This window comes from Nyctereutes procyonoides, unplaced genomic scaffold, assembly GCF_905146905.1.
Source record: "Nyctereutes procyonoides isolate TBG_1078 unplaced genomic scaffold, NYPRO_anot_genome, whole genome shotgun sequence".
Classification (NCBI taxonomy): Eukaryota; Metazoa; Chordata; class Mammalia; order Carnivora; family Canidae; genus Nyctereutes; species Nyctereutes procyonoides.
The window spans coordinates 60,923,818-61,067,996 of NW_026575135.1; the positions used below are offsets into that span (position 1 = coordinate 60,923,818).

The following is a 144,179-nucleotide window of genomic DNA, read 5'->3' on the forward strand; positions in this document are numbered from 1 at the left end:
TATGGTTTCACTCAACCATGGAATATAAGAAATAGTGAAAGGGATTATAAGGGAAAGGAGGGGAACTGAGTGGGGAATATTAGAAGGGTGACAAAATATGAGAAACTCCTAACTCTGGGAAACAAAGATTGCAGAAGGGGAGGTGGGTGGGGAGATGGGTTAGCTAGGTGATGGTCACTGAGGAGGGCACTTAATGGGATGAGCACTGGGTGTTATCCTAGATGGTAGCAAATCGAATTTAAATAAAATATCTTTTTAAAAGCAGCTAATGGTAGTTATGCGGTGCAGGATTATCATACATTTAGAACACTTAGAGATTGTGTTATTGGTTCAATGAATTGATAATGACCTTAGACTAGGATTACAATGATTTGACCTAGAGTCTGGCCCTGGCTATCTGCAGTTTGACATTTTTATCAATAAAGGTATAGAATTGATGGCTCTGAATGTATCAATGCCATTAAGTGAGGCAAGATAGCTAAATGTGCAATGTGACAGGATTAGCATACAAATATTTCTAAACAGATAGGAATGATGGCTTCCATCCAAGAAAAAGTTCAATAAATACTAGGCCTTACTCTTATCTCAAAGAGCAGAAGCTGACTCTCTGCATGAGAAGTCAAGGTGTGCTCATTTTTAAACTCTAATGTATTATAAGTTAACGGTAAAAGGTACCTTGAATTAAGAGCCATATTAAGTATTTTCACTAATCCTCAGAGCCATGCTGCAAATAAAGAATTATCTGCAATGCGAGGGGAGGACACTGATGCTAAGAAGTCAAATACTTGCCACTGTTCTTACAAGTGAAAATCAAATCAAATTTGTCTGATCTCAAAATAAATGTTCTTTTCAGATTCAACATCTAACTTCATATGGGAGCCAGATATCTCATTGACCTTATTTCCAATTTACACACACACTGTGCTGTATTTTCTTTACCATTATCATAGTTCTTGATGCTATTTCAAAAAGGCCCTTTCTTTTATAAAGGTAGGATAGATTATCTTTTGGTAGGTAGTGGCATTCAATCAGGTACCAAAATAATGTACATCAAATATCGAAATCTGTCCAATGTAGACTAGAAACTGAGGTGGGCCAACTATGGTCTGCAAATCAAACCCAGCCCACCTCCTGCTTTTATTTGATCCAAGAGCTAATGACGGTATTTACCTTAATAAACGGCTGAAAAATGTCAAAAGAGTATTTCATGACACGTAAGAATTATATGAAATTCATATTCAGTGTCCATCGGTAAAGTTTTATTGTAACACAGCCAAGCTCATTCATTTACATAGTGTCTATGGCTGCTCCCATGCTACAAAGGCAGAGGTGAATAATTGTGACAGAGACCATCTGTGGCATTCTCACTGCTACGCACTGCCATTCAACACACTCCAAATCTCAATGATGCACTTATAAGTCAACAGCATTTCAAGTGCCACACATTCTGTCACACATTTTACTATTTTATTACTAATGCATATCAATTATGTAAAAAGAATAGTGAACTTTAAGTGTAGCACTTTTAAGGCACAGTGGAGTGGAATGTGGATTATTTGTTATACAATTATATGGCAAAGCATCGTGTTTGTTATGCAATGACACTGTAGCTGTGCGAAAAGAATACAATTTATTATGACATTACCAGACTGAGCTCTCATCACAATATCCCCAGCTCACAGGAAAGCAACAGTCAGAACAGTTAGAAAACTTACAACAGAGTATCTCATCACAGTAGAATTCTTTCACACACACACAAAATGAGAACAAGGGGCAACCAATCAGTTACTTCCCAAGGGTCTCACTGTTAGCCAAGCAGAGCTATTTACTGACGGTGAGTTAAGGTTAATTGTATTTGATCGCGGCAGCCAGAAATTATGTCCAGAGAAAACAAATTTGTTGAAGACTAACTTTTTAGCAAGGACAGGTGCTTGAAGACTCAAGGACACCAATAGTCAACTAAAAAACAAGGCAAATGATTTCAAGGAACTCTCCTTAGCTTTTGATGAGCCAACAGACATTAGCAATACTGCCTAGTTTTTTGTTTACTAGAGAAGTCAATGCAGAGCTTGAAGTGACTCAGGAATTAACCTTCAGGAAAAGCATCTGTAGAGCAACTATATTAAAGTATATTTTTAAGGAACGTGAGAAAACACCAATTCAGTGCGAAATGAAGTGGAATCTGCTAAGATGTGTTAGAATAGATGGTGGTAAGAATGTGTGGAGCAGAAAAAGTTACACTGGACAAATTTACAAAGCTTGTCAAAATGTAGGATGTCTAAAGTCAATGTTTATACTTTATGTGACTCCTCAGCAGGTATTTTTTGGAATATACTGAATCGGTCAGGTTATTGAGTGAGTAGTCAATGGTGCATTCCATTCACCTTGTGGTCTTAGCCATCATCACTTCCATATCAGAAATAGAAAATGAGGATCCTGGCTTGCCCAACCATACAAGTCTGATGGCAGTGGTAAAGTTTGACTGCAATTTTTTCAGCTCAGGACTGAGGCTGCAAATTTGCTGAATGAGAACCACCTCTGCCTATTATAGATGAACACTGAATTTTGCTTGTGCTGCAGATTTGATCGTGTTTCTTAACAAGTTCAACTTAAAATTATAAGCCAGAACAGCACTTATATGTGAAACTTACACTGCTGCAAAGTCAATATGGTAACAGCTAATATTTAAATACAAGTAATGTCAAGCTGCTTTATACAACTTCCAACACAGTCAAGTTCAAATGGAACAAGAGTTCCACTCCCATACAAATTTGCAGTGGATCTGTTTTCCAGAGTCAACTACAGTTCCAGCTGGACTTTTGGGTCTCAATGCAAGTTCAAAGGATATTTCCATATTCAAAATCCATTTAACTGTACAAGTGAGGAGCATTTAATTAGTCTTCAATTGGAAGTGATTATACCTGCAAAGGAATGATATACCAAAAGACAAATATCAAGAGTGAATCCAATAGAATTCTTTAAGTACCTTCCAAATGATAAATATGTTCAATTAAAATTATGCACGTTGAGGACTGATAACAGTATTCAGTAATACCTATCTGCGGGAGGGCATTTCCAAAGATGAAATATGTAGAGTCACATTACAAATCAGTATACTAGATGAACACTTGCCATTGATTTCAAACCCTGATTAAGTGAAATATTATCCCCTCAAAATAATTCATTTATCATTAGTAGACTTGTATCTCAAAAAAAATTGTACTAGGTGTTAATATATATTTTGGATTTCATTAATAAAAAATTAGTGATTTGTTTTCTTTCTAGTTACCCAAATATTTTAGAGCCTCAGTTTTGTCTCTTGGCCCACAAAGTTTGCCAACCCTCAGGCTAGACCAGCGCAGGAGTGTCTTTACGTTTAAATACAATTCCAATACTGTGAACATTCCTGTGAACAAATGCTCTTTCTAGCAAACACATTTTTATATCCCAGCAATACTACCTGGTAATACATAGTCCTTTCCTTGGTTATGATCCCTGTATTCTTTTTAGGTAAATATCCTAAGAAAATAACATGTGGGTCTCTGTAAGACTTAGGCAGAGAGGAAACTAGTTATCCTGAATGTCAGCAAAACTTTGTAATTCCACTTACTTGTACTCTTGCAGAAAAATCAGCTTTTTACTCTGCTGATCCAGCTCTATCACAAATACTTTAAATGCTAGACAAAAACAAAAGCACACCAAATAAGGTATTTAGGACTTCCATTTTTACCTGAGTCAAATGTACTCACACTTACTATATAGGATTTCTAGTAACATATTCAGATTAATAAAAGTCCAATAATAATATTTTTGAACTTAAAATAATTAGGTTTGCCTTTTGGCTCTTTTGTTTTTCTCATCAAGATGGTGGCTGCTTATGGATTTTGCCTCTGCAGGATCCATTCACTCTGTTTTCTGATAATAAGGCCTATACTTTCTCTTGGTTAATGCCCTTTGCACCTCCTTTCTCAGTCCAATGTGTCCTCTGAAGGTGGGAAAAGAGCATTCCCTTGGCCACAGTAATCGGCTCAGGAATGGGCTTGTGAACCCCTGAAGCAATAAATGTCAATCTTAGGATTTTGTTACGATTGCTGAGAGAAATTGCTCTTTGTTTCAGCTGAGATTACGAAGATGGTAGAAGTCTGAAGCTCCTGGGTGGCCACTTCACTATCACACAGGAGGTGTCCCTGGCAATGAAAACAGCACTGTAGAAAGCAAAACATATACATATACAGAGAGAGACAGTATAGAGTCATCTACACTAGGGTCAACCACATCTGAAGCCAGTCCTACCACTGGACTTTCCAGTTAGATGCGATAACGTGCACCCCTGTTTAAGCCACTTGCAATTCAGAGGGTGCTGGCTGATGCAGCTATGTTGTCATTTGGGCTGAATCTCCATGTTAAATCAGACTTTTCCAGATAGGGCCTTTGGACCATGATGTTTCATCTCCAGATCTTTCTACTGACTGACTGCTGGTGCTCAGTGTGTGCTGCTTTGCCTCATCTTACCTGATAAGTAGTAGCACAGCACCATTAATACCATTTTGGAAAACTCCTTTGAAAGCACCTAGCACAAGGATAAGTTGTGAGATACTGTCACAGATATATGCCCTCCATCTGCAATAATAAAGTCATTCACTTAAAATTGGATTAATAACATTTCATTTCTGTGAACACCCCAGCATGACTTCATTTTTTAAAAGGAATAAAATGATTCTGTTTCTTTTCCTTGCTTTAACAGTGGCATGAGTTTTAATTAATTGCTCTATTAAATGCTTCAGGGAAGTGTAAGGCTTTTTCTTGAACTTGGATTAAAGAAAGCTCAGATACTTCCTGGTGTGTACTCCTTACCATGGGGGCTCCAACAAAGCAAAATCCAAACAGAAACACAAAACATAAACGCATACTCCTTGGGCTCTGCTTCTCACATAAACAAACCTAAGTGAACCAGATTTTTAAAATTCCTGCCTTACATTATTACATTCCTGCCTTACATTATTACAAGTAGCATCACTTTACCCATGATTAGAGGAAGGGGGGAAAGCAAGTTTAAAAAAACTACCTTTATTTTTTATTTCTTTTTCAGTTACATACTTTTAAACAGGGATGTGTTTCATTATTCAGACATTCAGGCAATGTTGACTTCATTAGTGTTGACAGAAAAGAAGCATAAAAATGCAAAACATTGTTGACTTAACCTGAACATACCTGCATTACCTATTATTGACCAGTTTGTGTTGCCAAAAGACTTATTCCTTGGCATTAAAATGGAGCACTTAAAAATATTGCTAAAAAGCAAATGTCTACACACTGGTCTTTGCAGCAAATAAGGGTATTTATACTTTTAAAATATTTTAAGTCCATAATTGGATTAATATACACACCTTCTTATGTATAAGGAGTTCAGATCATATAAACACTGTACAGTCCAAAAACCCTACTGAGAATAAAACTAAATAGGCTTATGATAAGAAATACAGATATCGCATGTATTTACAAATATCATAGACACACAAATTTGGTCAAATACTGTAAAGAAAGAAGTGGTTTCACATTATAATGGCCAAAACATCCATCTACCTTGCTCAAGGCAAACAAAAATAAAAACTCAGTATGTAACTCCTGTCGTTTAAGATCATGACAGTATACAAACAGAATGGGAAACTGTTGACCAAATTATACAACAAATGTCTTCTAGGCTGAGTGTGGACCTTTAAAATCTAGAACTTGAAAAGATCATTCAGACGATTCAGAGCGACAATGATAAACAATGTCCTGATCTGCAGTATTCATATGGGAGCCTAATTTATCAAAAACAACACACTGAACTTTTGGCTAATAAGAAAAATAAATTACAAAGTACAATTAAATTCCTGTAAATGCAAAAATGAAGTCAAAAATGTAATTTATTTACTTTAATTACACATTTTAAATGTTACCTTGAGACAATAAAAATAAATAAGCATGCCTGAAGGCATGTACTGAAAGACAAAGAAAGGGCTGTGTGGAAAGAGTAAGTAACCTTATAAATGAAAGGTGAATATGAGATTTGAAAAACATCATTCTCTTCCTAGCCAGTCTTTTTGTTGTAACTCTTCTTGAATATTCTGACTAGTAGTAGAATGTGACCAAAGTACACCTGTGTCTTTATGGCTTAAAACAAAGCATACTGAAAAAATGGAATGGGTTTCCTTTTTTACAGAACTGTTACTTTGTTCATATGCAGGCACTTCAAAAGACTATGGAGGCAAAGCACCTGACCCATCCTTTCCAAAATAGTTTTCGATCATCAAAATTATACTAAAAAGTAGGAAATTCCAGAGAACCAGCAAAGTTGAATACAAGAGACTAATGTGCACGGGGGCAGGGGGGTGGGGGAGGTGGGAGGTGGGCATTACAGTAACCCAGTTTTTATTACTGGGGGGTGGGGGTGAGGGGTCCTTTATTTTATCAAAAAGCAAATAATTAATAAACAGACACCACTGCATGGCACATCCAAAATTTTCTGCTTAAGGGAGAATGTAATCATTCAGCAGTAGGTTTCAGTGAGATGTCCTCAGACTTCAACCTTATACATTGCAATGAGATTCACATTTATTTCTTCTCCTTAGTGTATTAAAAAAAAAAACTCCAACATATTTCATTTCTCAAAGTATTCATTTCTTGCTGTCTAACATACATTATTATCTGGAAGCATAAAGTTACATTATACAAATATTTTGTGGGTATTTTTTTGTTTTTTTGTTTTTTTTTTTTTAAAAGCGCTTTTGCCACTTCAGCAACACTGTACTTCACATGGTGGTGCAACAAAAGCAGAGCTCCTATTTACCACACTAACTTGTGATTCATTTTACCACCGCCATCTGCCAAACCCATAGAGCTTTTTCCTCAGTACCTCTGGGCAGTGACTGTACCACGATTTCACAGAGAGAATGTTAATATGACTCATGAATAGCAGTACCATCAGTAATGCTGAAGTCAATGCAGATGTCACACAAAAAATCAACTTCTCATAAAATAACTTCTTTTACATATTTGGGCAACTGCGTCTTCTCTGTTGCATTATCCACTGGGGAGAAAAATCCTGCTTGATTCTGCTCTTATAGAAATTATAAAAAAAAAAAAACAGATTAGGCATATCTAACTGTTTGACACTGAAGATACTGTACTGCTTTCTACAACAGGAGGAGAGCTTCTGAAAAATGTCCTTAGGACTGCATCCATCAGTACCACCTCCTTGGTCCATTCCATTCATTGATGGGCAAAGCACTCATGTTTTGACAAAACTTTAAAGCTTCCATAAAAGTTAAATTAGAAAAAAAAAGAATGTAAGACAACCACAAAATGAAGTATGAAAGTATGACATTTTGTTTCTAAGAGTGAGTCCTTGAAAATATATGTGGTCACTACAGAGATGATTTTAATCACAAGACAGCAGATGAACACGTAAGTAACTCCCCATGATCTGTCTGTGTCCAGAGTCATTTGTGACGCTGTATGGTTTTCCTTTTCCTTCGTTTGAAAAAACAGCAGCACCTGCAGATGGAGGGAAACACTTCTTGTATTATAAAGGTACTAAAGGGTCAAAAAGTAAAGGCTGAGTTTAGCATATTAATGTAAATGGTCATAAAAAGCAATAGCTAATGCAAGATACACAGTGAACATGCCCATGAAGCATATATATTAGTGAACCTATGGCAGAGTTATTACTGTTTCATCAACGTGCCTTTTAGGAATAGAGCCAGACTATGCAATGTTACAAGGAGCCACTAAATTGAAAAGGCTTTGCACCAAGACTGAGAAGCTATGGAATTCTGAATGCTCACTGACCCACCATATTTTATTTTGAATACTCATTAACCTCTGACAATGAGTGGCATGCTTTTATAAAAGTCATCTTATGCATTCTCTCCCTTTATTCCTCATATCTGTATATGATTGTGAAAGCCACTGTTAGAAAAGTAATAATGATCCTAATACTGAGGATTTTATTTTCACCAAGAATCAGATTCCAAAAATCTCTTTTTAGAAAAAGCCCAGATATACTCTTCAACAAACATTTTCTGCCACATTTACAAACTGGAAGAGAGAAAATACATTAACCAGCATAGTACTCTTTAATTCTCTAAGGGTTAACATGTCAAACTTACCCTAAGTTAATTAAGCAAAAACCATGCTTAACATTTAAAATAGCATAATCAAGGTGATTCAGTTTTGTAGTCTATGAGGGAAGAGCATATTGAGTTTCATTTCCAAGTAAAAAAAATCTAGAGATGATCACTCAGAGACCTGGTTTTTTCCATAGTAAGTTTTCCTAGTCATGAGGAGACGTAGCACAGGTAACACGTGAAAAGCAATGCTAAGGCTGATGCAAACTCATAGTTAGAAGAGAATCATTGAGTAAAAACTAACAAAAAAAGAAATACACGTATGCACATAAATATTCTAAAAGTCTGACATTCCCTCAAATAAAGATCTGGCTCTTTTCCCCTTCCACACTTAAAGGAAAATCCATCTATTAGAATATCAAGAAGACAGGTGACACACAGAGGTTCTCCCCCCCCCCCATTGAAGTCTAGGGTGTGTGCATATGTAAATATCTAAATCCTGTTTTGTAATTAAATTTAAATTGAGTCACGCAGTGGTTCAATCAACAAAATACTGCCAATTCAAAGCTCATATAGAATGAGACCTTATAAAGATGTTCCTCTAATTCTTACCAGCCCACCTGCATAAAAGGATAGTAAATGAATAAATTTCAAGCTAAGCAAAATGAAGACCACCTAGCTTGAAGCGTGCTATCCAGCAAAAGATTGTGGAAGATGAAGTAATTGCTAGATATCTTGTATATCTTTCTGTGAAAGAAATGTAAACAGAAACCCATACTGTTCAGCTAAATTATACAATCTCTCCACCCACATTGTTAGTCAAAAATAATTTCAGACCATTTACTGTGATTTATGCCCTATGAAATCACTATGGGGCATTTGGCATAAAACCAAAATACATGATTGGATTTTTTTTAACTTCATTCAAATAGCACACGATTAGACCATGGAGTATGAATTATTTAAACCTGTATACGTTAGCTGGTACAGACTCAACTGGAAATAATGTGCAGTTATGAATCTTTAAGAATTTTACTCTTACTGAGGTGACCACCAGAGAAACCAGAAAGAAATTACCCGATCAAAGGCCTCGAAAAGAGCTACCTCTGTAAAAGAAGACTCTAGGTACAAGAGATTTTTCCTGGATTTATAAAAATAAGTGAACTTTATTTGTAACTGTCAGCTACCTAAATACTTTCTCAACTCTGTTATATAAATTTTCTAAGATAACACAATGAAACAAAAGATTATTTAACTCAGATTCTAAGAGATGATAACCATTATTTAAAAAAACTTTCAGTAAAAGACTTAGAAAAGTCATAAAATGTTCATATTGTAAAAAAGTTTTTTAATTGGTATTTAGAAGAAAGATCAAATATTTAGAATATCAAGAATATGATCACACAAATACATTTCAATGGAAATGTATTATTCAATAGCATTCTATTAATAATGCTCACTGTTCCCAAATACTGTCATTTATTTGTCTTTTCAAACTACAAGTTTTAAAAATTCTTCTGACGAAAAGTATTTTAGTGTTTATTAAAAAAGATTTCCGGGATCCCTGGGTGGCCCAGTGGTTTGGCGCCTGCCTTTGGCCCAGGGCGCGATCCTGGAGACCCGGGATCGAATCCCACGTCGGGCTCCCGGTGCATGGAGCCTGCTTCTCCCTCTGCCTGTGTCTCTGCCTCTCTCTCTCTCTGTGACTATCATAAATAAATAAAAAAAAAAATTAAAAAAAAATTTTAAAAAGATTTCCATAAAAGCGTTTTGGAACAGATAATTTAATGTAATTCATGTTTTTGATCAACAAGTTCCAGATTTTCCACACTTGTATTGGCAATTCACCTTGTCTGACTTATTTTTCTAGTACCATCAATTTGCCTTCCAACTTAAGACAGCCAAGTCCTTCCTATTTTTAAGGTCCTCTTCCCTTTAATTATGTATTATTTAACACAGAAAACCAGCCCAAGCATTTACTTGAGACTAAATAAAATTTTCAAATAAATCATAACCATATAGACCTTTTAAACTGAAACTCAATCTAAAAAAAGATCTATTTGTTAGAAATAAATTCCTCCAAATAGAGTAAGTACATACACCCTTGAAATGGATTTGCCCTGGAAGACAACATGCTATTAAACTGACTACCACCAGGGGGCAGCATTACTTTATTCACTAGGAATGTATCTAAATAAAGAGGAGATGCTCTCAAAATAGAAGATAGTTATAAAAGAAGAGAATGATATTTAACTTGTGGCTAGTTTCTTAAAACATACCAAAACAGCTGATTTACAGTCTTTGTGATTAAGAAATTAGGTCTCATATCAGTTGCCTTCTATCTAAAACTGTTGCTCCCACACGGCCACTCCGACATGGCCATTTTACTCTCTCTGTCCTCAGCACTAATCTGAATTTATGTTATTTACTTACTGATTATCTGCCTCCACATAGAATGCAAGCCCACAGATACATCCCACAGTTGGTACTCATGTAATATGTACTGAATAAGTGAATGACTTGCCCTATAAATGCCAGTCATGGACTAAGAACCTAGTGAAAATTCTACGGCATGTTCTAAAACTAGAGTCCTTACCCCTGGCCCACAGCCCTAATGAAATCTCACAAACTGCAGATTTTAGCGCCTGTGGAAGCTTTCCTGGAGAAAAGTTGTTTGCACCAGATTCTTAGGATTCTAAACCCAAGAAGCACTGCTCTGCCTACACGCCTAGCCAGGCCTCCCCTCCGGCTGCTCCATTTCCAAGGGGTCCTCATCCCAGAAGCTATGAGGTGAGCACTGGAGATACTAAGCGTCCACTGTGCCATCAACTTACATGAATGCAGGTAAATGTGTAAAAAGAAACAATGTAATTTTAACACTAGGGGCAAGTCAAAGGGGAAAAAAGTTATTAGTAACAGTAATTGCAAATGATAGCTAATAGTGCAGAAATTAGCACTGCCGAAGTTCCCGCAGGTAAGGTGAGCAAGTTACTTTGATCACTACATTTCACTAACTGGTCTTAGAAAATTATCCACATCTTTAAAATGTTTAAGCACGTTTTTCTCCATGCTGCTCAGTGGCAACATTTTCTCCTACATTAGTCCTTACCTCTTTTGAAGCCTCTTCAGATCTAGACTACTGACAGCCCTGGGGAAACAGATTAAGTTTACAGGACATTTAAATCATGTTCTTGTCAATGCTCCTCCTCCTCTTGGCTCTTTTGTGATTATGCCTCTATGGCTCCAGTACGCCAATATGCTCTCACAAGGCAGATGCACACTCCTGACATAATTCCGCAGCTAGCCTAAAAGCCCTGGAGCCACAGCTCTATTCTTATTTAAATTCTTTGGAAATAAATGCTAAATCATGTTTCTGATGAACTTGAGGAGTGGCACCATAAATACTCTTTAGGCAGTCAACAGGAAATCATAATGGATCAAAGTCCTCAAATACGTAGAAAACATACAGGAGAAGGGATGAGGCTTTGCTGGTGATACTGCACCATTTCTCCTTCATTTGTCGCCTTTTCCTGCCTTGAGGATCTGTCTTCCTGGATGCATGGCACAGACTTCCTTCTCACACAGCTACCTGAAACTGCCGCATGAATCTCCGTCTGCATCTGAAGCTCCTGTCTATCCTTTCTGCAATGACTCACTGGCTCCACCATCAGGTGACAGACTGTTGGGTACCTGCCTGGCCAGACCTATGTAGGACCCCAGAGCCTGGCCTCTCCTTATCTGCAGAGTATACAGAAAACAGCTTTTTAGAGATCTATATTTAATTCTCTGACAAAGGATTTTGCATCCTTCAAATCTATACAAGAAATGTAACTTAAGATTTCTGAATCCCTTGGTGTAAAACATGAAGAGCTGATCAGGTAAGCAAAAAAAGTTTAGATAGAAGCCCAAGGTCATCGACATAACTAACTACTCTAACTGGGAACCTGCAGATCCATCCTTATCTTTAATTTCTTCCTCTCCATCCACATGCAATTAGTCTCTCAAGTCCAAATGACTTTCAAAGTTGTCCCATCCTCTCATGCTGGCTTACTTCCGAACTTCTTGTCTCTGCCACTGCTAAGAGCCTCTTAACAGACGTCCAGGCTAAGTGTCCTCCTTCCTCTCTGCAATGTGCCATCCAAACCGGCCCTCGCACAGAGATGGCCTTGCCTTCTGCCTTTTACATTTCACCAATGGTTCTCCTTGGTCTAAGGCATTAGGTCCACACAGTTCTTACAGTTTGGTTCCAATCTATTTCCACTCTTCCCTTAGTCTCATTTTACATCAAGCTGCCTCTCGAGGGAGAGAGGGAGAAGGATGGACTGATTTTATGTAATCTAAGGAACCCCAGGAATAGACATAAGCCTCAAAAGTGCTGCCAAACTAATTTTTGTAAGGCTCAATATGATTATACCATTTCTTGGCTTAAAATCCACAGCATGCTTTCTGTGTTGAGAATGGATCATGCCACCCCCCCCCCCCCAAGCAACCTGGCTAGTAAGGCACTTTGAGATTAGCCACTCAGATAATCTCAGCTCCTGCTGGGATGCATTTGTGCTTACTATACATGAATAGGTTACTCCTTGGACTTGCCCCATTCTTTCCTTGCTCCACATGCTGCTCAGCTACTTCTCTCTGACTCCTGCACTCAACCCTTTGCCAAACCTACTCATCTTCCAGAAAAAAAGTAAATGTGCCCTTACCCGTGAAGATGCCTTTGGTCTTCCAGCTGGAAGAGCACATGCCAGTCTCTTAAATCTGGTAACACTCTATCCTAGAAGCTAATCCTGTAATACCTACTATTAGATCAGTAATTCTCAGTCGTGGTTGCTCCTTAGAATCAGCTTACAAGCTTTTTAAAAATACTGTCAACCAGGGGCATCTGGGTGACTCACTCAGGTAAGCATCTGCCTTCAGCTCAGGTCATGATCCCAGGGCCTGGGATGGAGTCCCACATTAGGCTCCCTGCTCAGCTGGGAGTCTGCTTCTTCTCTCCCTCTGCCCTTACTCCCCACTTGTGTTCTGTCTCTCTAATAAATAAAGTCTTTACAAAAAAATACTGTCAACCAGATCCTCATCACAGAAGAATTAATTCAAAAACTCTGATAGTGTAACCTAAGCGTTCACATAGTTCTGAAACTCCCCAGATGTTTGTGATTCGAAGCAAGGACTGAGGACGACTAGGTGAAAATTACTGGTGTATCTCCTACCTTTTCTAAGGGAACATAAGGGCCTTGACTTATCTTTGTAATCACCATGCTAGCAAACACACAGTAAATGCTGGAAAAGGGATAGAAATAATAAGAGAAATAATGGTGAAAAAAGATAATTACATACTCCTTAAAAACTCAGTAACTAAACCAAAGGAAACTTTGGTTTTCCCAAATTCCTGGAAGGAATGATGAGGGTGCTATCACTTTATCACCTGTCTTGAAAAAAAAATTCTCAGCCACAGTGAAGAAGGCAACATCTCATTACTAATGAATAAGCCATTATATGCAGGGCAACAGAATATTTTCCATCATCACTTGGAAATCATATATGGAACCCTATAATGTACTGTTCTAGGAACCCTGAGCCTCTAAAATGCCCAACTTACATTATAATTAATGGGGTGGGGTGAAAGGGGCCTCCGCCAATCACAGTTAAGAAGAGAGGGAGGTGGAAATTTGAAAAGGAATTCTCGGCAGGTTCCTACCAACCTATAAAATGGTGGGAAAACAGAAGCATAAGATGCAATTTAGGAAAAAAACACATTCACAGTCCCTCACCACAGACTAAGAAGGTATGAGGAATGCAAAAACAAACTCACAAGAATGTGAGAGTCACTTGATTAAAGAGAAATCAAATGTGACAGGTTGCAAGTTTTTAACCAGTGAGGAGGCAGGGAAGTTCGGAGGATTTCTGTAATCCATTTGCACTCAAGCTTTATCGAAATTATGGGTTGCTCTCCATTTTTAAAAAAAATAACAGCTCTATTAAAATGTAATTCCAATTATTATCAAATTAACACTTTTAAAGTATACAATTCAGGAGTTTTTAATATATTCAAAGAGTTCTGCATCCATCACCACTATCAAACTTGAAACCATTTCCATTGCCCCCAAAAGAAATGACATAATCTAACCTACTAGCAACCCCTCCCACCCTCCTTTCCCTGCCCTAGGCAATCATTGCATTTTTCTTTCTATATTGGCCTATTCTGGATATTGCACATAATCAAAATCATAGAACATGTGGCCTTTTGTGCCTGGCTTCCTTCACTTAGCATCATCATATTTTCTATTTCATTATTTTACACTGTCAACTAATACTCCCACTATACAGATACACCACATTATTTAGTCCTAATTATTTAGTAATAACTCACTGAGGCATAGTGCATTGGGCACTGTGGATCTGAAGATAAGAGAGGCCTGGCTTTCAAGAAATTCAAGAAGTTTCACAGAGAGAGAGCTAACAAGAACAACATACCAGCAGCAGACATAAGGAACCCAGGGAATACAGTGTTCAGAAGGGAAAACGAAGCAGGGCAAGATGGGCAGGGGTCGAACTATGAGAGGTATAAAGGGCCTTGGGCCCTGCCAAGGAACGTGGACTCAAGGCTACAGGCCATCGACGACCTTTCCTTCGAAGCCTTTCCCACCACACTTGCTTTTTTCTCATCTTCCAACACGTATGGATAGAAACCCAAACACACAACATATATACACCCACACTCATCCCAACTAAAGAAATGACTACACCATTCTATGAAGCTACCTCCACAAGGCATCCCCTGACCACCCTGTCCGTAAGTAACCTTGTTCCCATAAGCTCTCACAGGTTATTTTATACCTTTTCATGGTAGTTATCAGATACAAATTATTAATGTGTGCTAAAACACCACAATCTGCCTTGCTAGGGTGTCATCTACTTAAGGGCAAGGACAGGTTCAGATTATTTCTAAAATCCAAATGTACAATTGATGACTGAATAAATGGGAAAAGGTAATCGATCTGGCTAAAAAGCAGGTGTCTCAGATGAAGTGGACAGTGAACAGCCAGTCTCAGTGAAGAGTGTGGGCGTACAAGTAAAAACAGGAGACATGGCTGAGGAGAACAACAATGGGAGAGGTCACTGGCAGCTGGAAGCGGAAATATAAAGAGGGTAGGGATAGCTACTGAATACTGCCATGGGCAAGACAAAAAAGCAGTGCATTATCACAGTTAATATCCTCAACTATCTATGAAGCAGATAATATGTGCCTCATTCTATAGAGAAAGAAACAAGCATGAGATGAGCAGGTAATTCTAAGTGGCAGGAGCAGGATTCTACAACCCATGTTCAACTGTACAGGATATGCGTTTTCCAATCTGCCACACCACTTCTGTAACTCCACTTGGGAATATATCAGCAAACATCAACTGCTGTTTTCGTTCTTGATGTAAAAATGCACAAGTACATAGCTGATTAATTATATCTTCAAATCCACTAAGTCACACTGGCAATAAATTCCATAGTCAAAAGTGATAAAAATAGAAACTTGATTACTGATCTTTAAAAAGAAATATCCACAACTAAAATCTCCCTATCTTGCAACCAGCAAATAAGAATTATTTGGGAATTTGTGTAAAGTTCTTTTTGGATAGGAGTAGAATGTTCAAAGTTTATTAATCTAAGCAACTTTCTTTATTCACTCCCAGGCTCACTCAAGATTTGTCCTGAAACTGAGAGGAACATATTAAATGTGGCATTAAAGTACAGGCAAATACAGGAGAAGAGTTTAAATTCAACATAACTTGACTTAATAGGAATTTTTTTTCATAATATCTGCAATTGGCAAGAACTATTTAGATGAGGACTTCCATAATACTGTCTCACTATAATCATAAATTTATTTAGTGTATCCCATGTGTATTCAATGGCAATACAATTAGTAAATGAAACACTCTTAGTGATACTATTGGGGTGGAAGTGAAGGATATGCTATGTGTGCTTAATAATTACCAACAGGAAAAAAGAGAGCTTGAAACTCAAAATCTTCCCTTTCCATTTAAAATAGCAAATAAAGCCTCTGTGTTACAAAACAAATGCACAAGCACAAGCAGAGTGGATGTTATTGACTACTCAATTAAAAGTGCCCCCAAATCGATGTCACTTGAAGCAAAAAAAAAAAAAAGTTGCAGCAGGCAAAAGAGCTCCTCAAACAATTATTTCTTGCTTTTTAGACCTAATGTAAATGACACCAAATATTTTTGAACAACTTTGACCAATTGTAATTTCTATGTTCAAAGATATGTTTTTTAAAAATGCAAAATGATGCTAATCTTTGAAATTACAGTCCAGGGAGCTATTTCTGCCTGCCTACACTTGAAAACTCACCACATGTTCAACACTTTCTGGCAGCTATACACACACACACACACAAAAACAAAAACAAGGAAAAAGAGAGAGAGGGAGAAAGGTCATCAGAAATAGCCCACATTGAAATTTTCACATTGTTTTTCATGCTTAATTTTTTTCCAAGCAGTATTATCATTTACATTCACAGGAAAACTACTTTAAAACTAATATGAACACATGCAGCATACTATAAAATTAATATTTATTCTTATGCTTACAGCATAAGAGCATCTACCCTATAGAAATAATTTCCATGCATCAATACTCCTAAAAATAAAAAGCCAAAAATATGCTATTAATTCTAAGAAATTGACCATAGTTTTTAAATATTTTATAAAATATTTACTGGAATAGCATTATTTTAAACTCAGTGATTAAAATAAATAAAAATATCACTTGTTTTGCATGCACCTATTCCCTGAAAAAAATTTCCTAGAAAAATTGTACATGACTATAAATTTCTAACATGCACAGTTGAAGCACAGAAAAGTACTAAAAGAAGTAAAGCAAATACATACTTGGTTTCATCCATCACTTCTACTTCCGTAGGGGCTGTAATGGGTGCATTGGAACGTCCTGCAGTGGGGTCATCTGTGTTTAACTCTCCATTTGTAGAGCTTACAACCTGTCGAAAAGAAGAAGAAGGAAAAAAATATATATATATATGTATACACATACACACAAAGTAACAAGTTATATGATAATAAAAACTAAGGCTAAGGTATTTCAATTAGAAAGTTAATATGAAGAACATAAAACAATTAGTATGTAGTTGAGCTGTTCATAACTGAATATAGTAATAAGTCTAATATTTTATTAAAATTCAAGGCCATCTAATATTTGCTTTTTGACATACTTCCTTTCTATCTTGAAATTTGTCTTGTCTCTTTCCCTCTGATTTGTAAGACTAACTCCTACACTTGGGTCTGAATCAGCAACCCCAGATGTGCCCATGTCCACTAGCATCTTGCTAATCACAAATTATTTCCTTCGTAAACTTCAGTATTGCTCCTTCTAATAGATCTTTCATTTCAGTGTGTAACGACACTTGGGTGTCTCTTGCATACTGCCAATTCATCTACCCAGGTGTTCACCCCCCAGATCCAGGAGTCACTGCGAATCCTCTCTTTGACTGAAACCTCGCATCTCATCCATCAGGGAGGCCTGTTAAATTCTCCCCAAAACACATCCCCAATCTAATCAGTTCTCCCCACCTCTATTACTATCAGGACTTTAGTTCAAGCCACCATGATCTCTTATGTGAAGAAGAGCAACAAGCTATTAACTGGTCTCTTTTTACCTATCCCCACCCTCCATTAATGTACTGTCTATACAACAATCAGAGTGCTCATTTGAAGACAGAAATTAGATCATGTATAATTAACCTGCTTAAATTAAATCTCTTCAAGTACCAACTTCCTATTTCACTTAAAATAAAGATTTGTATTCTTTACCCTAATTTACAAAGCCCCACAACATCTGAATCCTGCCTACCTCTCTGATCTCATACTACTTTCCCTCTTATTCACTAGCCTCCATCCAGTATGTCAAACTTATTCCCACCTTAAGGCTTTGGCATTATCTATTTTTGATGCCTTCCTGCTTATTGGCCATATTCTCATCTCTCAGATTCTTAGAGAACATCCCTAAAACAGCCCTTTTCTATCATACAATCTAAGACTTCCATACAGACACACTATGTCATGTTATACTCTACTATTAACTCTGTATAGCATTTATCCAGATAGATATTTTTCGGATTATGTTTCTTGACACCCATTCCCACTGCCTCCTGCTCCATGACAGCAAAAACTTTGTCCTGTTGCTCACTATATCTCCCCACTACACCTAGCACAGAACAATCAATAAATATTTGTTGAAATAAATAAACGCATGCATGAATGAAATCCTAAAACAAAATAAAAATCATAGCAAAATTCCCACATTCTCCCAAATCCTCTTGGTCCTATAGTCACCTTTATAGGACTTATTTCTTGCTTTCCCCTCAGCTTCTTCAAAACAATAGTCTTAACTTACCACTTCCATTTTTATAAAATTTTCCACTCATTTATTCCTTAACTCCTTGCAATCTATACTCTATAGCTACATCAGATTTCTAGTAAGAGTACTCTCGCAGGTTACCAATGACTCCTAGAAAAATATATTTGGTGGCCTTTGCTCCGTCCTCATTTTCCTATACATTTCTGTATCACTTAGCACTAGCTGATACACTGGAGTAGATGGGTCCAGAAACAAAACCTGGCTTTAACATTCACATAGTGACCTGGGAAAGATAGCTCATCATGCTAAACCACAGGGTTCTCAGACATGAAACGGGAAACAACAGTATCCATTTAACAAAATTGATAGGAAGAAATGGAATCAATGCGTAAAGGGCAGTGACAGGCATATTTTAAGAGCTCCATGAATGGCGGCCCTCAGCCAGTTTGCCAGCATTTGTGGCTTCAGCCACAACCACAAAGTAAAGGACTCACTGAGCGCAACTGCTTGCCCACAAGTTCACTTACACCACATGTGGTACCTCAAATGCAGTATTTCCAAAATGAAATTTCTCATACTCCTCTTAAATGGGTCACTCCTCCTATCTAGGGTTCCAATTTTTAGTAAACCCTACCTTCTTCTCAGACCTCCAGGCTCAAAATACCAATCACTTCTGCTGCTTCCCCTATCAGAGCTTGTTATAAGGGGGAAAACATGCTAATATATCAAAGGCCTGAAAAAAAAAAAAAAAAAAAAAAACAAAGGCCTGGACAGCAGACTGACAGCTGACTACCAGATTTAATTAACAGGGTCCATTTACAGAGAGGCCCATTTTACTGAAACTTAACTAATTCTCGGGTTCTTACCGAGACCACAATGTGACAGGCACTATTCCAGGAACTTGGAAAACACAAGAAAAACACCCTTGCCCTCCTCAACCTGATAGTCCAGGGCATAGCAACAGGCCTCTCGCCCTCACAACTCCCAGAGAAGTCACTAGAAGTCAACCAACAAACCTAGATGAATAGAGGATTATGGAGGCTGAGTTTCCTGTATGGTATATAGACCAAGTACTTAGAAACGAACACTGCATTTGTGCCCACAGCTGAAAACACACAAAAATGCCTTGATCATTGTTAGTGACAACCAACTGAAGGAGAGGAATACCCCTGTGCCTCAGTCTGCCACTCTGCTCTGGGGCACCCACTTCTTTCTTTCTGGCATTCTATTGAGCTCCATGTCAATTTTTTCTCTTTATTTCTCCCTCTTTCTGAAAACATTCAACAATCATTATTTGTTCTAATTATCAAACATAATTTGGTTCTTTATTCTTAATTTTTAAGATGTCAAAGCTCCTAGGCTGAACTGGAAAAGAAAGCAGGATTCTTATCTTATACTTTTGTATTCGCCACTATCTGTAATTAGCAGAATGCCTTGCGTGCAGAAGATAAACAGTTTACTCTACAATTTCCATTGCTCTTCCCTCAACATCATATTCACAGGTTTCTTTTCCTCCTTTGTGTTCACTGGCCTAAGACAGCTGGAGGGCACACATCTCAAATTACAGGCAGCTCCTCGAATGTGTCCTCCCTTCCTTTAAACAGTATCATTGAAAACTGATAACTCAGATAGTCTAAATTTCCAGCAAGAGCAACTGTATGAACATGGTAATTATATGACTTACTTCAGTTCACACAAAGTCATGCCTGACTTTAAAAAGCTTTTAGAGAAATGTTTCAATCTCATTCCACCTGGTTGACCACAACCAGACAAGAAGGAAATAACATTGTCATTTATATATTTTTTTAATGTAATGTTTTTTTTCCTTTCCCCGATTCCTTAACTCTTTGAGTTAAGGCTAATATCCCAGGCTAAGAATAGAATCAATGTGGTAATAGAGTTCTCCTATAAAAGCAGCCTACTTAACACTGGTGACATGGGTGTATATCAGGGCATTAAATTTGTTTTCATTTAAGGAAATTAGTGTCTTTTTGTAAAGGCATTTTACAAAGAAAAAAACAAAGACATAATATTATAAACAGCCTTTATATCCCTATAAACCTAAATCATCCAATATGCACAAATTATTTTTATAAACCAAATTCTGAAGGATTCCATTTAGGTAACATTTCTAGAATTATAACTTGAAGTAGAACATGGGAGTCTCTGCGATATTAGTGACCATCAGCTGATTTTTGTAATGAAAGTATATCTAAAAGTGACAGCCGCTTTTAGGTTTGCACTTAAAAAAATAAGTCAGTTGTTTTTAGGGTTTTTTCTTGTTTTTCTTAAAGAAGTTTTCTGTGATATTCCTGCTTTAATAAGAAACCTAGTACAGTTCTTATTTTAAGCGGTTACAAAAAAATAAAACAAATAAAAAAGCATCCAGATGTGGCGTTACTACTAGAGTATCCAACTTTAAGAGAAGAGGGTGTGGAAATAGCCTGCAGGTAAGACTAGGAGACAAATGATGGTTCACTTGATGGCTGCCTGCCATATCTAATTCCAAAAGAAGTCATTCTCATAGACTTTTGAGTACAAGGATAACACACAGTATCTTTGTAGTCAATGATTTTATAAGGCAAATTAATTTACTTTCCAAATACAAGGAATTTATATAAATCAGTTGTATTACCACCTTCCTAATTTCTACTGAGTTATTGTAAGGATAATACCACGTGTGCAGCAGAGGTTCACCATCTTCATTAACCAGATCTTCTTCTAACCAATAAATATATTAGACATATTAAAATGTTATATACCTTACTGATGCCCTAAGTTTTCTCCAAAAGCCATCTATAAGAAAGCACACTAATAAATGAAATATTGTTAAGAGTAATTTCCCAAGAGTTTTCTGGATCCATATGCTAAGGTTCACACATACTACATGAAACCAACTTTCTTACATATTCTAAAACCTAGAGCTAGAGTTTTAACTTGATATTCCAACAGATGACTCAAAACCACAGTGACATTCTCACTGATTTTCAGCAAAGATAAGCTAAAATGGATTTTCAGTTTAACGTTCACATATAGAAGTACCAAGCTGAGCACTAGGAGTATTCCAGTTTTTCAAGATGTTACTGTAAAAGAATAAGAAAATAAACCTGTAATGCTCATTTAGCCAAATGAACACCCAGATGAGGCGTTTCTTAAGCTAACCTGACAGAGCTGAGCTGGAAATTATTTACCTGCTAATGGCACACAAACCCTCCTCGCACAAACTATCTTGTACATATTACAGCACCCTGGAAACAGGAGGGAAAGACACAACTGTACTCATCACTGAATTCTCCTATTGGTTAGTACCCATATATTTTCAAAGATGTGAGAGAGAAAAGTGAAGGCAGTGCCTGGCAGTGTTGTAGAAAAGAGGAGTGCTAATGACAAGCACAACGGAGGACTGGGTGAGGTGTAGCACCTACTACTCCTCTGACTTCTAACCAGGCATGTTTCCTTACCATTCTGAAATACATCTGTCTCATTCTGTTCTGCTATCCTCACCTGTATTTGTATGTCTCAAGTTACAGGGACTCAAACAGCAGAGGGTCCAGCACAAGAATTAATGTTAGTCCTTCATTCCCATGCACAGTACCCAGCTGCACAAGACAGTGGCAACATTTGTGGGTCTGCCCTTTCCCCCCAGATGCTCAGACTCAAGTGTTCCTTTAACTGCAACCAGAGGCTGGACAACTAGAGAAGATGTCCAAACGATTGGGACCCACACCACCTCAGAGGAAGCAGTCTTCCAGAAGTGCCCTTAACATCTATCTTCCTCCCTCTGCTAAAAAAAACTGCCTCTCCACGTCCCGGGGCAGGGCTTCTGGGTGGCCAAGAACGCAAGGGAACTGTGCTCCAGCGAAAGGCACAGTCCCCCATGGGATTAGAGATGAGCACTACCAGTTGTCAGCTATGCATTTAAAACCTCATTTTGGGGATCCCTGGGTGGCGCAGCGGTTTGGCGCCTGCCTTTGCCCAGGGCGCGATCCTGGGGACCCGGGATCGAATCCCACGTCGGGCTCCCGGTGCATGGAGCCTGCTTCTCCCTCTGCCTGTGTCTCTGCCTCTCTCTCTCTGTGTGTGACTATCGTAAATAAATAAAAAAAAAAATTTAAAAAAAAAAATAAAAAATAAAACCTCATTTTGGAGATCCTGGCTTGCCAGGCAGAGACACATCATAGAAGGATAAGTGACATTAACCTTCCCCTTGGTCCTGACACCAAACTAAATTCTTCCTTCTAATTATCAGGCAAATCCTCCCATTTCTCTTCATCTTGGCTACCCATCACTTTCCCTCAGCTAGACTTCTGAGAGCTGTGTTCCTGCCTCAGACTCGTTCTCCCTTCAGTCTGGTCTCCAGCAAAAGTCATCCTTAGGAAAAACACTAACAGAGTTACCTCACTTGTCTAATTCTCTTTACGGCTACCCAATATCCTCAAATCAAGTCCAAATTTAATAACGAGACCTGTTAAGTCCTTCACAATTTGCCTGCTGCCTACTTCTCAGTCTCATTTCTACACACACACACACACACACACACACACACACACACACACCAGCTTGACTGGACTGGAGTCCATTGCTCAGGAGGTCTCTCTCTCTCTCCTCTGCCACCTTATGGGTGCTGTCTTCTTGCCTGGGATAGTCCTCTCTAGACCCCTTTCGCCTACTAACTTCTACTGATTCTTCACTTTAAAAACAGGTAAAAAAACAGAATACAAAAAAAGACACCACTATTTCCAGGAAATCTTAACCCACTAAATCCCGGTTAGGTGCTTCTCTACACATTCTCATAGCATGCTATATTTTCTCCACTGACCACATTGACTGTAATTAACCTTCCCCACTAGCTAAAAGTTCCTTGGGGACAGACACCCTATCCTTGTTATTCTTCTTTTATTCAAAGACACCACTACAGTGCCTAGCACTTCCTAGTAGACATGTATATATATATATATATATTTGCTGAATAATGACTGGCCAAGAAACTGAAAGTGCTAGGTCTAAGTTTCTCAGCCATATTTATTACCAAGGATTCTAAAGGCAGCAGAGAAGAACACACCTGGATGCCTTGGGAGCTTTTCCAAAATACATACAAGCTATGAACAAATTCAAAATTAGGTCTTCATATATCTGAATATAATTTTCAATCTCTTGAGTGGAAAAAGTTTATCAAGCATGTAGCAAGATCCTTCCAATCAGTGAATTAACGTAATTACACTAAAGATATAGCATAAAATTAGATAAATTCCAATTTGACAATGCTTTCTTTGGGTAGTACCACTAGACTTCACTTCCCAGAGACTAATCAAGTTTCTTAATCTGAAAAAGAGTCAATTATTCTAGCATTTAGTACTTCATAAGTCCTACCTTCTATGCTCAATACTTTTTAAATTAAATTCTCATGACAAAACCATGAGGTAGAGGTATTATCAATATTTCCATTTTACTGATGAATAATCTAAGGCATAGAATCTAAACTCAATTCGACTCTAGGGTTTGTGCTCTTAAACACAAGGAAATCAACTTGGCAACCTGTGTCCGATATGTAATACATATAGTAATTCTAAGGGGGAAAAAAAAGGAGTTCAAATTTAGACTCTACCAATCAGTTCCTATTAAAAGCACATCTGAAATAATGAATATTTAAGGATCCTTCTGTAAGTCAAAACAACAGGAGATTTCATCTTGCACGTCAACTGGAAGCAGACTGGAATGGCTTTGTGGTGCCATAGTGAGAGCAATGCTGAGTTCCAGGAACACAGGGCAGTGACGGATGAGGGACGAATGCCATAGGCCTCAAACGGCTCATTTGAGGTAACTCCTGATTCTGCTCCCAAATACCCTAAATCTGCACCATATCTATTTATCATCAGACAGCTATCAAGTTACTATGGTAATGTCTTTCATGAGAAACTATTCGATAACAGGACCTTAGTATTTGCTGAAAGCAAGTTGTTAAATTGCCAAATATAGTCTTTGTATCTCCTGCAAAGTCAACACTAGAAACTGTAGCATAGCAATCATCACAAAGAATCTCAAGACAAACTATTCTTACACTTTTGTATTCATAAAAAGGTTTTCTCTTTATCTCTTCCCTTTATCAGACAACGAGAACAACTGAATACAGTTTCCCTTCCTTTGTTCAGAATCAAATGGAGGATTCATTTATTAGAATAATCACATTAGCTTAGATTTTAGTAACTTTTTTTTTTTTAAGATTTTATTTATTTATTCATGAGAGACACAGAGAGAGGCAGAGACATAGACAGAGGGAGAAGCAGGAGTCTAATGTAGGACTTGATCCTGGGACTCCAGGATCACACCCTGGGTCAAAGGCAGACACTCAATCACTGAGCCACCCAGGCATCCCTGGTAACTTTTCTCTCCTCTTCTTATTACTAGTTTTAAACGACAATTTTATTAGTCCAATTATTCAAGTGCCATATTGTAACTTTTCGAACTTTTTAAGTGGGTAGGCTATAAATGAAGTCAATATTTTAGGACGGAACAAGATTGAGGCATGAGCCTACTTACATTGCCAGTCAATTTTTCACAGAGGTCAAACTTGCTTAATGTCCATCGTGTCAGGTTAGTTGATGGTGTAAAATATATTCAGGAAGTCAATGAAAATAATGTAAATTTTTTTCGCTTGTGCATTACTAGAATTCTACTACGTAAAACTGATCGTGTATTGAATATTAGTTGAAGCCGGATGTAGTCTCCGTAGGCAGAGCAGTGTTAAAGGGATGGTGAGAAAGGATGTAAGTGGAAACATCTCTTTGGGAACATACAAAAAAAGAGAACATACAATACTACAGTGATGAGCCAAATCATCAAACTCATTCACCCTGTGATGGTCTGGAGATCCCATGAGCCACCTTTGGGAATCCCACAGGGTAAGAAGAAGCTAAGAAAATACACATTCGTGGTATGACACAGAAGGGGCCAGAAAGCTTTTAATAGTATTGTAACTGCTGCAGATATCAGTGACCACTGAGCAAGACACCTGCTATCATAACATACGAAACTTAGAAACGTGTAAACGTACACAGACAAACATACCATCCAGTTTGTGTTATGAAACTAAATATAACTTGTTCCATTAGCTATTCCAAGGGTATGAATTGGGGTCATAAAAATTGTTTTAAATCTTAAAATTCAGGCACCCTTGCTTCTGAGTCCTCTTCAAATACTTGCATTACACAGGACTGAAAGGTCCACAGACAACAAAGTTCTATAAAAATATTTGGTTACATAATTTAAATTACCTCTAAAATTTAAAGGGTGAGAAAAACATGAGCACCCATAAGATTTAATCAAGAACTGATTTTTAGAATTCAAATGAAGAAAGAAGAAAACCTATGGGCAGATATCCAATAGACTAAATATATATACACATTCACTAAGAAAAATGCAAACTTGGTAAAACATAATGGAAAATTATTCAAGTGGAATTATGTAGAGGAAAAAAATCAAAACTTTTAAAGAAAGTTCTAAATTAAAATGGATGCAGATAATATTTACTATCTCAATTACTTTAAACTGGCATTTAAATTACCTGAAGTGAGCATTTTAAAAGAAGTAAGAGACTTAGTAACCTTCCCCTTTCTATAATTCACATAAAAGATGAAATCAGGGGGCATGTGAGGGCAAGATAAGTTATTTCTAAGGGTACAGAAAAGGGGAGGGAGGAACACACTTCAAAAAAAAGGACTGCTTTAAATTTTTAGAAATATCCAGGAAATTGAGGAGAGTAACAAATCCTCATTCTTGAAATTATTTTCTCCACCTGATATTTTCTAGAAACAAAATATACCATTGTAACAATAAGGGTCATGTTTATTGGATCAATTAATCTGAAAGTATATTCTGAGTACTAAGGATAAAAAATTTCCTATCTATTTTCAAGCTTAAAGAAGGTAAAAATCAATGAAAGGGAAAAGATATAAAAGTGTTCTATTACAGCATTAAAGAAGACTGAACTTATTATTGGAAAAATCAAGCTTAACACATATTTCAATTAATACAGTTTGTTTTTCTAACCTGTTTTGAGTATGAGTTACTTAAATATTTTTGCATATACTTGCAAAAATGAAAAAGACAAAATCGTAGTATCCCTGGTGGTCTTTCTAGACCATGTTAATTTTGCTTTTTGGTTAAATACAAAGGTAGAGAATTATGGAGAGTTCAGTAACAAGTTTTTCATTAGGATATGAAGTCATGCCATGAGTTCCAAAAAAGGGTTAGTTGTATAAATTTGGGAAATAATCACTCATGCAAAAATCAGAAAATACCTGTACCGAGCCACCATGTCTGTCTGCTGCAAGGTGAGCTCTCAAATGGTGGGGATTTGCCTGCTGGGAGTCCCAAGCTGCCCTGTGGTCTGCCGACTGCCATTTATTTAATGCATGTGGCATGCATGGAAGAAGAAAAACCCAATATGTTAAACATCTCATCCTTATAATATAGAAAACAAACGTATAAAAGGAAATTTAAAATACCCTTGCTATTCTGAATCACAGATGCAGTTATCTTTGCATACTGGATGTGGAGAAGTTTTTATTACATGGCTACCATTAGGTAATGATCAACCATAAAAGTAAAACAGAATCATAGAGTTCAGAAGTATAAGGGCTTTAGATATCCTATTCCACCCTCCAATTTTATAAATGAAGTGAACAAAAAACCAGGGAGGTAAAAATCATGTGTCCAAGAAAGCATTCCAAATAAATCACAGAAGTACTAAAATTCCATCCACTATATTTTCTTACAGTAGAGGTCCCCCTTGGTTTTCTAATGAGGACTTATTTCTAGCACTGTTAAAAAGATAGTCTTTATAAATAGCTGTATGTAGATCCTAGAAAACTTTTTTCTCTTGCTTAGTACTGTGTTTCTGATTGTGAGGTTAATATGAAAAAAACAGAAAAGTTCTTTGAAAAATGACAAGTGTTATACAGAAGAACACTATGAGGATATGATAGGCAATTTTTTTTTTATTCAGTGACAGTCCTACTTTATATGAATCCCTTTGTTTCCCTGACCTCTTTTTATCTAGTTCAAATTAAGGAACCCATTCCCATGATAGACTGATATCTAGATGCTTTTACATGACTTGGCAACACTGCACGGCAATAACCACAAACTAATAATAATATACTAACAGAATTAGGAGTAGCTGCTTAAGAGGGGTCAATATGTATGTTTCAGGAAAATGTGGTCAGCACTAATAAAAAGATGGGAAAGGAATACAATAGTTAACATTGTTATAATTACATGTTTGGTTCTCCATCAGCTGCTTTCCATGTGTTACCTCATTTTGAGATAGATAGTATCATTCTCATTTCAATGACGAAGAGACTGAGACTTTAAATGTTTTATTTTTTTTTAATTTTTTTTATTTATTTATGATAGAGAGAGAGAGGCAGAGACACAGGCAGAGGGAGAAGCAGGCTCCATGCACCAGGAGCCCAATGTGGGATTCGATCCCGGGTCTCCAGGATCACGCCCTGGGCCAAAGGCAGGCGCCAAACCGCTGCGTCACCCAGGGATCCCGAGACTGAGACTTTAAATACTTGCCTAAGGTCAAAGAATTTGCAAGAAATACAGGAGGGATTGAAACTCAAGAGCCTACTACTCGGCCAGTAGTACTACCTAGCTCCTTAATATAATGATATATGTTTAAAGTCTTCAGTGTTCTTTTATTTCTTTTTCAAACTAAGTCAAGAAAAACTTGCCATAAAAAAAAAAAAAAAAAAAAAAAAAAACCTTGTCACAAAGTGCCAAGTATATTGAGCCCTTGGGAGCCTGAACCTATCAGTGGCCAGAGCAAGCCTAGGAGAGAAGAGATGTTAGGTCCAAGTAGGCACAATGAATAAATGTTATGGCACTAAGCTTCCCTAATTAAACTGTATAATGCAAACTTATGTAAGAAGTATGAAGGGGCATGAAGTCTACCATCAAAACAATTACCACAGTTCTAGGTCTTTTCATTAAACCTTCTGTGTTCATGACCAGAATTTAGCAGGTATATACCTTAAACTAAGATAAATTAGATGAGATTAAATCTAAAAAAGACAAAGAATGAAAATGATGCTAAAATGGAGACAAATACCTAAATACTAGAACAACAGGTAACATTTAAGGGTCATGGACCTCGTAAAGAAGATAGGAACAGTTCTCCAGCCTCTCCTCAGAATCAATAGTTACATGTACACCTAACACCTTCTCTGAAATGTCAGGAGATCCCGACTTCAACCATCAACTCTAAATTACAAATTGTTTATCTGGGGACATTACATTTCAGTCATTTAACTACATGTTCTTTTACGACTATCAACTTCGAATATTTCATACAATTGAAACGTTTACTGTTTCACAGATGTTTAGGAAAAGTTTCTGAGATATATAACTTTTTTATTATAACAGCCTGCATACCCAGGTTTCAAATTTAATACATAAGCTACCCTAAAGGGTTTCCTGGGGAAAAAAACACACACACAAAAGAAAACAAAAATCGACTCCCCGCATCTACTGCAACAAGGACAACATAAATAAAATATGATTCTCGCCCTCAGTGAGCTCACAATCTAGCTAGGAAGACAAGTCTGAAACAGGTAGAAAGTTCAACCTGAAGAGATTTGAATTATAATAGAATTCAACATTAAAAGAAGAGTTTCACTTATTATAATACCTAACAGCTACAGAGAACATGAATTATTGATCTTCATCCAATTGAGAAATTATTCTGACTTCTAAAACACAAACTCCAAGTCTTGCCTTGGAGCCATTTCTTTCTATATGCAGAAAGAGTATTATCAGAGTATTTAAACTGTCAACGAGTAATAATTTATATCTGAAGAAATTTATGTATAAGATCCTTCTTTATTGTCCCAATTTTTCTAAGGCAAAATTCTAAAACTATTCTGTTTTAAATGGCTGTACTTTAAAGCACAATATTGTTAAATATCCCCCAAATGGAGTATTTTATTTTGCTATGATTTTTTTAGTGTGTTGTGTTCTTTCCTTTGATTATCATCTCATTTAACTCACTTGAACTCTGGTGGGATAAGTTATACAAGAGTAAAAAAGGACAGCACATTATATATCCCCAGAAAGGGTTGTCACTTACAACCCAATTTTAAAGACACTATTTAACTCCCAACCAGCAAAACATTTTATGTCAAAGATACATTAAACAAAACAGAAAAAAGTGAGAACATCGCTCAAAAATTTCAACAGCTTTCAATTACCCTACCCAGACTCTACTGTCAATTTGGCTGCTATGCTTTGCCTCAAACCTATTCTGCTCAAAGCAAACTGAAATGCTCACTATTCCTCAAACTCTACATTTTTAAACTTCTTCATACTGTTCTCTCTCCCCAAAATGCCCTTATATTCCTTCATCTGCCTTTAAAAAATTCATCAGGCTCATTTCAAAAGCCACCTTCTCCACAAACTCTTTGTAGATCCCCTGTATTTCAATGATCTTCTGTGGCACTTTATTAATATGTTTCATGTGAGAGAGCTTACACTGTTCAGTGATGTACTTATTTCTGAGTTTATCATAATGATCACAGTAACAGTAACACGAGCCATGAGACCTGAGATTTAGTGCATACTTCTAGGAATTAACAAGGGATATTTCTGCTTCACAGATGAGAGAACTTAGGTTTTGAAAGATAAAGTATTTTGTCCAGGATCGAGTCATATCCAGGTATGTCTGATTTCAGAGACTGAGTGAGCTCATAGCCACTCATTACAAAATAATTTCTTACAGGTGTTTTCCTTATTTGTTGCATTTCTGTGACCTGTAGAATAGTAGCTTTCAAAAAGCAGAAACTCAGCAAAAAATGTATTGAGCTAAATTAAACTACAGTTAGAAAGATCAACTCCTATTATAATTCATTCCAATAGGACATCCAATTACTTCCATTCTAAGAGAGTATCAAATGTTGCTCAAAGTTTATGCTAATTTATACCACTAATGAGAAATTTATTAAACATGTTCTTGTGATTTTTAAACTTCGTAAAGAATGAAAATTAGGGGGAAATGGTTTATTTGTTGCAAATCTATGCATTTTCAATCCTTAATATGCATGTGCATATAATCTGTTTTATGTATTAAAAAATGTATTTTGATCCTTCAATATCTATCTACATGTGTATGTATGTGATCACATAACACACGGGCGCACGTGTATACACACCTGTAAAGCTATCATCTGAGCATGGTAAAATACCGGATTTACTTTTAAACTGTCAGAAGGTAATACAGAAGCAAATAAGGACATTTCACATCTGAAAGGGCAGCAAACCTGGTTTTTGGATTGTTGCATCTTATCTCTGTGTTGATGTGCTTCTCTGTTTGATGACAGAGCAGGATCTTGCTGAACTGCACCCACTGGAGTAGGCTACAATACAATAATTAGCATCAATACATTCTATTTTAGAAGTCTTATTTAAAATAATTTAGCTGCTTCATGGAATCAAGGAAATAATAAAGGACACTTAAAGTGAAGCCTACAAAAAGATATCACACTCAAAGTATATCATTAAAAATAACAAGTTAAAACAAAAGAATGTAGCTACTTTTTATACTGTTTTCAAAATATTTAAATATTTTATTAAGTATTCACTTTTACATCAATAAAATACTTTCTAATGCTATCTTTACTTTCAGGTTACTTTCTCATATGAAAGTGTATTTATTTATGTCTCATTTTTAAAGCTAATGTATAAACAGCAAAAGTAATTTCAAACAGATAAGGAAATGATTTTTTAAATAAGCTAATAAAATGGCCTATTGGCCATATTTTGATTCAGGAGAGACTTCTAAAAATGTTTACTTTTCAAATATGTTTCAAACTCAATATAAATACTTTAAGCACAGTTTATTCAGATATGCATCATAGATACCATATATAGTAAATCACTTTGGACTCAAGAAAAATATACATCAAACCTTTAATAAGTGAATTGTTCAAAAACACCTGAATCTGAGAGTTTGGCAGCTCCAAATATGGATAAAAATTCACTAACAGTGAGCCACAATTAAAGAAATCTTGTAAGACATTCTTATTTAAAAAACTAGTGAGAAGAAATATTTTTAAAGTTGTCTCTTCAAAGAAGAATTTCATGACATGTCCCTTTAAGTGATGAGCCCCAATCCTATAGTTACAGAGACAATTTCTAAAAATTTTATAAAATTTAAGTTTTATAAAAAATACAGTTTTAGAAACCCCAAACATGCTCCCATTTTTATGTATCAGTCTAAGACAAAACTTAAAACTATTAGTCTAATTAAAACCTACAGCTTTACTAATGTTTTGAGAAATGGCTAAAATAAAACTAAATGATCTTTTTTTATTTTCCTAAGATTTTATTTATTTATTCATGAGAGAGACAGAGAGAGAGAGAGAGAGAGAGAGAGAGGCAGAGACATAGTCAGAGGGAGAAGCAGGCCCCTAGCAGGGAGCCCGATGTGGGACTTGATCCCAGGACTCCAGGATCATGCCCTGGGCTGAAGACGGCACCAAACCACTGGGACAACAGGGGTGCCCACTAAATGATCTTTTAAAGTAACAGGATAGGGACGCCTGTGTGGCTCAGCGGTTTAGCGCCCGCCTTTGGCCCAGGGCGTGATCCTGGAGTCCCGGGATGGAGTCCCACATCGGGCTCCCTACAAGGAGCCTGCTTCCCCACTCTGACTGTGTCTCTGCTTCTGCCTCTCTCTCTGTTTCTCATGAATAAATAAAATATTTAAAAAAAAATAAAGTAAGAGGATATTATATAAAAAAATTATATTTGACATTAAGGACTAAATCAGGAATGAAAAGTTCAAAATAACTCATTACTTTAAAAGCAGGAAGTCCAAATATGGGATTTTTATAAAATTCAAAGAATAGTTTTAGTACTGTGCTACCTAAAATGCCCATGAAAATGAAGTAAAATGAATCCTTTTAAAAAAATTATTTGTACTCACTCTTTTCACTGAAGAAGCTGTACTGCAGGGAAAAGAAAAGACTACAAATTATCTTTCATTATATAGCAAGTACTCACCAACTGTTTACCAATCCAGTCATATTCATAATCAAACAAATATCCTTTTCGATCAAACAAGTCAGTAAAAAGCTTTCTTAGGTAGTCATAGTCTGGTTTTTCAAAAAAATCTAGCCTTCTTACATAACGAAGATATGTTGCCATTTCTTCTAGAAAGGAATAAAAATTATTCTGATTATACTTTTCTATCTACTCATTACTAATAAAATTATTTAAAGACCTAAAAATACAATGTTATAAAAACATGAAAAAGTAACAAAATCCTGCTGCAATTTAAAATTTTAGGGATTTAGAGGCACCTGGGTGGCTCAGTCAGTTAAGCATCTGCCTTTGGCTCAGGTCATGATCTCAGGGTCCTGGGATGGAGACCCGTGTCAGGCTCCCTGATCAATGGGGAGTCTGCTTCTCCCATTCCCTGGGCTGCTCTCTCATGCTCTTTCTCAAATAAAAAAATAAAATCTTAAAATTTTTTAAATTTTAGGAATTTAATCTCAATGAAATTCTAAAGAAGAGAAGGGAAGAAAAAAATAGGGTCAAAAGAGAAATGAGAGGTTTTATTAAATAAATACGTTTATTTCATTTCACTAGGAAAGGCTCAAATTTTTATTTTACATTGTTGCTTTGAATAGAAACCTTGGATAGTACTAAATATTGAATTAGCAACTTAATAATACATAATTACTTAAACACATGCATCATACTTAGCTCATCAACTTAAAATTTATTTAAAATACTAGCGTGAATTGATTTATATATTAAATTATATATTAAAGCATCTGCACTCACTTGATGGATGTCTTTTACCATCAGGTACAGTCACTAACTGACCTATAGAAGATTCAAATTTCTAACTTGGGCTATGAACATAATTCTAACCAAGCAAAATAAAGCTAAGAGATCTCAGAAATAAAACAGCAGCAGAATTTAATTCTTTTAATTTCTGGTCATATAAAATTATATGGTAATATACAAATTTCTCTGTGCCACTGTTATTCTCAAAGTATAAGAGATATGCATTTTTCTTATAGGTCCTACTTTCCTATAGGAAAAGAAAGAAAAAGTCATAAAAGTCAACAAGTAAAATGGTGAGCAATTAGTAAAACAGGGTTTCACCATCAGGGCATAGAAAATCACTATACTAAGAGATGGAAGGTTACTCTCAGGTATTTTTCTGATTCAATTCATTTACAGTGGCCAGTGAAAACAGGATCCTGCACAGTCCAACAGGCAATAAGAATGGTACCCTGTGACCTTCCTCATAGAGTGACTCTCACTATTCCACATTCTAGCTAGCTACCTGGTTAATTTACTTTGACATCCCCATTTGATCCTGCAGAAATCTGTATAGGCTTCATAATAACACATAGCCAGTCTGCCTACACCTACACTAGTAGTGTCAACCAGTATTTTTTTTAATCTTCCACTTTTAGATATTACAGCAAAGAAGAAAATTATGTAATTAGAGTTTGCTGTCAAAGAATAATATAAGCAAATCTGAGGAAGGGCTACCTGAGATCACGCTGCTCGCTGATACTACAGCAATGATGCCAGCATTCTCCAGGAGGACATACGAATACTAAAGTGAGGTATCAACTTAATCTTGGACCTTCAGGTTTGGTTCATGTTTTACTTAATACATTAGCAACAAATTAATATCATCCCTTAATTGATTTAGGAATCTTAAGTAAATTTTTGTTGCCAAAACTCTACATGGAAGTAAAACTATTTTCATAAAGCTCCCGAATGTAACATTCACCTAAAAGTAGTAAGGGGTGTAGATCTTAATGTACTTTGAAAACTAAATCATAAAAACACACACCTCCTTTGAGCTTGACAATGAAACTCAAATGACTAACACTATGCACCAAAACTTTAAAGTTGGCATTTCTCAGCAAATCTTTTAACTTATTAAAAGTATGCCACTGATACTTTAGCTGATACTGGTCAACACTATTAAAAGATGGGATTTTCATCTATTAATACCATCTTAACAAAGAAAATACACAAACTGCCCCCATGGCTTATGCATGAAATGCTGACATCTTTTAAATCATACTTTGAACTCATTTTTTTAAGCATAAAAAAAGGAATTATAAACTTGAGCAATGGAAATTAACAGCTCTGGTTTCCTGTGTAAGCACATGTACCAGTGTGGTATTTATTCATTACCTGGAAAATTTTCACATAACACTTCTATTGGTGTGGCTCGTTTTGTATCTCCAATTTTCTGATACCTCTCCTTTAATGTGTCAGCCTAAAACAGAAAGAAATAAATCTTGAGAAGGTGGCAAATTTAAAATTAACTACTTGGAAGACAGAAACTTAACATATTAACAATTTATAACTTTCAAAGGAAACATAAAAACCATTACCTTTAAACCTTGCCAAGGAAGACTGCCCCTCAGAAAATACATGAACATATGACCTAAAGCTTCTAAGTCATCTCTTCTACTTTGTTCTGAAATATAAGAGAAACATCAATTTCACTTTCCTAGTAAAGAATACAAGAATGGAGAATTAACTCTTTGGTTACATATAAATTAATCCCCAAAGTTTAGTATATAAATGTAAAGTATCTAGCACTTACAAGCAACAAATCATGTCCAGTTAAACAATGTTTTTAACATTAAAATTATGGTGCATCCTTGGGGATCCCTGGGTGGCTCAGCGGTTTGGCGCCTGCCTTTGGCCCAGGGTGAGATCCTGGAGTCCCGGGATCGAGTCCCACATCGGGCTCCCGGCATGGAGCCTGCTTCTCCCTCCTCCTGTGTCTCTGCCTCTCTCTCTCTCTCTCTCTCTCTCTCTCTCTCTTTCTCTCTCTCTCTCTCAATCTCTATCATAAGTAAATAAATATTTTTTAAAAATAAATAAATAAATAAAGTAAGATAAAATTACGGTGCATCTTTAATATATGCCACTATGGTTTTTCTGGGTTTTTTTTTTTGTGTTTGTGTGTGTGTGTTTTTTTTTTAAGATTCTATTGGCTGTTCATTTCTCTCCTTAAATATCTATCCATAGAAGTATACAGCAAGGCAGAAAGGGTTCCATAGTCAAATACAAAGTCAATGTGTTACTATAGCTCCATCTTAAACACCCAGGATATAACCTATTTAATATGGTTCGGAAAAACCTCAGAGATAAAAATTTGTAACTTCATTTAACTCTGCATTTCCTGAACTTATATGAACACAAAATGTCCATTCTATATACTCTCCAATAATGATAAATACATTTAGGATTTTGTGTAATATATTCTTAAAAACACTTGTGTTTGACACATCCCAACATTAATAACCCCTCTGCAACCAACCAAAAATATGCTGCTAGAACAAACTGCCATTTTCAAATTGCTGCTGTTGTTTTAGTAACAAAATGTTATATAGCACATAACTAAGTGACAATTACAGATGAAGGCTTGGAAAGATACATCTGCTGAGTTTTTCAATATTTTTGTCACTGAAGTTAAATGCCTAAGATTTATTACTATTTTAAAATAATATAAAAACTTCGGGGTTTTGTACATAGCAGAGCAGCTCCTTCGCTGCTATCTATTGAAAGTCAGCCCTTGACACAGGGTTTGTAAAAAATAAAATAAAATAAAGTAAAATACTATAAAAACTCTAACAATAAGAGGAAGAAACAATACTTTAATTATAAAAAGATGTTCATGTGTAAGACATTTTATCCAAATGAGTAATCATCATACTACCTAAGCAGTACTGAAAGTTTTTGAAAAAGCAAACTTTTCAAAGCATGGCTCTGCACTAGCGCAAACGGGACAGAAAACCTTTTAATTTCTACTATATAATCTCACTCTACAATTGCTTTCTGTACCACTAGCTACAGTTTGCATATATGTTGTGATATTATCTAGTCAATATCTATCCTCCAAACAGACAGCAGATTATAGGACAGCAAATGTCTCTTGGCTCATTTTCCTCAGGACTGAGTATAATGGCTGCATAGGGCAGGCACTCAACATGTACTAAATATAAAAATGTACATTTGAAAATATATAATACTAGATATGTGTCCCTTTCCTAGAAGCAAACGAAGATATTCAGAAGAAAACATATCATATTGTTAGTAATTAGGATTATGAGATTAGAAGATTAAACAAGACATTCCACCTTCTTATTTCATATACTCAAACTGCAGTATAATGCAAATTTTTCCCTTTTGCTTGTATTTTCTATTACAACAATGTAAGCATATGCTATTAGAAACAGAAAACTTTCAAAATAAGTAAAATAGACTTAAGGTCTTTTTAGAGCCATTAATAAAAGTGGGGATGTAAATAACATGAAAAAAATGAGTAATATATTTTATATATACAATTTCACTTTATTAGATCCCGGGAACCTAAAGAATGGAGATATGCAAAGAAAAAAAAATATTTCTGAAGTCCCACTGAGAATCACAATCATCCCTAAAACTTTTTCTTTTCCAAAAGATTTTATTTACTTATTCATGAGAGACACAGAGAGAGAGGCAGAAACATAGGCAGACTCAATCCCAGGACTCCGAGATCACACCCTGAGCAGAAGGCAGATGGCTCAACTACTGAGCCACCCAAGCGTCCTACCTCTAAAACTTTTAAAAGCCTCAAATGAGCAGATCTAATGCTGGAGACTGATTCCTTGTATATGTATGACATGAGCTAGAAGAACGTGAATTTTTTAAAAACTTAGCAGATGATTCTGAAATACAGCCAGATTTGATAAGCACTAAAAAAAGAAACTATTTTTACTGAAGTATACTTTACACATAATAAAATACACGCATTATAAGGGTAGAGTTTGAAAAACTTTAACAAGGTACATCAAAGTATCACCACAATCAACAAGTATTTCCAACACTCCAAAAAGTTACCTAATGCCCATTGCCTGTTTTTTTCCCCTCCCCTGGCCTCAACACATCCACTTATCTGCTTTCTGTCAGGCTACACTAAATTTGATTTTTTTAAAATAAAGTTTCACATGAAAAACACCATATGCTATGGACACTTGGGTGCAAATTCTTTCACTCAACATAATGTCTTTATGTTTGTCCATGCGCTGGTAGTTCATTACTTTTTATTGCTGAGTAGTATACCACAATATATTTATATTTATATGTTCAACAGTTGATGGACCATGAGTAACTTCCAGTTTGGGGCTACTGTGAATAAAGCCTTTATGAACATCCTAATACAAATCTTTGTGTGAACATATGTTTCCATTTCTCTTGTGTATTTAGAAGGATTACTGCTTCATATGGAAAGTGTAGACTTTACTTTTTAAGATACTTCTATACTGTATTCCAAAGAAATTGTGCCATTTTATATTTCCACCAGCAAAGTATAAGAATTCCAGTTGCTGTAGTGCCCCCATCCTACATTTAGCATAGTCACTCTTTTATATTTTAGTCATGCTAATGGCTGTGAGGTGTTAGCTCACTGTGATTTAATTTGAATTTCACCAGTGACTAATATTTTTTGAGCACTGTTTCAGTGTTACTGCTTATTCATACATATTTTTTGCAAAGTGTCTATTTAAATATTTTACTCATTTTTTTAAATTGTACTATTTGTCTTGTTATAAAGTTGTAAGAGTTGTTTGTGTATTCCAGATACAAGTAGTTGTCAGATATAAGTTCTGCAAGTACATTCTCCCACATTGTAGTTTGCTTTGTTTTCTTAACAGTATATTTCAAAGAACAGAATTTCACATTTTGATGAAGCACAACATATATCAGGTTTTTGTTGTTGTTTGCTTATGCTTTTTTATGTCCTATCTGAAAATCTCCGATAAGTCTAATGTTAGAAAGATTTTCTAATTTTTCTTCAAGAAATTCTACAGTTTGGGTTCTTAAACTTAAATCTAGGATTCTTTGAAGTAATTTTTCTTCTTTTTGTTCCATGTTGGTAAGGGTTTAAAGTCATTTTCTTCAATACTAAAACCTAGTTATTATCACACAGTTTCTTTACAATACTATCCTCTTCCCCCTTGAATTACTTTTGCACCCTCCTTGAAAACCAATTGAGCATCTGGGTAGGGGTCCATTTCAGGACTCTGTATTGTGACTCATTTATCTATGTCTAGGCCAACATCACCACATAGAAGAAGAAGGGAAAAAAATAATGAGAAATGAGGAAACCAATGATGACAAAAAAAGACAATTTAAAAAAACCACAAAATCAAAAGCTGGCTACATGAAAAATTCAATAAAATTAATGCTCTCACTAGGCTAAAAGAATGAAAATACAAATTACTAGCATCAGGAGCAACAAAGGGGCACCAGGAGAGATCCTACATACATAAAAAGAATGGTAAAAAAGAGTGGTAAAAGAATATTATGAACTTATGCCAGTAAATTCAACAACTCAGATGAAATGGACAAATGCCTTGAAAGCTACAAGTTACAAAGATAATGTGAATAGTTCTATAATAAATAAAGAGATTTAATTTATAATTTAAAAACTTCCCAAAATATAAGTGAAGGTGAGAGAGCATCACTAGTAAATTCTATTAAACAGTTAAGGAATAATACTAGCTCTACACAAACTCTTTCAGGAAGCAGAGGAGAAGGGAATCTTTCCCAACTCTTTTCATTAACGATATTACCAGTAAAAGACATTAAAAGCAAAGGAAAATACAGGAAATGTCCCTCATCAACACAGTCACAAAATCCTTCAAAAGCTAATACACCATGACTAAGTAGAGTTCATCCTATGAATTTAAGATTGGTTTAACTTTCAAAAACCAATGTAATTGATCATATTAATAAAAGATATAAATCATAGGATTACCTAAAAAGATACAGAAAAAGCACTTAATAAAACATAACGCGCATTTACAATAAAAAAAATACTCATTAAACAAGGAATAGACAAAAAACTTCATTCTGACAAAAGACTTCTATGAAAAACCTGTAACTAATATAATTCTTACATGGGAAAGGCACCCCTACAATCAGGAACAAAACAAGGATGTTCACTTTCACATTATCTACTCAGTGTCGTAATGGAAACTCTTGTTTCTACAAAAAAAAAAAAAAAAAAAAAAAAAAATTTAAAGGTATTCAGATTGGAAATGAGTAAGCGAAACTAGTTTTCTCTGCAGACTATATGACTATATATGTGAAAAATCCTAAGTAATCTACAAAAAAAGCTCTGAGAACTAGTATATGAGTCTTTAGCAAGGTTACAGGATACAAGGTCAACTTATAAAAATCAACTGTGGGTAGCCCAGGGTGGCTCAGCGGTTTAGCGCCGCCTTCAGCCAGGGCATGACCCTGGAGACCAGGGATCAAGTCCCACATCGGGCTCCCTGCGAGGAGCCTGCTTTTCCCTCTGCCTGTGTCTCGGCCTCTCTTTCTGTCTCTAGTGAATAAATAAATAAAATCTTTTAAAAAAATAAAAAATAAAAATCAACTGTACTTTTTTTAAAGCAATCAACAACTGGAAAAACAAATTTAAAAGGCAATACCATTTTCAGCAGCATCAAAAAGTAAGAAATATTGTAGAGATAAATTTCAAGGACTGAATACATAAATACTGACCCCTCCAAGTAGCACTGTTCAAGAGTAGAACACAGTATAAAAGTCAGTTTTCCTCTAAATTCTATCCAAGATGTGGGATTCAGTTACTACAGTGCCCACAAGCCATGATCATAAGTGATCTTGCCTATATGGTTGTCTCAGAGAACAGTATTAGTCTCAAAACCTCCACAGTATTTTAAGGTTCAAGCCATAAATACAAGCTAGTAAAATAAACCACTTCTGAAACTCAGTCTGAAATGTTCCTTACCCTCATAATTCTTTTCTTTGTGTTCTTTCATCAACTGACAAATCTGGAAGTAAATTTCATCATGTAGTGAGTAATAGAAGTCATGGGGAAGGCTTTATCTTTGAAACACAGTAATAACTAAAGAATACCTCCTCAGGTCTTTAACAGTTCTGTTTCATGGGGGGGGGGGGGGGGACCTCCCAAAGGCAATCTGGTCCTTATTAAACCCTGTTCACATTTTTTTAAAGCTCTTAACTACAAAGGCCTGTTTGAAAATGGATGCTTCCCTCAAAGCCAAGAATCCTTATTATAAGGACCCTTAGCATGAGCAACTAAGAAATTAGAAAGCGATGATTTACTTTACAATAGGTATCATTAACAAGTCTTTTAAACAGGTTTTCCATTAAGTTTAAAAGTTATGTAAAGAGTCAATTAAACTGCTTTTTAAGGATATATGTATCACATAAATATATATAACCAACACATATTAAGAGCCTAGTATGGGTCAGTGTGTCATTTTGATGATTTTTTAAAATTCTAGCTATACTCAAAGCAACAACTAATCCCAAATAAGAAAACAAAAGCTCAGAAACATTAAGAGACTAGCCCAAAACTATGCACCTGAAAGAGAAAGGCAGAATTCTAAACCACATGTCCACACTTTTTTCATGTCAGAAAGCAAAAGCAAAACAGAAACCAATTATTCAAATGTTTATTGTACACCCTCTGCAATACTTTTCTACTTAAAAGTTCTACTCCTTACCTCAACATCATTTTCCTCTTTATAAACTGATTTTATTCCTCGTATGCCTAGAACTGTTTTCTATTTTGATTGAATTTCAATTCAATTTTCAGCAACAGAAAAATACTCCCTTTTTCATTAGCTCAAATTTACTCTTGTCAAAAAAATATATACAAACACTTAGAAGCGGAAAACTTTGTAATAATCACATATATGTTGGCAAAAAAATAAGCTCATTACTGCATTTTCCTGCAAAAATGAAAAATGAGATCAAGACATGTTAGTTAAAACTAAATACAGGCAAGACAAGGGAGCTCAAAAGAAAACAATGAAGAAAACCTCTCCCTGAAGAAAATTTAAATCATTCTTTATATATAAATAAAAAACTTGGGATCCCTGGGTGGCCCAGCAGTTTAGCGCCTGCCTTCAGCCCATGGTATGATCCTAGAGTCCCATGATCAAGTGCCATATTGGGCTCCCTGTAAGGAGCCTGCTTCTCCCTCTGCCTGTGTCTCTGCCTCTCTGTGTGTCTCTCATGAATAAATAAATAAAATATTTTTAAAAATAAATAAATAAACACAAATTTTAAAGCAAAAATTACTACAAGTTAATATTTCACTTTTTTATTCCTAAAAATGTTAAAAATTACATTTCCCTAACATCCCACAAAAAAAAACCAAAACACTCTTCTTTCTCAAGATTCACTGAGCTCATTAACATCTTTCAAAATTATATAATTAAGATGGTTTTTGTTAAATGAAAACACAAACCTATTTAGGAAAAGAAAAGACACAATTATGCAAGACAATTTGCGGCAACAACTCACCAATCCAGATACCCAGTCTAGCAATAACAAGGATGCATAAAGAGAAAAAATTTTTCTGAGCAATGGAACTCAGCACATGCATTCATCTGATTCCTAAAGAAGTCCTCTTGAAATCCAGTTCTCTTAATTTAGATAAGACCCAATGAATTTGGCTATCAAGAAAAGCAAATCAAAAGAACAGCGTACTGCCAGCAACAGTACTACACAGGATAAATAGTATGCTACAAGACATTTAATATAAAAACCCTATTAAAAAATACACTACCCAAAATAACTATAAATCTACAGTAATCAATACACAGTAGTTTGTGAAAGAACAAAAAGATAATTGAATAGAATATAGAGAGCCAAAAATAGACCAACATAACAAATATAATCATCTTTGACAAACAAGCACAAGCAATACAATGCAGCAAAGTTTTTTCAACCAATGGTACTCAAACAACTGGATGTCATCCACATGTAAAAAAAAAATTAATCTAGACATAGATTTTACACTCTTTACAAAAATTCACCAAAACGGGTCAAAAGACCTGTCAATTGCAAAACCATAAAATTCCTGGAATATAACATGGAGAAAATCTAGATGACCATGGGTTTGGAGATGACTTTTTAGATGTAACATCAAAGGTGTGACCATTGAAAGAAATAGTTGATGAGCTAGACTTCATTAAAATTAAAACTTCAGTTTTCTGCTAAAGACACTGTCAAGAGAATAAAGATAAGCCACAGACTAGGAGAAAATATTTGCAAAAGATACAGCTCATAAAGAGCTATTATCCAAAATATACAAAGAACTCTTAAAATCAACAGTAATAAAACAAATAACCTGATTAAAAATGGGCCAAAGAGGGGCACCTGGGTGGCTCAGTGGTTGAGCATCTGCCTTTGGCTTAGGCTGTGATCCCAGAGTACTGGGATCAAGATCCGCATCAGGTTCCCTCTCCCTCTCCCTATGTCTCTGCCTCCCTCTGTGTGTCTCTCATGAATAAATAAAATCCTTTAAAAAGTTTGAAAAAAAATTAAAGTAAAAATGCACAAGACCTTAAAAGACACCTCACCAAAAAGATACATAGATGACAAGTAAGCATATGAAAAAATGCTACACATACTGTGTCATCAGGAAACACAAATTGAAATGAGATAACACTATTGTGACACAGTGATTTATAGGAAATATAATCATTAAGATGACATTCACCAGATATATATTTCTTAAGATATATTCAGTCTTTAGCCACAGTTCTTTTTATTTTTTTAAAAGATTTTATGTATTTATTCATGAGAGACACAGAGAGAGAGGCAGAGACACAGGCAGAAGGAGAAGCAGGCTCCATGCAGAGAGCCCAACATAAGACTTGATCCTGGGTCTCCAGGATCACACCCTGGGCCAAAGGCAGCACTAAACCGCTGAGCCACCCAGGCTGTCCTAGCCACAGTTCTTGAAAACACTTCCGGACCATAAAGGTGAAATGGGTATCCTGTTATTAATGAAGGTGAATTCTGAACCCTCTCAAGGTCAGGGGCTGGTTGCCAGGAAGACCAACCATATGATTAGAGGGTTGGAAATTTCAGTCCCACCCCCACAACCTTTGGCAGGGAAGAGAGGCTGAAGGTTGAATTAGCCAATGGCCAAGGCATTAGTCAATCATGACTATGTAATGAACCCTCCATAAAAACCTAAGAGGTTTTTACCCTTTACAACTCTTTTACCCTTTTAGGAGACTTTACACACTTGGGGAACCAGAACGCTTGCATGTGTCACCAAGCCAGGTCCCACAAGCTTCACTAGGACAGAAGTGCCTTTGTTTGAGATCTCATCCTACATTCTTATCCTTTATCATGTCCTATAATAAACTGGTAAACCTAAGTAAGTTCTTTCCTGAGTCTATGAAACCACTCTAGCAAATACATTGAACTTAAGGAAGGCGGTACTGGAGCCTCTTATCTGCAGATAATCAGTCAGAAGCACAGGTAACAGCCTAGAGCTTCAAAGTGGTATCTGAAGTAGGATGTGGAGAGCAATCCTGTAGGAAGGAATTCTTAACACCTTGGGATCAGATGCTATCTCCAGGTAGACAATGTCAGAATTTAAGCTGAATTCTACTACAAGTGTCTGAGAATTGCTTGGTGTTGTGGAGGGAAAAAGCTCTTTTCCACACAGGAGTTTGTCCCAGGAACCCTAGAAGAACTACACAGCCATTAATAAAGGTGGAAATCTAAAACACTAACAATACCGAGGGCTGGCAAGAATGTGGAGCAACAGGAGCTCTCATTTCTTCGCGGTGGGAATGCAAAATGTGCAGCCACTCTGGAAGATATTTTAGGGGCTTCTTAACAACATACTTCTAACATATGATCCAGCATTGTCCTTGGTATTTACCCAAAGGAGTTGAAAACGTAGGTCCCATAAAAACCTGTACATAGGGGGATCCCTGGGTGGCTCAACGGTTTGAAGCCTGCCTTCGTTTGGACCAGGGCGTGATCCTGGAGTCCCAGGATCAAGTCCTACATCAGGCACCCTGCATGGAACCTGCTTCTCCCTCTGCCTATCTCTGCCTGTGTGTGTGTGTGTGTGTGTGTGTGTGTGTCTCATGAATAAATAAAATCTTAAAAAAAACTGTACATGGATGTTTATAGCAGCTTTATTCATAATTGCCAAAATTTGGAGGCAATCAAGATGCCCTTCAGTAGAAGAATGAGTAAAAAAACTGTGGTACCTCCAGACAATGCAATATTATTCAGCACTAAAAAGAAATGAGCTATCAAGAAACCTTGGAAAACCTTGGAAACCTATGGAAAACATGGAGAAATCTTAAATGCGTATTACCAAGTAAAAGAAGCCAGTTTGAAAAGGCTACATACTGTTTATTTCAAACTACATGGTATTTGGAAAAGGCAAAACTATGGAGACAACCAAAAGACCAGTGGTTGCCAGGGGTTTGGAGAGAGGGAGGTGAGGGAGAAGGGATGATTAGGTGGAGCATAGAGGATGCCTAGGGAAGTAAAACTTTCCTGTATGATACTATAATGGTGGATACATGTAATTATAAATGTATCCAAAACCCACAGAATGTGCAATACCAAGAGTAAACTATGGACTCTAGATGGATAATGATGTGTCAGTGTAGGTTCATCAAATGTACCAGTCTGGTGGGGAATGTGGATATTGGGGTGGTGCTGCAGGGAGTATAAGGGAAATCTCTGTACCTTCTGCCTAATTTTCTGTAAATCAAAAACTTCTTTAAAAAAATGTTCTAAAAAATAACATCTATTAAAAAAAAAGCACTGGTATTTAAACGCATTTTCTCTAAACTTAGATAACCTTCTCCAACTAAACTTGATTACTATATAATAGTAATCATACAAAACTTACAAAGCTGAATCATCCAGAAAATGTAAATCATGCTCATCATATTTTGTCTAAGAAAATGAGGAATTGTCCAATTCATTTTTAAACTGTTAAAATGTAATTATAAAATGTAAATACATGTTTTTAAACTGCTAAAAAGCTGTTTGGGAGCCTCAGAGCTGTCCTCAGGAATTTGGGCAATTAACTGAGAAATTATATGAATCACATCATCAGATGACAGCACAGAAAGAAGGCATTTTTGTAAAACCATTCTGTGATCCCTTTGCTCCTAAACAGAAAGCTTACCACTTAGAGGCTTGAAATGTTATTCTTCTAAGCAACACAGATTTTTATTAACACAAAGCAAATGGCAGTTTACTCCTCAAATCCTAATCCCTTTCTTCATGAATACTCAATATTAATTTTTTAAAAATTAGACAATTCTGTTACTTACTAGAGAGAAATGCATAGTATTTATTCTATCTCAAATGACTTAAACAAGAGTTTTTTCATGAAAGGAAAAAGTGATCCAAAAGGAAGATTATGAGGTTCAAATCAGCTGACAAAACAAAACAAAACTCTTTAAAAAGATTAAAAATAAGACACTCAAGCAGACACAATTTAAAAAAACAATTCAACATGATAACAGTAAAGAAGGCTTCCACTAAGGCAGACCACAGAAATCCACATGTAACACATAGCTTCAGTAAGATTTCATCTTGGACAGTGACTTAAGAAGGTTTTAGAAGGTACATAAGTGAAGCACGACATCTGCATTTTGAACATTAATCATCCAGTGAAGATCAACAGATACGTAACACAGGAATAAAGAGGTTAAAATCCACAATGTGATTTTACACTATTCTTCCATCTTTTTCCTTTTCAAATCTGATACAATGCAGTGATCTTCACAAAGGAAAAATAAATCTGCACAAATGTCTATATGGTCAAATTCTCTTTTTAAGTATGTATGTACAAAGTTCTTGAATGCACAAGAATAAATAAATGAATAAGAAGGCTTTAATTCCTCTTAAAAGGGTAATCACCAAAGCCCAGGCAAAGCAGGAAAGAAATCATAGAAAAGAAATAATATATACACAAATTAAAATCACCACTAAAAGACCATATTTTCACTACTTTTTCTTTTTTATTTGCTCCTGACTCCTCACAAAGCCAAGTGCTCTAGAAACTCAAAACATCACTAATAAGCCCATGTTCGCAGCCATCTCACTTAAAAATGCTTTAACTCTTCAGCACTTAAACTCACATGACTTTAGCTTACTCCTAACTTCTTAAAAAACAGGAAATCATGTAATCTGGGAAACAAATTTTCTCTCTGTTAATATTGCCCACTACTTCCCAAGTACTATGTCAAAACTGAGAAGCAGGGTTTTGATAAACAGGAGAAAGTAAGGATTAAAGCTTTAGTTCTTTGTAATACTGGCCAAAGAAATATTTTATTTGTTTTCTTTCTGAAAAAGGAGTAAAAAGAGACTACTCTAATAGTTAAATGCCATTTCCCAAGCTCTGAAGGCTTTTCCTAACAAGGACAAACATATCAGATTCGCTTTGCCATTTCTACAAATAGAATGCTGTTACATTTACCATTGTTCAGATAAAAAAAACACTGGGCCATAAGGAAGTTGTGACTTCATGTCTCACAATAAAATGGTAGTGAACCTTTGTTAGTTGTTATGAAATAGTCTGTTAACAACTACCATGACATGAAAATCTCTCACAGACACTGTTCATATAAATATAAGTACAGGTGTGTCTGATTTTAATAGAAGACACAATTCAGAAAGTTGTGTATCTACTCAACCTTATTTTAAATCTATCACAAAAGTGTGCTATTGAAAGGCACTCCTCCCGCAAACACTACCTGAAGGCAACTAATTTTAGATATTTGAAACTTTTCTTAAAGTAAGGCAAATTTGCATTTTTTCAGGCATTTCAAACAGCTGAAAAGAAACAAAATACCATGGCTCTACTACCAGGAGGCTGTCAGGGAAAATCCTATTAGCAAGTGCTATTAGTTCTGATCGAGAGAAGAAACAGGGACATGGCATATATAGCAGGTAAGTCTGGGAAGAAGCCTGGGTCAGATGACTGCTAAGGTCTTTAACAACAAGTGACTATATACTGTAAGGTACACTTGAGCAGTGATGATGGGTAAGTACTGACTGGTTTACATTTCTGTCTATTCTTCCTTTTGAGTGAGATGTCAGGGATGAAATCTAAAAGCAGAAAATTAAGTTTGACTTTCTCTGATATGAAAACTTATCATGGTTTAAAACTTAAAAATAAACTACTATAAATATAACCTAGAACTGATTTTTTTTTTAGAAAGGCAAAGAAGTAACTCCATGGGAAAGAATATGGCATCATAAAAAGAACCTGAAAGTCTAATAATTCACACCACATAAAAATTAATTCTAGATGGTAAAAGAAAACATAGAATATCTTCATCTAATGGGGACAAAGACTTCTTAGGATTCAAATAGTAATAATCATAAAACAAAAAATTAATAATTGATTTCACAAATATTTACAACTTCTGCACATCCACTAGCACCATTAAGATAATGAGTAGATAAGCCACAGACTAGGAGAATCTACTCACAGTACATATATTTGGATAAGAATTTATATACAGGACATATAAAGAATTCCTACAAATCAATAATCAAATGACACACGTCACAAAAGAATATATACAAATGGTAAATAAGCACAGGAAACTGCTCAGAATCATGAGTTATGGAGAAACAAAATTAGCATTACATACCCACTACAACAGCTAAAATGAAAAAGAATGACAACTCCAACTGTTTTCAAGACTGTAAAACAAACATAACTCTCATTCACTGCTGGTGGAAACAAAATGGTATGAATACTTTGGGGTACTGATGGGCAGATTCCTATAAAGTTAAACAATACCTACTATATGACCCAACAATAATTCTAATCTTAGATATTTACCCAAAAGAACTGAAAACATATGCCCACTAAAAGGTTTAAAATTCTCTATTAGTAAAAACCTTTTAATAATCAAAATGTTCATCAACATTAGAATATAAAATCTGTGTAGGATATTTGTGCAATGGAATACTGGTTAGCCTTAAAAAGAAACAAATTATCAGGGTGCCTCCATGGCTCAGTCTGTTGAGTGCCCAATTCTTGATCTTGGCCCAGGTCATAATCTCACAGTCAAGAGATCAAGCCTCGAGTCCAGCTCAGTGCTGGGTGTGAAGCCTGCTTAAGAATCTCTTTCCCTCCCTCTCCTAATGCCCCTCCCTCTTCTCTAAAAAAAAGAAAAGAAAAAAATACTGAAAAATAAACATTAGCCTCATACTAAGCAAAAGAAGCCAGATGATTCCATTTATACGAAGTACCAGAATTAGCAAAACTAATCTATGGTAAAAGAAATCCTATCAATGGTTACTTTTGGACAAAGTATGGAGAGAACAAGAATAAAGTCTAGAGGATGATGATAATGTAAATTTTGACAGGGCTGTGGACTATCCATACTCAAATGCTATAAATTTTACTCAATGTAAATTTTATTTCAATTTAAAAATGAGGGATCCCTGGGTGGCGCAGCAGTTTAGCGCCTGCCTTTGGCCCAGGGCGCGATCCTGGAGACCCGGGATCGAATCCCACGTCAGGCTCCCGGTGCATGGAGCCTGCTTCTCCCTCTGCCTGTGTCTCTGCCCCTCTCTCTCTCACTGTGTGCCTATCATAAATAAATAAAAAATTTAAAAAAAATTTAAAAATGAACTTTTCAATAAAACAAGAATTATAAATACTGTCAATTCTAGTAAGCTTGCTTTACATACTGCTATTAGCCACCAATTCTGAAACGATTTTCTGAGGATCTTAGCCTTCTAACAATGAGTAAACAGAGTAGTGGTAGCCAGATTTCTCACTGTCCACAAAGACATATATAGAAGAAAGAGAAGGGAATTACACACATGGAAAACAAGGATGCTACTTTGTGGTATTAGACTAAAATTAAATGGATCAGCATCAACTCGTGATTCTTAATAGATTAGCATTAACACATGTGTAGGCATATTTGCATATGTATATATGTGTGGACGTGTGATTCACATATACATATGCATTTCTAAGTTTTGCTACAGAAAAAGTCTAGAAATAATAACACACCAATAGCAATGAATATATCCAGTGCCCAAATCTTGCTTTCTATCATTATCCAATAAAAGGGAGAAACTACAAGAAAAATCTAGAACAATTTGTAGCTCCAGAAAGTAAAGGTCTCAATCATGAGAACAAAAGGATAGACCAGCCAGCTTGATGGAGCAACCAATGACCAAATCTGGGACAATGTGAGTAGTATCAGAAGAAAGAATGACAGTAATAAACTATACTGCTTTCAATAAAATTCAAATTCATGAGTCCATACTGACAAAAGTCCTTAAATGGGAAAGGAAGAAAAACCTTTTGCTTACATTAGATCAATAAATACACAAAGAATAATCAATTAGAAAATCATCACTGGATGCTAAATCTAGTAAGTAAAATTTGAGGAGGAACAACATATTTGTATTTACATAAACTCAAAAATCTACTTACAAAATACTTTTGAATTGCAAAGAGAAAACTTCTAGATGGAGGATCTTAGAAGACACTACACTAAAGCAATGGGCCAAAACTTGAAACCAAATGCCATCATATGCCTCCTGACTTGATGCACTGACAACATGTCACTTGTGATTTTGTGCTACAAATGCATACTCAAATAGAATCATGAAGAAATTATGAGACAGACTCAAATTGAAGACATTCCACAAAATAGCCAAAGGTACTTCACAAAAATATCCAGGTCATGAACCATAAAGAAAGGTAAAGGAGTGTTCCAAATAAAAAGAGACTAAAGAGATGTGACAAACAAATTATGTGTTCCTGGACAGGGAAAAAAAAACAAAAACAAAAAACTGTAAGAAACTCTATAAGGTTGATATTATTGTAAAAGGAACCCTCTTTAAAAAGTTACATAATTTGCCCCAAGTCATATAGTTACTACATAGTAAACAAAACCACTAAGGTAGGGCAGCCCGGGTGACCCAGCGGTTTAAGCGCCACCTTCAGCCCAAGACTGATCCTGGGGACGCGGGGCGTGGGGCTCCCTGCATGGAGCCTGCTGCTCCCTCTGCCTGTGTCTCTGCCTCTCTCCCTCTCTCTCTGTATCTCTCATGAATAAATAAATAAAATCTTTAAAAAAAAAAACCAAAACACTAAGATATATACTCTTAGCATTAAATGTATCGGGTAGGATGCCCTCTCCATGGCTTGCTGTATCAGAGAGCCAGTCTCAATCAAAAATCTTCACACACTAAATGCCGCTAATATTAAGTATTTGCTCATATTCTTTAATATAAGAATAATCATATGCATCAGCCTCACTGTGTATCAAAGCTGAACATTTCAAGTTGTCACATAAAAAAAAAGACATGGTGAATGATATGCCATTCATTTACCCTAGAACAACTTAAAGAGCTGTAATAAATATAAATCAAAGTTAACTCTAGCTAGCTGTGATAAATAATAATTACAACAGAAGCAACTGTAATCCCCCCAAAACTGAACCATAATAACAAAAACTTGCATTGTTAGCAGAGTTACTAAATTCAAATTTCTGTACTTATGAAAGGTATACGTACCTTTTCCTAAATGTGTGTTTATGCTCATATATCTAGCTGTTCCTGTAAGGCTCTTGTGTTCTCTGTATGGTATGTGTTTCTTCGTCTCTGGATCAATATATTCCTTTGCCAAACCAAAATCTATAATATGAATAACTTGCTGGGTTTTGTTTCCTGGACGTCCTATTAAGAAGTTCTCAGGCTTTACATCTCTGTATATCAAGTTCTTTGAGTGGACATATTCCATGCGAGAGATCTTGATTCACCAAAAAAAAAAAAAAAAGGAAAGAAAGAAAAAAAAGTTTTATTTTAGGCTATGACTAGCATAAAAAGAGCATGATAGAGACGAGAAAATTCTCACAATGAAAACAACATAAAGAAGAAAAAAGTAAGAAACTGTTTCAACCCTTTAAAAGTAATATCAGTCTATAGTTTCTCAAAAATATATTCAATTATGACTAGAAGTCTTTGGTTTCACTATTACAGTCACTTATAAATGAAAGTATTTGAACTTCATAAATTGCTTTCATGCTGGTAAGCCAGATCTGTCAGCACTTATGGATGAAGCCACCTCAGACAACCAAACAAGTCTACCAATACAAAGTCTTGAACTGAGACATACAGAGACATCTTCATAAAGTTGGAATCTGTTCTTCCTTATCAATTCAATCATGGAGTAACTGTTATATTAAAGAAACTTGGAGTCTAAATTGTTAAATAAAAACAACACAGTATCCTTCAGGAGACCTCTTTTCTCTTTTTTATAACTTACTTATGTCTTTCTTTAGGTATTAAACATTTTAAAAGATCTTGAAACCAGAAAATTCTAGAAGACCACTCTAATGATAATATAGTACATTTCCACTAATTCTTTTACACATTCTCAATGTTCATTGTATAAACTGTCACAGTGTAGGACATGACAAACAAGAAAACAAAATTGCTTCATTTAGCGATAATAATAGTTGACAACACAATGTAAACACACAGCCACTTAGGACTTTTTAGTTTGTTAACAAATTCTGGATCATAATATACAATATTCTATGACCAACACTTTTCATTAATGATATATTTTGAGCATTTTCCAGGTTACAGGACATTTTTTAATACACAGTTTTTAAAGCTACATATTATTTTATGGCTATTAATAATTTATTCAACTAATCCTATCTCTACATTTGGGTTTTTTTCTCACTTTATGATAAACATCCTTGCACAATATGCTTTTAAGTATATGTGAACACTTCGGCTGGATATATTTGTAGAGGCAAAATTAATGAGTCAATGGAGAAAAACAATTTTAAGATTTTGCAACATTCTACTGGCAGTGATTTCAAAACTGCCTTAAATCATTCTCTAAGTTGTTTCCTCATAGGTTCCTTGAAAATTTAAATATTTTATAAGACTCTCCCATTGTTTCTTCTTTTTCTAGGCCATTAGAATTTATCCCTAACATTATAAATCCACATTTCTCTTTTCTAAGCATTCCTCTTCTAATATGAAAACAAGGCTAGACACAATTCTCAAGCTGAGCATTCTGATCTTAAGGCACTAAGGTATTAATTCTTTTACCCAAATAAAATGTACTTGGCTCGGTTATTTTGAGTTCTACACATCCTAAAAAGACGAAATGCAGAAATGTCATTAGGTAAATGTTCTGTGAAGATAACAACATAGACCTTGGAATTTTCTATCTAAATGTGTGACACCAAAGGAACCATACAACCATTGAAATGGCTTCAGAACCTCCTGCTTGACTTACCAGCTGGATAGCGATCATGAGAACTGTCTTAAGAGAAAACGTCCTGTCACATAAATCAAACAAATCTTCCAAACTAGGTCCCAGAAGTTCGAGCACCATGGCATTGTATTTACCACAAGGGCCAAAATAGTAAACTTGAGGTATACCATCTGGGGGAAAAGAAAAAGGATTTTAATCATTTCCTTATCTTAAATATCATATTTTTCTTCCTTAGAAAATCAATAGGTGGCATTAATCTTTTTTTTTTTCAAGAACTACAGCAGTATCTGCACTTTTTCCAAACATACAATGAATTTTTCCAGAATCAATCTCCTCCCTGTACCTTTTCCTTCATGTTCACAGGGCAGCCTGGTTCCATCTCTCCTGCAGCTGCATTACTGAACTACATCATAAACAGTGCTTCAGTGTTGGTCTCCAACACCTTACCAGAGAGAGGAAGTGAGAGAACATGTTTCCTTGCCACACAGGAAAGATACGATTTTTTTTTTTAAAAAAACAAACAAGTCACTGTTCTCTTTAGTAAGTCTGAAGTAGGCATAATGCTAGGATCACCCTCAAAGATTTCCATTCTCTGCACACACATCATACAATTCCCTTCCCACGAGTGCAGGTAAGACCCCAGATTTCATTCTTGTGATTAGGTTATGCTATGTAACAAGGTGATGTAATTAAGGCCTCATCAGTGGGCCTGAACAAATCAGGTAAGCCCTTTAAAAAGGAGGGTCCAAAAGTCAAAGATATTCAAAGCAGCAGAGAAACTCTCTCTTGTTGATTTTTAAAAAGCAAACTGTCATGCTGTAGAAGAGGCCACGTGCCCCGGAATGTTGGGCAGGCTCTAGCAACTGAGGGCCTCATAGCCATGAGGTACTGAACTCTGAAAATAATCAGTGAGCTTGGAAAAAGACTCTGAGCCTCAGGTCAGACTCTAGTCCAGGCTTACACCTAGATTTCAGCCTGGCAATACTCTCCACAGAGGACCCAGTTAAGCCATGCCTGGAGACCTGGCCCACAGAAATTGAGAGATAAAGAAGTCTCTTCCACTATGCTACTAAATACTACGTAATTTATTATACAATACAAAATAATACAAACCCCAAATATGAAGCCTAAATGCACATAAATCACCTGTATTTTATTTTTAGAACTAAGAGATTTGCAATAAACATATCATCAGTGATCAATTTATCTTAACAATGCATTTATTTGTGTAAACTCCTTCCATCTTCAATGTCTCACTTTTACTTTCAAGTGATTTTTTTTTTTGCTTGTTAGTTTGTTTTTAGTAATTTTAGAAGGGAAAAGAATCTCTAGATAAAACTTTCCTATTCTTTTTTAAACTTTCCTATCCTTTTTTAAACTGTCCTATTCTTTTTTGAATTCATTGTAGTTGCTTATCTGTAACATTAGCAATTTGAATAAGACCAGTTTTTCTCAAATGTGAATAGTGAGGCAGCAGAACATCTGGGGAAAAGAAGGCAAGACGTAATAAATTGGTGAGGGGAGTGGACACATTCAAACTGCATACATGACCCACCCCCGAAACAGATTCATATACACCCTCTCCATATGTGTATGTCAGCACACCCTGCCACACACGCACACACACAAACACTTCCCTTCACCATGGGGTATCACTGTTTTAGCATAAGCCACTCTTACCATAGCCAGTCTTGCAAGCATGCGTCAGATCTACCCCTCATATGTGTAAAAACAGGGAAAAAGTTCAGAAATAGTGAAATGAAAGCTCACTAAAGTTTATTCCAACTCTGAAATACTACTTTTATTGTGCTATACACTGCTTTTATTATGCTATTAAGAGCCTGGAGCTGCAATTAAGACATTAATACTTCTGAGCTACTGAGTTTTTAAAATTATTTCCACAAGGCCATTTTTTTCCCCTCTCTGCCACTGGAAGTTAATTTTCATGCTCTTCATTTAGCAATCTCTAATAACTCACTTCTACTCTAGTTTGTTGCTTCTGATCTGTAAGATTCAAGCAAAGCAGATCATCAAGTTTGTTAGAACTATATATGGAATGGAAAACTAAACAGGTTCTGAGGTTCTTCCATGAAAGGACTGTCAAAGAGCTTTTCAACTTCCTTCAGAGGCACCATCTGTATTCTTAATATTCATTTAAGTTGTTGTGAGATGACCTCTCAATAAGGTAGCAATATATCTTGGTTTATTAAATGACTGATTTATTCAAATGTTTTCAAAGCTTTCCAGAAACAGAAAATAATTTAAGTAATCTCACGGTCTTAATTCAATGAATGCTTACAGAACAGGCACTACATCTTTATGCATAGGGTGAGACATGATGGGTTAAAAGGGTGGACAAGACACCTTGATCAAAAATAATTTAACCAGGGAATGCAAATTTAGGTTAACATTCAAATATCCACCAATGCAGCTCACCAGAGTAACAGAATAAATATGAAAAAACATGACATCATCTTAAGAGATATTGAAAAAGCATGTGACATCAACTCTCAGCAAATCTGGGAAAGAGGGTAACTTCCTCAGTCTGGTAAAGGGCCTCTATGAGAAACTCACAACTAACATCATACTAAATGGTAAAAGAATTAATGCTTTCCACTTATGACTGGAAACAAGACAAGGATGTCCACTTTCACCTCTTCTATTCAACAGTATAGAATTCTACATTGTTGAATTCTATTCAACAATGCAGGAAAAAAAGCCATTTTCAAAAATGAACAAAGAGAGTCCGTTACTTTAAGAAAAAGTGAAATAATTTACTTGTTCCTATTTGTTGCCAATAATAAAATTCAAGCTTTCACATAAAAATTAGATTTTTGCCAGGATGACTTTTGAAAGCTTCCCAATACTAAAGACAGAAAAACACAATACCTTTTCCGATAAAACTGTGGTAACATTTACTACAACTTAATTTTAGGTAATAAATATGGCAATAATTGAAAATCTCATTCAGTAAATCAGTTTGTTCCAAGTGACCAATGCATGTTTTTATAAAACCATGAACAGGTAAATGATCTAAAATATAATGGATTTTAATGTAAGAGAGACTAGGAAAACGCTTTTCCATGTGGCTTCTAGCTCTACACTACAACTTTAAGAAACTACCACTGGTCAAGTTTTAGTGTAGTACCAAAAAGATATTTATAATCTAAAAGCTACTTAATTAGCCCAGACTAACAAAGCTGTGAGTTAAAATCTTGTTGGTGAAATACGAATTGGAACATTTTTAGAAGAAAACTGTCCTAACCTTTTCAAAAAAACCAAAAACATGCATAAGACCATACTGAAGTTGTGGTGCTGGTAACAGTTAAAAAAAAAAGAAGGAAGGAAGGAAGGAACGAACGAACGAACGAACTAAATGGGAACCACCTAAACATTCATCAACTACAGACTAATTTAACAAATTATGTTCATCAATTATGTCATACCCATATTGTAGAACACAACACAGCCTTTAACTACCCGTGGGGATACGCTGTGAAGGACAACTTCTGTTATTTACTTCCTATAATTCTGAAGTGATCATTTAATTATGTTGTTTACAACAATCATACATTACTTTTAAAATAAAATGTTTTTAATAAGTTATTAAACACACATACGAAAAGACACTAGAAGGAAAAAACAGAAAGCTAACAACAGAGATTAGTGGAAGCACAAGTGACTTCCACTTCCATTTTTATACTTTTTAAACTTTCCCAAATTGTTATGAAAAAATGCTATTTTTACAATCAGGAATAAAATGTCTCTGTGTGTCTCTCATGAATAAATAAAAAATCTTTTTAAAAAAGGAATAAAATGCTCATTTTTTTATATTCTTCTGGAACCACAAAGAAAATCTTGATTGGAAAATGATTTAGACTACATTATTTAACCCATGTATTAACTTACTGAGCAAGTGTTTCTTAAACATCCTCCCAAATGTTGAAAATTATACAGGTGTACTTCTACTCATATTAACTATCAGCTTCATTCTGGAGCTCCTAGAAACAAAGCAAAGTATACCTTTCGGACTCTGTCACCTTATACTGTGTGTAGCCTCCCTTGCCTTCCCACCACACCTCACTAACACAAGGAACAGACCTATTCGAAGGCTCAGATTTATTTACTCTGTCTCATTTGAGCTCTTCTAAAGCTGCATTCCAGAAATTTCTACTCTAGCTCCGCCATCCAAGCAGCCAACTTCTCATTTTACTCAACCTTCAAATCTCTTATCAAACTATCTCTATTAAACGTGACACAAAACTATAATTATTCACACACAATTTCTCACAGATGAGGAAAAGCATGCATAAGGAAATCTGCTCTGCTCTACTTCATATAAGCCAACTTGTTGCTAGAGGAGAATTATTGCATCTCTAACATGTACATTCAATCAAGCTATTTACATAACATACCTTTGAGTTCCTAAGTTTCTCAAAACGTCCTTTTTTTAATGGTTTCAAAGTATCTCAAAATTACATATCTCTACCTTATTCATGATGGCTAAATTTCATAAAAAGCATTACATTTCATCGGGTAAATTTAACAGACACTTAGTCTAGGATTTGAATGAGAATACTTCAGTTTCATCATGCAATATAATTTTACCTTAACATATGACTCAGCATTAAATCTTTGGGGAATGAAAAAGGATAAGCAATTCTAAATGACTATGAATCAATGTGTTTACAAACTTCTTAGGTAAGTATTAATAATGTATTTCAACACCAATTTCTCTTTTTTTTAAGATTTTATTTATTTATTTGAGAGAGCTAGAGGGGGAGAGAGGGGGATGGAGGGAGAGAGAGAGAGAGAGAGAGAGAGAGAGAGAGACTATGCACATCAGCAGTGAGGAGGGGCAAAGGGACAGCGAGAAGCAGACTCCCCACTGAGCAGGGATTTGATCCCAAGACTCTGAGATCATGACCTCAGCCAAAGGCAGCCGCCCAACCAACTGAGCCACCCAGGTGCCCTCAACACAAATTTCATCTCACTGATGTACAAAATCAAGAGTTACAATTTTTCTTTAAAACCCTAGGATGTAAAGCAAACTCTGCAAAGGTCAAACTAGAATTTCATTTCCCAGGACAAGTCTGGACAGTTTTCTAACGCTAGCAAATTAAATTGTTAAGAGTTAGGAAACATTGCAACTAACAAAGGAGTGCTGGGGAGTACCCCAAGCAATAACAAAATAAAACCACCGCTAATATGAACATGGGAGACAAAACCACCAGGAAGAGGATTTATGGAAGGAGGAGAGATGAAGGAAAAGAGGGTGAGAGAGAAGAGGAAGGCAGAAAGAAGCCTTAAAAAGAAGAGTAATGAGGTGTTAAATTACCCATACCTCTTGACCAAAGTACTTGGCTACTGAATTGTATGAATGCAATAACTCAGAGGCTGGATCAAGCTTTATGTTTGGTCTTGTATCTAGTGAATTTTCAACTATAAACTTATACTACACCCAATTCCAATTGTTCTAAAATTCTTTGTAAGACTACTATAAAGAGCCATCCATTGTGAATTTATGAAAATTAGTTCTGGTAATTTCCAGTATCCCTTTCAAGGTAAGTATATTTTTTCTCCCAAGAATGGGCAAAAATACAAAATTCATATATTATTTGAAAATACAATCTCACCCTTTGTCTCCTAAAATTAATTTTATCAAACGCTTCTTTTTATATTTCAGCATTCCATTTAAGTGACAAAACATTAATTAATTAAAGTCACAACATTAGAAGGTGTAACAAATACTCTTAAGACTGCTTACTATATTTTGTGCCAGGTATTAAAGTACTTCAGCTCCTTATTGTTGGGCAATAGTTAAATGCATCATTAAAAGAAATAATATCATGACGTTTCTTTTCATTTTCATAACTGGTAGTATTCATATGGGAAGGATTAGAACAAAAGCCTTAAAATTCTGACTAGGAAATCTGAAATCTACAGATGTGCTTAAGAAATCCTAAAATCTGATTAGAAATACTATACAGAATTATCACATATGCTATATTCTTTTTCAAGGAAGTTTCACTTTAAGGTGTTCTTAACCTTTAACATAAAAGCTTATACTCTTAACTCAGCAGTTCTCCAGATGTGGTCTGGAGACACATCAAGGGAAGGGAATGGGTGGTCCATGAGACCCTTTCAGGAGGTCAATGACATCAAAATTGTTTTTACAACAACACTAAGATGTCATTTACCCTTTTCACTCTCCTTCTCTCACAAGCAAACGGTCATATTTTCCAGGGGCTACACAACATGTGATATGTCAGTGGACTGAAAGAAGATAAGGAAAATCTAGCTGTTTTCTGGTAAGCCAGACATTAAAGAAATGTGCAAATTCGTAAAATAAAAGCACTCTTTACAGATTTTTTTGATTTGGAAAATGTGGTTGTGATTTTAAAATGTTAGTGTTAATTCAAAATGAATTAATGTAGGAACAGTTTTATATCTGTTTTAATTTCTCATATGGTAAATATATATAACTCACAACAACAAAAGTTCTCTGGGATCTTCAAAAAGTTTGAAGGGTAAAAAAGGATCCTGAGACCCAGAAGTATGAAAATTGCTGACCTAGCTGAACAGCAAGCTCTGATGTGAACAAGCAGATGCAGTGGGTTCCAGACGTGGCCAACAGTGGTTCCATTAAATATCATAACACCCACATTTAGAAATAAAATTCTACCAATGAACCCCAAATGAAATAAGGTCACCCCACAGTAAAAAGAAAATAAAAGTCCTTTCTGTGATAATACTCTTTACACATTTTGAGATCATTCTAAATTTCAAAGAACATTAAAAAAAATAACACCTACAAACAAGTATTGTCCATTATATTGACTGTTACATGAATAAAGAATATTGCATGAATATTGAATAAAATTATATTCATTATATTATGTTACATTATTCATTATTCAGTTATTATTCTCTGGGCCTAATTAATGAAGGAAAAAATAAATTCTCTGTATCATTTTACCCAAGCTTCTAGTTTACATATCTTTCTCTCACAATGTGTTACTTAATATTTAAATCAAAAATAAAAATGAAATATGAAACCATCAACAGTATTTAATGGTTTTATACTTTCAATCTTTTTAATATTACATAGAGAAATTTAAAAATTATGCTGCATTTTAGAAAATTAAATCCGTCACCATTTAGTCCTACCCTATTCAAAGGTATGTTTTTTTTTGATATGTTTTAATTTAAGATTCTTATGTGATTAATTTCTCACTAAAAATACTATAATTACCACACCACATAGAACTACTCTAATACCTGCACCATATAAACCAAACTAAAAGCACTATTAGTTAACCTTTCCTTATTATGTTGATAATGCATAGCTTTCTTTAAGTGTATACATTCTCCATCAACTATGACTAACACAAAACCTTTGAACTGCTTCTATCAAAAGTAGCAACATACACAGGTAGTCACATATAAATTACTAAAAGTTCAGCAATGCATAACTGAAAGAAATTCCCATAAAGAGAGGCCTCTGTAAGGAATGAGAAATATTACGTATATTTACAATGTCTTCTCAAAGCAATTAAGCTATGACAGAAAAGGGAACTCTCAGAAGCTACTACATCAACCCCTTTTGATCTGAGCTTACATTAAGTCTACACTATTCACTGGCTCACCCATTACAGGATTCTTTATTATGTTTGTTAATACCAAACTGCAATGGGAGATATCCTAATTAGTTTATTCACTTCACTTCCATGGTTTTTACAGCATTTTCTTTCAGTTCTCTCAGACATTTATACACAGAAAGAACAGAATTTCTCATTTCTTCAATATAGAAAACTTTTAATCAGGCTGCTAAATTAAAGGAACTTTAGATATTAATAAATGTAGATATCCAGCTTTAAAAGTTTTTTATTATTACAACCTTTCTTAAAAGTAAACGGTATGATCAGATTTCCATACATTATGGAATCACCAACACACATTTAACTAGCAAACAGCCCTAAATTGTCTTGAAAAGGAAGTGAAAATGGAGGTGTCTGTAAACCAGAGCAAAACACAGAGGAAATACCTAAATCGTGACTTTTTAACAAGGCACAAGCCAAGAAGGCAGAGGGGTCAGTACAAGGCAGGAAGAAGAGCTCTTTTAACAACTCTCAGAAGGCAATACTATGGAGAAGTATAATTTTAGAAAGAGCCACTGCTGCTATTATCAAATTATTGTTTAGAACTACATAGTTCAAGGCACATCAAAAAGCCAAGGCACTCACTTAGAAACAATGATTTACATATGCGTGGTCTCAAACAGTGTGTTTAATACTACTTCTATAGTTACAGATCGCTGACAACAGTAATTTATAACAGAAAAAGATTATTCTACTTCCTCTGGTAAGTAATAATTTATGACAAAGAAAAGTTATTTTGCTTTCTGTCAGAAAGATTATCAGCTAATAAAGAAATTCTGGGGAAGCCCCAGTGGCTCAACGGTTTAGCACCACACCTTCAGCCCAGGATGTGATCCTGGAGACCCAGGATGGAGTCCCACATTGGGCTCCCTACGTGGAGCCTGCTTGTCCCTCTGCCTATGTCTCTGCCTCTCTCTCTCTCTCTCTCTGTCTCTCTCTCTCTCTATCTCTATCTCTCTCTCTGCCTCTCATGAATAAATAAAATAAAAATAAATAAATATATATTTCAGGAGAGAAACAAAACAATGTCAGGAAATGTACTGCAAAAGAGGTGACATTTAGCTAGGGCCCAAAGAAATAAGGAATTCATTGAGAAAGAAAGACATTCCACATAGGAGAATACAGAGGAAAATAATATGATCTATTCAAGGAACAGTAAATTGAGTGTAACCAAAAAGTGGATTAGTAGAAAGAGAAAGAAATTTGGATTTTATGCTAAATGATATGACAGAACTTTGTGATCATCCCAATTGGCCGAAATCGGAGGCAATTACCCTTTTCATCTTGAATGGGTGTGCCACTAATAGCACAAGATAATCCAGAAGAGCAAACAGGTCTTTGGGAAGAGAGCAAAATCACTGGAAAAGTAAAGAGAAAAGAAGAGAGGGAGTGCAATTCTAGGTACACAGAATTTCTGATCCCACTAAGGTCATACATGTATAACTAGATTTTAAGAATGGAGGCAAGGGATAGAGAACTGAACTATTTGGGCAGCAATTTCATCTGTTTTCTTCCTTCCGTTTCAAGAAATTCAGGACCATATGATGAAAGCCACATACTAAAAACAGGAGCACAATTCCTTACTTGTGAGCAGCTATATCAACCCTACAATTGTCTACCTTAGAACTGCTTGTTCATTTTTTCTCACAAAACATCCCTTCCCCTGTGTAAACTACTGCTATTGTGATTTTTATGACTGAAAAAGTCATTTGTGCCCAGTGCAGTGGTCAGTGTGGTTTTGTCTCTGTTCCTCTTCTTATGTCATGCTCTATACTCTCCCCTGTGGGATCTCAGTCATTCCCTTAGTTTTAGTAACCACCTATATGCTGATGATTCCCAAATCTAGATCTTCGTTTGACTCAATAAATGCTGACTGTATGTGACAAAACAAGTCTATTCGATACATTACATTTTTTGCAATCTATTACAGAAAGCAGTAATGGTATGAAACAATACTCTAATCCTGGGGAAAGCTAAGTAGTGAGAGAGAGGCAGCCCCTCATGTACACACTGCAGTAATATTATATAGAATAGTTTCAGTGTCTGTATAGAATGGATTCAGGAAACAAATACAAAAGAAAACAGAGATATTCTCAGGAAATATTCTATTTCAGAGAAACAGAGACATATGGACTTACAGGAGGTTAAAAATACAGAAATTATTTTTTTTCCACAGATAGCCCAATAAATAATCCTAAATAAATCCATCTTTTAATTTTTGCTTTGACTGTGGTCAGGCACACATGACATAAAATCTGTTATTTTAGCCATTTGTAAGTGTTTAGCTCAGTGGCATGAGGGAAATACACCGTTGTACAACCATCACCACTATCCATGTCCAGAACTCTTCCTTCCATCACTTCATACTGAAACTCCATACCTATGAAATAATATTTTCCTATTTCCCTATCCCCTTACAGCCCCCTGGCAACCACCATTCTGCTGTCTCTATGAATCTGACTACTCTAGGGACCTCAAATAAGAGATCACTCCAAAAAAAAAAAAAGAGATCACAGAGTATTTGTCTTTCTGTGACAGGCTTATTTTAGTTAGCATAATGTCCTCAAGGCTCATCTATATTGTAGCATATATCCAAATTTCCCTTCTTTTTAAAGACTGAATAACATTTCATCGTATATATAGATCACACTTTGTTTATCCATTCATCTGTTGATAGACACTTAGGTTGTTTCCATCTTTTGGCTACTGCAAATCATGCTGCTATGAACGCAGGGGTATGATATCCATTAGCATGCAATCTTTTGTACAGATAAACAAGAAGTAGAATTGCTGGATCAAATGGTAATTCTATGTTTAATTTTCTTTGAGGAACAGTCATACTGTTTTCCATAACATCTGCAGCTGTACCATTTTACATTCCCACCAGCAATGCACGAAGACTTTGATTTTTCCACATTCATACTAACATTTGTTTACTGGTTATTGGTTTGATAACAGCCATTCTATGGATATGAAGTGGTATATCTTTACAGTTTTCATTTATATTTCTCTAATGATTGCTGATATTGAGCATTTTTTCAGGTGCTTATTGGTCATCTCTACATAGTTGGAGAAATGTCTACTCAAGCCTTTTGCCCACTTTTGAAACACCCTGTCTGTATTCTTGTGGTCAAGTTTTAGGAGTTCACTGAGTCTCAGTATTAATTAATTATACTTATTTTTAAAGAGAATACTAACAATCAAACTGCTACTTAAATAAAACTTAAAATATTTTAAGAGAGTTGTAAGTAAAATTACCTTGGATGACTCATTTATGATTAAGACCAGTCTGAAAATATAACCCCTTCAAGTATCAATTCCAAAATCAAACTTTTTGTTTATTAGGCTCCATGCCCCCTGTGGGGCTTGAACTCAGGACTGTGAGATCAAGAGTCACATCCTCTACTGACTGAGACAGCCAGCACCCCCCAAATCCAACTATTTTAAAAAATCATCAGTCCCTCCCCAAACAACTAAACTCTTGTTTTTTCTACGAAGCTCACATGGGCATTCAAAAATGTTTTCAAAATTCATGATTGATATAAAAATTCTGTAGTAACCTAAATTCACGATTCACATAAAATACTCAAAAATATTCACACTTTCATCAGCTTCATGCAATACCATTCATATTTCAATCTATGTAAATGCTATGCCATGGAGCACAGGGAAGTGTCCTAATATATACTGATTGTCCTCTATATGGTGGACCCTGTCACTGTGGAACACTGTAGCCCTATGGCATTCAAGTGGTCAAGACGTAGGCCTAATTTTTACTACCCTGACATAATTTTTAAAGTTAAAGAAGGCAAAGATATAATAATAAAAGTAAGTGTACATTTGGTACTCAATTCAATGACTCCCTAAACTCTAAATTGACTTATTCATTCTTCTCTAATTAAAGTGTTCAATCGCATTTTTCCAAATGATAGCCTTACTGTATAAGTAATGATCGATCTGCTGTCTTTATTTCCCCAGCATCCAATCTTCCTCTGATTAACACCTCAGTTTCCCAATAGGCAACCATGTAGCCCCATTCTTAGTCCCAGAGTCAGCAGTAGCTCCTGAGATGAGCAAAAGATCTAAACCTGGGCAATGAAATTCAGCAATTAAAACAAGGAAAGGCATGAGATCCAAAGTAAGACAGTAAGATTTGGTCCTAGAACTTTCACTAGAAGTTTTAGGGAAAAAAAATGACATCGTAATTGCTAAGCTAGGCTACTGGTAACCACCTCCGCCATCTCATAAAAAGGGCCAACCAGAAAATGAAACTTACACACATACACAAAGACAGAGCACAGAAACAAATTCAAGAATGTTCCTGATGGCAGTATTTGAAGTCCTGGATACAATAATGTCTTAAAAATAGGTCCTTTCCCTGAATTTCCAGTAGATGAGCCAATAAACTCTTTTTTTTCACTTAGCTTCTTAGGGCTTTCTATCACTTGCTAGTACTAACTAATATGTATGGTTTCATACATAATTAGTTTTATCCCCCTATCCTTTAAATCTCAGTTGTCAATGATAATTTTGATAACTCCTAGAGGGCTGTTATCAGACTTAAAAATGCATTATGAGAAGACTTCAGTGATAAAAACATTAATACAAAATGTCAACTTATTGTCCCTATAGTGACTACTCATTTGGAAAGTATGCTGTTAGAAAAAAAAAAAGAAAAGAATGTGCAAAATTAATAACGTATTAAGAAGTGCTCAGCTCTATCAACTAGAATAAAAACATGGCTTACAAAAAGACACAAGAAAATAAATCCATTTTATTAAATCCGGGGAAACAAAATATCCCTACCTGATAAGGAACTACACATACAGAGCCATTACAGTCAGCAGAACAGAAGTGAACAGAAAACGTACAGCTGTGAGAGGCATTTACATAAAGGCAACGCAACATACTATAGGAAATCTTCTTATTAGCTTTTTTCCAATGGCAAAAAATATCCCTGCTCATTAATTTTAGAGTTCATATAAAAATACACCTGTACTAAAAAAAAAAATTCACCTTTATTAACTTCATACAGACAATGTAATTACTGCATACTTGTGGCTAAAACAGCAATTTATTTTGTCACAGATCTGGAAGCCAGAAACCTGGAATCATTCTCATTAGGTTGAATCAAGGTATTGGTAGGAGCATGTTCTATCTGGAGATTCTAAGGGAGAATCCTGGAAGCCTCTTCCAGGTTTCTGTGACTGCCGGCATTCACTGTTATGGCTATATAAGCAATCTGCATTTTAAAACCACTTTGCCTTCTCCTTGGTGTATATAAAATATCTGTCTTTCTTTTATAAGGACATCTGTGACTGTATTGAGGTGCTATTCAATAATTCAGAATAATCTACCCATCACAAAATCCTTAATTTCATCATTCCTGCAAAGGTAAATTTACAGGTTCCAAGGATTATGATATGGGTATATTTTATGGGCCACTTTTCAGCCTACCACTGTCCTAAGTCATTTCAGTAACTATAATATCACCAAAAAGGCTAAGACTTTAGAAATCATATGCATCTTGTATTTTCAAGTTAAATTTTTTTTCACAATGTTCCGTATTCATATTAGCACCAACCAAGTAAGCTCCAAAAAAAGTCATAATTAAAACAAAAAGAGAACATTAAGACTCTAGTAAGGATATGTCTTGTAAGCATAGCCTTAAAGAAGTGATTCATTTTAACCAAATTTAAAATACTATTCTTTTAAACTGAAGAGTTATTATAACAATTTGTTACAAATTTAAAAATTAATACAAGACTTTACCTCCAGATCCTAACTGCTTGTAGAATCTGTATTCCAAATGTAGCTGTGGTGCTCTGGATTTCATGGGCTCCTAATTAAAAAATAAACAAAAATAACAAAAAATATTAAATTATTAAAACATCACTAAGCCCCAATTCCAAATGTTCTAAATCTTAATGTCAACTCTTATATAATTTAATATTCTACTAGGCATCTTTCTCTAAGGTTGTTAGATCCACATAAAAATCAACTTTACATTCAATTAAAATCAATTGATGCCATAAATGTAGGTTAAGTGGCTATTAGATGAAGCAGTAAAGAAATTTATATATCTGACTTTTTGACCCTGAAAAAAATTATACTCTGAACATTCATGGCTAGGGAAATGATAGCCCTTACTCTTTCTCCTCTTTCCAAGAATTCATCTCTGAACTGTGTACTTCTCATGTAAAGGTTCTAGATTAAAAGAAGGCATAGACAAGTGAGAAAGAACAAAGATGAAAGTATGAAAATTTTGACAGGAGCAACAAGAGATTTTTTAATTTTTTTAACTAGGGTATAGCTTACAATAAAACACACAGTTTGTAAAGCATTAGATCCATGAGTTTAGTTAACTACATATATTCCCACAACCACCACCTCAAAAACCTTTAGAACATTTCCATCATCCTTCCCTCAGAAGCAGTCTGCTATCACCTTTGGATGAGTTTCATCTGTTGTTGAATTTCATATAACTGACATTATACAGCATGTTTTATATGTGTGTGTGTCTAGCTTTTTTTCATTCAACATGTTTGTGAGATTTATACACTCAGAGAAACATCATAAAAGCAAGAAAGACTCTAGATAGAAGAAATAAATAATAAATGTGTGAAAATATCTGCAGAAAACAGGAAACTATATAATAAAGTAACAGGAAATCTGTATAAGATCCAGTAGGAAAGTAAAACAAAATAACAATATTTAAACAAAACCAACAGAACTTCAAAAAATTTTCTATGACTTCAATAACTGAATTTGCAAACTCAGTCTGCCAGCAAAGTAACACAATAGAAGAAAGACTTTGGAAGATACATGGGAAAATGTCTACAGAACTAGAAAATGTACAATGCCTCTACAGAAATTATATGGAATGCATTATGAAGAAAGAAAAACAGAAAATACAGGGGAAAAAATGAGAGACCTAGACAACGCAATGAGAAAGTCTAACAGACATTTCATAAGAGTCTCAGGAGGACAACAGGGAGAGAAGTGACCAGGAGCAACAAGTGAAGAAGTAACTGCTATGAATCTTCAAGAACTGATGAAAGACAGCAAACCACAAACTCAGGAGGAATACAGATCCCAAACAAAAGAACTAAAAACAAATCTATGGCCAAGGCATATCCTAATGAAAACTATAACCCATGAAAAAGACTTCAGAAAAAGAATGTGTAAAATCCCAGGGGAACAATTATAGTCATAAGTATTATTTTAAGAGAAAACAATGAGCTCAGCTCTTGAGAGGCAGGAGAGTAAAACAGTTAAAAGCACAGACACTAAAACTACACTGTTGTGAGTTTGAATCCTAAATCCACTACATACTAGCTGAGTGGCTTTGGCAAATTACTTAACTTTTTTGTACTTCTCAGTGTCCTCTTCTATTAGAGGGATAACACTTTATCCTTCTCATTATACATATATGCATATGATTATTTTATTTGATACATACACACATTTATACGACTTAAAACAGTTCCTTCCACATAGTGAGTGGCTATAATATCTATAAATTCTTCACTTAACTATACAGAAGTACATAACCATAAAATGTAATGAAAGATGCCCCTTATACAATCACCAGTGAAATTAAATACATAACTTATTCACTCACTAAAACTCCCAGATAAAAACAGAAACTCAGATCTAATTTAGGTGAGTCAGTTCAGCTTGATTCCAGTACTTTACTAGCAATAAAATTTTATTACACCACCATATAACAAAAGTCTAACAGGCTGACATTTTCATTATTCATGAACACCAGGTTATTAGATAAATGCAAACAACAACATATGAGGGTACAAGCTAAGGTCAGATTAACAAATTACCCAGAAACAAACTATCAATCTGAACTAGGATAAGATTAAATAAATGTGAAACTCTTTCTAAGAGATAGCAGAATGGAAAATAGTCACTGAAATATGCTCTCTGAACACAACTGTCATCAAAATGCCCCTACTTGTACCAAAATACAGAAATCAGATGGCACTGAAGGTAGAGAGACATATAGCATTTTCAACTGATAACTTTTAAGGCAGGTTCTGAACAAAATTATGTTATGCATTAAAAACAAACACAATATATACAAACAAGAAAATATATAAGGAAATTTTATAAATTTTATATACATAAATATTTAATAAGCTAAGTACCAAAATATGCTCCAATAGTTTATATGAAATGTCTTCTATCTCACCAATATAGTTCTGGATGAATTCAAGGCAAAGGTGATTCTATAAACTTCAAAATACCAGACACAGATCAAAAGAAATTGCCATTTCCACAAAACAAACAAACAAAAAAAACTATTATTTATGTAGTGTTGATCACTGTGCCTTATAAAAAAGGGGCAAATCAGAGCAGAGGGAGACTGTCCAAAAAAAAGGGAAAAAATAACTAAGGGGATAGTGACATGGCACAAAGATAAACTAAAAAGAGTTGTAAGTACATGTGTATATATATAAGACTAAATGATGGGATGCCTGGGTGGCTCAGCAGTTTAGCACCTGCCTTTGGCCCAACGCATGATCCTGGAGTCCTGGGATCGAGTCCCACATCAGGTTCCCTGCATGGAGCCCGCTTGTCCCTCTGCCTGTGTCTCTGCCTCTCTCTCTCTGGGTCTCTCATGAATAAATAAAATCTTTAAAAACAAAAAGACTAAAATGATGACATACTAAATGTTTACTAAGGCATCAGTGGTGCCAGGAGGGTAAATAAGTCCCAAATCTGAGAATAAAAAGATCTAAGGGTCACCAAATTAATTCCTGGAACACACAAGGACAGGTGAGCCTAAAGCAGTGGCTCCTGCTTTGAAACAGTGGTTGATATGTCTTAGCGTATCAGTTCAACAACATTCACAAGCTTCTGTGAGTAGAGTTGCTCACTATAGGCTGCTGTGGCAGTACAGAGAATTACGGGTGTTGCCACATTCCTGTCCTTGTGTGCCACTCCCACTCCCAACATCACACAATGTCTAGATCCTAGACTGCTGGCCTTGAACATGGAAAAAGGAAGAATTCCAAAGAAGTGAAAGTCAGCAATGCCCTTTCAAACACTGTCCAATGCCTACATCCTGGGCCTCCCTATTGTGATTCATACAAACCAACCCTTGTTCTGATTTCATGCTCAGAAGGGAACCTTGTCATTTTAACTAGCTTTCTATGCAGATCAGCCTATAGAGACCAAACATGTCTATATTGATTTGGGCATTCTGAACATGTCATAGTAAAATACCTCATTTTAAATTAGAAAGTTAATTCTTCTAAATATTTATATCTCTAATAGCTTGACTGATTGTATGAACTGAATGATTACTGTAAATCCACCTTTAATTGTCAGGGTCAATCTTAAGAGATGACCTACTAGATTTCCTATCCTAAAGCTAAAGAGCAAATCTTAAAACTAAGGTGAACTCATCTAGATAAAAGCCAGGCCCAAACTACATGTCAGTCAGCCAGTTTCTTCTGGTGGAGTCACAACCCTCTTGGGCATCTTTACTTCTCAATGAAAGAAATAGCATTTGTTACAGTGAAGCTTGGTCTACAATCACAAAGACACTTCAAATTAAGTAGTACAGTTTACTATCTCATCCCAAAAGTTTTTCTATTTCTCTCCACTGCCTATTTTAATAGTCTCTCCTTATATATTAATGTCACATTACCCGAATAACAGTGGTTATTTTGGCAGAAGCAAGATTGACAATGGCTAGCAGACTGGAAAAACCAAACCATGATTAACCTCAGGGAAACCTGGCTGGCTGACATGTTTGTGAGAAAGAAAAGTTGTGCCTGAAGTAAGTTCAGTCTTATAAAAATTCCCAGATCCCAATTCCTCCAGATAAGAGCTGCCTTACAGATGTCATAGTTGGCACATTTAGGGCTACAGAAAGGTCCCATGGGAGTTTGCTTTCCCCGTTATCCTCCACTCACATCAATAATTTCTGAATCTCTGAAGGTCAAACCATATAAAAAAATATCAATAGAAGCAGAGATTTTTTTGGAAGCTACCTGGAAATATATTTTCAAAGAATGCAATCCTGAAGACTAAGGACATTTATGTCCAAATGCTTGAATCATTAAGCTAACCATCAAAGACAAAACAGGAAATCAATTAAGGAAAAATAAGAAACACGAACTTACCAGTTTAATTGCCACATATTCATTTGTATATAAATTTTTCCCTTGAAAAAGAAAGAAAATATGTCAGAGTCTACCGAGAATTAATTTTTAAAGATATATTATGTAAAACTCTACTCTGGTTGAAAAAAAGAGCACAAAATACATTTAAATAAAGCAAAAGGGGGGGGGCACCTGGGTGGCTCAGTCCATTAGGGGTCATCCACTCTTGAGGGTCATGTAATCTAGCCCTGCCTCGGGCTCCTCTCTCAGCAAGCAGTGTCCTTGAGATTCTCCCTGGCCCTTACCCTCTGCCCACCTTCCCACGCATGTGCTCGTGTTTTCTCGCTCTGTCTCAAATAAACAAATCTTTAAATAAAGCAAAATTGTTTGCTTCCAACTATGCAGCAAAAACTTCAGTGACAAATCTCAAATCTTCAACTCAATGACGTATTTAGCATTTCACCTGGATTCAGAGTAGAAAATAATACTAATAAATATGTTAGCCCACTTACAAAAATGGAAAGATTCTTACTTTGCTGGAATATTGCACACAATACACAAAGTAAAACTACAGTCAAACACCGATTAAAATAAATTTCAAAACCAGAACCCCTACATTAAAAACTGGAATACAATGTGAAAATAAAAAACAAACAAAAAAAAAGTGAAAATAAAAAAAATAATTATGTGAAAATTAAAAAAAAAAACTGGAATACAAATTCTTTTCCCAATCACCACCTCATTTTAAATTCTTCATTATTATGGGATGTATTCTCATTTGAGCTCATATGTAATCTAATAAGTATATTAAACACATAGAAAATATCTGGACTATATTAAAAATGAAATAAACTAAGAAATATATTATTCTATAACTGGCTCTAACTAGAGGAGGAAAATGGTTATTAGCAACTTACCTTATAACCAAATTTAATTCTGAATATTTTCAAACGTAGATATAAACCATAAAACAAGAAAAAATATCACCCAATTTATAGACTCCTCTCTGAGCATTTAAAACCAGTGGAAAGGGACACCTGCGTGGCTCAGTGGTTGAGCATCTGCTTTTGGCTCAGGGCATGATCCCAGGTCTGGGGATCAAGTCCCACATCGGGCTCCCTATGAGGAACCTGCTTTTCCCTCTATGTCTCTGCCTCTCTGTGTGTGTCTCTCATGAATAAATAAATAAAATCTTAAAAAAAAAAGGTGGAAAAAGATTTTACATAGAGTAGACAGCACAAAATGTGTTAAACCTCTGTATGCTGAAAAAGTTTACCATATACAAAGAACAGGTGAATAACAAATCAAAATAAAGATTTAACAGCTTTACTATGTAAAGAAGTCAAATGAACTACAGTAATCTTTGGCATTGAAAACTGAAAATAACGTAGAAAAATCCAAAGGGGCAGCATCAGTATCCCAACTTACACAGTATAGAAAATTTTGGAAGTAATAAGTGTATGAAGACAATTTGATATATAAATTAATGTATTTCTTCACAAGTACAGTAAAAATAAAAAATAGAATGTGATTTCTGAATTTCCAGCATTTTTTCAATAAGCATGTATAATTTTTATGAGAAAAACAGAAAAATGATAGCATATTTTTTAAATTGTGATAGTAACTGGCCCCACTCACATCAGCTGAACACAGAATAGGCAATCATCTACTTTCACACATGTAATTTTCTACCATATACCCCTAACTTCCTTTTCTAAAGCAGCTAAAGGAATGGCAGTAAACCTTTTAAGCAAAATTTCAGTCTCATATGCACACAGCATTTGTTCATACAGATACTGTAATACTCTTCTGAATTTTGTCCTTATTTTATAAAAATGAATAGGAAAAAAACAAGCATTCATACTAATGCTAAATAGCATAGGGCTCATTACCCATGATATGGAAATCATGGGGTACACAGGGATGGAAATCAATAGGAGTGCCCAATATTTCTTATTGTGAAGAAATACATTAATTTATATATCATGAACATTAATCATGAACATTAAGCTATATTCAGGTACTCACTGATCCCATAAATATATAAAAAGAAAAAATCATACCAGGAAACATATTATATTCTTAGTCAATTAGTTCAACATTTAGATGTGCCTTCATGTATACTTTTGAGAATACATTATATATGAAATTGTAGGCTTCCTCGAGCAGGCACAGAGTGAATCATTTAACGATACAGTGAGGAACTTCATCTTGAGGAACTAGTATCTCACAAAGGAATAATTCTGTTTTGAGTTCAAAGACAGAATTTTTATTTCCTCAGGACGCCTGGGTGGCTCAGTGCTTGAGCATCTGCCTTCGGCTCAGGGCATGATCCTGGAGTCCTGTGATCGAGTCCCACATCAGGCTCCCAGCATGGAGCCTGCTTCTACCCTCTGCCTGTGTCTCTGCCTCTCTCTCTCTCTGTGTGTGTGTCTCTCATGAATATATAAGTAAAATCTTTCAAAAAAAAAAAAAAGACTTCGTATTTCCTCAAGACATTATTATCCTTTCACAACTACTATGCATATGATGTTTAGTCACAGGTATCCAAGGAAAAATATCCACAGGACAAGAGATGAAGTTAAATACAGAGTCCACAGAACCAAAATATACCAAATTCTTCTATAAGTACTATTTTTACTGGCATTTATAGTATCAAATGTCTACTTTTAGGTCAGAGCAGAAAGCACTAAATCCTTAAAGCATCCTCTTTTTTTGAACATTAAATATTTTGCTGAACTCAGGATTATATTTTTAAACATGAACAATGATGAAACAATATTACCAATGCATTTACGTCACCTAACATACCTAACACACTTGGCTTTTAATCAAAGTTTGTTTTATGTATGAACAAATAAATAATGTGTAAAGCATGTCTTTGTGTGTATAATGTGAATGAGAAGGAGGGAGTGTATGTGTAAAGTGAATCCAGTTATGACAAGGCTCCAAGTAGAATGGTTCCAATTAACTGACGTTTTAATCCAATTTCAAAGGATATTTCTGGTAGAGCTTTGTGCTACACTGAACTTGAAAAGATGGTGTTACCAATTTGGGGAATTGGGGTGGTAATTATTATAGAAAACTATGTTCTACAGAAACTATATATGTGTTTATAGCAGGAACTACTAGTTACCCACCAATAACCAAGCCCTCCATTCTATAATAATAGAATGACTCAGTATTAAAATGGCTGTCCAACTACAGACTACATTTCCAGCCTCTCTTTCAGCTTGGTGTGGCCATGTGATTAAGTTCCAGGTAGGAGTGGACATAAGGTTTGCCACTCCTCACTTCCAAAATGAATGTGTGCTGTGTCCTGGCCCTTTTTCTTCTTGCTAGCTGGCTGGCTAGCTAGGAGATAACAGCCAGACCAGCAGTCACCTTACACACAAAGACTGAGGATGCAGAGGTACCTCGACAGCCCTGAGTATGCCCCCTCTGGTTTGTATTATGTGGGGGAAAAAAAAAAAAAACCACAAAAATTATTTTGCTTAATACCACCGTATTCTAGGATCTCTTTTTTAGAACATCACAATCTGTTCCTTATTATTACATTTTTCAGTTAAGTTCCATAACATGCTTCAGTTAGTAGCAGTAGAAAATCAATAAGCATAAAAATGATGAATGCACTGAAATCTGTATATTTGATATATATCATAAGGCCTGCAGAATTTTCAAACAATTCTTAAATAAAACCAATCAAACAAGGATTATGAACTACATAGAAGAAAAGAAACAAAAATATGAGCAGATGCTGAAATTCCTGTGGTATACTTAATTGTATCAAAAGTTACAATAACTTTTTTCAGGTACAGTGTCTCATAAAGCTATATGTAACACCCTTGTTTTATGTTCTTTTAAGAGAGAGTCACTCAGGTGTAGCCCCAAGAGGGGACACAGAAGAAGCTCAGGAAAACAAAGTTTATTATGCTCACAGGTCCTAGACAAGGGAGTCACAGGAGAAGTATCATGATTGGTTCAAGTGGTGGGAGACAGAAACAAAGGAAAGGGAGCTTAGGCCAGCCTTTATTGGCATTTCTACAGAAAGCCAAGGCAAGGCAGGACAAACAGTTCAGGATTAACTAGTTGGATTAATTCTCATGGCAAATAATTCCACGTCTTTGGACTACATGGTCTCTCTTGTCTTGTACCTACCCATGGGATGATTAACAAAGAAGATTGTCTCTTAGAATACACAAGGCCAGACAGAGGAGATAAGGCTCTGGACTGGATACTCTGCAGATCAAAGGCATGCTCCCAACTGAGTCCTTTGCTATGTCTAAGATTAGCTAGCCCCAGCAGGAGTAGTCTCTCCCCAATCAGAAAGATTTTTTTTTAAGGTGTCAAAACATAATAGAAGAAAAACAAAAAATATATATATAATAAAACACTATATTTTAGCTAGCTATGTTCTCATTCAGTACCTATTACTATTTCTGGAGTTTAGGTTAACTGTCTAAGCTAGAAAGAGATCTACAAATATGAAGAAGGCAAGCCTCACTACCAATACGTATAAAGATAACATAAAACCGAAAATACATTAAATTGATCATTTTATAATAAAAAACAAGTAAAAATTTACTATCAATTATTTAAATGTAATTTAGATTATTTACAATGTTTATCTATTTTCTTTTACTCTCAAGGCAATTGGACAGTTTTATGCCCAACCTTTTTTTTCTTAATAATTACCTGTAAGAGCAATTTCAAGAGTGCATTATACTGTCTCCTCCTGGGGCATTTGAAAATTGCAGGGGAAAGAATTTGGGGCTGTATGCAGAGGTATAGCTTTCACTTAGTGCCCAAGAAGACAGAAGTTCTAAACATGAAGTATTTGGAACAGTCCTCTACAAAAAAAAAAAAAAAAAAAAAAAACTGTCCAGCCCAAAAATTCCAATAGCATCTTTGTTGAAAGTTACTTACCTATAACATGTATAGCTTCTATTTTTTCCTCACCTAATACTAATCACAAAAATTTTAGGGCCAGAAATCAAATATTCAAGAGGCGTAAAATGTTTTAAAGCAAGCACTTTTAGAATCCAAACCAGTTTTTAACATTAGCATGTTTATCCAGGTACATAAAGAATGATGCTCTGAACAACTTTTTTATATAGAGAAATTATCTGGGGCCTTTAAAAAAGGAGTAAAATGCTACTTTCTTTAGTATCCTATCAATAAAAAGGAATAAAATGATTAAATTATCTATATAAGTATAGATGTTATATTATACTTATAAAACACAAATACACAGAGTATAGATCATACATTTAAATAAATAAACATATACAAGTATATAATAACCATAGATGGATTAGATACAGATACACAACCAGGTAGATGACAGATGGATGGATGGATGGACAGATGGGCTAATAAAATCATCTTTTTCCTATTCCTGATTATTCACAGACTGGAAAAGAAAGGGACATTTTACTGCTTTTTCACTATATATAGCATATACAGTTTGAGTATATGGTACACTGAGTTTCTCATATTGCCCCAGTAAAAGGGTCAGCTAGATTTGTTTTGTGTGTATACACACACACACAGTGAGACATACATACACACACATAAGTGTGTGTGTAAATATATATGTATGTACTTATTTTGAAATAAATTATATGAAACTTTTAAATAAAATTGGCCAATGTACTGTATAGTACTGTAGTCACATCCACAAAGATAGGAAGAATACAAATACATATATATGAAATGTTATATACATGTGAGTTCACTTACATATATAAATTTAAATAAATATACATACAACATGCCATTGTTTTCATTCTAAAATACAACAAATATCTTGATACCATCTTTTAAGGGAGGAGAACAATCATTGTCTTCCTAAAACATGCAGGTATAGTGCCGGTCCTTTTACATTATCATCTAAATTTCATCTTCACAGTAAACTAGGAAGCAGAAATAATTCCATTTTAAAGTTGAGGAATGTGAGGCCTCAAGTGGTTACATGACTTATATTTTCCATAATAACAGGGACAAGTTTTATATTTTTCCAGTATTATCAGTGCCTAATCAAGCCTCCCACATGGCAGATATGCAATGCATTTTGACTGGATAGTTGAAGTGTGCTCAGAGTTATTCAAGTAAATAATCTTGCTTTTTCTAATTCCTATATCTGAAACAGCTTAAGAATTTCAAAATATTTAACTCAATATCCTTCAGAAAATAAACTATAAAACATTCACCCTTTCAAATATGTGAGTCCCTACTGAAATGCAAGAGTTGCTGGAAACATCAATCATAGCTCTTTACAAAGTATGTCATTGCCTTTTATTGGCTTGCTTCATGCAAAGATTTAATGCACATTAACAAAACAAATAGTATTAAAATGAAGGATTAACTACAAATTAGAGTGTTTCACAAGATGAAAAGAAGTAATTGAGTAGATAAACATACAAATGGATTTTTCCTACTAAATAGTAGTAATGAAGTTGTATCTAAGGAAAATTGTAAAGCTAGTTTTTCCTTTTTAGTTCACAAGTTTCCATTCTTGGTAGTCCATTGACCAGTCCTCAAGGAACCTCAGTACTGATGCTCATATAACCATGCTGTCCTCTTCTTGTCTCTTCACTCAAGAAAGCCAAATCTGTACAGTACTAACATTAGTTAAAAGTCTAGATGCTAGAGGCTACTCTCAGAGTCTTGTCATTAAACTGCTGTGTGACATCTGGCAGGTAACTGTCTCTCACTGAGGTTCAATTGCCTTAAATGTAGAGTTAGGCTTAATTGGATCAGTTTACCAAAACTGCCTGATTTAAAACAAACTGAATCAGTTTGTTTTAGGACACTAAAACACTTTGTGTCCTTTCTTAAGAATATAGATTTCTTGGGGCACCTGAAAGCTCAGTGAATTAAGTATCCAATTCTGATTTCAGCTTAGGTCATGATTTCATGATCATGTGACAGAAAACTGCCTAAGGCTCCATGCTGGACATGGAGCCTGCTTAACATTCTCTCTCACGCTCTCTCCCCCTCTGCCCCTACCCTCCACCCCTACTACCTGCTCTCTAAAAAAGAAACAAAACAAAAAATAATAATATATATCAGCCCCACCCCAAATGTACTTGGGGAGGGTGATGGTATTACAATGTAAATTTCACTGATTTTTTTTTTTTTTGTATTGAGAAAAAAGTGGGGAAGGGCAGTTGGAAAGGGAGAGGGAATTTTAAGCAGAGCACTGAGTTCAATGCTGGGGCTCAATCTTACAACCCTGAGATCAGGACCTGAATAGAAACCAAGAGTTGGATGCTTAACTGACTGCACCATCCAGGTGCCCCAATTCTTCTGATTTTTATGCAATTTCAGTATATTACCTTGACTTTAAGCCATACATCCCCTCCTAAAGTGATCAGTTACTACATGTTTTCAAATCGGAAAAAAGTAGCATAAATATCATTCTTAAATAGCACCCTGAAAATGGCTCCTTAAAGGTGCTTTTTTTTTCAGCTTTTTAGAGACTTTTTATTTTACTTTCTTTTTCCTCATATTACATATGGGTGATCTCAAGTAAACAGACATTCATATACTAGGGAACTCCTTACAAATGAAAATACAAATACGAAAGAAAGTTCCAACATTTATATTCTTTAAAATTACCACAATTAAATTACTAAGCAATAACAATATCATTTTCATTAGAAAGTACTTTCAGTTTTAAAAAAATGCTTCCAACATAATGGAATAAACAAAACAGTCTTACCTAATCGTAATTCTCCAAAATTGCCACATCCAATTTTTTTTCCAACTCTAAAGTTAGGTCCAACCATTAAAACTCCAGAGGATGAAGATCCAGTTCCTCGAGTGTTATGTCCCGACCGACCACTAGGTCGTGCCATTCTATCATCTGATTTGTCCTTGTCTTTCTTTTTATTATCCATATCAAGTTTGCGGTACTCCACTTTGAATTCTTTAATCAAGACAAGCACAATGAAATAGGGTATTGTGAGAATAGGTACATCACTATGTTAACTGTACCAGGTGGGTAATTGTTAACATTCAAATTGCAGTAGGTAGTCAGTTAACTGGTGCCTGTTCATCCCATTCGTAAAATTTTTCTCAGTTGTCTTTTCAGCAAAACGTGTCTTCAAAGTTATCTTTTCAATGATGTAAGCTGATATTGATAGAGAGCTAGAACATTAAGAAAAAAAAATAGTCAATTTAAAGAATTAAAAAACATTTTTGGGAAATTAATAACATAAATGCAAGCAATGAATTACTGCTATTTGTTAATTCCCACTGAAATCAAACCACAGGAGACTTAAGCTAACCATTACTCTCTTTCCTATACATTAATACCAAAGAGATCACAAAAACAAAGTAAATTTATTAAAAATTAAAAATATAATAGAAATGTACTATTTTATAAGCCAAAAATACATTCACTAACCCAGACCTTACAATTTAAAATCATTTCAGTTTACCAGTAAGTCAATATATGATTTTTCACTTAAAAGCAGAAAAGAGAATACTTTGCAAATTAATAAAATATTTGAATAAAAATGTCTTCCACATGTCTACACACGCATACATACAAATTTTCAAAGTCTTTTCAAATATACATTCTCATTTGAACTTCATTCATTCAAATATTTATTACCAAATAATTCAAACATTATTATTTTTAACTATAGATGGGAATGGACTTCAGAAGTGGTAATACAAAGAACTTTCTTGTCACCCAACATGGGAAACAGTTAATTCTTATATAACTTTGAACTAGACCTTAAAAAATAAAATAAATATAAAAATAACTTCACAAGATTAAGAAATAATGGTAGGCATCAACCTAATAAGGTGGAGAGGGCTGGTTTTCAAATTTTCTAATATATACATGAAAACACTAAAGCTCAAAAAAAGGCTTTTGGAGGAGTCTTCCCATTCATGTTCTCCTAGGAATTTCACCCAACTCATATACCTCAATTCTGAAAGCTTAAGCAATCCTCCTACTTTTGTTTGAACAATTTGAATGGATTCCTATTCTTTGCAATTAAAGCAGTGACTTCAAAACATAATCACTAGTAAGGAAACCAGGATCAGTTTCAAGGACTTCTTTTCCTATATCTGAAACTGATTATATAATGCAATCATAACAAGGGTTGAAAGAAATAGTATTTTCTGATTAATTTCCAGCAATCCCCCAAATAGGCAATTAGTTCTAACACCTAATGTGTTCACAAGGTTTCTTATTATATCTGCCATATTCATATTTTGCAGATAAAACTGTAAGCCTCTGTTTGGTATTTGTAAAACAGAATGAGTTCTACATATACTGTTTATTCTGTTTCCAAATATAATACAGTAACTGATAGTAAACTTCCCATCCTGCTATAAGTAACTATAAAAATGGATAAAGCTTATAAAGCATCTGTTTTCAGGTACTGAATCACAGACACTGCAGTCTGTGATCTTTGAGAAAAAGCAAACACAAAAGGTAAATCCCACTTTTACCCAAGCTCTCAAGGGAGTGATAATTTTCTGACTACAGTACAGGGAGGTGAAAAAAAAGGTAGTACACAGTGATCACAGATCAGTCACTATTGAAACAAGTGAAATTTCAGGATGTGGTACACAAGGTGAAGCAGTGGGTCAGTGCTGGGGGTAGGTGGTGGTAGGCAGAAAGCTAGACTACATGCATGGGTGGCAATATTCTGAAGTATCTAGTAGACAACGGCTACTATGGGGTTAAATGAATAATAAACATTACAAACACTTCACAGTGCTGGGAGAGGTTTAAGTTCATATGTAGTCGTGGTTGAGGAACCTCATTAATATCCCAGGAATTCAGCTGAGACATCACAAAGACCAGGTCAAAAGAGTAAGGACCATAATCTAGTGTAAAGACTACCCTACACTGGCTCAACTAAAGCCTAAAACCAAGCCTAGATAGGATTAAGAATATCATCAATTAAATTAACCCCATTCCATAACAAAACTCAACATACTTAAAAAGACAAAAGACCCAAACACTTAACAATGTTGAATTTATAATGTCTAGCATACAATTAAAAATTATCAGACATACAAAATAAGCAGAAATGAGACCCACAGCCAGAAAACCAAGCTGTCAAAGGAAACAGACTCCAAGAAAGAAACAGGACTTTAAAACTACTAAATACCTGTTAAAAATCTATTAAAATGAAAAAATAGAACAGGGCAGAAAAAATTTTTTGAATAAATAATGGTTCAAACTAAAGTCAGTGGAAAATATTAACCTACAAATTGAGGAAATGTGAAACTAAAAAAAAGAGTACTGAAAATTAGAGATGTACGGATATTAATTTCCTTAAAAGATAAATTACTGTTTAAAGCACAAATAAGGGGATCCCTGGTGGCTTAGTGGTTTAGCACCTGCCTTCAGCCCAGGGTGTGATCCTGGAGTCCCGGGATCGAGTCACACATCGGGCTCCCTACATGGAGCCTGCTTCTCCCTCTACCTGTGTCTCTGCCTCTCTCTCTCTGTCTGTCTCTCTTGTGGATAAATATATAAAATCTTAAAAAAAAAATTAAAGCACAAATAATTGTTCAGTGTCATTTATAATTAAAATGGAAGTAAAATATATGACAACACAAATGGGGATTAGTATACGGAATTACAGTATTTTAAGATTGTTGTATTTGTGAGCAATGATGTGATTCAATATAGGCCAATAACAAGCAAAGAATATATAGATTAACACTTAAGCCAAATACAAAAAAAAAATTAACTGCAATAGGAATAACTAAACAGTGAAGACAAAATATAAAAATAATAAACAACAGGGATCCCTGGGTGGCGCAGCGGTTTGGCGCCTGCCTTTGGCCCAGGGCGCAATCCTGGAGACCCAGGATCAAATCCCACGTCGGGCTCCCGGTGCATGGAGCCTGCTTCTCCCTCTGCCTATGTCTCTGCCTCTCTCTCTATCTGTGTGACTATCATAAATAAAGAAAAATTTAAAAAAATAATAATAATAAACATTTGATTAGAACAAAAGAGAAAGAAAACATGAGACAAAAAAAAAAAAAAAACACAGAGCAAGACACTATACTCCAAAATACATACAGGACTTTGAAAATGGACCATAATCTCAAAAGGGAAAAACTGTCAGACTATATTAAAAAGCAACATCCAGCTATATTAATCTGTAAAAACTATTTCAAATACAAAGACACAAAGAGACTAAGATTAAGACACAAAGATGTACTGTGCAAACTGATGTGTAAGAAAGCATGAGAAGCTATAATACTACCATACAAAGTAAACAGCAAAACAAAAGAAAGCTCCAAAGATATAGAGGTCCATTTCATAATGCCAGAAACATCAATTAAGCTGAAAGATATAAAAATCATAAATATGAACGAGCAAAATAAGAAACTGAAAAAAAAAAGAAACAAAAATTAACAAAACTAAAACTAAGAAAACCAAAGAGAAAAAAAGACCATCAAAGTTGAAAATGTTAACAATGGGTGGCTCAGTCAGTTGAGCAATCAACTCTGGATTTTGGCTCAGGTCATGATCTCAAGGACATGAAAACAAGACCCACAACTGCAGGCTCCACACACAGCAGGAAGTCTGCTTGAGATTCTCTCACTCTCCCTCTTTTCCTTTGCTCCTCCCACACTTACATACATACTCTAAAATAAATAAATAGGGAAGCCTGGGTGGCTCAGTGGTTGAGCATCTGCCTTCAGCTCAGGGCATGATCTGGTCTGAAGATTGAATCCGGCATTGGGTTCCCTGTGAAAAGCCTGCTTTTCCCTCTGTCTATATTCTCTGCCTCTCTCTGTGTCTCCATGAATAAAAAAAATAAAATATAAAATAATTCTTTAAGAAAATTAAAAAGGAGGCAAAAATATCAGGATGTATATTGATGCAGTAGATCTAAATCAACTACTCTGCACCTAACTGACATTTATAAAATACAACATCCAAAAACTATAGAATAATAACATTTCCTTTAAATGTTCACCAAGAAAGATCATATGCTGTATCACTATTTAAGTCTTATATAACTGAAATTTACAGAGCACAGTATCTGATCACAAGCAAATTAATAAAGGATCAAAAACCATATGATATCCAGAAAATCCCCAAACATCTGAAAATTAAATAAACTTTTAAATAATTCATGAGTTGAAAATAAATCACATGAGAAATTGGGAAAAAACTCTAACAATATAATAATGAAACATTAAATTTGTAAGCTGATTCTAGGTCAACACTTAGAACAAAATCAGTTTTAAATGTCTAGATTAGAAAACGTTTTAAGGCAATAACCTAGGTTTTCTTCTTAAAAAGCTAGAAAAGAACGAATTAAACATAACTTGAAGAAGTACTTTAATAGAGCTATTGTTAATATCCCATGGACTTATATGAAAATATAGTCTTAAGGGGGATTCCTGGGTGGCTCAGTGGTTTAGCACCTGCCTCCGGCCCAGGGCGTGATCCTGGAGTCCCGGGATCGAGTCCCACATCGGGCTCCCTGCATGGAGCCTGCTTCTCCCTCTGCCGGCGTCTCTTGCCTTTCTCTCCCTCTCTGTGTCTCTCATGAATGAATAAATAAAATCTTTAAATATATATATATAGTCTTAATGAGTGAAAACAGGAGTTCTCAGCAGATAAATGCCAAAATATCATTTTAAAAAATGAAAACTCTAGAATAAAAAGACTCATATCTGAAATGAAAAGCTTCACTAGATACACTTAAAAACAGACTAAATAAAGCAGAATACAGTGTCAATGAACCTGAAAGGAGATCCAAAGAAATTATCCCGGAAGCAAAATCAATGAAGTAGAAAATTTACAATAAAGAAAGAAAATAAAGCCAAAATATTCATTCTCTGAAAGTGGTCAATAGAACAGACAACTCCTAGCAAAAATGACCAAAAATAAAAGAAAAAATATGCAAAGAGATAATAACAATATTGAAAGGGACATCACTGAAGATCTTACAAATTTTAAAAAGATTAAGGACAATTATGAGTAACTTTATGCCAATAATTTGTGAACCCAGATGAAATGGACAAATTTCTTGGGGCACCTGGGTGGCTTGTCAGTTAAGCAACCAACTCTTGATTTCAGTTCAGGTCATGATCTTGGGGTCATGAGATCCAGTCCCCCCACTGGGTTCCACACTCAGCATGGAGTCTGCTTGTCCTTCTACCTCCCGCCACAACTTATGTTCTCTTTCTAAAATAATTAAATCTGTTTTTTTTTTTATGGACAAATTTCTTGAAAAATCCAACATAGGTTATAAAATGAAACAGAAAATAGCAATTTAAAAAAAATCTCTCAGATACTTGTGTGAAAGAAGTCAAAGTACATATTACGTGGTTCTAGTTTCATGAAGTTCTACAATCAGAAAAAACAAGCTGTGGCAATAGAAATCACATCAGCGTTACCTAAGGTGTTGGGAAATTTGAGTGAAAAGTAGCATGAGGAAACTTTATAGGGGGAAGGAAATGTTCTACATCTTAACCAGGAAAGGATTACACAGATGCATAAATTTGTCCAAACTCATAAAATAATACTTAAAACCTATGCATTGTATTAAACACCACGGACACTTCAAAATGGGACTTTTAGAAATAACCTACATCCAAAAAAATTAATGTCCTATCTGAAAGACCATGTTTTTTTTCCCTCCTGTAACATTATCATAAAAGTCACCTGAGAAATGCTACTTTTCTTCAAGTTAATGAGTATATCAGTACTTTACTTTAGAAGCTTTCTTTAAAGGGTCTTTCCATATTTCGATTACTTCTATTCTGGAAGTAACTTTCCTTGTGCAATTTTTCATGTTACTTTCAATATGTAGATTTTTCTTCATATTTAATGAAATGCCCAAAACACATTCTACACATAATAAGAAATCAAATAATAAAGCAAAAACGCCCCCTTGGGATACCCACACCCCTTCCTCCATCTCATGTGCCCATGCAGAGGTAATAACCATTACTTTCAGTTTGGTGTGTATGCTCTAGACCTTTTTTGTAATGTATGCACATACTTATACACAGCAATATTTATAGGTTTGCTTGCTTTACAGAAGTCCTGATAAAGCCTCTGAAAAACCAACAGCATCTCACAAAAGAAACACCTTTTGGAAGCATTTCATATATTAAAAGACTTCTGCCCGTTCATCTTCATACCCCTCTACCCAACGTGAACTGTAAAGGAGCAAGGACTAGCATAAGGAAAGGGGGGAGCAAAAGTGTGAGACAACACCAAATCCCTTTCCGAAAGTTCCAGAGGCAAGAGCCCAGCCTGAAAGTGGGAGGTAGGGAGACAGTAGTTAAAAGAAGCAATGAATTAGCTTAAAACTGAACCTCAAAACAGGAATAGATATTTTTAAATCGTGAAAATAAGTCCATTACTAAAAGTGAACTTACCCTAATCAATATGTGACAAGAAATCAATGGAAACTAAGATATCATCTACGAGTGGGCAAGGGAGAATAATCAAAGTAGATATCTGATAATATTGGTTAATGAGAAATGAAGCTGTTTCCTGTTCAACTCTATCCAGTTCACCACATTCAAGAAACTCTTCATAAACATGTAATAGATTTTTTTAGTCCTTAAGGGATTTTTACAAACTAGATTTTTAATTAAAATATTTTATTAAGAATGGATAATATAATGCAAATACTATCTAACAGTATTAGAATCAACCATAAGTTTGGCTATTAGCTATAGCCATAAATTCCAGTGTATAAGTTAAATCCAGCCTGTGGCTTATTTTGTACACTGCGAACTGAAAATGGTCTTTACATTTTTTAATGGATAAGGAAAAAAAAATGAAAGAATAGTAACATTTTATGAAACATGAAGATTACATCAAATTTTATTCTCAATAAACACATTTATATTTAGGAATGAATCCATGTTATAATTCATTTGCATGTTTTATGGCTGCTTCATGCTTCATAAATTGAGTAGTTGTGAGACCCTATGTGGCATGCTTGTCATTTCCCACTACTGCATAGCACGCCACAAATTGCTATGACTGTCCTGCTTTTAAATCACAGTGGAGTATGGACTACGTATTTCAAATCAGATGGTAAAGCACTGGTGTTCATTATAACAATATATTAAGAATGCAATATACCTAGACGTGTTCAAGGTGTCAGCTAGGCTGCATTCTCATATGGAGGCTTAAGTAGGAAAGAATTCTCTTGCAGGTCCTTTCAGATTATGGGCAGAATTCGCATTTTTCAATATAAAGAGCCACTGCTTTTATCTGTCTCTGGGAAAGAGTAGACCCTCAGGTCCTACCTGGTGCCTGCACTTCCTAGAAGCTGTCTACATATTGCCATGTGGGCTAATCCCACATAGCCAATTACTTCCTTCAGTCCCCAAAAAGAATCTAACTCTAATTTTCAAACAATGAGTTTTATACAAGGTAATATAACTTTCTCCAATACCTAAGTTCCCATCTTTGTACCCTGCTGCAATACAACAGTTCTCCCAGGTCTTGGGATCCTCATTATCTGCTTAGACCGCTCTGCTACCACCTGTCTATGAAGAATTAGAAAAAAGAAGTCTTTGAACATCAACTAATAGTGAAGACGTGGGCAAGGCTTACTCTATCTGTGCTTCTTTTCATATTTATAAAATAAGATCAGACTACATTCCTAAGGATACTCTTACATTATCCACAGTATTAAAACTGCCTGTCAAATCTAATGGCAACGACTCTTATTACATATAATTTTGTGACCTCTGAAACTAGTACACTGCTGAACATGTAGGTAGTCTGATTAAATGAATTCCTTCCATCTCTAAACATTTCCAGGTTTTAGTTGTATGCTTCTGACTTATCACAAGATGGCCTAAACATCAGGCTCTTCATTCCCCTGAAATACCTCGGTGAGCATCATTCATATATGCCAACCACGATGCTACCAGTGCACCCAAGAATTTCCTGGATGACAAGGCATTCCCTTGCCTGAATTACTCTGTTAACACTGTCTGCATTTCTGCTTTCTGTAGTGATTCATCCTAGCACCAAAGAAATATCAGGTCTGAAACTGAAGATATTCTTTCAAATATACTTAACAGCAATATATCATGAGTCACAAATACAAGTGCCCAAACAAGTAAGGCAGGTAACATTCATGAGTAAATTAAGCAGAGAAGACAAGACTGGGGACTACAGCAAACTGAAAAGCAAATACTTGATTTAAAAGGGGCAGCTATTACTCAGCTGTAAACAATATCATAGCCATTCAGGAATCTACACATGCAAAATTCTCAAGAAAATCCAGAAGCCTGTATTTCTTTTTTTTTTTAAAGATTTTATTTATTTATTCATGATAGACATAGAGAGAGAGAGAGAGGCAGAAAAACAGGCAGAGGGAGAAGCAGGCTCCATGCAGGGAGCCCGATGTGGGACTCGATCCTGGGTCTCTAGGATCAGGCCCTGGGCTGAAGGTGGTGCTAAACCGCTGCTAAACCAGGGCTGCCCGAAGCCTGTATTTCTATGTGAAATTTCTATAATTGCTATTTGCTGAGCACTTTAGATTCTCAAAACCATATGGTACTATTACAACGAATTCCTATTTTTTACCAACAAGGAAACTAAAATTGAAAGAAATTACACTGCATGACCAGCCTTATGAAGTTAGGAAGTGGTACACTGAGAATATGATTAACAAAAAATAGAATTCCTCAGTTCACATTCTTACCCACTTTACCTCCCACTGTTGCTCCTGCTAACTGTCTAACCTCTCAAAATACAGACTATCCTTTCTAGGTACATCTGCAGGCTGGGACTGCTCCCTTTGGCCAGCCAATATTCTCAATATGTATAACATCTCAATGTTGTCAGACCCTAATCTGAACCAATCTGGGGTAAGGGGGGAACCCACCATTCAACAAGCTCCATTCATGTACATAGGGCTCCAAGACATTTATGAACAAAAAGACCGATCATCCTCCCCCTCCCCCCTCCACACACACACTGAACAAAAGAAACAAATCATTATCCTACAAAATTGCAGAGTGCTATCTTACTATGATACATATACCTTTCTATTGCAATAGTTTATTTTTTAAGAGATAATCATTGTAACAATGTATATCCATATCAATAAAAACACTTGGAGACGTGAAATAGTCATAAACTTTTGGAAACTGGGAAGAAAAGCACATACTGACACATGAAACCATGAAGGAAGCAAAGTCCCAAACTAAGTGTCAGAAAAAACAACAGGTAAATCAGGAACCAGTCTGCTACACAGAAGTTCGCCAAGACTTCCTAAAGGAAGCTAGGTGAAAGAGTAAAGCAAGAATGAAAAACAGAAGGAAGACAGGCAAATTATGAGAATGAGAAAACTGTTACTATTATTTCCTGTGTAAAGGAACAAAACAAAACAAAAACAAATCTCTAAGGAAACCAAAGGAGGTTCCAAAGGAGAACATAAGGGAGGGAAAATTATATTCTGGCATCACAAAATAAAAACTATCCCCATTTGGCATTCTGAAGAATTATTTGCCCAAAGACTGGTTCCCTGAGTTGGCACTCTAATGTGGAATCTAATAAGTCAATAAGCACCATCATGTATACGTGATTCCAAGAGACTGATGACAATCCAGAATCACTAGATTTGTGAAGAAAGCTAATTATACAAAAGAAAAATACAAACAAAAAAGCAAAGAAAAAACATCAAAAAACTACATCACTCACACAAAACAAGAGAAAAACAACAAAAAATAAAAACAATTAGATCCTCAGAGGGTTTTGAGAAAAACAGTAACCTAGAGAAAGATAAAATAATGCTACATTAAATGGAATAAACAAAGACCAAGGATGGAAATCATCCGAAAATGTAAAACAAAAATAAGAAAACAAATATAGGAAAAGAGAATGAAGCAATCCAACACCTCCAATTTCCAAATGATAATTGTAATTAATGCAGAAGATGGAAAATTAAGAAAAAAAATTTTTTCAAAGAAAACTTTTAGCTACAACAAAAAGGGCCCATAGAATGCTAATCATGAAATATATCCCCTATTTTTTCCACCATTATTTATTTAAAACAACCAAGTATGGAAGCACCCCAAGTGTCTATTGATAGATGAATAAAGAAGATACAATATAAATAAAAATGGAATATTATTCACCCATAAAAAAGAATATAATCTTGCCATTTGCAATAACATGAATGAAGTGAGAAAATATACAGTTAGGTGAAATTAGTCTGAGAAATAGAAATACCACATGATCTCACTCATGTGGCATTAAGAAATAAAACAAATAAAGGAATAAAGGAGAGAGGAGGCAGACAAACCAAGAAACAAGATTCTTAACTACAGAGAACTGATACTTACCTGACAAGAGGTGGGGCGGGGGGGGGGAGATGAATGAAATAGATGAAATATGTGATGGGAATAAAAGAATACACTTACCACAAAGAATACTAAGCAAGATATAGAATTGCTGAATCACTATATTGTATACCTGAAACTAATAGGTAACTGTATATAAACTATACTGAAATTAAAATTAAAAAAAATAAAAAATTTTAAAAGATAATTAACCCTAGCATACTACTCGGTTCTCTTGTATGTCCTAACAGTGCAAGCATGGATAATTCATTTTCAGCTTTTAGAATCAATCTTACCCAAAAAAATGCAAGATACATGTAATAGAAGAGAATATAAATTTTTCCAACCTTGATACAACTGACAAATGCTCAGCTCTTAAGAGGCAATAGAAGAGGTCAAAGAAACAACAGAAATAAGAATATCTGCACCTTACAAGAATATAGACTAAAGATATAATGTAAAATTGGCTGAAACATAACAGACCTAACAATGGAATTAAAGTCTCAAAAGAAAGCAAGAGAGGAAGTAAACATAAAAACTACTTAACATTTAAAGACAGAAGGGTTACTGGGAATGTAATGTGTGACTGAAAATTTCATCACTCTTGGAAAATTTTAAGATAATGAATCCACGAAAAAAGACAATTTTACTTCTTCCCTTCCAAGTTAAATATCTTTTATTTATTTTTCTTGTCTGACTGCTATGGCTAGGACTTCCAATACTATGTGGAATACAGGTGGTGAGGCGGGTATTTTTGTCTTGGTTTTCATCTTGGAAAAGCTTTCAGCCTTTCACCATTAAATATGATGTTAGCTGCAGGCTTGTCACACGTGGTCTTTATTAAGTTAAGGTACCATTCTTTCTATACATAATTTCTTAACACTTTTAACATCAACGAAATTTGATTTTTGTCAACAATTTCTTCTGAACCTATTAAGAAGTTCATACTTTCATCTTTTTTTCTGTTACTGTGGTGTATTACACTTACTGATTAGCAAATGTTGAAACGTCCTTCCATTCCAGGTTCAAATTCCACTTGATTATGGTATATGATCCTTTAAATATTCTGGTAAATTTAGTTTCCTACTATTTTGGGAAGGATTTTTGCATTTATACTTATGAGGGATATTGGTATGCAATATTCTTTTCTTGTAGTGCCCTTATCCCTTTGGCAGCAAGGCAATGTTGGCCTCGAGAAATGACTTTAGGAGTATTACCTTCTCTTCAATTTTTGAAAGAGTTTCAGGAGAACTAGGGTTAATTTTCCTTTATATGCTCAGTAAAATTCATGAACAAAGCCATCTGTTGCTGATTTTTTGTTTTTGTTGTTGGGAGATTTTTGATCGCTAGTTCAATCTCCTTAGTTAGATGTCTATTCCGATTTTCGCTTTCTTCCTGAGTCTTAGTAGGTTGTTTATTTCTAGGACTTTATTTTTTCAGATAACACAATTTGTTGGCATATAATTACCTACAACAGTCTCTTATGAGTCTTTGTATTTCTGCAGTATCAGTTGAAGTATCTCCTATTTTATTTCTAATTTTGAGTCTTCTCTTTTTTTCTTAGTCTAGCTAAGTCTTTCATCAATTTTCTCCTGAAAATACAGGTCTTTTTGTGATCTTCTCTGTTATTTTTCCAGCTTCTATTTTACTTCTTTTGGCTCTGAACTCATTATTTCCGTCCTTCAGCTAACTTTAAACTGTTTGTTCTTTTTCTAGTTCTTTTTTCTCCACCTTGAGGTATAAACTTAGGTTCCTTTATTTAAGTTCTTTCTTTATTAACATAGGCACTTATCTCAATAAATTTCCCTCTAACAATTGCTTTTGCTGTATCTGGTAAGTTCTGGTATAACGTGTATCTGAAAACTCTACCAAAAACTGTTTGCTATAATGAACACATTTAGTAATGTTACAGGATATAAAATCAACATACAAAAATCTGTTGAAATTCCATACACTAACAACAATGCTCTGACAGAAAAATTGTGAAAGCAATTCCTTTTACAGTAGGATCAAAAAGAATTAACTATTTAGAAATAAATATAACCAAGGAGGTGAAAAGACCTATACACTGAAAACTGTAAGACAGTAATGAAAGATTCTTAAGAGGCAGAAATACATCAAAACGCAGTATATATTCTTTTTTTTTAATATTGTATTTATTTATTCACAAGAGACACACAGAGAGAGAGAAGCAGAAATACAGGCAGAGGGAGAAGCAGGCTCCATGCAGGGAGCCCGACGTGGGACTTGATCCTGGGTCTCCAAGATCACACTGTGGGCCAAAGGCGGTGCTAAACCACTGAGCCACCCGGGCTGCCCCAGTATATATTCTTAAGTTGGTACAAGGACTATCGTTACAATGATTAAACAACCCAAAGTAATCTACATAGTCATACAATCCTTACCAAAAGTCCAAAGGCTTTCTTCACAGAACAGAAAGAGCAATCCTAAAATTCATAGAGAACCACAAGATTCCAAATACCAAGCAATCCTGAGGAAGAACAAAAGCAAAGGCATCACACTTCCTGACTTTAATCTGTAGAACACAACTAAAACAGTATGATATTGGCATTAAAAAAAAAAAAAGACACATATACTAATAGAACAGAATAGAGAGACCAGAAATCAATCCACACACATCTGGTCAACCAATCTTTGACAAGGGCACCAAAAACACACAGTGGGGAAAGGTCTCTTCAATAAATGGTGTTGGGAAAACTAGATAGCCACATGCAGAAGAATGAAACTGGACCTCTATTTTACATCATTCACAAAAATTAACTCGTAACAGACCAAACACTTAAATACAATGCCTAAAACCAGAACTCCTTAGAGAAAACAAAAAGAGCTTCTTGACACTGGTCTCGGCACAGATTCTTTTGGATATGATACCAAAAGCAAAGATAACAAAAGGAAAATGAACAAGTATAACTACATTGAACTAAATGTCTTCTGTAGCAAAAAGAAACTACCACTGAAATAAAATGAAAATCTATAGAATGGGATATTTGCAAACCATATGTCTGAAAAGGGGTTAATGTGTAAAGTACATAAGGAACATATACAACTCAATTTTAAATAATGCGATTAAAAAATAGGCAAAGGATCTGATTAGCCATTTTTCCAAAGAAGATATACAAATAGCTAAGAGGTATACTAAAAAGGTGCTCTACATCAGTAGTTATCAAGCAAATGCAAATCGAAACTACAATCGGAAAGGATTTTATACCTGTTAGGACTGATGGCTATTATCAAAAAGATAAGAATTAACAAACGTGGCAAGGAGACAAAGAAAAGCAAACCCTGTGCACTGTTAATAAGAATATAAATTAGTACAGTCATTATGGAAAATAGTAGGGAGGTTCTCAAAAGAATCAAAAATAGAACTACCATATGATCCAGTAATCTCACTTCTGGGTATATATCCAAAGGAAACTAAAATAAGGATCTCAGAGATTTCTGCACCACCATGTTCACTGAAGCACTATTTCCCAATAGCCAAGTATGGCAACAACCTAAGTGTCTGTCACAGATGAATGCAAAAAGAAAACGGGCTATATTCAAGGGAACATTATTCAGCCATACAAAAGAAAGTTCTCCGACTGGCATACCACAGATGAACTTCCAGGGCATTATACTAAGTGAAATGTACTAGACAGAAAGACAAATGAATATGGAATCACTAATTTGTAGAATCTAGAAAAAAAAAAAAGTCAAACTCAGAAAAAGGGAGAATAGATGGTGGGTGCCAGGGACTACAAGAAAAGGAGAAATACATATCAAAAGGCAAACATTCAGTTACAAGATCAGTAAGTTCTGAAGATCTAATGTACAACAGGGTGATATTTTCATAATACTTTATTGCATATTTAAAATTTGCTGGGCATGGTAAACTTTCCTCACTACCCACGCACACATAAAGGTAACTAAGTAATGGATTTCTTAATTAAAAGCATACAGCCTTTAATTTAATAAAAATGTTAATTCTACCATGAATAGGTAGCAGTCATCCTAAAATAACTAAAAACACTGTCAGAACTTGATAAGAGTATCTCAAATTGGGGATCCCTGGGTGGCGCAGCGGTTTGGCGCCTGCCTTTGGCCCAGGGCGCGATCCTGGAGACCCGGGATCGAATCCCACGTCAGGCTCCCGGTGCATGGAGCCTGCTTCTCCCTCTGCCTGTGTCTCTGCCTCTCTCTCTCTCTCTCTGTGACTATCATATAAAAAAAAAAAAAAAAAAAAAAGAGTATCTCAAATTATTGAAAAGGAAAGTAGTATGTGCCTCTACAAATCATAGCTTTTGTTTTGGTTGAGTTTACTTTACTTTGAATAAAACTGAGCCCATTAATACTGGAAATAGTTGTGGAATTCTTTACCTGAAATCCATGCACCTCCTGGGTATTTTCTTAAGACACAAACCACAGCTCTCAGCAGATTCTTAGATTAGAATACTGTTAAAAAGTTAAGAACCACTGAATAGTGTATTATACGCTCCCTAAATCACAGATACATTTGTAACAACCTATCCTAAAAACTAATATATGTACTTTATTTAAAAGCCAACCTTGTTATAGAAAAGTATGTAGGGCAGTTTACTATATACACACACTACAAAACAGTTGAGAAAAGTTGCAAGTAAGGAAATCAGGCAAGAAGTTAGGTCATGATAGAAATGTAACTAGGTAATTCTAAATACAAAGTGGATACCATGCAGTGCAGTACTCATACATCACAAATTCGTTTTTCTGGTTTCTAATTGTCAAGCAGAAACAGAAATATAAGCAGATGCAAGACTCAGAATGTTCACTAAAGTTACCCAGTTGCTAAAAGCCCACAGATAATCCTTGTATTGCATTATACCCACAGATGAAGTCAATTGTAGTAACAGAAAATTTCCCTTAGAAGTTTTAATTTCAAAAACTACAGGAAGAGAATGGAAAAACACAGCTTGAAAACTTAAAAATGGGGCATCCAGAGGAAAAAAAAAAAAAAACCTACTGAGGAAAGAAAAGTATCATACAAATGTGCCTAGCATACATTTTCTTGTAACACAAATAATGATCTATAAGCCTTAAGGATATTTTAACTTTTATTTAGGGAGATATTACCCTCTTAACTGAAACCTTAAAACGTCTGTAACGAAAAAGAATGGACATGGTTCGGTTGATGTGCATAAAGCTACATGAATGTGCACAAGTAGTAACAACATATTTACAAATTACGTTGATTCTATCACTCCTCAGCATATTGACTTAAATACCTATATTTAAAAGACAAAATTTAGTCAAGGAATGTATTTTTATTTATTGTTTCCTAAAAGATTTTATTTTGTTATTCATGAGAGACACAGAGAAAGAGGCAGAGAAACAGGCAGAGGGAAAAAGCAGGCTCCATGCAGGGAGCCCAATGTGGGACTCAATCTCCGGACTCCGGAATCACGCCTTGAGCCAAAGGCTGAGCTCAACCACTGAGCCACCCAAGCATCCCAAAGGGATGTATTTTTCAATTGTCCTCAAGAATTGACTAAAAAAAAATACAAATGATCAATTGCTTTGCTTTCATAAACAATTACAATTTTGATGTAGTAACATTCACTAATAAAGATTTCAAGAGAGCTGCTAAATACAGAAAACAGTAGACATAATCTGATTAGATGAACAGAAATGTAGGCCACTGGCATACTTCTAATTTGATGATCACTGAGGAATCTTCAAAACATAAAATATTAAATACCATTCTCTAATCTTCGTGGCCCAACAATTTAATACATTACAGAGCCAACTGACACTCTTTACATGGCAACTACTTAAACCAGAGTAAGTTGCCTGAGAACATATCAGTATGGTATGTTCTACCTCCTAAAAACCCAGCAGAACTAGCTAAAGCTTTCAAATATTAAAGAGTAGTTCTAAATTCTTTTAAATGCTTATTAATACTCCACCTAGCTTCCAAAATGTACAGCAATACATACACAGTTGTTCCATGGATCTGTAATATTAAGTATGAAAATGTCCTGTGGTCATCTTTTCATGTTCAGCATGTTAGTCAACGATTCTTGCAAACACAAAATTAAAGGTAATGGAAATCTTAAAATTGCTTTTCACATGTCCCTTGCCACAGCATGGATTTCTCGCTGCTTTGTAACTTAAATGACAAAAGCCACATTTAGTATATGAAATGACCTATTCAGTGTTTTAAATGCCTTATTCAGTCTCTAAAAATTACATTACAATCCATGACTCCAGGCTTCTCTGAAATTTACATGAGTAAGGATATTTGTGATGTGATGGCTAGCCGGTACATCACATGCTTCTATTAGCTGCAAGTGTCCCAGTTACTGGTTTCTGGCATGAGCTCAACTGTGGTTGTCTAAGAAAAGACTAAACACTTATTTTTAAAAGCTCAACCATTAACTGTAATGTCAAAAATGGAGATTAATTTCTCTAATTACATACTACAGAAACTTCGTCTGTCTCAGAAACATTTAGTAACTGTCCTCAACGACACTTTACATTTTGGAAACCTGACTTCAGTGATGCCCCCTGTATACTGCTCTTCAAGAGCCAGGAAATTCCATCTTTAAAAAATGCCACCACTTCTAGTAGAGCTTATTCTCCAAGGTGCAGGTCATGACCCTAAATTAGTGGGTCATTAAAACAAAGTAAGAGGTCTCCAGAAGCACTTTTTTACATGAAATAGTATTAAACGGAGAAGAAAATGGAGTACACCTATGTCATAAGGAATAGTTTTGTTCAATGCGATTTTGTTTTTATACATATCAATGGGTCACAATGGGTCACGATGTAAAATACCTTTTTAGAGGTTGTGATACATACATTTCTATGAGTTATAGTCAAAAAGCATTTCTAAGATTGAAAGATGTAATAAATATGTAACAGCACAGGAGTATCAAAACATACTAAATTGGGCAGCCCGGGTAGCTCAGCGGTTTAGCACCGTCTTCAACCCAGGACCTGATCCTGGAGACTCGGGATCAAGTCCCGCGTCAGGCTCCCTGTGTGGAGCCTGCTTCTCCCTCCGCCTGTGTCTCTGCCTCTCTCTTTCTCTCTCACGAATAAATAAAATCTTAAAAAATAAAGTAAAATATTTTTAAAAACATACTAAATTATAATCAGTTACAACTGAGTCCATTTTTAAAGAGAAATTTTATTAAAGTCTACATTTTCTTAACATCCATAAATATTACTGAATATCTATCTAGGTAAGTAAATTTTCTAACTATCCAGGTCCGTTTTCTAGTAACTAGGATACAACTATATCATAAGGCTTCAAAATATCTTGTGTACCTCCTCTTTTCATTTTCACAGGTGAATGAATTTATACTCTCATTGGTAATACCACTTATCACAGTCTCAAAGGTTGGACCAGGAGGGAATGTTTAATTTGAAAATGTTCAGCCCCCTAAACATTTATGACATGCACAGCCGGAAAAATATACGTCACCCTTATCTCCTGCCCCTTTGAGCATGATGGGAATGAAAAATCAAACAGAGGTCACAGAAAGTTTCTATTAATGAAAAATTCACAGTATCAATCTCTATGAGCAGGTCATCTCACTACCCAAAACCACCTAGATAGCTGCAAATCCCAATCACAGGAATGGCGTTAAATTTAAGCTCCAAGCTGTCCAGCAAAGTCACGTTCCGTTCTGGAGTGCTCACTTGCATTCAACAAATACTTACTGAATATCTGCCCTGAACCAGGCAGAGTCCAACCGTATGGGGATATAGCAATGAACTTGTCTCAGAACAGGTCTCACCATGCCTTTTCAAGACTGTGGACTTTCTGACTCCCACGACCCTGTAACGTACTTTTTATATTGATTACAAAGGATATCCTTCCTATTTGAGCAAAACTAAAAAAAAACATGGTTCCCAGGAGTTACATTCTACAAAGTTGCAGCAAACTCTGAAACAGGGAACAATGCACAGTGGTGGCTCCTAGAGAAGATAAAGGGTTCAGCTCCTGGAAGCCTCTAGTCACAACATCGTCATCAAACGATTAATATACAACCTTGTTCACAGATGTTTCTATTTAAAAACGCCCTACTTAATACGTATTGTTGAGTCATTAGCATTGAACTCAGAGCCAAAAGCACTAAAACTCATGCCTGAACTAAGCCCATGTAACACACATTTTCTCAAAAAAGCGTATCACATGAGCTTTTTGAGTTAAAGTACCTAGACAGCACTTTGGTACTACATTTCGGTATTAGTAACATTATTTTATTTTTTTTAAGATTTTATTTATTTATTTGTGAGAACACACACACACGGGGGGGGGGGGGCAGAGACACAGGCAGAGGGAGAAGCAGGCTCCATGCAGGGAGCATGACGTGTGACTCGATCCCAGGTCTCCAGGATCACGCCCTGGGCCAAAGGCGGCACTAAACCCATGAGCCACCCAGGCTGCCCAGATCGTGTCTGTCTCAAGGAAAGAAGGAAAGAAATAGGTATGGACAAGCAGGCAATTTAGAGATCTAAGAGATATTACAAGTAGAATAATACCTCATGAATCAAAGGTCATTTATACTGTAGTTTCTACTCTACAAAACATAGCTATGAACGGGAAGGAAAAAATGTACTAAAAGAGGTCACACTGGGTGATGGGCACTGAGGGGGGCACCTGACGGGATGAGCACTGGGTGTTATGCTATATGTTGGCAAATTGAACTCCAATAAAAAAAAGTTAAAATCAATAAAAAAAGTAAATCTCAAATCAAAAAAAAATTAAAAATTAAAAATAAAAGATGTCACAAAAGGCATATTCTGCTCATTAAACAAAAAGAGCTCCTAAACTATCTTTTACTTTAATCTCAAATAATTTATTAAGCTTCTTATTAGGAAATCAAACACAGAGGGAACAATAGAAGTGACTAGTAAAAATATGACAGAGAACAAAGAAGACAATCTTATACACCTGGATAAATTCAGATAGTCTATGCAGGACAGCACACTTTATAAATGTTGTGCTGAAGGGGAACACTGACTCAGCAAGATCTAAATATGCTTAAAAAATACTGAGAAGAAAAAAAAGTAGAACATTTTAAAAAATAGTAAAGTAAGATATTTTAGGATAAATTCAGTCTTCAAATTTATCTAACAGATCATTGACTGATAATGCCAGATAAATGAGAAAGGACTTCAGAAAAGTCAGTAGCTGCTTCATACATAGTGCTCATAATGAACTTCTATTTTTTCTTCCACACTATAGTGCTAACTTTCTAATTTGTAAAAATATATGTTTACAAATAACCATCTAGTGTAGGCAAAGGTCGCATAATTAAAGGTTCGTTCTAGAGTATCACATTTAAGAATTTAATTTAGGAAGCTAATATTGTCAATTTTCATCACAGAAAGAACTTATTAATATTGTAAATGACATAATCATCAATAACCAAGTTGACATCTATAAAAATCTAGCATGAAAGATGCAACAAGTGGGATCCCTGGGTGGCGCAGCGGTTTGGCGCCTGCCTTTGGCCCAGGTCGCGATCCTGGAGACCTGAGCTCGAATCCCACATCAGGCTCCCGGTGCATGGAGCCTGCTTCTCCCTCTGCCTGTGTCTCTGACTCTCTCTCTCTCTCTCTGTGACTATAATAAGTAAATAAAAATTTAAAAAAAAAAAAAAAAGAAAGATGCAACAAGGGATAGAAAAGATTAAACTACCACTTCTCCAGACTAAGGATTTCTTCCTGCCCAGATCAAAGAGAATCCTTCTCCAATGTAAGTGCTGTAGCCTGAAGACAGAAAAACAAAATTGAAAGACATTTTACTTCCCAATATAAGCACCAGGGTTAAGGCTCTTCTTTTTTCTTTTTTTTTTTTTTAAGATTTATTTGACGAGGGCGCAGAGGGAGAGGGAGACTCTTAATCAGATTCCAAACTGAGTGCGGAACCGAACTGAAATGGGGCTCATCTCGCAGCCCTGTGATCATGACCTGAGCCAAAATCAAGAGTCAGAAGCTTAAGCAACTCAACACCCAAGTACCCAAGGCCTAGTTTTTCCAACAGATCTTACTCATCTGAGCAAGAAAGAGCTCCAAAACATAACGAACACTGCATTCCCTAAAAACTGAGGCTCTCCTGAATCACACTCTATCTGACAGGTCTCTACAACAATGAAAATATTTTATTCAGAATTCATATTACTGTCATGTTATTTTGGTGTGCAACCAAATTGACAAGCTAGTTATTAAAAGTAATTCAATATAGCAAATTTAAATATCAGGAATTGCTTTTCTTTTTCTTTTTTTCTTCCCAGGAATTGCTTATTAGCAGAACTCTTCTACATTGCTGGTGGGAATGAAAAATGGCATACAGCTGCTTAGGAAAAGTTTGGCACTTTCTCATAAAATTAAACATTTACCGGGCAGCCCCAGTGGCTCAGCGGTTTAGTGCCGCCTTATGCCCAGGGTGTGATCCTGGAGACCCAGAATCGAGTACCACATCGGGCTCCCTGCATGGAGCCTGCTTCTCCCTCTGCCTGCGTCTGGGACTCTCTCTCTCTCTCTCTCTCTCTCTCTCTGGGTGTCTCTCATGAATAAATAAAGAAAATCTTTAAAAAAAAAAATCACTTAAACATTTACCATATGACCCAACAATTCCAATCCTAGGAACTTAGCAAGTGAAATGAAACCTTAAATTCACCAGAAAGAAAAAACAACTGCACACAAACGTTTGGGGTAGCTTTATTCCTGATTGCCAAAAACTGGAAACAAATGCTTCAAGTGGTGAATGGATAAACATGCTGAGGTACATCCAAATAATGGAACACCGCTCAGTATCGAAAAGAAACAACCAACACATCCTTCAGCAGGGATGAATCACAAACACCCTACACAACAGGGAAGAAGCTAGATTCAAAAAGGCGACATACCACGGGGTTCAATCTATATGCTATTCTGAAAAAGGAAAAATTACAGAAACTGAGAACAACAGATCAGGGATTGCTAGGGGCTGGGAGTGGAAGAAGGGGATGAGTACCAAGAGGCAGCAGGAGGCACATTGTTGGAGCTAATGGAATTGTTCCATGCACCGATAGTAAGGGGAGCAAATTTTAGTGTACGAAAATTTAAAAACAGGAAAAAGAAAAAAACTGCATCTAATACAAAAAAAAAAAAACTTACAACAAAATCATAATTGAAATGACAAAAAAATTGAATACTTCCTATAAATTTTCTGGCTAACTCACAAAAGCATTTAATTTCAACTTCTGCCATTTAAAAAAAGGAAAACCTTTCTATAAAGTATCTCTCTACTTTTAACCCTGAGTAACTAAGTCAGATGCTTGTGTTTACGACATTATTTAAATAAAGTAGGACCACTGGGACAGCCCCGGTGGCGCTGCGGTTTGGCGCTCTCTGCAGCCTGGGGTGTGATCCGGGGGACCTGGGATCGAGTCCCACATCGGGCTCCCTGCATGAAGCCTGCTTCTCCCTCTGCCTGTGTCTCTGCCTCTCTCTCTCTCTCTCTCTATGAATAAATAAATAAAATTTAAAAACTAAATAAATAAAGTAGGACCAATTTATTTGTTTGAGATATCTCATACAACTGTGATGATACACACTAATTTGGTTTGCAGTGAGCACAGCGCCTCAGGAGGCACTTAATCAAGGTTCTTCCATGTTAATTCTCCCTAATAAAAAAGATGAAATGATTAATCCATTCATCCAACACACAAGTAATCAGGAGAGGCCTATCATGTGCCAAACACAGGAAATGAAATGGCACACAAGACAATCACAATCTCTGACATCACACAGCTTAAGCAATAATATAAAATACGATATATACAAGAGAATTACAGTACTTTCAGAGCACACAGCAAGTGCACATACCCTAACTATGTAAGCTCTAAATCTACCATTAGTATCTACATTGTGAAAAGCCTACTATCTTGGTAAATCAAAAAATACACCCAAGGGTGCCTGGTGTCTCAATCGATTAAGCGTCTGCCTTTGGCTCAGGTCATGATCCCAAGGCTCCTGGGATCCAGTCTCCCATCGAGCTCCCTGCTCTGAGAGGAGCCTGCTTCTCCCTCTCCCTCTGCCCGCTGCTCCCTTGCTTGTGCTCTTTCTGTCAAATAAATAAGTAAAATCTAAAAACACAACTGAAAAATATGCACCGCAGTGCTCACCACCTCATAACCCCTCAGTGTTTAGGGAGGAAAAGGAAACAAAGACCACGTACACAGAACACCACCAAGCAGTACGATCAATAATCACTCCTCTATAGTAAGGCCCTCTTCAGGGAAATAACAGAATATGCAGAGTAATCTGTCACCTTTTCCACCAGCAGGGCATTTTTTTCTGACTCAGAATACCAAATCATGAACTTCCCTTGTTTAGAAATAGTATTTTAAAGGTTTTTTTCTTTGGGGGCGGGGGTAATAAAAGAAGAGAAGAAAAACAACCAGAAAAGATGGGCGGGGGATGGGGGGAGTCAGTTAAGTATATAGATTTTTTGCAGTGAAGTCTTAAAAACAAATTAAGCAAGTTTAAGGAAACTAAAACAGAGACATACAACCACACCCTTGCTTCTTTCTGTTATGAAAAAGGAAGCCAAGATATGTAAAAAGAGGACTGCCTGCAGGTGCTTTGGGATGAAGTTCCCATGTGCAGAGGTAAAATTATATAACCCAAGAACTAAAAAGAGTGTGTGATGAATACTCAGCTACACCAGTTACCCGAAACATTTTCCATCCCAAGCATCCTAATTACACAATGCTCCTGGGACCACAATGGGGCCCACAGGTCCAGGGTTAATAACGCCAGAAAAACTGAAAAGCTTTCAACAACTGTTAAACAAACACACATTAAAATAAAGTGCCTCTTGCTATGTATGTATTCACAAGAGAAAACAAGCTCAAGAAATTGACTAGCATCTTACTGAAACTCCATTTCAGAGGCGTAAGATGTGAGTAGTTTCTATGAAGACACAAGTAGAAGCACATCAATGCAGTTCCACAGGCCCTTTTCCAAAGTTCTTGCAGTCAAACATGTTTTGGAATCCTGAACTGTAGAGGATTTTTGACAGGTGATACAGTGTGTATGCAACACATATCCTATGCATAAAAAGGCTGGGATGAACACACAGAAGCCTGGAACAGTACATTATAACCAAACATTTACTATTTTCTGCAGTGAAACCTACAAATCCATGAAATACACAACAGTTCAGGACAAGTTTTATGAAAAAAAAAAACAAAAACAAAAACAATCTGCGCCAAACATACAAGAAAATATTTTTGGTTTTCAGAGCATTCTGGAATCCTATCAGAATTGCTGATAAGGAATTACAGTCCTATAGAATAGTACCTAGTATTCAATGACTGTGTATGCAAAGTGTTACTGGAAGCCTCATTATCAAGGTTCTATCTTTTTCCTCCTCCTTAAAAAAAAAAAAAATCATTACCATGTGCTGATTTTCTTGGGGCATTTTCAGTGAACACAAAATAATTCTACAAGTCTTCTCCAAGTTCACACAGAACATGTCATCTACATTCTAACCACTCTTAAATTTCTTTACCCCAAATTGTCCTGCCAGGGCAGATTATAAAAGTCTAATCCTTGAAATTTACAGAGGAAGTGCCAAACCCGATTTTGTCACCATGTAAACATTTTTTGAGTGGAATTTAACATACTGAACTCATTCTAAAACGGCTTGTACTCCTCATATCATACGAAGCGACACCAAATGTGACGCAAAAAGGGCCTTGGTTTGTCATAAATGACCAGCTGCAATAACCACAAAACCCTATTATCATAGTGCATTTATATGGATACAATTACTGACTACACACGATACATACAATGTACTATACGCACAATGACCATAAGTGAAGTAAACTATTCACTTGGGGGAAAACATATTCCTCATCAACAAAGGTATAAGAGAGTAAAGCAGTACAGTCACACTTACACGAAACTATGAAGTTTAGTATATGTTCTAGGAACCTTATGTTCTAGGAAAAATACAACTCAATGATATTATAAGTATGATAAGTACAATACATTTAAGACTAATAAATTGTTGAATAGCAACCATTCTTGCACTCTTACAGTTTATGTAACCTTAAAGATACAACTGTCTTTATCACTTAGGATTCTTAAGATTTTCAGAGGCATCTGAGATGATGCTTAATTTATTCTTGATAAATGTGCCTTTAACGAATATTCCAAACCTCAAAAATCCTCTCATTTTGGTGCTATATGTAGCAAAAACTGCTAATAAGCAATGAATACAGTGGCATTGACTAAGGATTCTGGGTACGAGACTATAAAGAGAAGTCACTTCATTAACCCGGTCTTCTTGCAAATGTTTCCTGCGCATTTCTTGTCTCACTTTTACACTCCTATCCCAATTAAAAAAGACAACTTGAAAGTTAAAAGCTAAGAGATGTGTAGAAAGAGAAGAAGCAATCATTTTCAACCCTGCAACACACTGGAATCAACAGTCGAAAACCCTAAATTATCTCAAGGCCCCAGCCTCATCCCCAGATTCATATATCAATTAGCAAGGGGTAGAGTCCCAGTACCCATCATGTTTGTTAAGGTCCCCAGAAAATGTTAATGTGAAGTCAGGGCTAAGAACCACTGGTACCTACTGCCTTCTCCACAAACACTTTTCTCTTATTTTTAGTCAGTGGTAGCACTTCCAGCCCTACAGCAAGTACTGTGAGGATTATCTTTAAAATTATCCCTTTCTGTCCTCATTTACTCTACCACAGAAAAAAATTTACTAATTTTGAATTGGAAGATTTTAAACAAGGGCATATAGTAAAAAAAACATTTTGACTTATCTCACATTCTCATTCCCAATTCTCACAATTTTATTTTTCGATCCGTCATCAAAAACAACTTCATCAGTGGTTGGGAACTAGAATGTGGATAAACAGCAGAACACACAACAAACATATATAATATACACTCAGTTGCCAACGTCTTTTCTCTTTTTAAGATTTTATTTTATTTATTCATGAGAAACAGAGACAGAGACAGAGAGAGGCAGAGGGACAAGCAGGCTCCTTGCAGGAAGCCCGACCTGGGACTCGATCCCGGGTCTCGATCCCAGGTCTCGATCCCAGGTCTCCAGGATCACACCCTGGGCTGAAGGCGGTGCTAAACCGCTGAGCCGCCCGGGCTGCCCTCAGTTACCAACTTTTAACACATCATCAGAAAGTACTCAAAGGGGCATCCCAGGTGGCTCTGCCGTTTAGCGCCGCCTTCAGCCCAGGGTGTGATCCTAGAGACCCGGGATCGAGTCCCGCATCTGGCTCTTCTCCCTCTGCCTGTGTCTCTGCCTCTCTCTCTCTCTTTGTCTATCATGAATAAATACATAGAATCTTAAAATAAATAAATAAATAAGTAAATAAATAAATAAATAAATAAATAAATAAAGGAATATGAGCTACAATATGTCTGGACATTCATATGACAGAAAAAAACTCAGTAAAAAATCTACCCTATTTTTAAATGAAAATTGACATTCTCAGGCCACATCTTTAAGATGTATACTTTTTTTTGACTCATCGTTTTGAGATCTCTAGAACAAAAGAATATAAAATAATGTCTTATAAAAATATGCATCTACAAATACCAATTTTTTAAATGTCACCAACAACTGACATCTACTAGTTTCACCTCCAAAACAATGTTGGGTTATGTCTGCAATTCAAATGAGGATTTTATTAAAAAGCCTTGTAGGGCAGCCCAGGTGGCTCAGCGGTTTAGCGCCGCCATTAGCACAGGGCATGATCCTGGAGACCTGGGATCGAGTCCCTCATCGGGCTCCCTGCATGGAGCCTGCTTCTCCCTCTGTCCCTGTCTCTGCCTCTCTCTCTTTCTGTCTCTCACGAATAAATAAATAAAATCTTTTTAAAAAAAAGAAAAAAAAAGCCTTGTAGCCATATATTTGCACATCATAAAACGAGAAATATCAGGAATTTTCTCTCTTCTCTACCTTTGACACTACCTACTATATTTGCCCGCCATTTCAAAGTATTCATTGCTAGAATATAAAATAAGTATTTCACAAAAACAGAAAATAAACATGACACAGACCGGCTGTAAGGGAAAAAAAAATTTTCGCTTCCTTTTTTACTAAAGGAAACTCTGACGACAACTTTGACTCTACTACAGCGTCCTCTAATACTGCCAAGTATACCACCTGAAGTCAAACCCAAACAAGTTGTAAAAACAGGTAACACAATTAGTAACTACAAAACATTCAGCAGTCTACTACTTTTATACAGTACACATGTATCAAAAGGTATCATATGGCCAATTTTAACTTAAAATTTCAAGGTAAATAATTTTAATAAGTGCAATTCTAAAAGTAAACACAATTACAAAGTAGCACTGCATTCCAGGCATACTTTAAAGGTATGCCTTTAGAAACAAAAGAATTGTATGTTCAAATCGAAATTGGCAGAAAACACCCTCGCCTAGGGTCGTTTTTTTCCTCCTGCTTAAAAAAAAAAAAAAAAATACTATGTTTCCAGACAGTAAAAATAATAGAGAAGCATAAAAAGTGTAAAAACAAAAATCATCCCGAATCTTACCATTGATAAAAAACTATCATTAACAAAACATCCTTGCAGAAGACAGATGGATTTATTCTGTATACGTAGAACTACAACAATTACAATCGAAAGAATTAAAGCAGCTAAAATCCTGTGTGTATTATACATATATATTGAGATATGTGTGTACACACACACACAAACACACACACAACTTTACATATAGTACAGGCAGAGAAATCTTTAAGATAACAACTTCCTTGAACCGAAACATACATAAACTGATCCAAGCACTTACTCTGCTTTGGTATTTTCATTTCAGCAGGCCACGTTGGAGGTTACTTGTCTGTGTGTGTGTGTTGCGGTGCTTGAGGGAAGATTAAAAAATCTGCCCATTTGTTTGCTTAACTTAAAATAAAAAAAACTCTAGCTAAAATTTTCCAGAGCCTGGAAATATATATCTGTACTAATGACAGTTGGCTGACTATTTTATACAATTAGCCTATGATCCTAAGCAAAACTGCAAAGCAGACAAATCTCTTCATGGCCTCCCACCTCTTTAGGTCAGAAAGAGCATCAGACTAGCAATTAGAAGAGGAGAGTCTACCCACCAGGTGTGTGACATGAGCCTTTCACTCAACCTTCCCATGATTCATTTCATTTCAATTCCAAAATTCTATGATTCTCCCTGTCTGCCCATTCCTCCGCCAATTTTTTTGCTTCTCTCAAAATAAGTAAAAACTCTCCTTTCCTCCTATCTCACTAGGATTCCATGGTTCAAAATGAACTCCCTCTGACCGACAAATTCCCATTTCCTAAACTCACTCACTGTCCTCTAAGTGTAAAGAAGAAAGGAGTCTGATGACAGCAAAGGCGTAGGTAATTTTTGGAAAGGAGGGAGGGCAGCAGCTCAGAAAAAAATTACATCAAGTTCACAGGTACAAATTTTTAATTTACAGTTACAATACCTTTATGAGTTTCATGGGAAAAAAGATGGAATCTCACAACTTGGATAACTGATTTTATGACCCAAACTCAGTCAATATGAAAACTAACAGTGTTTCAGCTCCTGAAAGATTCATACCTGAGCATATTTAAGAGATAGCAATATAGAGACAGCTTTCTAATCTTTCATCTGCTACGTCTGTCCAAACCTTTAAAGTTCAAAGTGCATTTATATGCATTATTTATTTTCATTCTCAAAACAAGTAGATGTAGTGGTCACTATTGATTGCCTTTCTAATAACATCCATTTCCCCCAAATTCTTCCTTCCCACAATTTTTTAACATATCCTCCCCTCCACACTGTGACTTGGGAAAATGTGACTCCATCCCCAACTTCAGGGGACATATCCTGATTAACAGAAATCAACCATGATAACCCTATTCCCCTTGTCATGACTGGTTAGGAAATACACATGACCTAATTCTGGTCAATAAAACATGAAAGGAAAAGTATGCTGGTAAGCTTGTGCAAAACATTTCCTGGCCAATGCATGTCTAGATGTGACCTTGCTACCAGTCTGAGGATGAATCCAACACAAAGAAGAGAGCACAGCCAAAAAAAAAAAAAAAAAAAAAAAAATCACAGAAAGGCAGGGCAAAGCTCAGAAAACCTAGTCCTACATAAATATTTCACTGTTCCGTACCAGAAACTACTGCCATTTCAGGCATTAAAATACAGTGACATCAAATAAATAGTACACCCTACCTAGCTTTCCTTCGCCAACCTGGACCTCCTTTCCTATACCTAAAAGTCCTAAAAGTTTTCCTTTTCGCTCTAGCTGAGCTGGGCAAGACAAGAGGCAGCTCCCCTAAGCTGTTAGACCAGCATGCCTTGCACCAAGCCCAAATGCTCCTGGTACACATCAAGAGTATGGCATTTCCTCTTCCAAGGGACAATTTCCTCTACCAATGCACTCCAGCAGCCCCTACTCAGGTTGAGGAGATGCTGGCAGTCTAAGAAGGTTCCCCTCTATGTAAAAACTGAAAGGTAAAATACAAAATCATATCAGGGGCCACACAGGAAAATTTGTGAGAACCAGAGGTTACTCATCTGACAAGACAGTGGAACAATTCACCCTAAGGTAGCAATGAATACAGTCAGGAATACCAGAATTCATCTCCTTTTTTATAAGAAGACACTAGGAAATCAATCTCTAAGACAGAATATAAAAGAGATGGTATTTTAGAAACAGATACTCTCTTTTAATATATAGTTAACCAAGAGTTCCCAAGGCGGTTTCAAAGGGGAATGAATCATTGGGGCACCAGGGTGGCTCAGTCAGGTAAGCCTCTGGCTCTGGGATTCAGCTCAGGTCAAGATCTCAGCGTCCTGAGATCCAGCCCCACATCCGGCTCTGCACTCAGCATTGAGTCCACTTGAGATTCTCTTTCCCCGTCTCCCTCCACCTCTCCCCCTGCTCCCTCATTCTCCCTCTCTTTCAAATAAATTTTAAAACTCTTAAAAGAAGAAAACTCAAAAAGAACATATAACAAATCTACATGTCTTAAACATCTTATTGCAACTTAAACAATAAAAATTGTACAATCCCAAAACAATCTTTTAATGCAAGACCAAGTCCTTTTATTAACGAATGGGTCTACAGATCACAAATCTGTCCTTCTTGCAAAAACCACACCTACCGTACATCGCCTATGACTTTTCATGTCAGTTGAACGGGGAAAGACATCCGTAAAACTGAAAAGCATCTTACTGCAGAATGTTTTTTGATATTTAGGATTCAATGAGGGTTCCCCTCATTATTTCAAATCATCTCACCCACACTTATTTTAACTATAATTTACTGGATGGACTCACCTGTTTTCAAAAGAGCCTGAGGTTCTTAGACAAATAACTTTTTGCATCCGTAGTGCACTGAACGTTTCGTCGAACTGTGTAACTACAACACCCAAGTACAAGTGCCACCAACAACTTGTTGGGGGCAAACACAAATAACTTTTGTAAGCATAATATAACAAAAGGGAATAAAAATTCAAACACAACCTAGAGAGTGGTCTACTGCAATTTAATATAGCATGCGCATAAACCAGTAAATGAAGGAAGAGTATCAATCTTTTCAGTGGGTTGAACAGGTGAGTTAAACAGAATCTCCTAAGATACTCTGTTCTCAAGAGTCACTCTTTATTCTACCCACCGATCAACCCTCCAACAACTCACAGGTGTCCTAGGAAAAAGAGCATCATAAGATTTTTACTAAATTGCAGTGAAAGCTATAAAATACGTGGATGTAGATTTAGGCAGATGCGGATATAACTCAACTATAGACTTGCGTCAAATTAAATTATAACTGTAGGATCTATTATTAGTCAAGAAAATGTCCAAAGGGGCTGTCTTCTCTACCAAATCCATAAACACTTCAAGATCACTAAGAATCCTTTCTCATTACAAAGATGATGGGCAGGGAGCAGCAGGGCAGAGTATAATGTAACCAAGCACCTACGATAGTTTAAGAACAAATCGCTATTCACCTCGATAACAGTAGGAAAACCTACAATTTAGGATACACTTATGATTTCTAAATCCCAGCTTTAAGAAGGCAGCGAGGAAAAAAAAAAAAGTGTCTATTGGCAGCCTCTAATGTGTCTGTAGACCTTATCTGTCTTCATACCTCTCCCAATTCGTATTTTCTGAGTAATGCAGTACCTCTCCAAAGTCACTTCACATCCATGGATAATACACACTTGGTTTCTACACAAACGTGAAACCCAAACACGGTTCTGACCTGTTGATCAACACGAAAGGATACGCTGAGGTGTCTTTAGTCACTTAGAACCTTACTGTCGTTCCTATGGGATCTCTACAATTAAAGAGCTACAGACATCCACCAAATGGTCATTTCCAAAAAAGTTCCATCTTGAAGAACCAACACCCAAACACATACTAACAACACGAATCAGTATCACAAAGTGCCAACCTCGGGAAAACGTGAAAGAGGAAGAGAACGGAAGATCAGAAAAAAATAAGGAAAAAAAAAAAAGATAACTTCAGAGTCTTAAACTCTGAAGTCGGGGGCAAAAAAAAAAATAACGATTTAAAAATATACCCCGCTACGGGACGCCTGGGTGGCTCAGTACTTGAATGTCTGCCTTTCCCTCAAGGCCTGATCCCAAGGCCTTGGGATCAAGTCCCGCACTGGGCTCCCCACACAGAGCCAGCTTCTCCTTGTGCCTATGATTCGGCCTCTCTCTCTGTTCTCTCATGAATAAATAAAACCTCTTAAAAAACAACAAGAAAGTAGGCACTTAAAAAATTTTAACAGGTATTAGTGCTGTCATTGAGGGGGTTCACCGTAATACAAAATCAGTTACAGAAATCCTTTTTGAACACCTACAGGGGAATAGTTGGCAAAATCCATCATGCAATCTTCCTTGTAATGGGAGTCCACACGGACATGACCACTGTTACCGTGAGGGCGGTACTTCTCGGAGTACTTCTTTGGTAGCGATAAAGTTTAGGATTAAATGATTTTAGGGTCATTTAACATCTAAGATAACTAAAGACCTTCCACATATTATCCAGAACTGTGGACATCTCCCATTTTATGATCCCACTGTTATGGTCAATTCTCCCCTCCCTGTAGGTAGATGCCTTACATTTCACTTTATCCGTAGTGAATCTCACATTAATAGTAATTCTCCAATGACCCGTGTCTTGTTTAGTTTTGTTGTTTAGTATTTCAGCATTCCCTCTATTTAGTTTGAAGTATCCTTTGCCGGGATCCCTGGGTGGCTCAGCGGCTTAGATCCTGGAGACCAGGGATCCAGTCCCACATCGGGATCCCGGCATGGAGCCTGCTTCTCCCTCCGCCTGTGTCTCCGCCTCTCTCTCTCTCTCTCTGTGTCGCTCATGAATAAAGTTTAAAAATACATCCTTTGGGGAAACCCTCTGACACTTGAACCACCACTTGTTCCCTTCGGAGAAACTCTGAATCAATCAACTACACCAGAAAACTACCCTACTGCCGGTATGGAGGGGATTACAGAGAAATAGAGAGCTTCTCTTCTCTTCTGGAGGATCATCTTTACAGGCCGGATTCATTTCATATACAACCAATGACCAGATTTCCGGACACACACACCCATATTCAAATTCAAGTACAGAAACAGGACAAAGCCAGGTATGGATTGTTGCTGATTAGGAACTTCTCCACATTCCTCCATTAGCACAAATGGTAACAGGTTGATTATTCGGTTATACTTTGTTTCCTTGAACCTACTATCCTTACTTGCCTTACCTACTTCCTAGAAGCATAACATCTGGACATTTGGAACTTTATACCTCAAACTGACTCATTTTTAAATGCAAGGCATTCTGGACGTCCATGGCCTGATCTCCACCTATTTTCTCAGCTTCCTCTCTCACAAAGACCTCCTGGCACAGCCTCACATCCAGCTAACACGCCCCGGTAAGACCCAACCAACGTGCCTGTGCTGCAGCTGTTTTCTTTGCCTAGAACACTAACTCCCCACACACGTACGTACATACACACACACACACACACACACACACACACACACGCCAAATCCCATTAGGCACACTATAATATTTGAATGCCCAAATGGAGTGTTGCCAACTCCAAAGTAATTCAGAATTCCCCAGTCAAAAAAGATCTGTCTCTCTCTCTCTCTCTCTCTCTCTCTCTCTCTCCCTCCTCACACACACACACACACACGCATACAAACACGCATACATACACACACACCGGGCTTCCATGCACCTGTAGTAAATCCCACAGGTGTCTTGAGTTACAACTATCTCAGTGCGTGTCTGCTTCTCCATTTAAGGTGACGGCTGGGTCTGATTCATCTTCGTTTTAACCGCTCTTCCGTCCTCACAACAGAGTAAACATCCCTTGCACATGCTAAAGCTACTACACTACACCTAGACTAGAATTCCTGTCTTTTTAGTTGAAGGAATCAATGAATACCGTCGTGGAGATTTTGTTAACAGCCAACGCTTTGGGAAGTTAACAATGAAAATATCAATAATGACATAATGTACTGATTCTTGAGCTGATGAGCGGCGGGAGACGTCACTGAGCACACTATAAAGCAGCACTGAAGACTATCATTTTCTAAGTCCCGCCCACAGAGCCTCAGACCTATCAACATTAAAATGAACCTTTCTGTCCCCCATCCCAATAAGAACTAGGAATACCTGATGCATATCCAGAAATGCAAGCTCCCCTGGAAGCCGTGGTGTCTGCACATTCCAGAGCAGCCATGCCAAAGCCACACAGTTTGTCTGATGGTAGGCTTCTTTCAGTGCCTATCAATACGGTTCCCACCTGATGGGCAACTAGGAAGGCTAATATAGACAAAATGTACTTTAGCTGAGCTCAAACCACAGCTGAAGCAAAGTCTGGACGTAGTCATGAGACGACGCTACCCAGAACTCTCCACCCCACCCCCAAGGAAGGTAAGAACAATGTCCCGAACTACGTCCGATTTTCGGTGGAAAATGTTCTCTAAAACCGGCCTTACATCTTTCGAACCCTAAACTCATAACCAAGCAATAACCTGTGCTTGTTTTTCTTCCACTTTTCCCTGCAGCGAAAGCATGTATTCCCCAAAATATGGATGCACGGACTGAAAAACTAAAGACTTCTAATTTCGAAAAACGTTCCAAGTTCGATGTACTTCAACATCTTTCACTGTCAGCAAATGTCATTTCACTAGGAACTGCTCAAGGAACAAGCATCCACTTCTTTTCTCGACCTCTTCGAAATCCGTAGGTTCTTAATCTTCCAACTAAAGGCGACGCGCTAAAACAAAAGGTTAAAAGGGGGTCACCGGCAGGCTGGCCAGCCTCCACACTCGTTACCACCGAGTCACACCTAATCCGCACGGCGCAGCCACAGTAGCCACCTCCCACGCGCACTCCCTGTCTCGGTCTGTCTCTCCCCCGCCCCGGAGGCCTGGAATGATCCCACTACAGGCCCGCCTGCCCACGCCCCAGAGCGCACGCACACATCTCCATCACCGCCCCCCGGAAAGAGAGGCAGCAGCCGAGCTCCAGGAGTACCGACGCCTCGGCGTGTCACTTCCCCTGCATGTGCCACGAACAACGCGCCGGCCCCCTCCCAGCAGGCAGCGGAGGCTGCCTGACCCCCGGCTCGCGCCGCGCTCAAGTTCTGCGCTAAGGCCCCGGCCCGGCCCTGCCCTGCCCTGCCCTGCCCCGCCCAATAGGGGAACCCCTGCCCCCCACCCCACACACCCCCCACACACCCCACACACCCCCCACACACACCCCAGCGGGAAGCTGGACCCCCGGGCGCGCCGGCCCCGACCCCTCCTCCGCGCCGCCCTCCGGCCCCAACCCCCCCTCCCTCCCGGGGCTAATGGTCTGGACGCGGTCGCGACAGCACCCCGCCCTCAGCACCCCTCCCCGCCGCAGCCGCCGCCGCCTCCCCCCGGCTCGCCCGCCGCCCGCCGCCCGCCGCCCCGCCGCCCCGCCGCCCGCTCGCGCAGCGCCGCTCCGCAACTTCGGCGCCCGCCCGGCCCGCCGCCCGCGGCCCCCTCCCCGGCCCTCCGCGCCCCCGCGCCCCCCGCGGCCGCTGCCCCTCCCGCCCCGGCCGGGCCCGGCGCTCGCTCGCTCGCTCGCCCGCCCGCCCCGCTCCGCCCCGCCCCGCCCCTCCCCTCCCCGCCGCGGCCCCCCTGCGGCGCCGCCCCCGCCGCCCCCGGCCCGCCCCGGCCCGCCCCGGCCCGCGACCCCGGCCCACCCAGCCCCGCCCGGGAAGGACCGAGCCGCCGGCCGCGCGCCGCCGCGGGAGGGGGGCTTTACCTCGGAGGCGCGGCCGCGAGCTGCGGGGTCGGTCCCGGGCGCGGGCGGCGCCCCTGCTCCGTCCGTCAGCGGCGGCGGCGGCGGCGGCGGCACATCACAGCCGCCGGCGACCGGAGGAGGAAAGCGAGCCACGCAGGGAGGGAGCGGGCGGGCGAGCGAGGCAGGGGGGAAGCAGCGAGCGAGGGAGGGAACGCAGCTCGGCGCCGACGCGCTCCCCGCACGCCTGCCGGGGCCTCCTACCGCCGCCTCTGGCCGGAGAGTCGCCGCCCGGGTCGCTGCGGCCGCCACCGATGCGGCCGGGAATGAATGCACAGCGGCGCCTCGCTTATCCGGAGGTCAAACATCCTTCTGCCTCGGGCATCCGGATCGGCGCCGGACCCGGAAGTGAACACATGGAAAAAAAAATGAAAAAGGAAAGCGTCTCCCGAGCGGCCGCGGCCCCCAGGCCCCCGCGGCCGCGAAGAGAGCCGAGCGGAGCCGAAGATGACAGCGCCCGGCGCGGATTGGCCGGCTCGCCGACCGGAAGGGGCGCGGCACGCTCATTGGCCGACGAGGCTAGAAAAGCCAGGCCACGCCCCCTCCCGCCTCCGCGCGAGCGCTGCGGGAGGGCGAGCGCGGGGTGGCGGTGGCCGCGGGGGTGCTTCTCTGCGCGAGGCGAGGCCAGGCCGGGCCGGGCCGGGCCGGGACCGGGTCGGCCGGGTCTCGGGGGACGACCGGAAGCAAGCGCTCCCGTGCCGAGGGAGGGCGACTGACCACTCCGCGGCCTGGGTGAGCGAAGAGCCCCAGGGCGCCCTTGTGCCAAGTCTGGGTCCCAGGCTTGGCCCGGCACAGCCCTCCAGGTGCAGAATTTTAGGGCCCCCCGGACGCACGCTCACACGCTCCCTTTTTTGTGTGACCCCAGTGCTGCAGCAGGGATGCAGCCGCTTGCAGCTGCGGCTTGGGGCTGCCTGCCCTCCGCATCCCATGGATTGTCTACGGAGAACCCCGTTTGTGGGTTCAGGTAATGCCCAGAACTGTATGACCTGATACTTACTGTCTCGGTGTTTCCAGTGAACCTGCCGAAGTTTCCAGAGGCCAAGCATCGCTCAGCTGCTCAAGCTGTAGGACCCAGAGCAGAACCGGTGCTTTCTGACACCACCTGCCATGCCAGTCCCGTCTGCCCACACGGCGAAGGCAGAAGAGTCCCCACTCTCTCGGGGCAGTTGCTTCAGTGGGATGAACATCTGTCACCTTGGAAAACCGCTGTAGGAATCCATCCACCACGAAGCTGTTTGTAGGGCACTCTGCAAATACGGCTTCTTAACTGTTCGTTATTACCCAGTGTTACTTTTGTCTAAAGTTCTTTGAAAAGGCAAACATGAAGGTGTGCATGAAGAAAAATCACAGCCTGGCCCCGATTAAATATTCATTTATCAAACATCTTTCTGTTACGATACGCTTTATCCAGGAACGTGAGTCTCTCCGTCTGTTTTTTTTGTTTTGTTTTGTTTTGTTTTCGCCCACTCTCAGGAACAACGCAAAAGTCTCCAGTGAACCAAATGCCCTTGAAAGTAATGGAGGAAGTATCTTTTTTCTCCCTCCCTCCCTACTGGACTGATGATAAGGTTGATGTGTAAACCTCAGAGGTGTACTTACATGCAAAGACGCTGGTTTTGTTTCTCTATTACGGTAGGGTTTTTTTACATTTTTTTCTTTCAACCTCTCTTTTCACACTCTCTCCTGAACTGGAGCTGAAGAAGTGACGGCAGATAATAAGAGTACTGTCTCTGTGATTGCCGCACCACCATCATTTCTTAGAGACTCCGAAGCAACGAAGGTTTTGGCGTGCTCGGACGAGAGAATAATTTGCCTAATCAAAGTACATATCCGAAAGTTTCTGATCTCTCGCAGGGTCCGATACCAGACGGGAAACGAAGCTAATCGATCTCCACACGTGAAAGAAACGTCTGACATACGAGGAACTCTAAATATTGTCTTCCACAAACAACAAGCCATTTTATATTCTCCGCCTCAAAAAACACAGTTTAGATGAAGAACGCCTCCTACCCACCCTTCAAACTTCCCATCGATGTATAAGAGATGTAACATATATAGATATATGATCAAAGCACAGGTTTAGATATGAATAGGAATAAGGGTTTACAGTGTTGAACACTTACATAACGACTCATATTAAAATTAGGCCTAGAGATTGCTATAGATTTAAACGGGCAAGTAACCCAGGTAGGAAGCCAATGAGATGTTCATATCATTCGATTGTAAGAAAAATTTGGCAATATGAAAAAAGATCACACTAATGAAGAAAAAAACCACAGGCGTCTCAACCAAACTCGTCCTTTTGCATCCTAATGTCTCAACACAAGCAGGAAAATCACACTTCTTCATCTGCTATGTTATACACCAAGTACAGTTAATTTTTAGGTTTCCCATCACTGCCACATTTCAGATGTTTATATTTGATTAATATTTTTCATGTTTCCAAAGCAGTGTGACATTTCCCCCCCACACCAGAACTTTATTCTGTTCGGTACATATCTCTGTTGCTACAAGTAAATATTTGTTCCACCATTTAGGCTTGCAGCAACTGTAATGATGCCTTTAAGAAAAAGAATGTATATTTCTATGAAAAAAAAGGATCATATATTTCCATTAAAATGAGAGGGCAAGTTATTTCAAAATGACGGCAGTCTGAGGCTAACGTACATTTCATAGAAAAAAAAAACAAACCAGGATTTATCCAGTGGGAGTTTGAGGACAGAAGAAAAAGAAAATAAAATTTCTGGTGACCTTTAATTTCACATCTGAGATAGAGTAAATATCCCAGTGTCACCCTTACTGTGTGTTAATTCTTCTCTTTCTCTTCCTCTCACTCTGCGTGTTCACCTTGCTTCCCTAGCCCCACTTACACCCATGCGTGCGCATGCCAACACACACACACAACCCATGGAGAAAGTGTAGAATTGAGGCCTTCAATTAGAGTTTTAAGCAGGAAAAGTATTCCCTTTCCTTCTTTCCCCACTTGAAGTCTTACTGCTTATAAAAAAAAAGAAAAAGGGAAAAACAGCGAGCTTTTCTCTCCACAAAATACACCTACATTCTCTCAAGCAAAGTACTCCATTTTGTTGGGGCGCCTGGGTGGCTCAGTCAGTTCAGCATCCGGCTCTTGTTTTCAGCCCTGCTCAGGACCTCAGGGTCCTTAGATCAAACCCTGCTTGGGGAGTCTACTTGAGATTCTCTCTCCCACATCTGTGCACTCTTTCTCTCTCACTCTCTCTATCTGAAATTAAAAACAAAACAAAACAAAAAAACCTTTTTTTTTTTTAAAAAAAAAGGAAGCACTTTGTCAAAAGAAATTTGAAAGTTCCAAGTTCCTAGCGTACCCTTAGAGATTATGGGAGCACTATCCCGTAGATTTGTGCTACACTCATTTACTCCCGACATACATCATTCATACTATTAAAGTAAGCCAATCTTCTTTTGTACAAAGTGATCAAGAAATAATCCCCAAATGCAAACAGGCATGGAAGATGGACCTAGGCCTCTACTTTGGTGCCATGTGTCAACTACGTGGCCAATCTGTCTAAGTTAATACAAGCAGGTATTTCCCATCTAACAAGATAACAACCAACACTTGTACAAATTCCAGTTTTATTATTCCATCTGAGTCTGACAGTCCTGTGAAGTAATGCAGCAGCTGCTGTTAGTTTTTCCTGCTAGGAATACGGAATGATGGGCTCAAGGAGGTTAATTAACTGGCTCAAGATGATGTGACCATTAATAACCCGTTAGATATAAAATGCAAACTTATGAGATTAAGATGTTTACAAAAGCTTTTCAAAATAAGAACAGGAAACGTGCATTCTCTTCTTCCAAATATTTTATTGAGCTGTAACGGTAAACCTAGCTTGGTGATTTACCTGTTGACAGGGGGTAGAGCCTGAGGCAATGGCACACCATTTGTTTCTTTTTCCAGGTTATCCTTAAGGTGAACTACCTGGAAGAAAGATAGAGTGAAGAAAAAGGAAACGCGCCAGGAGAAATAGGAAGGATACCAAATGAGACACTGTAACAGTAGCCAGAGCCTGGGAACACAGCAACGTCTTTTTACTCAGATAACCTGAACTTCCCCAGTCAAGCCTGGAGTCAAGGGGAGGGAGAAGAAGGATGCCACGAGAAAAAGACAACCGCCAGGTACAAGAATCACAAAACTTCTCTAAAAGGCGTTGCTGTCTTTTATAACAATAATCTTAAGAAATGTTTGGGGCGCCTGGGTGGCTCAGGGAGCTAAGCGTCTGCCCTTGGCTCACGTCGTGATCTCAAGGTCCTGGGATCCTACCCCAACCGGGGTTCCCTGCTCAGTGGGGAGTCGAGTCTGCTTCTCCCCCGCCCCCAGCTCACGCACACTGGCTCCCTCTCTCTCAACGAAATAAATAAAATCTTTTTAAAAAAATCGTCAGTGAAGTGTAATAACAATAACATTGTTAGGACTCCCTTGTTTCACCTCCGGCTGACAAAACAAAATACCATAGGCTGGGTGGCTTACCAAACAGAACTGTATTTTCTCATGGTTCTGAAGGCCAGAAGTCTGACAGTAGGGGCTAACATGGTCACGTTCTGTGGAGAGCTCCCTTCAGAGCTTGCAGATGGCTGGCCGCCTTCTCACTGTGTCTTCGTAGGACTTTCCTCAATGCAGAGGATCTCGTTCTCTAGCTCTTCTTAAAAGGGCGCTCGTCCCATCATAAGGATCCTCCCGTCGTGACTTCATCTAAACCTAGATGTTAAAAAAATTTTTTTTAATTAATAAAATAAAAATAAAAACAAAAACAAAAATAAAATAAACCTAGATGTTTCCAAAAAAACCTCTTCTTCAAATACCATGGTTCCAGGGGTTAGGGCGTCAACATATGAATTGGGTTGGTGGAAGGGGGCACACAGTTCAGTCTATACCGCTCCTCAAAGGAATACTTCCTCTGTAGAGTATGCCATCTGTCAGTAAAAGAGAAGTTAAAGACACGATATTTCTTATAGAAGACAACTTGTGGACAAATTATTTTATTTATTTTTTTAAGCTTTTATTTATTTATTCATGAGAGACACAGAGAGGGAGACAGAGAGAGGCAGAGACACAGGCAGAGGGAGAAGCAAGCTCCATGCACGGAGCCTGATGTGGGACTCGATCCCAGGACTCGATCCCGGGACTCCAGCATCAGGCCCTGGGCTGAAGGCGGCGCTAAACCGCTGAGCCACCGGGACTGCCCTGGACAAATAATTTTAAGACTTCATATGGGAGGGATCCCAGGGTGGCGCAGCGGTTTGGCGCCTGCCTTTGGCCCAGGGTGCGGTCCTGGAGACCCAGGATCGAGTCCCACGTCGGGCTCCCGGTGCATGGAGCCTGCTTCTCCCTCTGCCTGTGTCTCTGCCTCTCTCTCTCTCTCTCTCTCTCTCTCTCTCTCTCTGTGTGTGTGTGTGTGTGACTATCATAAATAAATAAAAATAAAAATAAAAGACTTCATAAGGGAAAAGATTATATTCTTAAGAGAAAGAACTTCAAAAAAGAAACCTGCCTGTAGAGGCAAGCTGTAAACACCATGGAAAGTGTCAAAGAGTCTTGCCAAACAGAATGGTGAAATCTCTAGCTAGGCAATTTTATTTCTGGTTTTTTCCATTAGGAAGCCTGAATTTTGGCAGCCTTTAAGGAAATTTGGCTATCTGAAGATTGTTTTGTGATAAATGGAAGAGTTAGCTAAAACTGTGATGTTTATTTCTCCCACCAGCCCCCCTACCAGCAACCCCACCCCGCCCTTTTCTTTTTTGGTACTGATTTTAAGCACAGCTTGAATTCTGGGTATCATGTGAAGCTAAGGTTTACAGATGGTTGTAATGACTGGCCCCTGCTCCATTTTCCATCCCTTGGTATTCTTTAGCTCCGCAGAGTTATCGTTTCTCCGTAACTACCTCAGGAGCCCATCCCAGTGCATGAGCCAAATCGGACCAAGACTGAGCGTCTCATCAGCCCTCATCCATGGGAATCCTGCAATCCTCTGGCTGAAGATGCAGAGCGCCACTCTGTACAAGAGTGTATAGACTTCCAAGTGTGCCACCTCCCCGTCTTTTGGCCCCCTGTAATGAATGTTGTCCCGGTCTATAGCACCAAACTCCTCCTCGGATGTCCTTTTCTGATTGATTGAAACCATAGGCTTTCCCAGAACCCCATCCAATGTGGAAAATTGTTCTGACTACACCAGTTCTGACTACACCCCAGGTCCCTGGCCCGGGACCTGCGACGATGAATTACCCTCACACTAATGAACTGCTCCAGGGTCCACACACTGACTAGGCTTACTGGATAACTGTATCCCTCCTCTGGACAAGACCACATTGGTACCAAAACTTAGTCTAAGTCGTGTCTGACCTTCACATGCCCTTTGCACAGGGAACAGAGGGGTAGCTTGTGGGGGTCAGCATCTGTGTCTAATTATGTTTCTTACTCTCTGTCATGTTTGCTCTTAAATTCATCCCTCTCTTCACCAGGCAGTACTGCGAAATTCCTGACACGTCTTCATCCTCCCACCTGTTCCTATTACCCTATTGCTGTCGTCTCCAACCGAACAAGATCCCTGGGTCAACAGAACTCAAAACTCCCGTGGGAGGATACATCACTTAGAGCCTCGCTTCCTGTCCTTCTCGTCCTCCTTCTCCTATGAGTAGGATTATATGGTTTTTCTGTTTCCTCCTATCTTCCTGCCATACGCCATCTGAACCATCTAAACCTCAATGGGCTCATCTGTAAAATGAGTCAGTATTTCCTACATCACAGTGGTACCAGGAAGATTAAAGGCTATGATACATCAGTAATGCACTTAGCACAGTGTCTGGCACAGAGGAAGCAGTAGATAAATACATGTGTGTTGTTACCCACCGCGTGACCCTGAGAAACCTGCATTCTCTAATCCAACGTGAGCGGTAATACACAGCAGAAGATGTCAGCTCGCGGGCTGTTCCCTAGCTTTATCATTTTCTTAAGATCTTCTTTATTTACTTGAGACAGGGAGAGGAGCAGAGGGAGAGAGACAGAGGGAGAGAATCCCAAGAAAGCCCCCCTCCCCACCTGCTGAGCAGGGAGCCCGACCTGAGGATTGACCCCGCGACTCTGAGACCATGACCTGAGCTGAAATCAAGAGTCGGGGAGGGCTTACCTGACTGAGCCACCCAGGTGCCCATGTTCCCTGGCTTTGAAAGTCTAAGGTATATGGAATGAGATTAGTGTCTGGAGGCAATACATGATTTAAATTTGCCTCAGGCCCCCATGTCTCTTGATTCTCCCGTGTCTGGTTGGACATGTATGGTAGAGTGGCTGTCCAGCACCTGTTTACCCCCCGCCCCACAGTTACTTTTGATGAATTTTCTCCCTCTCCCTGTCACCCCTGCCCCGGGGCTCTGCCTTCCTGTGAGTTGAGTCTTAGTTGAGAGGGGACTGATGGGGAACACCTCACCTAAATGCTGCCAAATGGATACTCTCTCCCTGGACCGGAATAATCTTGAGCAGAGGGATGCGGAAACTGAAAACATTTGGAATGACATTCCATTCCCAGAGCAGCACCTTAACCACACGGCTCCTGCCCCACGAGGGTGGCTGTGACCCCACATCCTAGTCTTTGGGGCTTTCTGGATCCTGCCCTGCCCCCCAGGACCTCCGGCTTCCTGTCACTTCTGTAAAAACCTCCCCCCTGCAAATGCCTTTTACCCAACTCTGTTTCGCTTGCATTCTCCACAGCAAATTTCTCTCCTTTGCAATGGAAGAATCTGGATCGCCATGCTTCCATCCCGGCTTTTGGTTCAGCTCAGCGCTGTCCCCTGCTTGTATCCTTTCTTGTGTGGCTTGGTTCTGTGCCCACATGGACGCTGGAATTCCAAACTCTGGCTCAGTCCTGCTTCGATTCTTTGGCTCCCCCCTAATTTGGTTCTGCCCGCGTTGGGGACCTGACGTAACTGACAAGAAACTTCCACCAAATGCCACAACTTGCTGCTTTCTAGAACTGCCGCTCTCATTCGAATTAGTGTATGTTCGTCAATTCATATTCATGATCCTAAAAGCCAGTCTCGTCCTGCATCTCATTTCCTTTCCATATATTAGCTGCGTTCCTTGGATCTGGTTGCAAATGAGCCCAGACGAATCCGATTGGTCTCTTTGCAATGGAACATGTCCTATATACTGAAGTCACCATCGCTGTTTCGGTACTTAGTGCTGGGGTGGCCCCTCTTTCTGCAAGCTGCCTTACCGACTTAGTTCTGATCTTGGGATATTGAGGAGAATCCGCGTGTGCACTGCGTGAGCTACAGTCCTCGGTTTCCTCCTTCACGCCTGTCAACCAGACATCAATATCTTGCGAGCAATCTGTCGGTGGTGTCGAACGAGCTACCTAGTCATGATCAGGGTTGCCGAAAAGAAAGTAGAAGCTGGCTTTAGAACTCGTATCCAGGTAAGGCCAACCCACTTGTATGTGATCTAGGAACTGTTCATAAAAATGACCGTTGTCAGCAGGAAACTCAATAAACGGAAGCGTTGTGCACAGCAACAGAAATCATTATCTGGCACATACGGGAGATGATGAGTGCTCAGTAGAGAGAAAGAAGTATGCCTGTTTTTTACCTGCGCACGTTCAAGGATATTTTAAAAAACTGTAATTCCAAGTGGCTTTAAAATATGGTGACTTGCCTATATATCCTTCAAGGGATGTATCCTAAGCGCAGAAACTAACCAAAAAAAGGGGGGGTGGGTTTTTGTTGTTTGTTTGTTTGTTTGTTTGTATTTCTCAGCAGCCACACTGCAGTGTCGATGTTGTTATTCTGGGAGTGGTATCTATATAAAGTGGCATAGAGCAAAACGAGCAATTATGGCATAGTTCAACCCTGCCATCTCTGATGTTGATATGGGGGTGGGGGACGCCAACTAAACAGCTTGGTGTCCTACATTTGAATCGGAAATTCACTTAGACTTGCCCGAGGTCACACCCCAAAAAATCATCATGAACTCCAGGTATTTTCTCTAGATACCTTTTAGCTCGGTGCACTTGAATAGGCGCCAAAACAAGCTCAACCCAGCTGCAAAGAACACGTTGGGCCCCCACACTTTACAGAAAGGAGAACCTTAGCAGAAAACGGCACGCTGTTAGTTTCCAAGTGACGCTGTAACGGATTACCCGAAATTTGGAGGCTTAAAACAACACAGATGTTCACGTTACACATCTGGAGGTCAGAAGACCGAAATGGTTGTCAACAAGCTAAACCCCCGGTGTTGGCAGGGCTGTGTTCCTTCCGAAAGCTTTCAGGGAAGATTCAGTCTCTTTGTGTCTTCCAGATTCGGGAGGCTTTCCTGCATTCCTGGGGAAGGCCCATCTTCATTTTTAAGGCCAGCACCACATCGCTTCGAATTCTGCTCCTCCCCTCACGCTCCTCTGCCTCTCACTCTCCTGTCTTCTTCTTTCACTCATAAGAACTCCCGTAATTGCATTGCGTCCACCGGGGATAATCCAGGATAATCTCCCTGTCTCAAACTTCTTGACTTAATCTCAATGCAAAGCCCCTTTTGCCATGTGGGATAATATAGTCACAGGTTCTGGGTATTAAGGTATGAACATCTTTGGGGGCCATTATTCTGCCTTCCATAGGGACCAAGTGACACAGAAGGGTTTGAGCATCTCATACATTTTTAATTTGTTTATTTGAGTATAGGCGACACGCAATGTGACATTAGTTCACCGTGTCGGAGTTCGGCTTCTCCATACGTCATGCTATGTATGCCCATCACAAGTATAGCTACCATCCGGCACCACTTAGTACTATCACCATATTAGTGACCGTGCTCCCTATGCTGTCTCTTGCATTCCTGTGACTCATTCCTTCCAAAACTGGAAGCTCACAGACCTCCCGCTCCCTCTCACCCATTTGCCCAACCCTCCACCTCCTTCCCTCTGACAACCATCAGTTTGTTCTCTCTATATTCCTTAGGCCTGGTTCTGTTTTTTGTTTATTTGTTCCTTTTGTTGAGTTGGAGGGGTTTTCTGTTTTTGTTTTTTCTTAAAGGTAGATCCTAACTAACCCCAGTCCCTGCAGGTAGGAACCCAATACTTAGAAACATCACTCTGAGAATAATTCTGTCACTCTCCCCTGAAAGCCTGATGCAGCCGGGATAGAGTGAAATCAGCCACTCCTGAGTGCGTAAAGCCACTCTCCAAGTACTTGCTAGAAAACACCTCTTTGATTCATCCTCGATCATTTTGTTCTTTTCATAGGTGAGAAAATGGAGACTCAGACAAAGTTTAAGAGAAGTGTTCCGGTCACTCAGCTAGTAAGTGGCAGAGCTGGGATTTGAAGGCGGGTAGGTCTGACTCCAAAGTCCACGTATTTATGCTGCTCTTCCTGACGTAACAGGAGAGGTGAACACGGAAACCTGGCGCACACTGTCAGACTGAGGAACCACTAGAACGCTACTCCTCCACATCCAAATTGGCAGAGGAATGAAGAGGGAGGGAAGGACACAGACAGGAAGGGAAAGCGGCGGGGCGGGGGTGGGGGGTGGTCCTAAATTCGTCATTCATCCCTCGCTGCTTTAGAGCAACTATAAGTACTTTGGGGGAGAGGGTGGAGAGGGATGGGCAGAGGGAAAGCTTAGATCTTTGTCTAGGCACAGCTTTGAGAATTGTCGCAGGTAGCCCTCCCAAGAAACGGCACCGGTCAGAGAATTCTTACGGTTTGTAGTCACACTTCTCATTCCACCCTTCTTCCAAATGTCACGTCCCAAAGAATGAGAGGTTCTTTAAACCAAAGAATCAATATTTACTTGTGTACAATAGGCTTCGTGGTATATATTGCTCTTTTCAGCCACGTATGTACACGATAGCCAATATTGATTAATTTCTGCAAACATCCTCCAACTTTTAACGGCTTGAAGTTCTCTCTATCGGGTACTCCTTTCGACGAGTTTCTCCTCAAAGGCTCAATAGGAAGTTACATAATCTGAAATCAGTGTTGGTGCGAACGTGGCCTGGTTAGACTTGACTCTGGTAAGAGGATGTCAGTGTATTAAAGGGTCTACCGTCAAGTAGCAAGAGAGGTGTTTGTTTGGGAGTTTCCCTTTAAACTGCCTCGTTACATAATACTTAGTGAAAATGAATCTGAAAAATATCTTGGGGGGATTTTCTAAGATATATTCAGTGCCGTTTCTAGAGATACTCTCAAATTTAGCATCGTATGTGGTCAGAGCTATCTGGCCCACGATATCGTGTATCTCCTCCGCTGCCTCCTAAAACATCCCTTCATAGACCAACCCTACCAAACCGTTCCTTTCTGTGTGGGCGCTGCTTACAAATCGAGGGACATTATAAGGAGCAGCCCTTTGCAACTCATTGTAGTCAGCACTCGAAGAGTAGTTTTAGGGATGACCTTCGCTATATTGCACCATGTCTTCTGCATGAGGGCCCAAGGAACAAACTTCTCATTTTCGATACCAGGAAGAGCTAAGCTTCTTTTATACAGCTGCTCAGCTGCTGGGCTTTCATCTTACAGATGTCATAAATCACTGACCTCTCCTACTGACTTCCGTCTGGTGTTGATTTCTAGGAATCCTAGAAATAGGCTTCGTAGCCTATTTCTGAGTGGTCCACATGCCTTATGACATGCATGTTGGTCAACCAACTCTGGAAGAATCTTGTTTCATATACTCTTATCCCGCCTCCCCTTACTTTTATCTTGTTATACTGTAAGTACTCGTAGAAACTGCCTTGGTCCTTTGGATAATGAAGCAGGGTATCGAATCTATGTGAACTAATTTTCTATTTGTCTCTTTGGCACCTCCCATGAAAATTATTCGTCTTATCCATTTCCAAATTTGGAGAGTGTATTTGGGCTACACTGACCAAATATGACACTCCTAAATTTCACACTGGGAGTTCCAGAGAGTACCTCAAGGAGAAATGCGTTTGTCATCGGAAGCAGCCAAAACTGAGGTACAGGGAAGCCTGTGTGACTGTCACTTACAACAATTGTGCCGTTAAGATATTTTTCTAAGATAGAACAGTATTTTCAAATATAGTCCCAAACAAAGAAGCAAGGGCAGGCGATGATTTGCATAAGAAGGTACTTTTCACATGGGCATTCTTTATGTTATTGCCTCAGAATGTGTAATGGCTGGAACTTATTTATTTGGCAGTGGCTAATGATTCTCCCAAGCAACTATCAATTGAACCATCACTAGTGATTGAGAAAATATATAGCTAGTGTAACTCATACAACTCTCACCTCGTTACACACTGAATAAATATAATGCCAATACTACTAATAGCAAAGAGAGCACGAACATTTAGTGAGTACCTACCACATACCAAGTACTCACTGGTACTTGCTGGTCATGTTGGAGGCGCAGAGATGTGTTGGATTCAGAATACAATGATGTGTGTATGTGTGTGTGTGTGTGTTTGTGTGTGTGTGTGTCGTGGCACACCATATTTCTCTCTCAAAGCCGATATAGCCTTTCTTTAGGCTAAATAAAGGTTATCTCGTGTCAGATGTTTTGAATTTCAAGGGCCCCTGTCATTCCAGTCCCTGCAGAGGGTGAAGCCAGGGCCTTCTTTTCCTGATGTTTGATGCTACCCATGTGGGCTGCCTTCCAACGAAGGGTTGTGATTTGGCTGTGGGGAGAGGAAGGGATAACTAACTGCCTCCTTCCTCCCTCTGTCCTTTTGGGGGAGGCCACGTCAGTTGTCTGTTGAACAAACCATTGTAACCACTATGTTGAGGAGCACAGTGTTAGGAAGACCAAAACTCAGAAATAGCTCAAGATCCCAAAACCTCTCAGTTATTTCTTCACTCTTCCTTTCTCCATGCTTCCCCTGCCCCCACCCCTCAATAGAGTGTTCCTACTTGATGTAAACCACGCAGCAGTGACTCCTACAGCCTGGAAAGCCTGAGGTGAGAAATGTGACCATCAGCTTCCATGTTTGTCACGGCTCGGCTGAAGAACTAGACTCCAATGAATTTGTCATGGGTTACCAAATCTATGCTGCTGAAGAGCAAGACCTCATCTTGAGATGATCTAGCAGGATGCTGTATGTGTTCCAGTTCCACCAAAGTTCTAATTCTTACCCTCTTCTTGCTTCAAACATATTTTCTCCCTTTATGATCTCCCCTTTGCGGTCGCACTAATAGGAGTTTCCCATATTATATGTTTTACAGGTTCTCTAATGTGGCGTTAGACTGCCACCATATCCTGGGCAGGCCCGAACAAGATCCACGATGGGGTGGGCAGTCACAAAGGGTGTCACCCTAAGTCTGTAGCTGTCCATGTTCTATTTGTATGTGTGTGGAGTATAATATGCCTTTATAAATCATGAAATTTAAATATAAATTGGGCTTATGTGTGTTAATATAGAAAGATCCTCCAAATATATTAACTTTAAAAACCAACATACAGAATAGTGTATATATTATGTTATCGTGTGTATGAAATTCAAATAAACACTAGCATACGTATTGAAGATCTGTCCAGATATACAAAAATAATGGTGACAGGTAAAACAGACAAGTGTAGGAGAGACATTTTTCACTGATTGAATATTTCATTAGAAATAGTATTTAATATTTTAAAATAATGAATATGTATGGATTACCCAGTCATAAATAAATAAACATTTTTTAAAATAAATAAACATTAAAAGCAGTTATGAAAGTCTAAATCAATCCAATGGATTGGGGAACTGAAAAAAAAGAATAAATTTGAGAAAGCATGCAGTACTCAGTATGACACAGTTTGATAGCTTCTAAATATTAGAAATAGAGGGACAGAATAATCAGCGACAATCATAAGGTAAGTTCCATGAAAGCAAAAAGTGTAACCTCTTTCATTCATTGATAGCATGTATAGACTATCTCTATAAGGTATCAATTATTATTATGTTGAAAAAATATTTTTTGTTCTTCACTATTTATGTTATGTTTAGAAGTTGGTAATATCTTTCCTTTTTTATGTAATGATTTGACTAAAAGATTCCTTTATTTTTAATTTGGCCTACTTGTTACCTTCAACTGCAGAGACCATGTTAACAAAATATGAAAACACACCAAGGAAATAAAGAATTAAACATAATGTTTTTTAGTTTATCAAACATTAAATGGTTGGGACTTATAGGTCTTTATGAATCAGAGCACCTGGGTGGCTCAGTTGGCCTAGCATCCGACTCTTAGTTTCTACTCAGGTCATGATCTCAGGGTCATGGGATTGAGCCCCAGAATCAGGCTCCAAGCTCAGTGCGGAGTCTGCTTGAGAGTTTCTCTCCCTCTGTCCCTCCAGCTTGTTCTCTCTCTCTCTCTCTCTCTCAAATAAATGAAATCTTTTTTTAAAAGGTCTTTATGAATCTATGGCAAACTAGAAAAATGTAAGGTGTTTTAGAGTTCGAAAACATGTATAGAAAATAATTTTGGCTTTAAGGTATGATATCACTTGTATAAAGCTATTCCTGAATATTTTTAAATTTCATTTTATTTTATTTATGTATATTTTAAAGATTTTATTTATTTATTCATGAGAGACAGAGAGAGGGGCAGAGACATAGGCAGAGGGAGAAGCAGGCTCCCTGTGGGGAGCCCAATGCAAGACTCAATCCCAGGACCCTGGGATCATGCCCTGATCCAAAGGTAGACACTCAACCACTGAGCCACCTAGGTGCCCCAAATTTTATTTTTAAGTAATCTCTATATCTGTCATGGGGCTTGAACCCATAACCTTGAGATCAAGAGTTGCATGGTCTACCTGCTTGGCCAGGCAGGTGCCCCTATTCTTAAATTTTGTTTAAAAAAGTTTGTTTAGAAGGATCTGGATAGTTTAGTGGGTTAAACAACTGACTCTTGATTTCATGATCTCGGAGTCGTGAGATCAAGCCACGCATAGGGCTCCATGCTCAGTGGAGAGTCGGCTTGAGATTTTCTCTCTCCCTTCCTCTACCTCTCCCATCCACTCCCCGCCTCTCAAAATAAATAAATACTATTTAAAAAGAATAAAAAATAAATGCTTTTGTTTAGAACTTTCTGAACAATCATGCTCATTTGTTTCAATTATTACATATTTTGCCCACCTGGTCTGAGTTTGGGATCCTTATTCTTCTCTTGTGAATTGTTGGAATTTTGCATTGATACCGTATAAATAGCCTTGCCCACAAGAACTATTGTCCTTTCACTTGAAAATTTTGAAGCTCTTTCAACCATGTAAAGCCAACAGTGTCATATGTCATAGAACAATTTCTAAGCTTTCAAACATGTAGGAGGAAGACAAATTGCTCGGTGTGGAGGGAACCCCTTTATGTGTAAGCAGCCCAGTTCTTTCTCCAAATGAAGGTGGAAGGTGTGTTGAGAGTCCTCATGTTACTTGAGGAGGCAGAGGGGATCATCTTATTCATGGGCACAGGTGGCCCAGTGACCCAGAAAGGAATATGAGAGGCATCCCCCAGTGGCAGAGCTCTGCCTCCCAGCAAGGAGGTACAGGTGAAAGTCCACTCCGTTTGATAATCACTGATGCCCAGGCTGAGATCAAGAGGCTTTACCATGCTTGGCCACTACCTGAAATTCAGCCTCCCTGCTTTGGCCCAAAAGATTTCTGACTAGTGCCTGGTCTTGTGTGGCCTCAACATTTTCTGGGCTGTTCCCATATCTTTGGCATTCTGTATGAACTCTGTGCCAAAACCATTCCCCCAAACCTTCTGCTTTCAGATTTATTTCCCCTTTCCCTGTAACTGACCTCATTCATAACTTTTTCCTTGTCATTGGCACCCCTCCTCCATCCTAATTTATAGTCACTCCCTCATGATTATGCTGCTTCTGGCTGCTTAGGGGAAACACCTTACCTTGCCCTACTCAGCCTCTTCCTCCTCTAATGCTTCTTCAGGCAGGACCTTGAAGTGTACCCGGAGTCCTCCAATGGAATCTAGACAAATAAACAGGTGATTTTCAGAGACTATATTCATGAATGACTCACATAATTGGTCATCTCCAGTATCAGAAGGAAATATGACAGTCAACTTGTCACTGCATTTGTTAGCATTACATGATATTCTGACCCCCCAAAAGTTAAATCTCATTTCAGTCAATTGTAAGGACTTGTCAAAGTTCTTTTGCAACACAGGAATTATGTTGTCTTGGAACAAAGCTGTTTTAAATATAAATTGCTTTTCCAGAACCATAGATTGCTTAAAAACAATCTTTCTGTTTATTTTACTTGCAGGTTGGTTTAATTTTTTCATACACATGCCAGATTATAGGAGTGTTAGTTGATGTTTTTATTACATTTTGTGGGGATAAGGAAGGGGTTCTGGTACCTCAGTCCTCTTATTATTTGGACAGAATCTCCCACTGTGCAATACCTTCTGGTTCAGAAGTCACAGGAGTCAAGTAAGCCATATTCCTCTTCCTGGAGGTTTCCATTCAGGTATGTGACCAAGACTGTCTTCAGAAATTTGTCTTGAGAAATGCGGGTCACATGAAAAATCATTCAGGATTATTTACCTGAGGAATTTATCTTACTTTTCAAAAAAAAAAAAAAGGATTTATTTATTTATTTGAGGGAGGAGGGGCAGAGGGAGAGAGAGAGAGAATCCCAAGAAGACTCCCCACTGAGTGTGGAGCCCAACATGGGGCTCGATCTCACGACCCTGAGAACATGATCTGAGCCGACACCAAGAGTTGGACACTTAACTGATAGCACTACCCAGGTGCCCCAAGGACTTTATCTTAAAAGACGAAGGCATGGGGATCCCTGGGTGGCTCAGTGGTTTAGTCCCTGCCTTCAGACCAGGGTGTGATCCTAGAATCCCAGGATTGAGTCCTGCATAGGGCTCCCTGCATAGAATAGAGCCTGCTTCTCCCTCTTCCTGTGTCTGCCCCTCTCTCTCTCTCTCTCTCTCTCTCTCTCTCTCTCTCTCGCTCTCTCTGCGTGTGTTTCATGAATAAAAAAAAAAAAGACGAAAGCAGTTGTTCTCATGCTCCATCCTTGTCAATATCAATTTCTTCAGACTTGTAAAAAGAATCAAGTTTCACAACGCTGGTACCTATGCGACCACTGATCCCATGAGCAACAGTACATTGCCTTATCTTACTAAAAAATAAATATTAAAAGCAATGTTTTGAAAGAGAAGTCTCAAATGAGTCAAGTGTTCAGTAAGTCTATAGACTGTGCTGCTTGCAGGTGTATGGTAGTTAGGAAAAGCAAATTCAAATCCCAAATAAGTGCCTCTTATATGAAAATATATAATCAGTTTGACACCAAATACCTATCTGGTGTCTGGAGAGTTGGGCCCCACACCGAAGGCTCATGTCTGCCTACTACAAATGTCTGAGACTAGCCTTGAGGAAGAGAAGTCCACATAGCTGAGCCTATGCATGGGTTCTATTTAGTCTCTGGGTCATCACTTTGTTTATGAGCTCATCACAGGCACAGAGTATCTCAAGGAACGTCCATTTTATTACAAATATCTCATTTACAATGGGAGGTTCATGAATGGAGTTCTCAGGACAGGTGTCCAACCCCTACCAAGAGCCAATAGCAAGCCAAAAGCAGTTTCTCAAAAGGAGAATTATTATTATTTGTCAAAGAGATGTGCTTATGCTCAAATATTGTATGGGCCTCTACTGTGACTTGTTTATTGGAATTTTCTTACTTTTAAGATTTTATTTCTTTATATGAGAAAGCATGAACAGAGGGTGGGGGAAAAGGGGCAGAAGAAGAGGTTGAAGCAGATTTTCTGTGGAGTAGGGAGCCCAACGTGATGCTCGGTCCCAGGACCTGGGATCATGCCGGAGCTGAAAGCAGACACTTAACTGACTGAGTTACCCAGATACCCCTGTTTTTTAAAAAAATTTCTCTTAATTTATTTATGATAGTCACAGAGAGAGAGAGAGAGAGAGGCAGAGACACAGGCAGAGGGAGAAGCAGTCTCCATGCACCGGGAGCCTGATGTGGGATTCGATCCCGGGTCTCCAGGATCGCGCCCTGGGCCAAAGGCAGGCGCCAAACCACTGCACCACCCAGGGATCCCCAGATACCCCTGTTTATTGCCATTTTCGTAGGGTTTAGACAGCATTCTGATCTGCTGTGGGATCTTTGAGTCCCGTTGGATTCACTGCGTCATAAAGGTGAAATCACAGAGCTGTCTGATGTGAAGCTTACATTTCCTAGCCATCCCAGACCCCCGGTCCTACTCAAAATGTGTAGGCACTTGGATCACCTATAAATGAATCAAAGAAGTACACCTATACTATATGTTACTTTCAAAATCCAAAGGAGCTGATTAAGTGTTACCTCTGTCAGACGCAAAGTATATTAACTTGTCCTTCATATTGACAACGACATCCCCCCATGTGCTCCAGACAGGTGAGAAGTCCCTCTAAAGTCACTGCCACTTTCCATTACTGGGTATTTCTAAGAGAATACAATAACATATTAGATTAACATGATGGCCCATGAAATGATGAGACTATCAAGTACCCTATGGCCAAATGGTGACACAGAGTCCAAGAGGCCAGATAAGGAAACTAGTGCTCCTGCCAAGTGACAATAACCTTTGGAGATTATTTATTGAAATAGCATTCATGAGATCAACAGATTTAAACCAAAAACTCTTCCAGTATTTGCTCCAATAAAGAAATTATATCTGAACTGGCCACTAGAATTTGAAAAACAGATGAGGTTGAAGTGATCAATTGGATGAGGACGTTCCTGAAATATCTTGGAGAGTCTGGTGATTTCTACATAGGTCACACGAGCTGCCTCTGCATCTTCTCAGCCTTGGGAGGTAGCATTTAACTTTGTATTTCCATTCCACCTTTCCCAGGCTACTCCCGAGGATATGATATGGCTTTCAAGTTACTTTCTGATGGGGAGAAGGAGTTATAAGAGTTTTCTTTGGTCCTTCCTACCCAAATAGCTAGGGGAACCATATAATCTATCATGAAAACCAGTACAATTTTAATAGTGAAAAGGAGCACTACTAATAATTATGCTGGAAAACCAGATACAAGCTGGTACTTCAGGGGTCAGGAATCCAGTGTGGGGATTTGGTATATGCTGAGGTTTTATGTACTGGTAATGCACTCAGGAACCAGGAAAATCATCATCAGATAGCATCAGGAAGCCACTGAGCCTCCATAAGCCAGATTGGGTTCACGACTATAGTCATTACCTGATCTCTTGCAGCCTCCACTCTAACCAGTGAACCACGCTGATAGTATCTCCACATTCCTGGAAATTTGAGTTAGCTCAGAGCCAATGCCCAACAATCCCTGAGAGCTCTGGGTATTTGAGCTCCACTGCACTGTCATTCTGGTACTTTCTCCACTGCACTGTCATTCTGGTAGATGGCTACTTTCCCTTGTGGAAAGCTGGAAAGAAAATCATAGGACACACTTGCATGTTATAGAGTACTTTCTTTTTTTTTCTTTTTTTTTTTTATAGAGTACTTTCTTAAATGCATCCCACCTCATCCCAATGTGCTAGAGATGTGTGTGTACAGACTCAGATCTGAGAACGAGGTGAAGAGCCGTGATGTTTGTGGGAGCTGAAAGCAGGCCTCTCCAAGCCCAGGGGGTATTGCTGTTATTATAGAAATCAAATAGGACCTCCTCAGGCTCTTCTCCCAGGGCTTTAATTTTAGGCCTGGAGATTATAAGGGTTGGTGGAGGTAGGGCACACGGATTCAGATTTCCCCTGTTTGATAACTTCCTCGGATAAGGCTCTTCTAGGCACAGCAAGCAAGGCAATGGCAGACTTCTTCAAGTAGGAAAGAGACAATCCTTTGAGACATGCTATGCCTTCCAAATACCTTCATTCCTATCTTTATAGACCCAGTCGTTTTCAAATGACTGCTCTAATTTTCATACAGGAGTTGGAGAAGAGCTGTAGATTCAGTTGATATTACTCAACAACCCCCTGGATCAAATTCTGCATTTTATTTTCGGCTGTATTAGTCCAGCAACATAAAAAGATAAAAGGTTTGTTGTGTTTCTTCTTTCTTTTTTTTTTTTTTCCTTTTTTTTTTGGTAAACACTAGTATAAGAGTTTGTTGTTATTCACTAACTTCCAACTTTTTGAAACCAACTGAAGCAACGATTTCATGCCGTCTTCCTCAATCTATTTATCCTAGATTGAGCCTGAGATTCATTGTGCACCACGGGACACTTTGGTGAATAAAATGGGTATGCTAAGAAAAATTATGCTGGGATAAGAGGCATAAAATATCCAGGCGACCTTGGACATATCATCCTTCAACTCATGCTCTATATATTGTCTTAGGGCATTAGCTATGTGGTTGCCCAAAGTCTTATCTTCAGTGGATATTTCATTCCAGATGATAATTTGATTAAATCTGAATGAAAAAGTTGCCAGAGTAGCATGCTTTAATACTTGCTTACTTTCATTTTAAGGCAAAGCATACCAGATAACCAGTCCCAGACTCCCTGCATTCCCAAAAGGATCTGTTGCTAGAAATTTCCCTACATTCACTCATCTTACAACAATGTCTTATCAGGTAGGGTATTTGTATCAAATGGTACCTAACAGAGAGTGTTGGGCTGCTTGGATTCCCATTAAGTAACTGTTTACCTCCGAAAGATGGTATATTTCTGAAGTACTTGGAAGATGTGATGTAGGGTTAACTAGCTCAGTGACATCTGGTACCAACATCAGATCTACTACAAAAACGGCAGAACAGCTCTCATTTGGTTATATTTTTGACAGCTGATTACTATCATATGTTCTAATGGACCATAGCCTAATTTAAAAAATTTACACAAACAATTTATTTTCTACATTAACAAAGGTATAGTACTTAGTCATGTAGATGTTTTGGCCAAGGCAATATATTATCTGTGTAATTTGCAGACTCAGTTGGATAGTTTAGAGCTAAGGCATGTTTTTTTTCCTACCTAAACTAAAAGAGTAATTCCATTGTGCACAATAAGAGAATAAAGAACTATGCCAATGGAATCGCAAATGTGGCAAAAAGGAATCACTTTTATGCTTTGGTGAAGAAGGGAACCATGACCAATCCTCTGGCTCTAGGACAGAATTTCCTCATGGTAAGTGAAGAACTGGATTGGATGAATTATTAAGTAACTTCCAGCTCCATTATTCTATGAATTTATAAAACTCCAGCATGGAAAAATATCTGAATAACTAGCTATCACTCAATGCTAGAAAGAGAAAGTTATTGGAATTTAATTAAAATGCATGTGCCTACAAAGCCTAGGGTTTGTTTTTGTTTTTGTTTTTGTTTTTTGTGCATGCAAGAGAGGTAGGCTGAAGGGAAAAGAGCTGTCAGCTTATTCCATGCTTTGGCCGAAGGAAGTCAATGTAGGCGTAGTTCAGGAAATCACTGTCAACAGTCTGGAAGATTCTGAAAAGAGGTGTTTGACAAGAGGGTGAGCATGCTGGAACAGAGGGAACCACCCATATGGACCCTGCAGATTTCAGTTTGGGTGTGGTGCTGTTGGATTTTTCCTTTTTGACATGGATTACACCCTTTACTTGCCAAGTTGGATCTCAAGCCTCTCCTACTATGAGACTCTACCATTTGCAGCAAGATATACATTTCCTATGTGGTTACAAGAAACTTTACTTTGGGAAAATGAGCCACAACTTATGTTCCAAATATTGCACTCCAGAAAATTGAATGATCTTTTCATGTTTCTATTTTGAAAAGTTCTTTGACAATTATTTAAATGACCCATCTGGCTACCTTTGATTTCAAATAATTGTGGCCTCTTTTGGATATAAGCCTTGATACACAGTAAATGTTTCCCAGAAACTATGTTTCACAAAAGAAACTAAAGAAAAGAAGTATTTATTTATTTTTATTTTTTTAATAATAAATTTATTTTTTATTGGTGTTCAATTTGCCAACATACAGAATAACACCCAGTGCTCATCCCATCAAGTGCCCCCCTCAGTGCCCATCACCCATTCACCCCCATCCCCCGCCCTCCTCCCCTTCTACCACCACTAGTTCGTTTCCCAGAGTTAGGAGTCCTTATGTTCTGTCTCCCTTTCTGATATTTCCTACCCATTTCTTCTCCCTTCCCTTCTATTCCCTTTCACTATTATTTATATTCCCCAAATGAATGAGAACATATAATGTTTGTCCTTCTCTGATTGACTCATTTCACTCAGCATAATACCCTCCAGTTCCATCCACGTTGAAGCAAATGGTGGTATTTGTCGTTTCTAATGGCTAATATTCCATTGTATACATAGACCACATCTTCTTTATCCATTCATCTTTCGATGGGCACCGAGGCTCCTTCCACAGTTTGGCTATTGTGGACATTGCTGCTAGAAACAACGGGGTGCAGGTGTCCCGGCGTTTCATTGCATCTGCATCTTTGGGGTAAATCCCCAGCAGTGCAATTGCTGGGTCGTAGGGCAGGTCTATTTTTAACTCTTTGAGGAACCTCCCACAGTTTTCCAGAGTGGCTGCATCAGTTCACATTCCCACCAACAGTGCAAGAGGGTTCCCTTTTCTCCACATCCTCTCCAACATTTGTGGTTTCCTGCCTAGAAAAGAAGTATTTAAAGGCAGATGTCTTACAACTGCTTTTGCGATCCAGAGGCAGATACCGTTCATCTTCTGCCATGTTGACTTTGTGTGTGTGTGTGTGTGTGTGTGTGTGTGTGTGCGCGCGCGCATACTCTTGGATTTGATTAATGGTGAAAAACAATATTATAAGATCAAGAAAACAAACAGAGATTTGTCTTTGGGAAGTCATATTTATTGAATTGCTCAACAACTACTGAACTTACACTTACCAAGCAAAATTCTGTGATTTAGTGTTTCTTTATTTTGAATCCAGTTTTCCCAGTTGAAAATGTGGGCTTTGATCTTTATCTGTGAATTGCTCGACGTAGGCCTCAACATGTTCCATTTTGTGAGAAATTACTGTGCTCAACTTCTGGAATAAATTTCCCCAGGGCTTCTTAAATGGTTTGTGCTTTAATGCATGATAGTTTAAATTTTTCCCAATTTGATCAATTCCTTTTAAATTTGAATGAGATTCTGCTTCTCCTCCTGTACTTAGCGCTATTGACTCATGGTCAGTGGGGCATGAACTTGCAGTGGATTTTGTAGGAATGGTGATGTGAGTCCATCCTGACCTGGGCACTCTAAATCACTTCTCTTTGGACTAAAAGTGTAGTAACCATTAGGACACTAGTCTTTAGCTGTAGATCAGAGTGACACATGGAAGTCCACATGGGTCCTGGGCTTAGCCTGGGTCACCTTGGCACCATTTTTTGACGAGCGGAAGTAACTGACAGCAGACAGTTATTTTCATCTTTGAAGTAGATCCAGGCTTTTGCTGTCTTATTTTCTCTTTCAATTTCCCTAGGTTGGAGTTGCTTTATTTGCTGATATTTCCTAGCTTAGGTTGAGTTTCAAGCCAAGGGCATTACTGCAAGAGTAGCAAGAATAGAAAATCAATACCATATTGATTGCTAGTGAGAATGATTATGAATAACTTTAGTTTCCTTTTTGTAACTTTAGGCTCATTGTTCTTTCTATCTTCTCCACTTATGGCTTTCTGAAAATGTGGTAATTGAATCAAAGATGTGGAAGAAAATTATCATGTCTGTACAAGTCTGTAAATTCTTAAATGGTTTGCCTTTAAAAAAATCTTCCATCATGGACATAAAAAGGATTATTTTCCTCTTCAGTTTTTTCATAAGAATAGTGTTATTTTCCTGGCCACATTTCTAATCAAATGGCCATGTGTAGCCTGATCTAATTTATGGTAAAAATACTTACCTGTTCACAATAATTTTCATTCCATTTCAGTACATAAAAAATATATTGTATGATAATGCATTTATTTTAGATCTGGTGTTCCTTTCAAACTTTGAGCATGAAAAAATATTTGGCACACCTATAAACTTAGAATTGTTTTAAATTTTAAAGAAATCAGAGAGAACTAGGTCAAGCCTTAAGCATATTTGGACTTAAGAGAATGTATTCTTCAGCTGTCAGAACGTGGTGAGGGGGGAGGTTAAGATGGAAGCATCTGCTGGCCTTGGTAGGCTCCTGGAGAAATATCATTCTGCAGATAGAGGGTAGATTTGGGGGGCTTTTAAACAGCGGGAACATTGATCTGGACTCTACCTTTAGGAAAGCTGATTTGGAAAGGAACCAGAATCTTGCTGTCATCTTTAGTGCTGAATCACTTATGCTACTTGGTTGCAGGCAACCGAAATGACCTTAGCTAGTATAAATGAGAAGTAATTCACTAGAGGGATATAGATATTTCCAAAATCCAGGAAATGCTGGAGACACAGACCTCCATAAGGACTGGAATCAGAACACTGTTGGTAATCTAGGTATCCACAGAAGTCCAGACTCAGGACTGAAGCAGTATCAATTATTTGTCATACCTTCTGTCTTTTCTTTGAGATTCAAATCCTGAGAGAGAGAGAGAGAGAGAGAGAGAGAGAGACAGAGACAGAGAGAGTACAAGAGTACAATTTGCTTAGCTGGACACAGAGTGGGCAAAACCACTGATAGACATATTGCTATGACTTTATTCATGGGGGATGGGGAAGGGTCTCAAAAGAAAACAGGAAACTGGGATCCCTGGGTGGCGCAGCGGTTTGGCGCCTGCCTTTGGCCCAGGGTGCGATCCTGGAGACCCAGGATCGAATCCCACATCGGTCTCCTGGTGCATGGAGCCTGCTTCTCCCTCTGCCTATGTCTCTGCACCTCTCTCTCTCTCTCTCTGTGACTATCATAAATAAATAAAAATTTAAAAAAATTAAAAAAAAAAAGAAAACAGGAAACTATTACCAGAAGGGCATGAAAAACCAACAGATCCCCTATGGGCAGTAATTTTCTCCTTCTCACATTTTTAGGACTTGTCATATCATTGTCCCCATACCTTCATAGCCCTATACTCTTTTTTAAAAAAATATTATTCATTTATTTATGAGAGACACAGAGCATGAGAGAGAGACACACAGGCAGAGGGAGAAGCAGGCTCCATGCACCGGGAGCCCGACGTGGGATTCGATCCCAGGTCTCCAGGATCGCGCCCTGGGCCAAAGGCAGGTGCCAAACCGCTGCGCCACCCAGGGATCCCCCCTATACTCTTGATGCTGTCCTCAACTCTTCCCCATCCTTTCTACTATAGACTCAGTCACCCCTCAAAAAGAGTTTTAAAACTCTAGTTCAGCTCTGAAAGGCTTGTTTATTGAGTTCTTACTTTGGTTAGGCTATGCCTTGTGGCCTAGTTCTAGCACACGCTCTGCCTTACTCTTGAGGTCCCATAGTCTTGTCTCTGAGATTCCAGTTCTAGTGACTATGAGCCCACCTTATTTCTTGGAACTGAGCAGGACCAAAATTGTGATTTGCTTTTTGCTGGGCTTGGGGCTTTCCTTCACTTCCAATGGGTGCCTGATGCCCTGTTCTCTACCATAAAACTCCCGGGAGCTCTCTATCTGGTTGCTTCTACATTTTCCAGCACCGAGCTTCTTGTGCTTCTTCCATCAGAACACTTTTGATATTCCTGGTGTGATCCTGCTGATGCCAACTAGCTGTCTGCCAAAATTTCTCTCTCTTTTTAAAATACAGAAACACCTTCTTATACAGTTCTGGCTCATCTAATATTCCCATTTAATTCTACCTTTTCAATTTGTTTTAGTAAATATTGAATAGAATCCTGATGATGATATGTTATTTTAATTTTTTAAAGTTTTTATTTAAATTCCAGTTAGTTAACGTACTGTGACATATTAGTTTCAGGTGTACCATATGGTAATTCCACACTTCCATATAATACCCAGGGCTCATCACAAGTGTACTCCTTAATCCCCATCATCTATTTCTCCCCAACCTCTTCCCTCTGGTTATCGTCAGTTTATTCTCTATAGTTACAAGTGTTTTTCTTGGTTTGCTTTTCTCTCTTTTTTCCCCTTTCGCTCATTTGCTTGTTCCTTAAATTCCACATATGAGTGAAATCATATGGTATTTGCTTTTGACTGACTTATTTTGCTTAGCACAATATTCTGTAGCTCCGTCCCTGCCCTTGCAAATGGCAGGATATCATTCTGTTTTATGGCTAACATTCCATTATATATATATCACATTGATACATATATAACAATCACATCTTCTTTGTCCATTCATCAAAGCAGGAAAAAATATCCAATAGGAAAAAGAACATCTCTTCGACAAATGGTGTTGGGATAACTGGACTGCAACATGCCAAAGAATGAGAATGGACTACTTTCTTACACCATACACGAAGATAAATTCAAAATGGATGAAAGACCTAAATGACCTGAAACCATATAGAAAAGGACACAGGAAGTAACCACTTTGACATTGGCTGTAACATCTTCTTTCTAGATGTCTCCCCAGGCAAGGGAAACAAAAGCAAAAATAAACCATTGTGACTACATCAAAATAAAAAGCCTCTGCATGGTGAAGGACACAATCAACAAAAATGTCATTCTCTCTTAAAGTTACTCTCTGCCTGACTGGTTAGAATGGGCCCATCCCACCTCTGAGGTCATAGAAACTGTTAGAACCTCAGCTCTGATATTGCTAGTGTGATCTTAGGTTACTGCACCTTTCTGAGCCTTGACTTAAACCTCAGAAGTTTAAATTAGATGACAACAAAGTAGCACTCCATAGATAGAAATGTACTTTTATCTGAATGCTCTCAGGGAATGTTTAGCATTCAGATAAAATGCCCTGTCTGCCCCTCCTCTTATGCTTGCTTTCCATAGCTGTAACCAACTGCTTGAGCCTACTTTGCCCTGAAGTAGGATGTTCACTGATAGTTGGATTGGAAATCCTTAAATCCTTTTTGAATGAATACAAAATTGGCCTTAGAGCAGAGCCCAGTGGGGACCACTGCAGGGAGCGGGGCGGGGGGTGATGATATGGGAAAGAAGGATACACAGAGGGCCACATTATTTGAGGATTCATTATCCCCACCCCTAAAGTACAAGGTTACACAAAGAACCCAAAGTATCATAACAGGAAATTAACCATCCTTAACCTGATGACTTAAACACTGATCCCCATTAAACATCTCTCCCATCTTAACACCAGTGTTCATGCCAGTCTACTAAATCATCTTTGTTGTGGGTCAGTCTTTGCTGGAGCACACGTCTCAGTTATAAGATTTATTATGCTAGATATTTCCTCTTTGCTTAAATGTCTTCCTTCATGCTAGACAGAGCTCCTCAAATGTAGGGATCTTTCTTGCTTTTCTTATCTTGTTACCTCCCCGTATTCAGCACTGTGACCGACTTGTAGGAGGTGCTCAATAAATGTTTGTTTCATGAAAGATGGAGAGACAGGATCCAGCCCACCCAGGCTTTCTTAACATAACTTTGACCTTAAAATAGCAATTAAGCATCACGTGTGCAAACAACTAGCTCTAGGATTGCTGCTTTGACGCTAAAAAGAACCAATAATCCAATCTCACACATAAGTCATGGAAGTAAACAATGGTGTCAAATTGCCTTTTTGTATAAATTTTAAAACCTGTATTCCAAAGTTGTATCTTGTTATTCCAACATTAACTACAACTTAGTTCTGATTCTCTGTTTCAGGCTGGCCTTGTCTGTTCGTGAGTGGGCAGGCAAAATACTTTATATTCATTTGGCCAGTAACAGTGAGCAAGAGCTCTTAATGGGAACACCACATCTCCCCAGCGGCTGCCACCTACACCCCTCTGTCCCCACCCTCAGTGTGCTGTCACATTAGGAGTGGAGGGAATGCTCTACAATGTTGGCAGCCAGAACCACACTCATAAGATAGTTAATTTCAGTTTAAATGGCTATGTCTAAGGGAATTGCCACCCATATCTGAAATTCCCTGATTTATATAATACCACTTGTTTTGTTCTATTTTCTTAAAAGAAACCCCATTCTGCTAGTAATCAGAATTACTCACAATCCTAACAATTGTAACATTGTCTTGCAAAGACCATTAAGGGTCTTTTAAAATCCAACTTAGGCAAAAGTCTGTAAATATGTAAGATGTTGCATTCAATTGGGAAAAACAGCAGAATTTAACAGATCAGATTCTAAGGAGGACATAATAAGTACTTTAACTGTTACTGTGTGTGGGTTGATTCTGCAGTGACTGAACAGCTCAGAATATTCAAAGAGCAGTATTTCTATGCGTGGGTAGTGGGCGGGAAGGGATGTCCTCTATGCAGGCAGCCAAGCGGCAAACATGCTTGTGATTGTAGTGCAGGGGAAAACATTGGTAAAGCTTATGAGGGTGAAACAATTCAACATAGACTTCTTGTCAGCCCACATGCCATATAGCCAGGGTCAGCAACCTAAAACCCTTAGTCTAATTCTGGCTTGCTTAAGAGAGTCCTCAAGAATTCTTGGTCCAGCTCTCACCAGCCCAGACTAGATCTGGCCAGACACACACTGCCGGTTTGAGATACTATAACTTCCCCTTTCCCCTAAAGCCATTGGGACCTAAATAAAATTGTACCAATCAACTCAATTCCCAGTTCCTGAATTTAAAATTCAACTGTGGTTGGCTTTACATGACTATGGGAGAACTAGATGACATTTTAAGAGGTAAATTCCAAAATGTATCATTCTTAAAAGATGAATTTCCAGGCTTTTTCGGCGTATTGTGCTCTTAGCCAGTATTCTCTGATCAGTTCTTGTTGTGCTTTAAAGGCCTTAAGAAGGTGAAACCTATTTGTTTTGGAGGGGTGGGGAGGATAACATCATATTCAAAGGCAATTTGAATCTGGAAGTCTTTTTTAAATGAGGATCATTATTATTAAGTTAAGTGCAGTAGAGGAAAGAACCATCTGAAAAGGAAACCGCTATTACACACACACACACACACACACACACACACACACGAAACAATCAAGTAACAATTTTTAAACATACAAAAGTGCTCGAAAATGTATGGGAGTGGGACAAGAAGAAGCTCTAGTGGGAGTTCTCTAGGAAGAAGACAAGATTATTGGGAAAAAGTCTATGCTTTTGGGGAAAAGACAATTTGGTCTGCCAGGAAACTCATTGATGGAGATGAGGGAAACAATCACTTTCAGAGTTTAAGTGAAGAGATTCTGGGAAGGCTTGTCGCAACAAAATCCTCCCCTACTGTTTGGTATCCCTTCCCCTTGAGATTGTTGCTGGAGAGATTATTGGGAGCAAGGAGTGTGAGGGATTGTGTCCACCAAGTATCATGATAGACATTGCAAATATCCCCAGAAGTGGTAATGCATTATTATAATCAGTGTTGCATTGTTTTATCTAATGCCTAAAGACATGGACGTTCAATGAAAATTAAGAGAGGGAGATCATTTTGGAGCATGGACCACTGCCCTGAAAGTACAAGAGCAGTTGGTTAGGATTGGAAAGACGGGAAAGATTCCGATGTATCAGGGAAGGTAGAAGTAGGATGGGGGGAATTAGGGGATGGAGTGGGGAGGACATTGTATTTAAATCATATTTCTTCTTAGGATTTTAGAACTATTTTAGTTGTGGGGGCACAAATGGTTAACTCTTGATTTGGCTCAGGTCATGATCTCAGGGTCATGAGATCAAGTCCCATGTCAAGCTCCCCTCCCCTACTCTCTTTCTCTCAGATAAATAAATCAATCCTTATTTTTATTTTTAAAGATTTTATTTATTCATGAGAGACACAGAGAGAAAGGCAGAGACATAGGCAAAGGAAGGAGCAGGCTCTTTGCAGGGAGCCTGATGCAGGACTTGATCCCTGGACCCCAGGATCACATCCTGAGCCAAAGGCAGACACTCAACCACTAAGTCACCCAGGAATCCCAATAAATCAATCTTTTAAAAAAGGAACTATTTTAGTTTTAGTTTTCCAAAGTTAGGGCAAGGATGATATTTCATGCTATCTGGTAGTTTCTCCAAACACTTGATGAAATTTGAAGTGAAAAGAACATAAGCTTCTGGGGATCCCTGGGTGGCTCAGTGGTTTGGCACCTGCCTTTGGCTCAGGGCACAATCCTCCTGGAGTCCCGGGATCGAGTCCCACATTGGGCTCCCAGCATGGGGCCTGCTTCTCCCTTCTCCCTCCTCCTGTGTCTCTGCCTCTCTCTCTCTCTCTCTCTCTCTCTCTCTCTCTCTCATGAATCAATCAATCAATCAATCAATCTTAAAAAAAAGAAAAGAACACAAGCTTCAGAATTAGCATCCAATTCTAAACCACTCTTCACCTCAGGTAAGACTTAAATTCTTTAAGACCTACTGGAGCTACCAATATGCCTAGTGGACATATGTTGATTACCTACCCAACATTCAGTTCCCTTGTCTGCTGTCTTAGGAAAATCCTATATTTCCCAGCCAGTGGAACTTTGGCAAGGAGTAAACCCAATCCTAACTCTAAGAGTTGACTTTGATGAGTGCAAGCCAATAATTTCATCTAATTTAGGTTAAAGCTGTATAGAAAGACATTTTGGGGGGGGGGCTTCCTGTAATATGGGAAAACTCTTGTTCTACAAGAGACACTCTATCCTGATATATGGTGCCATGTGTTGATGTGAGTCTTGGAATGACTGCAGCTGTTATATTACCAGAAGGAAGTCAGTTGAATTTGATGCATGAAAGGGGGCAGAGCTGAGAAAACTACAGAGAAATTTAGCCAGAGCACTAAACCTGAAACCTGATCTACCTCTGGACTCTTTAGTTATACAAGCTGATTAATTCCTTTTTTTTTTTTTTAGGTTAATGTTTTTTTAAAAAGATTTATTTATTTATTTATTCATGAGAGCCACAGAGAGAGAGGCAGAGACATAGGCAGAGTGAAAAGCAGGATCCCTACAGGGAGCCCAATGTGGGACTCCATCCCAGGACCCTGGGCTGAAGGCAGATGCTGAACCGCTGAGCCACTCAGGTGTCCCTGATTAATTCCTTTTGTGACCAAAGCTGGGTTTGGTTTATGTTCTGTTACTTGGCACCAAAAGATTGCTGACCAATATATGAATTTCTTGTGGGTTTTCAGAAGAT

The 144,179-nt window shown here is 37.7% G+C and overlaps 1 protein-coding gene across 14 annotated transcripts; it reads right to left on the reverse strand.

Moving 5' to 3' along the window:
* Positions 1-5,047: 5,047 nt before the first annotated feature.
* CSNK1G3 (casein kinase 1 gamma 3) lies at positions 5,048-113,518 on the reverse strand. Of its 14 annotated transcripts, XM_055301804.1 has the most exons (17): positions 113,132-113,517; positions 111,868-112,112; positions 111,506-111,655; positions 108,146-108,259; positions 78,171-78,598; positions 70,466-70,506; positions 66,090-66,159; positions 52,678-52,826; positions 50,934-51,168; positions 34,931-35,016; positions 34,728-34,812; positions 32,559-32,707; positions 30,815-30,910; positions 26,795-26,890; positions 17,015-17,121; positions 16,476-16,499; positions 5,048-7,539 (listed from the first exon to the last, which is right to left on the reverse strand). In XM_055301804.1, the coding sequence occupies exons 5-17, from the start codon at positions 78,346-78,348 to the stop codon at positions 7,485-7,487; spliced, it is 1,371 nt and encodes a 456-aa protein (XP_055157779.1). In that variant the 5' UTR covers positions 78,349-78,598; positions 108,146-108,259; positions 111,506-111,655; positions 111,868-112,112; positions 113,132-113,517; the 3' UTR covers positions 5,048-7,484. The 14 variants fall into 14 exon arrangements, with proteins under 14 accessions (XP_055157779.1, XP_055157784.1, XP_055157780.1 ...); XM_055301809.1 differs by having other exon boundaries at positions 32,559-32,704; positions 111,506-112,112; positions 113,132-113,518; XM_055301805.1 differs by having other exon boundaries at positions 111,506-112,112; positions 113,372-113,450.
* Between the last annotated feature and the right edge of the window lie 30,661 nt (positions 113,519-144,179).

Excerpts from the sequence above, each read along its gene's own strand:
- CSNK1G3 (XM_055301801.1), bottom strand. The coding sequence starts at position 78,348 with ATGGATAATAAAAAGAAAGACAAGGACAAATCAGATGATAGAATGGCA. Across the intron at positions 70,507-78,170 it reads TTTTGGAGAATTACGATTAG|GGAAAAATTTATATACAAAT; the intron begins GTAAGACTGTTT and ends TTCTTTTTCAAG. Across the intron at positions 30,911-32,558 it reads ACTGGATTGGTAAACAGTTG|CCTACTCCAGTGGGTGCAGT; the intron begins GTGAGTACTTGC and ends ATTGTATTGTAG.